The sequence below is a fragment of the Eleutherodactylus coqui genome, chromosome 4, assembly GCF_035609145.1.
Source record: "Eleutherodactylus coqui strain aEleCoq1 chromosome 4, aEleCoq1.hap1, whole genome shotgun sequence".
NCBI lineage: Eukaryota > Metazoa > Chordata > Amphibia > Anura > Eleutherodactylidae > Eleutherodactylus > Eleutherodactylus coqui.
In genome coordinates, this window is record NC_089840.1 from 274,635,275 (window position 1) to 274,751,256 (window position 115,982).

A 115,982-nucleotide genomic window follows, 5' to 3' on the forward strand; every position below is an offset into this window, starting at 1 on the left:
TGTCATGTTTAATGCAGGTGGGCTTCGGCCCACACTGCATGCCCCAGTCAGACTGGGGTTCTTTAGAAGTGGACACATGCAGTTACAACTCCCTGTGGACCGACAGCATGGGTGGCTCCCTGGAACCCACCGGCGGTACATAAATATATCCCATTGCATTGCCCATCACAGCTGAGGTAATGTCATGTTTAATACAGGTGGGCTTCGGCCCACACTGCATGCGCCACTCAGACTGGGGTTCTTTAGAAGTGGACACATGCAGTTACAACTCCCTGTGGACCCACAGCATGGGTGGGTGCCAGGAAGCCACCGGCGGTACATAAATATATCCCATTGCATTGCCCATCACAGCTGTGGTAATGTCATGTTTAATGCAGGTGGGCTTCGGCCCACACTGCATGCCCCAGTCAGACTGGGGTTCTTTAGAAGTGGACACATGCAGTTACAACGCCCTGTGGACCCACAGCATGGGTGGGTGCCAGGAAGCCACCGGCGGTACATAAATATATCCCATTGCAGTGCCCAACATAGCTGATGTAATGTCAGCTGTAATGCAGGTGGGCTAAAAATTAATTGGATTACACTGTAGGCGAGAGCCCCCAAAAATTGGTGTACCAACAGTACTAATGTACGTCAGAAAAATTGCCCATGCCCAACCAAGAGGGCAGGTGAAACCCATTAATCGCTTTGGTTAATGTGGCTTAATTGGTAACTAGGCCTGGAGGCAGCCCAGTAAAAATAAAAATTGGTTGAGGTGAAAGTTTCAACGCTTTAATGAGCATTGAAACGTATAAAAATTGTTTACAAAAATTATATGACTGAGCCTTGTGGGCCTAAGAAAAATTGCCCGTTCGGCGTGATTATGTGAGGTTTCAGGAGGAGGAGCAGGAGGAGGAGGAGGAATATTATACACAGATTGATGAAGCAAAAAGGTCCCCATTTTGGATGGTGATAGAGAACGATGCTTCCATCCGCGGGTGCAGCCTACGTATTGCTTAGGTATCGCTGCTGTCCGCTGGTGGAGAAGAAAAGTCTGGGGAAATCCAGGCTTTGTTCATCTTGATGAGTGTAAGCCTGTCGGCACTGTCGGTTGACAGGTGGGTACGCTTATCCGTGATGATTCCCCCAGCCGCACTAAACACACTCTCTGACAAGACACTAGCCGCAGAACAAGCAAGCACCTCCAGGGCATACAGCGCAAGTTCAGGCCACGTGTCCAGCTTCGACACCCAGTAGTTGTAGGGGGCAGAGGCGTCACCGAGGACGGTCGTGCGATCGGCTACGTACTCCCTCACCATCCTTTTACAGTGCTCCCGCCAACTCAGCCTTGACTGGGGACCGGTGACACAGTCTTGCTGGGGAGCCAGAAAGCTGGCAAAGGCCTTGGATAATGGTCCCCTGCCATGCGCTGTACATGCTGCCTGATCTCTGCGCCTCCCCTGCTACCTGGGCCGCGGAAATGCGCCTTCTGCCACTAGCGCTGTCGGATGGGAAGTTTACCATCAGTTTGTCCACCAGCGCCCTGTGGTATAGCATCATTCTTGAACCCCTTTCCTCTTCGGGAATGAGAGTGGAAAGGCTCTCCTTATACCGTGAGTCGAGCAGTGTGTACACCCAGTAAGCCGTAGTGGCCAGAATACGTGTAACGCGAGAGTCACGAGAAAGGCATCCTAACATGAAGCCAGCCATGTGTGCCAGGGTACCTGTATGCAACACATGGCTGTCCTCACTCGGAAGATCACTTTCAGGATCCTCCTCCTTCTCCTCCTCCTCTGGCCATACACGCTGAAAGGATGACAGGCAAGCAGCATCTGTACCCTCAGCAGTGGGCCAAGCTGTCTCTTCCCCCTCCTCCTCATGCTCCTCCCCCTCCTCCTCCTCCTCAACGCGCTGAGATATAGACATGAGGGTGCTCTGACTATCCAGCGACATACTGTCTTCCCCCACCTCCGTTTCCGAGTGCAAAGCGTCTGCCTTTATGCTTTGCAGGGAACTTCTCAAGAGGCATAGCAGAGGAATGGTGACGCTAATGATTGCAGCATCCCCCGCTCAGCATCTGGGTATACTCCTCAAAGTTTCCAAGGACCTGGCAGATGGCTGCCAACCAGGCCCACTCTTCTGTAAATAATTGAGGAGGCTGACTCCCACTACGCCGCCCATGTTGGAGTTGGTATTCCGCAATAGCTCTACGCTGCTCATAGAGCCTGGCCAACATGTGGAGCGTAGAGTTCCACTGTGTGGGCACGTCGCACAGCAATCGGTGCACTGGCAGATGAAACCGATGTTGCAGGGTCCGCAGGGTGGCAGCGTCCGTCTTGGAGTTGCGGAACTGTACGCTGACCCGGCGCACCTTTCCGAGCAGGTATGACAAGCGTGAGTAGCTTTTCAGAAAGCGCTGAACCACCAAATTAAAGACATGGGCCAGGCATGGCACGTGCGTGAGGCTGCCGAGCTGTAGAGCCGCCACCAGGTTACGGCCGTTGTCACACACGACCATGCCCGGTTGGAGGCTCAGCGGCGAAAGCCAACAGTCGGTCTGCTCTGTCAGACCCTGCAGCAGTTCGTGGGCCGTGTGCCTCTTCTCTCCTAAGCTGAGTAGTTTCAGCAAAGCCTGCTGGCGCTTGCCCACCGCAGTGCTGCCATGCCGCGCGACACCGACTGCTGGCGACGTGCTGCTGCTGACACATCTTGATTGCGAGACAGAGGTTGCGTAGGAGGAGGAGGAGGAGGGTGGTTTAGTGGAGGAAGCATACACCGCCACAGATACCAGCACCGAGCTGGGGCCCGCAATTCTGGAGGTAGGTAGGACGTGAGCGGTCCCAGGCTCTGACTCGGTCCCAGCCTCCACTAAATTCACCCAATGTGCCGTCAGGGAGATATAGTGGCCCTGCCCGCCTGTGCTTGTCCACGTGTCTGTTGTTAAGTGGACCTTGGCAGTAACCGCGTTGGTGAGGGCGCGTACAATGTTGCGGGAGACGTGGTCGTGCAGGCCTGGGACGGCACATCGGGAAAAATAGTGGCGACTGGAAACCGAATAGCGCGGGGCCGCCGCCGCCATCATGCTTTTGAAAGCCTCCGTTTCCACAAGCCTACGGCAGCACCTCCAGGCTGATCAATTTGGCTATGTGCACGTTTAACGCTTGAGCGTGCGGGTGCGTGGCGGCGTACTTGCGCTCGCGCTCAAACAGTGGCGCTAGCGACGTCTGGACGCTGCGCTGAGAGACATTGCTGGATGGGGCCGAGGACAGCGGAGGTGAGGGTGTGGGTGCAGGCCAGGAGACGGTAGTGCCTGTGTCCTGAGAGGGGTGTTGGATCTCAGTGGCAGGTTGGGGCACAGGGGGAGAGGCAGTGGTGCAAACCGGAGGCGTTGAACGGCCTTCGTCCCACCTTGTGGGGTGCTTGGCCATCATATGCCTGCACATGCTGGTGGTGGTGGCTCCCCAGCTGATCTTGGTGCGACAAAGGTTGCACACCACTGTTCGTTGGTCGTCAGGCGTCTTTGTGAAAAACTGCCACACCGTAGAGCACCTTGACCTCTGCAGGGTGGCATGGCGCGAGGGGGCGGTTTGGGAAACAGTTGGTGGATTATTCGGTCTGGCCCTGCCTCTACCCCTGGCCACCCAACTGGCTGGGCCTGTGCCCACACCCTGACTTGGGCCTCCGCGTCCTCGCCCGCGTCCACGTCCTCTAGGCCTACCCCTACCTCTCAGCATGCTGTATTACCAGTAGTGCAGAAACAGAACGCTGTAATTAAATGTGCCGCTTATTGGCCTGTGGTTGGAGGCTGACTTCGCTTACGGAACGCCAGGAAATAATTTTGCGCAAGCCTGCTGTAACACTTAGCTGGCTGCGTATGACTTTGGAGAACTATTACACCCAGCAGAGACCCAGAACACTGAGGACAGTCACAGGCAGCCCAAATAGATTTTTTTTCCCCAAATGTATTTGCAAAGGCCCACTGCCTATATTCAATCAATAATCAATATGTCTTCTGTCCCTGCCTAAGCGCTTCTGGCCCTGGAGTATGTCAAAGAACTGCAGAGTGTTGCACTGTGGACTGCAATACAGCGGTGATTTCACAGCCCAGACAGAGCCAGGAAATAATTTTGCGCAAGCCTGCTGTAACACTTAGCTGGCTGCGTATGAATTTGGAGAACTACTACACCCAGCAGAGACCCAGAACACTGAGGACACTCACAGGCAGCCCAAATAGATTTTTTTCCCCAAATTTTTTTTGCAAAGGCCCACTGCCTATATTCAATCAATATGTCTTCTGTCCCTGCCTAAGCACTTCTGGCCCTGGAGTATTACTGCAGGGCGCAATGCTCTGCACGGCCGATATACCAAAAAAAAAAATGTGCAACACTGCAAAAAGCAGCCTCCACAGTACTGCACACGGTTAGATGTGGCCCTAAGAAGGACCGTTGGGGTTCTTGAAACCTAAAATACTCCTAACACTCTCCCTATAGCAGCTCCGGCACCAGCAGCACTTTCCCTGAACTATGTCAGAATGCATCTGTGGCGAGCCGCGGGAGGGGCCGATTTTTATACTCGGGTGACACCTGATCTCGCCAGCCACTCACTGTAGGGGGGTGGTATAGGGCTTGAACGTCGCAGGGGGAAGTTGTAATGCCTTCTCTGTCTTTCTATTGGCCAGAAAAGCGCGCTAACGTCTCAGAGATGAAAGTGAAAGTAACCCGAACATCGCGTGGTACTAATTACGAGTAATGAGCATCTCGAACACGCTAATACTCGAACGAGTATCAAGCTCGGACGAGTACGTTCGCTCATCTCTACCTGTGATACATTTAAGGTAGCTATTCGGGCGGACAAAATACCTTCTGGTCAACATAAAGGATGTTTTAATGCGTCAACAAGTGATGAAGTAGCTATTGCTATCACTGGCAATTATTTTGGAAAAATACAATAGTCAGTTGCAGCGAGTGGCTGCAGGACCCTCTCATTTTTTGCCATGGAGAGGATGGCTTGTGTTGACGGACAGCAGCTTCTGCCGGCGTTCCGGAGGAGTCTTATCCCATGCCTCGCAGCCGCCAGCCTCAGGTTTGTGAGGTGCAGCCACCGTCTCGTCGCTTCAAGATCTTCTGGATGTCTTCTGAAATCAGTAAATCTTCCAAAACTTCTCTTCCCTGCTTCATGTAGTGTTTATAGCATTTAGCGGAAGCGCTGGACACGTTTTGGACACCCGATCCTTCTTCAGCAGCCGGACTCATACAAATCACTTACAAATTTATTACAACATAATAAATCCCCCTGGTTAACCCCTTCCTGCTCCGGGGCTTATATGTACACGCTAGGAGAGAAGGCATTCCTGTAAATTGACGAACAGTTACATCCTATAGATGGTGCGGGCAGAGAAGTTGAGCGCCCATCATCTAACTGCTGGCCTACCGCTGCAACAGCAGCATCTAAAAGGTTCACAGAGGGAGAACCATGTAAATGTGGAGGGACAATGGGTTGCCATGGCAAATAAATGCGTCAATAGCGTTGGGGTCTGTGATCACTAGGATAAGCTATGATGCATTGCAGTACAGCAGTGTATTATCAGAGCGATCATAGCCTCACCGGTTCAGTTTCCCTCCAGGGACATAAATATATATGTATATATATATTAATTTTGGTATCATCATAATTGTACAAGTCTGCAGAAAAAAGTTATCATGTCATTTATGCTGCATGATTAACTCCTACACATACGGTTCCGCCCCTCCATCTCGTATGGGAAAGATCATTGTACAAATTGTTAAACAGCATGTCTGCAAGTACTTGGATAAGAATGGAGTAATTACCAGAGCCAGCATGGGTTTGTAACAAGCAAGTCATGTCAGTCAAATCTAATATCTTTCTATGACAGAATCACCGACTGGGTTGATCAGGGAAATGCAGTGGATATAGTATATCTTGACTTTAGTAAAGCATTTGACAAAGTATCTCATACCATACTCATTGAAAAAATGACCAAACATGGGATTGACAAGGCAACAGTTAGGTGGATTCAGAACAGGCTACATGATTCCACTCAAAGAGAAGTCATAAATGCCTACGCATTCAAGTGGAAGAATATTTTGAGTCGGGTATCACAAGACTGTGTCCTAGGCCCAGTGTTCAAGATTTTTATTAATGATTTAGATAAGGGAATTGAGGGAAAAACCTATTGAGTTTTCAAACGACACAAAGGCAGGAACAATGGCTTAACATTGGAGGAGACAGGATTCAAAAAAATCTGGACAAACTTTAACAGTGGGTGGCGACTTACAGAATGGTATTTAACAGGGAGAAATGCAAAGTCCTACATCTGAGAAACATGAAAACAAAAAACATACAGCATAGGAGGAGTTGGGCTAAGCAGCAGCACATGTGAAAAGGACTAAGGTATACTAATAGATCATAGGCTGAACATGAGTCAATAATGTGATGCAGCAGCCAAAAAGGCAAACACATTTCTGGGATGAATTAAGAGAAGCATAGAGTCTAGATCACGTGAGGTCATTATCCCCTCTACTTATTTGGACCTCATCTGGAATACTCTGTCCAGTTTTTGGCACCACAATTTTAAAAAGACATCAGCAAACTGGAGCAAATTCAAAGAAGTCACCAAGATGGTGAGCGGTCTGCAAATCATGTCCTACGAGGAATGGTTAAAGGACCCGGGAGTATTTAGCTTGCAAAAAAGAAGGTTGAGTGGAGACTTAATAGCTGTCTACAAATATCTGAAGGGCTGTCACAGTGCAGAGGGATCAGCTATATTCGCATCTGCACAAGGAAAGAGTAGAAGCAATGGGACGAAACTGAAAAGGAGGAGACACAGATTAGATATAAAAAAAGAGTTTCTTAAGTGAGGGTAATTAATCCAAGAGAAAAACAAATACTCAGCAGCATATTCTCCCATAACGAAAAGACAAGCAGCTTCGTTTTGACCTCCACCGTCTTTTTCAAGCTTGATCACATGACCAGGTGTCTACGCAGAGACCTGCATACACTGAGCGTAGAGACCGGGTCATGTGATCCCTTTTCTCCTCCCACACGGGTGACTGATCAGATGATAGTGTCATCATCGCAGGTCATGTAGGCACAGATTACTCCCATGTCCCCTGTCTGGCTCTGCAGTTGGAGTTTTGGGGCTCCCAGCTTCTTATAGTGTAGACACCAGGGAGGCGGCAGGAGATTATTGACCATGTAACGCTACTTTGGGAAGTTTGGAAACAAACAAAATTGAAAAAGAAAAAGTTCAAGCACTCTAGAGGTTGCGTAGATGACTTATGTCCAAAAGAAGGTAGCATGCAGAGAAAAGCAATGGCACTTATGTAGAGATGAGTGAACCTGCTAGAAAAGCAATGGCACTTATGTAGAGATGAGCGAACCTACTCGGCCATGCCCCTTTTTCGCCCGAGCACCGCAATTTTCGAGTACTTCCGTACTCGGGCGAAAAGATTCGGGGGGCACCGTGGGTGAGTGGGGGGTTGCAGCGGGGAGTGGGGGGGAGAGGGAGAGAGAGAGGGCTCCCCCCTGTTCCCCGCTGCTACACCCCGCTCTGCCACGCCTCCCCCCGGCGCCCCCCGAATCTTTTCACCCGAGTACGGAAGTACTCGAAAATCGCGGTGCTCGATCGAGTAATTACTCGAAACGAGTAGATTCGCTCATCTCTACACTTATGTTATTTGTGGGGGAGGGGTCCAAGATTGAAAACACCCCCACTTGTGCTTTAAAATAATCACTGGAGAGGATAAGGCCCATGATCCCAAATTGGATACTATTTTATTGCTAGAATATACATACAGAAATAAAAGTCTTGCAACACATTTCGAAGGAGGTTCTCTTTTTATCAAGCGTAAAGGAGAAGGACACTCAATTTATAAAGTACATGGTCTCTCGTCTACTGATTAGTGTGTTTGCAATCTACCTCCAAAATGCTCAACTGGGTGTGTAATTCCTGACAATTTGGGTGTGGCTAAACTCAGAAGGTAGTGATGCTCAATCACATTGCCTGGAGCACAAAAATGGCACTCGATTGGCCAGAAGATCAGAAGAGCAGTCAAATTGTCCCGCCAAAATGACCATTTTGGCACATGGTTTTCCACCATTTCGGCGTGCAAATGCCAAAAGAGTGCCGCTATCTGCATCGCTGGAGCGCACGTTCTTGTTGTCCAGCATCTAGAAATGGTTGGTGGATCAACAGTGTTACATTGCCCATATGAAAATTATAAGACTAAATTAAAAAATCATAATATGACTAAAGAAATAGGACTTAATTCACCATAAATACATAGAGGGACATAAAAATATATAAACAGTTAAGTTTTTTGTTTTTTTTCAATAGCATGTTACTGGATTGTAGGTGGGATTATGGTGAGAATACACTGTAATGTATAAACTGAGTAACTAAATAGATAAATGAGTGTGGTGAAGAATATATGGCCGACATATGTGATGGAAACAGGAGGGGTTGAACCAGAGATTCACACAGACCGCCCAGGGGGGTAACGAGATTAGCGCCGTTTGGGTTGTTTAAAAATGGGTTGTTGAAATTTAAAATAATGAATAATAGTAAGAAATAAATTAAAATAGGTGGTCTGCTTAAAGTTTGAATATAAATCATTTTGACATTAGCTCAAAATGCAAGATGTTGGTTATTACACCACATGGTAGAAAAGCTCTTGAACAGGAAGACATTTCTATTAAAACATTGAAATAAAAATTATATAGATTAAACCAAAACATAAAGTAAATATGAAGTTATTTATCGTAAAAAGGTAACCCGAAATTTAAAACCTCAAAATTTTGTGCGCCTATGTGCGCAAAAAAATACACTCCACGGATGTACAAAATGCGCGTGACCGAAGCCCCGTGCATTTTTAGACATGTGAGCAAAAAAGTGTGTGGAGCAGCTGTGCTTGTAGAAGCGCAGCTGCTTCATGAAGGTCCCCCCATCACTGAACACTGTGACAGCACTGTCAAAGTGTTCAGTGATGATGGGACTCCTTGCAGGGATGAAAGAATCCCCTGCAACAGCTGTGACAGCTTTGGCAGAGGAGCGCGATACCATCCAATTGCTTTCAATGGGACCGGCGCTGCTGCTGCCCCATAGAAGGCAATGAGATGAAGGCAACCCCTGCTGCAATTCATTTTCAGGATGGGGGTTCTTGAAATATAAGCCCTACCCTAAAAATAATCCCTAGCTGTGAAAAAAATAAATAAATGAACCCACCTAGAAGCAATGTCTGGCTCTTCTCCCCATCCCTAGAAATCTTCATCTGCCTTCTGGTGGCCAGGTATTGAAAAATCTCCGCCTCCATAAAGTGCTGCCTCTAATCAGAGGCAGCACTCAGCCATTCATTGAATGACAGCTGAGCAGTGCCTCTGTTTGGTCTGAGCGCTCAGTCAATCAGAGGCAGTGCTCAATGATTCATTGAATTCACAGCTAGGGATGATTTTCGGGATAGGGCTTATATTTCAAGCCCCCCAAAAGAATAATCGCAGCAGGCGTTACTGTCATCCCACTGCTGTCAATGGGGTGGCTGTCAATGGGGTGTCCTCGCTGCAGACCCCTCATCACTGAACACTGTGACAGTGCTGTTACAGTGTTCAGTGATGAGAGGACTCCTCGCGGGGCTTAACAGATTTTGCATTAGGGCCCATATACAGAAAGTTCCCCTCTCCATCTATTATTTCACATGTTACCTGTGGTGGTTTATGTTCTTTGTTCCACTATGTAAACATAGCCCAGGAACTTAATGCTTTTTTTTTCTATCCGCCCTCCAAACAAAGTCCCCTAATCCCCTGTCACTGCTGTCTTTACGCGCAGCACGGACCTTACCGGCACGCATTTAAAGCACGCCTGTCCTATCTTTTGTAGGTACGAGTATTTTGAACCTCTAAAAAAAATGGAAATGTGAGCACTTCATAGGAAACCAATGGTTCTAACAGATGTGATTTTTTTGCGCACATAGGTGCGCAAAAAACAAAATGCTCATCTGACGCAGCCTGAGGTGTAAGTGTTCTCATCCGGAAAATAGAAAACATTTAATTTCTCCTTAATGTCAAAAATTCCCCTTGAGGAATCTTTTCCAGTGGTGTCAAACGCATGTAGGTGGGGTCACTATCATGGTGGCCGAGAAAATGTTTAGAGGCACCATGCTTCGTGAACCCCATCTGGATATTCCAGCAATAGTGGTTTGCTCTAGTTCTCAGCAAGTAGGCAATCCAGCAAGTAAATGTAGGTCAAACCACAATTCATAAAGTCCCTAAGGGGTATTGATTTAATTGTCCTGCATCAATTTCATTCCAGTTATGATAAATGTTTGAGCAACACTTACAACCCCCGTATCCCACACTTAAAGGAGTCTTTTAATGATGGGCCCATGGCTGATCGAATACTGTGGAGAGCGCTCTGTTTGCAATGGTGAAGAGAAGGTTCCAAAATAGCAGCCTATGGTTTCTACGGAAGACCACCGATGGATGTTCTGGAATTTTAGTAACTAAGAGAGGATACCCCCATGGAGTTTCCCACTTTTTGCTCAAAATATTCTTCAATAGGGAATGCTGGGAGTTACATTGGGTTCTAAACTATATTTTTTGTTTAATATAGCCATGTTGATGATAACATAATGTTATGGCTTTTGAAAAGTGGAAATAACCCCCCACCCCCCCCAAAAAAAAAAAATTGTTGATCCCTACTGTATCTTATTGGCTCTATACAGACTGTTGTTTTTCACATCTTGATTTCCCTTCATCATTGAAGCTCCAAGATGATCTGTATTTATTATTAATTCTCGTGATCCCATGTGAGAGAACTTGGGAAGTCAACTGTGTAAGGTTTAGATTTAATGCTTTATACGCAGTGTTCAGTAGTGAGGGGACTCCATTAGGGGATGAAGAAATTAAAAAAATTACAGAAATTACAAAAGTTACATGTGGGGGTGGGGTTGATACAAAAGGTACAGGGAGAGGAGGTGGAGCAAGGGGGAACACAGCAATGTGACGATAATATGTGATATACAGTATTTTTCGGACACAAACGGGGTAGGGGTAATATAGGAGGTCTGGGACAGGAAGTGTACATGATGGGCAAAAGTGGATAGCCATAGGAATAGACAGAGGGCATATTGTGGGGATGGGGGACTAGATCATTGGTATGCTTCGATGAAGAGGTGTGTCTTTAAGGTACATCAGAAGCTCTGTGTGTCAGGGATTGTCCGAATGTTGTGGGGTAGAGCATTCCAGAGGATCGGTGCTGCTGTAGAGGAATCTTGGAGGCGAGCATGTGAAGTTAGAAATAGAGAGGTGTTTAGTCTGAGTGTGTTGGCAGAACGGAGCGCGTGGGTGAGTTATGCATGGACAGGAGGGAAGCGATGTACAGTGCAGCAAATCATGGAGAGATATAACACAGTAGTATATTAGATATTTAATGGGATTTTGTCACAAAAACAAAAATTCTAGCTGCTGGACCCCTCCTTAAATTAATAAAGCATTCTTGCCTCTCCTCAGCCCTGAATGGAAGTTAGTTTACTGCTGCTTCCAATCAGAGGTTGTACTCCTTGCATCAGTGCTAATATTCTGGGTGGTATGATGCCAGGAGTTTGGGACAGTGTTGCTGCAGACTCTGATTGGCTGCAGCAGTCACCCGACTTTCTCCAAGCCGTACAACCCCAGGCCAGTGCTGGGGCAATGGTAGCCATTTACCTGCATTCCAGGGGGCTGACGATTGGTGAGTATAATGTATTTTGTATTTTACGTGGGGTGCAGAAGTTGGTAAAAACAAATTTTTGTGACAACCCCCCTTAAAGGCAAGTTTCAGCTGAGGATATTACGGACACATTTCCTCGTCTGTGATACGGACGTGTGTTCCAGTCCAACCACGAGTTTTACTGACCAGAATTCAAAGCATCATAGGTCCCAATAATCCTCTGAGTTCGGGTCAATAAATCTTGCGGTAAAAATCCCATTATTGTGTTTATCATCTTTAGGGTACACGCACAACGACGTTTTTTCATTCATTTTCAGATCCATTCATTTGATGGGGGTAAATTCACATATACTTTTTTGTTTATTCTGATGAATAGTCCAAGAAAAAAAATAGCAGCATGTCCCGTTCTTGTCCGAATCTCAGCTGATAATAGTACATCACTATGTAGTGTCCCGCACATCGGATGCACATGGGTGGGATGGCCAAGTGTTAACTGATCACTGTTACGTCTGAGAATCTCGCGCACAACTTTTTAAATGTCTGTGCTTATGTATCCTTAGACCGTACTTATATTGGCGCGTGCAAGACTGATCCAATACTGAACTTTTAATCTGCATTCTTACCTGTGAGTGCGATGTGTGTTTTGTGAAAAAAAGGCATCGCTGCACATGAGATTTTCACGTGTGTTAAAATAGCATGTTGTTCAAATAGTAAAATAGAAAAACAGAACATTTACGGTGCACTCGCATAAACACCGTACAGCATGCGATGGTGGTGCAAATTTTTTTTTTGTTATAAAGAAAATAATAAGCAGTATCACCCAAAAATAGGACATTCTGCGATCAGTTCAAGAGAAAAATGGCTCATGTAAATTAACCCATGTAAAATAATGGGCTCTTTTCATGTGCAATTTGTGTGCATCCCGCAACGCACAGAAATCATACTAAAAATCGCCCGTCTAAAAACACGCATATTCATTGCTGTCTTTGAATCAACTATAATACAGAGATTTGCGGGTGGGGGGGTTACATTGTCTTCTCTTCTTCCCTTTCAGGATACTCAGCTGATATCTTCTATAGCAGATCATTTTCCTGATTGACCCGACAAGAATGGAGAGGAACCGGGACAAGATGGCGGAGGGTATATTCACCCTCACCCTAGAGATACTCTTCCGGCTTACAGGAGAGGTGAGAGATTCTGGGGATGACGTCACGTTCCATCATTCTTATCTATGTCAGTCTCTGGTCACATCTACGGCAGAGGATTTACTGCTGATTCATCATAAATTCCAGGAAAATAATAGAGCCGGTTGTTCTGGCAGAATGACGGAAACCCAACAGATCTACTATAAGGCAATTGGAGGTTGTTGGGGGTCATTATTGTCTGTCATCTGACAGAACCAAAACTCTGATCATTTTGTTCTTCTGCTCCGGTGACTGAGTAGAACAACGGAGATGATGAACACAGATGTGAGGAGAATCTTACTAATTGTTGGACATAACTGGAGACATGAAGGACTCCGGGAATGTCTGCAGGGATATTTATGGATGTATCTCCCCATAAACAGGATTACACGGTAGTGAAGAAGACTTCTAGTGACGACTGTCAGGCCCCAGTATCTGATAGATTGGGAAGACCCCTTAGTCCAATCACAGGGCCTCCACCTCACTCCCTGTTACTTGAGGAGATCGATGAACAGAAGATCCTAGAACTCACCAACAAGATGATTGAGCTGCTGACTGGAGAGGTGACGCTGCTGGGAATGCTGGGACATTATTCAGTAACGCTATGGCGGCATAACATGTCTGGGTGATGACAGTATCATTGTGTTGTCAGGTTCCTATAAGGTGTCAGGACGTCACTGTCTATTTCTCCATGGAGGAGTGGGAGTATTTAGAAGGACACCAGGATCTGTACAAGGACGTCATGATGGAGGACCACCAGTCCCCCCCATTACCAGGTAATAGACAGGACTAAATCCACACGGCCTTTATTATTGGTATGTAGAGAATGAAGTCAGTGGTTGTCTGTGTTTTCTGCAGGTAGAATCAGTAAGAGAACAGCAGCGGAGAGGTGTCCCTATCCTTCTCTTTCACAGGATGATCAGGTAGATGGAGAGAAGGTCTCATGAAATCTCTCTGGTCAGTAGGATGGCTGACAAGGTCTTGTGTTCAGTCTAATTATATATTGCACGGAAAATTTTATGAAGTCAAGGTTACTTTAGAGTAACTGAGGAATAAAATGTGTATACACACAGAGGAGCATTAGATTTTTCTCAGGCTGCGTGTACCGATGTCCCTCTGCAGAATATGCCACCCCTCACACTCTCCTCATTTAGGACCTAAAGAATACTTGCGCCAAATTTTACGATTGTACGACAACAGGAAACTACATTACATAGGGATGCACTTACCTTTGCAATTAGCATTGAATAATTGACTTGTGACCCCTTTACTTTCCCTATTTAGGAACTAAAGAATGCTCCTGTCAAAGTTCATGTTTGTATGACACCAGGAAGTTAGAGAATTAGATTTGCTACATTACACAGGGGTGCCAATACTTTTGCACTTAGCATTGCATTTTCAAGTTGTGACCCCCTTTACTTTTTCTATTTAGGACCTAAAGAATGGTCATGCCTAATTTCTTGTTTGTTCGACATCATGAAGTTAGAGAATTAGATTTGGTACATTACACAGGGGTGCCAGTATTTTTGCAATAAGCATTGTAGTTTTAAATTTTGACCCCTATACTTTTACTATATAGGACCTAAAGAATGCTCCTGCCAAATTTCATGTTTGTACGACATCAGAAAGTTAGAGAATTAGATTTGGTACATTGCACAGGTGTGCAAATACATTTGCACTTAGCATTGAATTTTTGAGTTGTGATTCCTTTACGTTTCCTATTTAGGACCTAAAGAATGGTCATGCCGAATTTCATGTTTATGCGACATCGGGAAGTAAGAGAATTACTTAGTCAGTGAGGGCTTTCCCTTTATATGTATACTAACTGATAGGCTCGGCCATGCCCAATTTAATTTGATCCAGGTGTTTACATGTTGTTTGCACGGAAAATTTAATGATGTCAAGGTTAGCTTAGAGTAACCGAGGAATAAAATATGTATACATATAGAGGAGCGTTAGATTCTCCTCAGGCTGCAAGTACCGATGTCCCTCTGCAGAATGTGCCACCACTTCCACTCTCCCCATATAGGACCTAAAGAATGCTTGAGCCAAATTTCACGCTTGTACGACACCGAGAAGTTACATTACATAGGGGTGCACTTACCATGACCCCTTTGATTTTCCTATTTAGGACCTAAAGAATGATCATCCCAAATTTCATGGTTGTATGACATCGGGAAGTTAGAGAACTGGTCAGTGAGTGAGTGAGGGCTTTCACACACACACACATACACACACACATATATATATATACATATATATATATATATATATATATATATATATATATATATATATATATATATAATTGTGTAATGAGAAAGCTGGAGATGGCGGGATTACAGCCAACCACAGACATTAGATCTCTGCATCTTTTCTAGTTCTGGAGACTTCTGGTTGGAATAAAGAAGCAACAGATTGGAGTTATACAGGAGACCTGCAGCTATTTGGCCCAGATCACTACTGCTGTCATGTCATTCCGGCTCCTCATACTAATTAATGACCTTTTCTGGCCATATAAAACCTTCCACACGACTTCTCCAACTGTGTGATGACTTTTACCATATTTATTTCACAGCTTGTGAATCCGGATGAAGATCCGATCCCTATTGATGCTACAGAGACACATGTGAGGGGGGATCAGCCGTGTAAGGAGGGGATTCCTACAGATGACCCCCCAGGTGAGACTACATGTAGAGAAGAGTCTGTGTTGTCAGGGTTTTCTGCTGAATGTTGCCTTATTTAGCCAAAAACAATGTTAAGAATTTTTTTCATAATACGCTGCTCAAACAAAAATTAGGGGACCTTTTAAGTCACATTAGGATTAAAACTATCAGTCCCGCACACAATAGCAGTTTTTAAAAAATCCATATTAACCTCTTGTAGTTTTTGTTAGTACTATTTTAGAATACATACGACTTTTTGATTGCTTTTTATTACATTTTGTCTCTCATTTTTCCATTGATAGGACTGTGTGAGGGCTCGATTTTTGTGGGGTGACCTGTAGTTTGCATTGGTACCATTTTGGGGAACATATAAAACTTTTTGATAGCTTTTCATTATTTTATTTTTTTCTGATGGAGACCTAAGTAGACCTTTATGGATGTAGTAATACCAATTTGTAGATTTTTTTAATTTTACTTTAGATTTTTACAATCCTAATAAAAAAACACTGTTTATTTCTCGACTTTTGCATTGGGAGACACAGTTGAAAACCATGGGTATAGCTACTACCACTATAGGGTGTACACTAAGCAAAAAAAAAAGTGTTAGTTTCTCCTCCCAGCTATACACCTCCTGCAGAAGCCAGCTAATCAGTTTTAGCTCAGAGTCTCGGAGCTCTACTGTCTATGGTAGTTAGGTGAGTATTTTCTCCACTGAGGTAAGTATTCTCTCCTCCCTCTTTTCCTTCCTCTTTCTTTTTACCACCACCACTGCAGCCAACTTTCTTTACTCCACTTCCAACCCACCCACCCACCCAACAAAACCAGTCAACCTATACCAAGCTTCCTAGCAGATGCTCCTTGGGGTGGCATATTCCTGGGGAGTATGAAGATTTCCCTATGAGAGACAGTTGACTAGCCAATAATGTTTCTAAAGCTATTTGTGGTAAGAGTTCTCATCTACCAGAAAACAAAGCCAGTCACGTGTGGTTCTGCACAGAAGAAGAGGCTCCAGATTTGTTTCTTTTGCCGGTCCAAAACAAAACACTCTCCTACAAACTGCGCCCGTCCTGGTGTCCCTGGCCACTATACTCCAAGCCCGCCTATACTAAATCTTCTATGCATATGGCTGTTCAGAACCAAGGCAATCAGAGTGGGGTGACGACTTTTTTTATTCAAGGGGACCTAACTCACTCATGGCTCAGACATCTATGTTCAGAAGGTTATCTATTCGAGCTATGCCATATAGTTTTCTACAAACCCAAAGATTGCTTCTTCAGTTCCAAAATTCCGATCTCTCCTTCATAGTGCAATGCTTTGGCTTATGTGATACACACTTTCTCCTCTAAGGTTGTAATTGTCCCTGTTTCGCCATAAACAGTGCAGGGGGTTATATTCCAATCTCTTCACAAGGAGGACGGCACTGTCCGACCTGTTCTGCATCTGAAGAGATTAAATCAATATGTCAAGGTTCAACAGTTCAGCGTGGAGTTGTTGAGATCTGTCATTGCGCCCATGGGAGTTTCTGTCATCCATTGATATTAAAGGGGTTGTCCCGCGGCAGCAAGTGGGTCTATACACTTCTGTATGGCCATATTAATGCACTTTGTAATGAACATTGTGCATTAATTATGAGCCATACAGAAGTTATCAAAAGTTTTATACTTACCTGCTCCGTTGCTAGCGTCCTCGTCTCCATGGTGCCGACTTATTTTCGGCCTCCGATGGCCAAATTAGCCGCGCTTGCGCAGTCCGGGTCTTCTGCTCTCTTCAATGCAGCCGCTCGTGCAGAATGCCGTCTCCGTGTAGCTCCGCCCCGTCACGTGCCGATTCCAGCCAATCAGGAGGCTGGAATCGGCAATGGAGCGCACAGAAGAGCTGCGGTCCACGGAGGGAGCAGACCCCGGCGGCCATCTTCAGCAGGTGAGTATGAAGACGCCGGACCGCCGGGATTCAGGTAAGCACTCTCCGGTTTGTTTTTTTAACCCCTGCATCGGGGTTGTCTCGCGCCGAACGGGGGGGGGGGGGGGGGGTTAAAAAAAAACAAAAAACCGTTTCTGCGCGGGACAACCCCTGTAAGCAATTCACCTAGTGATTAGTGAAAAGTTTACAAAGTAATAGAGGATGCACTTACTTGGATGAGGAGTTTGCAGGCACCAGTGATCCTCTAGGTTCGCTTTTAATGTAAGAGGCTTTATATCTATTAGTTCCACGCTTGAAAAAGGAGGTGAATCTGTCTATAAACACTCCAAAACACGTTGCACTTCTCTGTGATTCCTGTACTGTTTGTCCAGTGCAGGACAACCTGAATAATGTGTGATACTTTCTTCTTAAAGCTTCTGTGCTCTGTAACCTTACTAGCTGTATGAGCCGTGGATAAGATCAGCAGCTGAGAGCTCCGGCTGTATGTACTAATTAAACGTCAACGCATGGGAAAACACAACAAATAAGCTTATTGGCTAAAATAATTTGTCCATTAGGATGGCTGTCAGTAGATTAGGCGCTCCACAAATTATTGTGGCTCATGTAAATGGGAAAAACCTTTAACAATTTATATGCAAATGTCATAAACTATTAGTATAATTGTAATGTTATATTCAAAAATATTAAAAATTCATTTTATTCTTGCCAGATTACAAAACTAGAAACTCCAAAGGACATCTGATATCAACAGATTATGAAGTGGAAGATCCTGGTATCATACAAGATACAAATGAAAAGCCGGCTATTATCCCAAATATGCCCTCAGCCCTTCACAGCAAAAATCTATCTTCTGATCCTTCTAAACATGTTTCATCTTCTGATTCATTGAAGAATGTTAAACAAAATAAAATTTACGGAACAGATGTTGAACAACAAAGAGTTCACACAGGGGAGAGGCCATATTCATGTTCTGAATGTGGGAAATGTTTTAACCAACAAGCACATCTAGTGATACATCAGAGAATTCATACAGGGGAAAAGCCATATTCATGTTCAGAATGTGGGAAATGTTTTAACCAAAAATCAAATCTTGTGTTACATCAGAGAAATCACACAGGGGAGAAGCCATATTCATGTTCTGAGTGTGGTAAATGTTTTAACCGAAAATCAAATCTTTTGTTACATCAGAGAATTCACACAGGGGAGAAGCCATTTTCATGTTCTGAATGTGGGAAATGTTTTAACAATAAATCAAATCTTGTGTTACATCAGAGAAATCACACAGGGGAGAAGCCATATTCATGTTCTGAGTGTGGGAAACGTTTTAACCAAAAATCAAGTCTTGTGTTACATCAGAGAATTCACACAGGGGAGAATCCACATTCTTGTTCTGAATGTGGGAAATGTTTTAACAAAAAATCAAGTCTTGTTTTACATCAGATAATTCACACAGGAGAGAAGCCATATTCATGTTCTGAATGTGGGAAATGTTTTAAGCTAAAATCAAATCTTGTGTTACATCAGAGAATTCACACGAGGGAAAAGCCCCATTCTTGTTCTGAATGTGGGAAATGTTTTAACAATAAATCAAGTCTTGTTTTACATCAGAGAATTCACACAGGAGAGAAGCCATATTCATGTTCTGAATGTGGGAAATGTTTTAACAAAAAGTCAAGTCTTGTTTTACATCAGAGAATTCACACAGGAGAGAAGCCATATTCATGTTCTGAATGTGGGAAATGTTTTAACAAAAAGTCAAATCTTGTGTTACATCAGAGAATTCACACGAGGGAAAAGCCCCATTCTTGTTCTGAATGTGGAAAATGTTTTAACCAAAAATCAAGTCTTGTTTTACATCAGATAATTCACACAGGGGAGAAGCCATTTTCATGTTCTGAATGTGGGAAATGTTTTAGACAAAAATCACATCTTGCTGTACATGAGAGAACTCACACAGGGGAGAAGACATTTTCATGTTCTGAATGTGGGATATGTTTTAACCGAAAATCAAGTCTTGTGTTACATCAGAGAATTCACACAAGGTAGAGAAGATATTTTTATGTTCTGAATATGGGAAATCTTTTCACACATAAATATGTTCTTATTAAACATTAGAAAAAACACACAGAGGAGAAGCCACATTCATGTTAGGAATATGGGAATTCCCACACAAGGGAAGAAGCCATTTTTATGTTCAGAATGTGGCAAAAAATCCATTTACATGTTTAGATTGTGGTGAATGTTTTATGCATCATTTACATGTTTAGATTGTGGTGAATGTTTTATGCATAAATCAACTGTCGTTACTCATCTGAGAATTCACACAGGGGAGAAGCCATTTTCATGTTGAGAATGTGAGAAATGTTTTGTATTCAAAAGATTTTTATTGAAACTTTAAGGGTAATAGACAAAACACGAATACAATGAGGTATCAAAGATTTAACATATAAGTTGTGATGAAATAAATTGTTTAACTTGTCCTATTGTCTTTTGCCTAATAACAATTGACTCATATTTTCATGTAAACTTAGGAGTAATTTTGTTGGTGACATTTGCCACCTCTCTGTATATACCTCTCAAGTATGAATATACCTGAAGCCCTGCTTAAGATAATCAGAAAGGGCTCGGCCTATGGTGTAACAGCTGGCGCCTGAACAGGGACTAAGTGACCAGAACCTCTGATCCGACTTACTCTCGAACGGACAGAATGCACAGACCCATAATCAGGACCATGCTGGCTGGTAAGAAACTGTTATTCTTATCCCTCATTGTGTCTCTGTGATTCTGTCTGGTCAAAGTTAGGTAAGTATGTTCATTTATATTGAGTGGTTCATTTAAGGTCTAAATTTGGTTCATTTTATATGACAAAGAACCCTGTCAAACAAGCTGTCTCGTTGTCTGGGTTTGAATGAATGTGTAACCCAATGTGTTTGAAGGCCATAATAGTGTCAATAGGTTGAATAATTGTCCTAGTGTGGATATTCTATGATCTAAGTTCCCTAATCTACTGGTAATATGTTCCCTATCCCTGACGAGGGACCGATTGTTTAGGTGGGTCCTGCCCTGTGAAGCCTGAGTTTTTAGGGGCACGCAGAAGAAACACCTGTGTATGTGGTTTAGGTGGGTCCTGCCCTGTGAAGACTGAGTTTTTAGGGTCACGCAGAGGGAACAATTATACTGTAGGACAAGTGTCTGACTTGTGACAAAAATCACTTGCCATAGTAAACATACCCTTCACAGTTAGGATAAATTAAAACATGTAAGCTTTATTGGGTATTTTAAAATAAGAAGACATTCGTGGGCGACAAATAGTTTCTAAAATCCCTCGAGGAGGGGTACAGTGAGTGTATACACACAAAACGACACGTGTACGATAGCAAGAATGTGGGTTGAGAATGTGTGTTTTCACTCAAAGCAAAGAACTATGTTTCGGGGTTGGACAGTACTCCGTAAAATTTTCTGATAGCTCTATAGAATGTTTCTCTGTCACGAATTCAATATGAGAGCTACGTAGGCTATCTGTTAGTATGGTGTACTTCACAACCGATAAAGATAAAAAGATTTCCTCATTGGAGTAAAACCTTTGATGATACTCAATTGTATTGCACTCTAATAAACTTAGTTAGGAAATGTTGTTTTAATGTATAGATTTGAAATTCTTGACTCAACGCGTTTCTCCGCGAGATATTAGCAGTTCATCAGGAGTGTGGACTTTACGGTGAACTCAAATGTTGGTTCGTTGAGAGTATAAAGTATTCACCACATTGATTCATGGAATAGGTTACATAAGACCAGGTCCCGCAAGGTATGCACGGTAGCCGGTCTGGTGTAGCCCAGTTGGTGATGTCTCATATCATAGATGTATGTCCTAGATTTAGATTTTATGCTGATGCATGCTCAAAACATGCATACAGCGTTTGCCACTGGCACAGTTCTTTAGGAGCTTAGTGAAGAGTGCTGCCAACAAAGCCGCCACAAACAATCCTACAAGAGGATACTTTGTCTAGGAGATGCTATAGACAAAGCCCCAATTTTTTTGATGCTTGATTGATTTGTGACGTAAAATGAGGCTACGCGAGCCTTGGATTCGTGGGCTAAGCTTGCCAGATGGAAAATCTAATGGCCCAGAAAACCAATGTGATGGTGTTGGATCTCTTAAATATATAAGCCCTTCCCTGCAATTCATCCAGAAATGTGTTAAAATAAAAAAAATATATATACTCACCTTGTCCCGGCAGACGGAGTTCAGCGCGGCCAGCCTGCAGTGGGTGTGAAGGGGGTGTGAGTCAGACCTGCCCCTGATTGGCTCAGCGCTGAGCCAATCAGAGGCAGGTCTCACTCACACCCATTCATGAATTCATGAACTCCGTCTGCCGGAACAAGGTGAGTATATATATATATATATATATATTTTTTTTTTTTTTTACACATTTCTGGATGAATTGCAGGAAAGGGCTTATATATTTAAGCCCTTCTCAACAATTCATCCCGCGCTCGCCCGTAGCGCATTGCTTTCAATGGAGCCGGCTGTATTGCCGGCTCCATCGAATGCAATGCGCTGGACAGCTCCGGCCCGTTTCTAATGAAACGCGGCTAGGAGCAGATTTTCGGGCGATTTTTGGGCCCCGGTCACGCGATTTGCGGATGCGCATCCGTCATGCGATCCGCAAATCGCGCGAAAAAACGCCCGTGTGACTAAGGCCTAAAGGCCCATTTACACCAGACAATGATTGCTTAAAAAAAAAGTCGCTAATCGGCAATCGTTTTAGCGATCATCGGTGCATGTAAATGTGCGCCCATCGTCTGCTTTTCGGGCAAAGCTGGCTGATCATTAATTCAGTCCAACCTAAAAATCGTTGTTCACTTTTATCAGTAGTTCTCCATGGGAGAGTGCTGATAGCATTGTTTCCCCTTGGAGAACAAAGGATCTGAACTCAGATAATAGCCCCAGGCTATTAACTGTGTTCAGGGAAGGCTTCATTTGCACACCTAATTAGTATTTAGGTAGCTGAGTAGCTACTTAAATACCAATGATCACATACCAATGATTTATGCAAAATGATCGCTCAAAGCTGTCACTCAAATTGTTGTTTGAGCGATCTTTGAGCGATCATCTGCCCATGTAAACCAGCCTTAAGTCTTCACATAGTACCATTGCAACATATGATTAACAGGCTGCAGGAGTGGATACAGACAACATGCACCCCCACATGCAATAGATCCAACGTGCCCCGACTACTTGCTCATTAAAGCAGATGAAGGTTTTTATTGAAAATTGACAGTGAAATTTGTTATACAGTTCTATTAATTGTCTAGATAAGTTTTCTTTGTTCTATGGGAGATGAAGTAAGTTCTAAAGTGTAGGGCTCTGTGCTATAATGTGCTTGCTTGTCTGTGAAAAGATTTGTGAAGTGAAAATGTGTTATATTTTGCTGCACAAGAGAATGGGGATGTAATATTTGTCTATTCTGATCATAAATAATGTGGATCTGTTATTTTTGTGAATTTGTGTGTGGGGGTGTGAAGGACCCTTGTGCAAATTATATTGTGTTATATGGTATGTATACTGTTCGATTGCTGAATATGAAGTGTGAAAGAAATGCTCTAACAGAGGACAAGCACACCAGGGGTGGAGCTAGGTAATGTAAGGAGAGGGCAGGGAAGAAAAGTATGAAACAACTTTGTCCCTCCCTGACACAGACCAGCCTAGAAGAGAGTGTATTTCTATTTCAGTAAATGTGTGTAATATATATATATATATATATATATATATATATCACACAAAGGGCATTCCTTAAAGTTTGAAAATTAATTTTATTCATTTAGACTTGTTTTACTTGCAGGCTACTGGGACTGAGACCGGTTGTGTAAGGCGCAGTGGTCCTGTTTTTAGGCGTACTATTCATTACTCTCTCCCATTTTGCCATCTTTGCCTTGGTGTCAGGGCCTCTTTAGATAAATCCTGTACACGTGCATGGTTTGGAGGAGTTTTCTTTATGGTAAAAGGTACTGTTAGGTTGTGCTGGCTCGGATCTGTTGTGCTACATTGGTTTCTAGCAGCACAGCCTCACAAGTGTGGAATGATTGAGCTGGCTGGGTGTGGTGTTCTCCTGCTAGCCAATCACCACCAGTCTGGTTGCAGATAAATATCCCCCCTCTGCAAGAGGAAGCTGGTATCCCTTCACTCTAGGGTTTGTTGGTTTTGCATGCCTGTACTTGTGTTATGCATTTGAACAGTGGACTAACAGGGCTAGTCCAGTGTTTGGCATGTGGCCGGACATTAGGTGTGCATAGCCTTGTTCTGTTTATATGGTGTGAACAGTGTCAAGTTCTGTATGTCTGAACAGGGGGCTAGACATGAGGAGTGAACAGTCCTGTTCTATATGGTAGTGTGTTTGGCATGTGAACCCTAATGTGTTGTTGTGTCAATGGTGTCCTGTGCTGCCTGTTTTGTGTCTTGCTAGAGTAGGGACATGCGCAGAAGACCTGTGCGGCGCGAGCACGCTGGAGCGGCCCCATTCAACAGAACAGAAGAGCAGACTGCGCAAGCATGTCTAATGGAAGGAGAAGAAGGTTTCGGTCAGCGCCATAGAGACGGGGACGCCAACACCGGAGGGGGTAAGTGTATAATTTCTGTATGGCCAATATTTAATGCACAATGTATATTACAAAGTGCATTAATATGGCCATACAGAAGTGCTTAACCCCACTTGCTTTCGTGGGACAACCCCTTTAAGGAGTCGTATAAGTTTGCTTTCAGATGACTGAATTGTCCTCAAAATATAGACCATACCAAGTGTTGCAATAGACTTCCATTTCTGTAAAGCTCAAACAGAAACAGAATTCGTTCCACGCCAGCCAGTTTGGTGTTGTCTTGATATTGTTTTTTGACCAAAATGTAAAAGTATTGAATGGGGTCCTCAAAAAGGACTGTGACAACAAGTTCGTAAAACATTAACCCTTTGCAATCCAATTTTGGATTCAGGGTTTCCTAAGGGGCTTTCCCTTTCTGCCATTATACAATGGCGCTGTCTGCTGGCCAGAGCCAGTACTGCGGTATGGGACATACTGGAGAGGCCCCTGACAACGGAGCCGCCAGTAATATACAGTAAGAATACCCTGACGGACGTCGTCCGACATCGGAGCTGTACAGCCTTCAATCAGAATGTCTTCCGACATCAGACAGTGGATTGGAAAGGGTTAAGGAGTACTAGTGAGTAGTTCTCTCTGATAGTCAAAAACTCAGAAATTGCTGGATTTGCACATACAGTCCCATTTCAGCAAAAACAATGCTATGCGTAGACATTTCAAACGTAAGGGTTTTTGTGGTATTTAATGGAAAATGTAGTAACAAAACACAAGGTATAGGAAGTACCACTTCCTGTTGCTGCTTGGTATCAGGATCCGTGTTTGGTATTAAATCTGTCTATTGCTAATGGAACACTAGGAAAAAGCCAAACCCTGTTCCACAAACGAAACCCCGGTGGCCTGTTATCCCTCGGCAACCAACTGTTCCTGTCTCCAAATCAGATTTCCCCTTAAAATGACTGTAATGGTAGAACAAACAAAAGATTTGGGTGTATAGGAGTTTCAGCCAGTGCAGGACTTGGTTGCAGGCCGTACTCCTGTGAATCGAAGAAAAGCACTGGAAGTTGTCTTGACAGTATGGTTGGCAGCAGTTTACAATAAATCTGTCCTTGAACTCCCACCAAGCATCCACATTAATTGTGGACATGAAGCTTATAAAAGGCTCCCACAAGGTAAAACAGGCCTGTGCACCCTTGCTCAGCTTACACCTGCCATATTTATAATTTTACTTGATGGCCTCTCATATATGGATATTCCTAAACATGCTCTTTTTAGAAGAGCAGCAGACAGCATGCCTAGACCAAATAGTAACCCTCATGTGGTATCTATGAGAACAGAAAATAACATTTTCAGTACAATATTTATCTACCCAATGATCATGCAGATGTGGAATAAATTGGTGGAGGCCACAGATTATCTCAGCAACCAGATATTTGCTGTTCTGGGGTTGGTTAATCAGACAAATCAAATACAATCCCAGATAATTGTGGTCACCCACCAACACACAATAGTACTAGATTATCTCACTGCTGCCCAGGGTGGACTGTGTCAAATAATAGGCTTTACATGTTGCCATTCTGGTGGAATTTTTAATACAGCTAACTGGTTAAAATCTATTTAAGGGTGGTTCATGGGTATAAAACAGGCTATTTTTCAAATACTGCTGCTATGTTTTGCCGTATATGGTATTATTAGATTGATTATATGATGTGTACCTTATCTGTGCAATGTAAGTAAAAAAAAGAATGTTTGGAAACTCACTAGATCAGTATATCTTTGCTATATTCAACCGTCCCCGGGGCCGGGGTACAGTAACCTCCAACAAGATTATGTATCTGAGTAAAATGTTGTGTTCCATCCCTGACTGTCTTATAAAATTCTTCAGGTAGGAAAGGAAATGGTAGCAGATAAGGGCAGGTAATCGAGGCATGGAAATATCTACCACTAGGGTTAGTTCTATGGCAGAGGGATAGTTAGGTCCCAGTGAATAGGGGCAGGCCCTTAGTATAATAAAGGACAGTACAGAATTGGTCACAAAAGGGGGGAAAATGTGAGGGAAATTATATCTTGTATGATTTAGTTTGTATTTCAGTCTAATTTTGGCTATGTCAGTAAGTAGAATGTTCTGCAGAGCAGGATATTCTCATTTCCTTGCACCATGTCAAAAAGTAGTAAAAAGTAAAAAAAGAGAAAAAATCTCTTTCTCCACGCTTGTAAAGATTTCTTTATCCAGAATTGGAATAAAAAGATGGTTTACCAAACGTGTTCCCAGTGAGGGATCTTCCGTTTTAATATTAATAAAGTTGATGTAAAAAGTAAATACATGAAAAGTAACTTGACAGGCGAGTCTGATGAATACATCTACACAATAAAGTTTAGAACAACTTTTGCAATGCATTTTGGCATATAAAGTGTGCCTTTCACAAGCAGAATGATGTTACAAAATATACACATATTAAAGGAATTAGCTGTTTTTCAAATGAGTTCCCCAGTAGTGTGGTGTAGAGCAGTGCCAGCGCGTCTTCTGATGATGATTGTGATGTGTGTGACATGTAGGCCGCCATTTGGAACGCAAAAAAAGCATTCCACCAACTAATAGTAATGTACTGCGCATGCTTAGGTGGTGCGGGATGTCAGAAATGACGTCATCGCGCCCCCACGCTCGGTCATGTAACCTAAAAATTCAATAAGCTTTAATACCATTTTACAAAACCCTTGTAAACATCAGGCCTGGTCATATTCAACAAACTTTGTCTACAATTGATAATACAATGTAATATAATAAATCACGGTTGCATCTCACAACCAGCAGCACACACTCTGCCGCTCAATCAATTCAAAAATAATAGGTCAGCACGCAAAGCTTCCACAAAAAAACTTGTCTATATTTTATTCATTACAATTTAAAAGATTTTACAATACGACAGAGATGAGTCTATAATGTGAAGCAGACAGGCGGAAGCAACTTCATAAAATTAAATATATGCTCAAAAAATGCATGTATGGAAAATTATATATCAACAAACATTTAATCATGTAAAATGCCTCTTTTCGTGACATCTCTACACCTTTCCTCTAAAACATCACTGACTGTCTGTCCGCTGTCTCTAACACTATGTCCTCCCTCTACCTAAAACGAAACCTCTCTAACACTGACTTACTGGAATTTCCACTCTCCACTGACCTCATCCTGACATCTCCATCTCAGTGTGTGGCGCCACCATAACTCGTAGACAACATGCTGCCTTGGGGTCATATTCGATTCTGATCTATCATTTACCCCCTACATCCAATCTCTCGCCCGAACATGTCAGCTGCACCTCAAGAACATCACAAGAATCCGCTCTTTTCTCACTGTAGACATGCTAAAAACGCTTATTGTTGCCCTCATCCACTTTCAGCTCGATTATTGCAACTCATTGCTGATCGGCCTCCCCTGCACCAGATTCTATCCTCTCCAATCCATCCTGAATGCGGCAGCCAGGCTCATCTTCCTGTCCAGACGCTATTTGGACGCCTCTGGCCTGTGCCAGTCACTGCACTGGCTACCCATTAAATACAGAATTCAATTTAAACTCACTACCTTCATCCACAAAGCCCTCCACAGTGCAGCACCCCCCCCCCCCCCCCCCCCCCCCATATTGCCTCCCTCATCTGAATCCATCACCCAGTCCGGGCTCTCCGCTCTGCTAACAAAACCAGATGGAGCGCCCCTTTAATTCGAACTTCTCATTCCCGCCTCTAAGACTTCTCCAGAGCAGCACCAGTCCCCTGGAACGCACTACCAAGGGCTACCCAAGCAATCCAGGACTCGCAGAACTTCAGGCGTGCTCTAAAAACGCACCTCTTCAGCGAGGCATACCGCATACCCTAAACAAACCCCTCTATACTCTGCCTGATAACATGCAGCCGTCATAAACCGCTCCTGTAGTCATACCGATTCTGCAATCACACGGCCAAATGTCTGACCATTCTCTATGTGTATAGCATCCCTCACTCTCCACCTCGCCATACAGTGCACATCTCCAGCCACTTACCTTCTGTATCACCCCATTACTTGTAGTATGTAAGCTCGTTGGAGCAGGACCCGCACCCCAACTGTTTCCATCAACTGATTATGTAACTGTGGTTCCGTAATTTTTGTATTTTTTTGTCTTTCAGTATTCCCCCTGTCTATGTAAGCGCTGAGGAATATGTATTATTATTATATGTGACTTTAGTTTCCTTCACTTCATGTTCAGCTGCTGCTTTTGCAGTTACCTTGTTTCCTTGCTACCTGCTCGTGTTTTCCGTTTGTGTATCCATCTGTCTGTCACTCTCGTGAGTCTGCCTCTATGTTCATCCCTGGCAGTTTGTACCTCCTTTGTTCCTGGATGTCCCGGTATTGTTCTGTTGTTTATTTTTATAAGGTTCTCTGTCCTGCAAGGGTCAGTCAGCAACTAAAAGAAGATCGTGGGGTCATTCTTATCGTGACGAGTGCTCCGCTTATAGGCAGGGGTCTCCCCTCCTGGTTATTAGTTCAGGGCAAGATACCTTCCCTAGTTTCCATCTGCAGGCGAGGTTCGTAAAACAGGTATCTTAGCTTCCACGCTGGTGTCGGCTGTCAACAGTGCTGGACTGGATCATCACTTACCCGGTAGGTTGACACAGTGGTTCCACGTCCATAGTCCTTACAGTAACTGTGTTTGGCTTTGTTAGCCCCCCTTTTCTGTTTTATCTGGAGACCTATTTGTTGTATAGAAAATTGTGTGAAATTACAATAAAGCAGAGTCAGCATTTGGAACACCTTGTCATGTGTGTAGCTTTTGTTGTTTTCTTAGAGGTCATACCAACTACACTTAATATGGCACCCACAGTATATTGAACAGCACTAATTGCACTAATAAAAATAACAATCTTCATGTGTATAGCACCAACTTATTCCGTAGCACTTTCAAGCAAGGAAGAACATAGACAATACAACAATTACATGTGATATACAATCAGTTTGAAGTCAACGAGGTGGGGGTGATACAGGAGGATGTAAGGCATGGGGAACACAGGAGGTATGGGAATTACATGTGTAAATCGCTTATTAGGAGGTAAACGGGGTAGGGCAATAAGGGGGTGTAGGGGTAGAGATCATATGCAATAAGCAGGGTGGAAGGTGTGCGGAGCCGTGGGGAGGGGCAGGGGGACTAGGTCAGGTTTGGTTTGCCTCCCTGTAGCAGTGTGTTTTTAAGGCGCGTCTGAAATTTGATGCATCGGGAATTATCCGGATGCCTTGAGATAGAGCAATTAGGGGGATGGGTGCTGTTCTGGTAAAGTCCTTTAGGTGAGCATGTGAGGTTTGTATTAGAGGGGTGTTTAGTTTGAGTGTGTTTGCGGTCAGGGTGTGCGGGCTGGGTGGTGCATGGACAAGAAGGAAGCAATGTACAGTGTGGCACCATGGAGAGCTTTGTGGGTGATGGAGAGGAATTTAAATTTAGTTCTGCAGTGGATGGTCAGCCAATCAGTGACTGGCATAGTGCAGAGGTGTCTGAAAAACGTCTAGACAGTAAAATCAGCCTAGCTGCCGTGTTTAGTATGAATTGGAGGGGGAAGAGTTTGGTACAGAGAAGGCCAATGAATAGCGAGTTGCAGTAGTCAAGTTGGGAGTGGATTTGGGCGACAACTTTAGAGTGTCTGTAGTCAGGAACGATCGAATTTTAGCAATATTTCTGAAGTGCATGTGGCATGTTTGGGCCAGAGATTGGATGTGGGGGGTAAAGGAGAGGTCATAGCCCAGTGTGACCGCAAAGCAGTGGGCATACTGTCTGGGGGTTATGATGGTGCCAGACACTGGAATGGAGATGTTGATGGGAGGTCAGTTGGAAGGCAGAAAGATGAGAAGGTTAGTTTTAGAGAGGTTAAGTTTGAGAAAAAGGGAGGACATAGTGTAAGAGAAAGCAGACACACAGTTGGTGATATTTTGGAATGGTTCAGAGATCTCACGGGAGAAGGTGTATAGTTGGGTGTCGTCAGAGTTTAGATGGTATTGGCGGCCAAATTTTCAGATGGTTTGTCCAATTGGGGCTGTGTAGATAGAGAAGAGAAGGGGACCAGGGACTGAGCCCTGAGTACCCCGACAGTGAGAGGAAGCGGATAGGAAATGGAGCCAGCAAAGGAGATACTGAAAGAGCTGTCAGAGAACTAGGAGGAGAACCAGGAGAGCGCAGTGTCCTTTAGACCAATAGAGCCGAGAATAGTGAGAAGGTGGTCATGGTCGACAGTGTCAAATGCAGCAGAGAGGTCAAGGAGGATTAGTAGGGAGTTGTCGCCTCTAAACTTTGCTGTCATCAGGTCATTTGATACTTTTGTGAGGGCGATTTCAGTTGAGTGTAGAGGGTGGAAATTGGACTGGAGGAGGTCTAGGAGAGAGCTATCGGGGAGAAATCATGTAAGGTGGGAGTAAGCAAGGTATTCTAGTAATCTGGAGATGAAGGGGAGGTTTAAGACAGGTCGGTAGTTGGCAGCGTCAGTCAGGTCAAGGGCTTGTTTTTTTAGCAGAGGGGATATGATAGAGTGTTTGAATGAGGAGGGAAAAGTGCCAGAGGTTAGGGAGAGGTTATAAATGGTGGTGAAGTGGGTAATGACAGCTGGGGAAAGGAACCGGAGGAGGTGAAAGGGTCACTAGCACAGGTGTTGGGGCAACTGGCAGAGAGCAGCCTGGAGACTTCTTCCTGTGTCGTTGGTTCGAACATTGAGAGTGGATGGCTGATGGATGCACTGCAGAGGGGACTGGGATTGGGGCTAGCAGTACCGTTTTCTGAGATTTCTGTTGATTTTTTCTTTGAAATAGGTGGCTAGTTCTCTAGCACTAAGATGCGTCATCGGGGCCTGTTCTTTGGGGCTGAAGAGGGAGAGGAAGGTGCCGAAGAGTCGTTTAGAGTTGTGGGATAGTGAGGGGACAAGGGAGGTAAAATAAACTTGTTTGGCGTGGTGAAGGGCTGTGTTATAAGTTTTAAACATGACTTTGAAATGGAGGAAGTCTGTGGGCAGCTTTCATTTTCTTCACAGCCATTCGGCGCACCTAGAGCACCGCCAGATGAAGCGCATTTGGCACGTGATCCAAGGTTGCCATGGTCTGTGGTTGACAGCACATCTGAGGGTGGTGTTGTAGCGTTCAGCTGCCAGGTTAGGGCAGGAGAAGAGAGAGAGCGGACAGGGAGGACTGGATGGTCTCGGAGAAATGATGGGCGTGGATGGTCTCAAGGTTCGTAGAGGTGCAATAGATGGGAGGGTCATTGGTAATGCAAGGGTGCCTGATGGAGAAAGATAGGAGGTTGGGAGTAAAGTGGGAGGCAAAGCAGAGGCGAAGGAAGATTAAATCGAGAGTGTTGTCATCTCTGTGAGTGGTGGAGTCTGAGAGTCATATTAGGCCAAGGGAGGAGGTGAGGGTTAAAAGTCAGGAGGCAGATGAAGAGCTGGGCATGAGGGTCTGGCCCTTAACAGGGCAGTGTTTCTCAACTCCAGTCCTTAGGATCCCAAAGAGGTCAAGTTTTCTAGATATCCTCAGTATTGCACAGGTGATGTAATTATTGTTAGTGCCTCTGACATTGCCACAGGTGTTTTTACTATAGGAATAGCAGAGGGTAGGAATAACAGAGAAAGAAAGGTGCAGTACAGAGGATATATAGCCGTCCGTACCTGCTGATGTACCAGAGGAGAAACCATCTAATAATCCTCTCAGAGGAGGAGGGGGACTGAGGGAAATACCAACATGCATCTATATGGGTGCCGACAGCATCAGGAAACCTCTCACAGAGTGTCAGCAGCAACCTGCATAGGAGCCGAGCGACCAGTCAGCCTTCACATCGTGGCTAACGTACCGAAACACCGTCGTGGCCAACAAGCCGCAGTATATACATTATACACACATATATAGTCCCCCACATGTACATTACACACACGCTCGGCTCCGCTCCTCCGTCGCCCACGTGCGCGGCTCCGCTCCTCCGTCGCCCACGCGCGTGGCTCCGCTCCTCCGTCTCGCACTCGCTCGGCTCCGCTCCCCTGTTACACACTCTCTCGGCTCCGATCCCCTGTCACACACTCGGCTCCGATCCCCTGTCACACACTCACTTGGCTTTGCTCCTGCATCTCACACACACTCGGCTCCGCTCTTCCGTCTCCCACACACTCGGCTCCGCTCTTCCATCTCTCACACACTCAGCTCCGCTCCTCCGTCTCACACACACTCGCCTCCGCTCCTCCGTCTCGCACACTCTCGGCTCTACACCCGTGACTTACACTCACTTGGCGCAACTCATTCGTCTCACACACGCTCGGCTCTGCTCCATCCACTCTCTGAATACATCCTAACACAGCAGAGTCCTGCATCCACTAAGCGGAGAGACCTGGTCATGTGACCCCTTGTCTTCTCCCACACACTGATCACATGATGGTGACATCATCACAGGTCCTGTAAGCACAGAACAACCCCAGGGCTCCTGTCCGGCTGCAGGTGGAGGTATGTGGGGGTCACAGCTTCCCCTTGTGGAGACCCCGGGTAGGTGCAGGAGATTAGCGGCTATGTAACGCTCCTCTGGGGAGTCTGGGATGTACATAGGAGATGATACAAGGCCTCTATAGCATCATAAATCCCCCTGGTTAGCCCCTTCTTGCTCCGGGGCTTACATGTACACACTGGGTGATGTTCTCATCCTGCTGGCCTCCCGCTGCAGCAGGCAGGATCGGTGAGAACATCAATGCCAGCAGTTAACTCCTTACATGACACAATCAATGTTGATCGCGGCATTTGAAAGTCCCCCATGGGAGAATCATGTAAACGTGGAGGGTGAGTGGGTTGCCATGGCATATGGTGACCCATGCTGTGGGTGCACACAGACTTCCCATAGCGGAGTTGTACCTGCCTGTGACTATTAAAAAAACCCAGTCTGACTCGGGCATGCAGTGTGGGCCGAAGCCAGCCTGTATTTGATCTCACATTAGGTCAGCTATCGGGGGCACTACAATGGGATTTATTTATGTACCGTCGGTGGGTTCCAGGTAGCCACCCATGCTGTGGGTGCACACAGACTTCCCATAGCGGAGTTGTACCTGCCTGTGACTATGAAAAAAGGCCAGCCTGACTAGGGCATGCAGTGTGGGCCTAAGCCAACCTGTACTTTATCTCACGTTAGCTCAGCTATCTGGGGCACTGCATTGGGACAAACAGTGGAGTCCGTTCTAGGCCCGCGATTGCTGAGGGTTTGTGCAGAGGCCCATGTCCTGGGTGCTGTGAAAGTCCACTTTCTCCCTACAATTGCTGAAGCGGTTGGCCGAAGCCTATGTCCGGGGGGGGGGGGAACTGCAACTGCGCCAGGTTGGGGCTGTGCCACTTTTTCCTGGCTAATCCAGTCATTGGAGCGGTGAAAGGAAAGGTAACTGATTTACTGAGCCCGTCGCAGATGAACTAGCATCGAAGTCCGCTTCATGCCCGCGTTTGCTGAGGATATGGGCTGAGGTATATGTCCCGGGGGAAGTGCAAGTACACCAGGTTGGGGCTGTGGAGCTTTTTCCTGCTAATCCAGTCATTGGAGCGGTGAAAGGAAAGCTAACTGATTTAATGAGCCCGCCGCAGATGAACTAGCATCGAAGTCCGCTTCATGCCTAAGATTGCTGAAGCTGTGGGCCAAGGCCTATGTTGTCGGCGCGGTGCAAGTCTGCCATGTTTGGCCGCTCTGATTTATTTATTGTTCATGTCTTGGGTTGCCTAGGACCCACCTATGCTGTTAGTGCACACTTAGTTCCTATCGCAGTGTTTGACCTGTCTTGCACAGAGACACTGACTGACTTGGGTAGGGGGCAGAGTGCAGATGGCTTTCCCCTTGCGGTGTCGATTGAGCTATGCGACACATAGACAGAATGAATACTGTGTGGGCATATGGATTCCCCATAGCTATTTAACTCATACCAACGTTTGCAGCTCCTGACGGAGGTGGCACAAGATTGGAATGAAGATCAAACGTCAATTTCTCATTGATTCTCAACAGCATTGTGGTCTATCCCCCGCCCCTTTTAAAGAGGGTCGCTGCCTGGCCCTGCCAACCCTCTGCAGTGTGTGCCTCCGGTTCCTCCTCATGGCAGACGCACTTATAAATAGACATGAGGGTGGTGTGGCTATGCAGCCAGCGTGTGGCATGAGGGCAGCTGAAGGCTGCGCAGGGACACTTTTGTGTGCGCTGCGGACGCAGGGTCGTGCGGGGGGCTTGGGCAGCATGTAACTCAAGAGAAGAGGCAGCGGTGTGTCCCGCAGGCTGTGCTTGCGCTTGGTTGGAGGTAGTGTGGTGCTTAGCTAAGGTGTGCCTTGCATAAATGAAAACCTTAGCGAGCATCGGCGATATACAAAAATGCTCGAGTCGCCCATTGACTTCATTGGGGTTTGTTACTCGAAACGAACCCTCGAGCATCGCAGAAAGCATTTTGGTGCTCGCTCATCTCTATTATTCAACCTATTTGGAACAATATAAGACATCATCGGTGTAATAGGCTAGTCCACAGCATCCTACCTCCATAAGCAGAAAATGAGATCATAATATCACTGCAAAAACACAACAAAAAGACAGCAAAAACAATATATATATATTCCTTTCCTTTCTTCCCCTCTCCCTTTTTCTTCCTTCTCCTTCATTTCTTTCTCCTTCCTTTTCTTTCCCCTTTCCTTCTACTTCCCTTTATTTCTTTAATATACATATACAATAGATCAGTTCTATAGTCCATTCCTGTAGGATACCTTTTGTCTAATTTGAGGATTCAGAATGCCTCTCTTTTTAGAACTTTCTTCTTCATATTGCCTCCTCTGTTTATACCTGTCACTGCTTCTATGCTTTAGAACATGATTGAATCAAGATTACCATTATGGCAAACCAAAAGGTGTTTGACTACACAGAGCTGTTATTTTTTTTATTGATATCTCTACAATGTTCCATGATCCTGTTTTTTTATTTCTTAAAACAGCCTGCATAAACTTTGGCGCAACATAAATAGTATCAGAGTTAATTAAAGAATTAATTTTATATTCCGTTTTTCTATCTGTTCCAAAATTGCATTTTGTTTTGATGGCAAACTTACATGCTCCGCACCTGACTCCCCAACATCAGAAGAAGCCGTTTTGCGACAGCAAGCATCGTGAGCGACTGGTCTTTTCTAAATGACTATGTGATAGTTTATTTGCTAGATTTTTGTTACGCCCTGGCACACGTTGTACACCCCCTTCCAAAACAGATTTTAATGTCATATCCTGTTTTAAGATGGGAAGGTATGCAAAAAATATATTTTTTAATTTAACTGAACTAGTCTATGAATCTGCAATTGTTTATTATTCTGCTTGTCCAGATCGGTTCTATCCACCGATTGGACCTTTTTCCTTGACCTTTCCAGCATCCATTTTTGTACCCTCTTTCCTCCAATCTTTCACATATTTCACTTTCTGAGACTGTGTGTAATCTTTTCTCTTAGTGCAGAAAAGTTTGGCTCTCGCTAGCTCCCCCACTGGTATTGCTTCCATCGTATGCATGGGATGGCAACTATTGGCACGTAATATGGTATTACCTGAATTGGGTTTTCTATAAAGAGATATTATTATATTCCCCGTCTCTCCCTCCACTCTCATTTACTTTCAGGACACCATGGACCCACTGAACAAAGTGTCAACCATAAGTCCGCTCCCAGATGGTGCCATCCTGGCCACTATAGATTTGGTGTCCTTATATTCCAATATCCCAGACAAAAATGGACTGCCTGCCTGCCAAGCACACCTTGAGGCCAATGGGGTTACCTCTGAGTCAGTGTTACAACTCACAAGATTCATATTCACACACAATTATTTCTCATTTGACAAAGAGATATTCCTGCAACCCACTGGGACCGCCATGGGCAGTAAAATGGCACTGCAATATGACAACCTTTTCATGGCAAAACTGAAGAGTGACATTTTGGCCTCCTGCCCCAACAAACCATTGGCCTACTTCCGGTACATTGATGACATCATAATCATCTGGACCAACACCGAACAAGAACTAATACCATTTCATGAGAGATTCAATGCATTTCATACCACCATAAACCTGAGATTAAGCTACTCATATACAGAAATCAACTTTTTGGACACCACCATAAAAATTTTGAACAACTTTATACAGACATCCCTATACCGGAAACCGATTAATGGGCCCAAATACCTCAGATGAGACAGTTTCCATCCTAAGCACAACAAAAAGTCCATCATCTACAAGCAGGCCATCAAATACAACCGGATCTGCTCCAACCCAACAGACAGAGAGGAACATTTACACAATCTTAAAAAGACAGATGCTGGTGTGGTGACTATGATGTCACTTTGTGGGAAGGTCTTTTGCTTTGGGTCAGCGTCGATCATGTGATCAATGCTGTAAAGCACAACGTGCACTCCACCCTCCTCTCTCATTCATAAAATTATTGAAACGTAACGAGCGTCCCAGTTGTTAAACATATGGGTGTCATTGTACTAACCACATCGGTTCTGCGAGGTAATTAAAATCTGTATAAAAACACCTTATACAATGTCCAATGATCTGGTATATATATATATATATATATATTCTAGGCAGTTAAAGGGTGATGTTGTGGATGGAGTATATCTCCCTCCCAGGCTCTTAGTCTGGACAGGGTGGCGGTCCAGTTCACAACTTCACCCTAGTCCTTAGGAAGCTCAGCTGTAGGCACTGACCCCATTACTGGGGCATAACAGGCTGCAGCTCCCAAGGAGTCAGTGCTTGACAGCCTGAGGAGGAAACCCTCTGAGCACCCTGCGTGGGGCAGCATTTTCATCTGTTATACTGCATGGACTTTTGTGTTGCTGTCTTGTTGCCTGGAGCATACTATAAAAATAAACACTGAAGAAAGTTTTTATGCACTTTTGAGTCCAGTGTGTCATTACTGCCCCCACCCCTTGGAGAACATTGTTACTATATATATATAAACAAAACATAGGAATACATAGGAATTCAAATAAAATAATTTCATCTGAGGAAACATCATACTAAAACATTATAATACATAAATTCTACAATTTTCTTCTATTAAAATCATTTCTTAAGAACATGAATTTAAAAAATGCAATAGATTACTTTTATTATACAGACAAGTAGCTAACAATGCTTCTTCTCTAATGTACAACTTTTAGTTTTACTTCATATACAGAGTTGTGTCTTTATTCTTCTTCTTCTAATACTTTTTCCAGAGTTTCATTTAGACTGTGTGCGGCCAATGTCTTTAACTGGTGACTCCAGAACATTTCCTTCCTTCATAACTGGTTAATGATTTGGATGGGATATGTTGTAGTGGGTGACAGCCATGGGTTTCTGCAAAGTGTCGGGATTCACTATGTTTCAGAAATGTATTTTTTATATCAAACCTGTGTTTCGCAATGCGTGTTCTCAGAGCATTTTTTTGTTCTCCCTACATATTTTATGCCACAAGTAAATTCTAACAGATAGATAACTAATTTAGCTTCACAATTTAGTTTACATTTTATTTTAATTGATTCTCCTTTCTCTCCCATATTAATCTCCTTTCTTCTGTGCATTATATGTCGACAGCATCCCCACTTCTTGCCACATCTGTATGCTCCTAGGCTGTAGGTCTTTAATAGATTGGTCTTTTCATTTTTAGTTCTTTTAGTCTCCGGATGAGAAGGGGCTATGATAGTTTCTATGGTTTTGTTCTTTCTAAAGATGACTCTGGGGTTCCGGTTTATGGAGTCAATGGCACTTTAAAAAATAACTATTAATATTCACAGCAATGAGGCATACACCTATATATAGTAGATCACACATATATAGCGCCATACATGGACATTACACACATATATCCGTTGCTTTCTCACCGTGCACACGCTAAAACCGCTCACTGTTGCCTTCATCCACTCTCGGCTCCATTATCGCTTCTGATTGGCCTCCCCTGCGCCAGACTCTCCCCTCTCCGATCCATCCTAAATACGGCAGCCAGGCTCATCTTCCTGTCCAGCCGCTAATCTGACACCCATACCCTCATCCACAAAGCTCTCCACAGCACCGCGCTGCCCTACCTTGCCTCCCTCATCTCAATCCACCACCCAGCCACAGCGCTGCACTCCGCTAACAAGATCAGATTAAGCTCCCCTTTAATTTAAACCTTTAATTCTTGCCTCCAAGACTTCTGCAGAGCAGCACCAGTCCTCTGGAAGGCGCTACCCAAAACTATCTGTGCCAACTCTGATACATAATTTCAGGCGTGCTCTAAAAACGCACCTCTACAGGGGGGCATACCAAATACCCTAAACCAAACCCCTCTGTACTCGCCTAATAACATGCTCCCTGACCTACTGACTGCAATCCCTAGCTGTAATTAACCGCCCCCTGCAGTCATATTGATTCGGCCACCATAGGCTTATGTCTGACCATTGTCCATGTGTATAGTATCCCTCACACACATGCTCAGCTCTGCTCCTCTGTCTCGCACACGCTCGGCTCCGCTCCTCTGTCTCACACACGCTCGGCTCTGCTCCTCCGTCTTGCACATGCTCGGCTCTGCTCCTCTGTCTCGCACACACTCGGCTTTGCTCCTCTGTCTCGCACACACTCGGCTCTGCTCCTCTGTCTCACACACGCTCGGCTCTGCTCCTCCATCTTGCACACGCTCGGCTCTGCTCCTCTGTCTCGCACACACTCGGCTCTGCTCCTCTGTCTCGCACACACTCGGCTCTGCTCCTCTGTCTCGCACACGCTCGGCTCCGCTCCTCCGTCTCGCACACATTCGGCTCCGCTTCTCCGTCTCACACACGCTCGGCTCCGCTCCTCCCTCTCACACACGCTCAGCTCCGCTCCTCCCTCTCACACACGCTCGGCTCCGCTCCTCCGTCTCACACACGCTCGGCTCCGCTCCTCCATCTTGCACATGCTCGGCTCTGCTCCTCCGTCTCACACACGCTCGGCTCTGCTCCTCCCTCTCACACACGCTCGGCTCCGCTCCTCCGTCTCACACACGCTCGGCTCTGCTCCTCCATCTTGCACATGCTCGGCTCTGCTCCTCCGTCTCACACACGCTCGGCTCTGCTCCTCCGTCTCACACACGCTCGGCTCCGCTCCTCCCTCTCACACACGCTCAGCTCCGCTCCTCCCTCTCACACACGCTCGGCTCCGCTCCTCCGTCTCACACACGCTCGGCTCTGCTCCTCCATCTTGCACATGCTCGGCTCTGCTCCTCCGTCTCACACACGCTCAGCTCTGCTCCTCCATCTCACACACGCTCGGCTCCGCTCCTCCGTCTCACACACACGCTCGGCTCCGCTCCTCCCTCTCACACACGCTCGGCTCTGCTCCTCCATCTAACACACGCTCGGCTGGTATCTTTGTCTGGCAGGCACATATGGCTCCACTCCTCCGCCTCACATGCAGTTGATTGTTCTTCTGCATCTCACACACACTCGGCTCTGTTCCTCTGTCTATCACACTCTCAGCTCTACTCCTCCGTCTCGCACATGCTTGCCTCTGCTCCTCCGTCTCGCACACGCTCGGCTCTGCTCCTCCGTCTCACATACACTCGGCTCTGCTCCTCCGTCTCACACACGCTCGGCTCCGCTCCTCCCTCTCACACACGCTCAGCTCCGCTCCTCCCTCTCACACACGCTCGGCTCCGCTCCTCCGTCTCACACACGCTCGGCTCTGCTCCTCCATCTTGCACATGCTCGGCTCTGCTCCTCCGTCTCGCACACGCTCAGCTCTGCTCCTCCATCTCACACACGCTCGGCTCTGCTCCTCCATCTTGCACATGCTCGGCTCCGCTCCTCCGTCTCGCACACGCTCGGCTCCGCTCCTCCGTCTCACACACGCTCGGCTCCGCTCCCCCGTCTCGCACGCGCTCGGCTCCGCTCCTCCGTCTCACACACGCTCGGCTCCGCTCCATCCACTCTCTGAATACATCCTCACACAGCAGAGTCCTGCATCCACTGAGCGGAGATACCTGGTCATGTGACCCCTTGTCTCCTCCCACACACTGATCACATGACGATGACATCATCACAGGTCCTGTAAGCACAGCACAACCCCACGGCTTCTGTCCGGCTGCAGGTAATAATAATAATCTTTATATAACTCCAACTTAGTCCGAAAACAGAGCAGTACAGATACCAAAGACAAGGATACTAAAACCACGGTTACATAGTAATCAGCTGATGGAGACAGTAGGGGTGAGGGGCTCCAAGGAGCTTACATACTACAGATAATGGGGGGATACAGAAGGTAGAGGGGCTTTAGATCTGCACGGTGTGGGGGGTGGAGAGTGTGGGATGCTATTGTTAGCGAAATTTCGCTACTTATATGTTTTTGGGTAACCAAATTGGAGATGTAAGATTGAGTATGAGCTCATACAAAAGAAACACCAGGACACGTGTGTGTGCTATGTATCCATCAGACGTGTGTGTGCTATGTATCCATCAGCGATCTCCCCCGGCCTCTTGCCAAAGCAGGGGTATTTATTGCTTTCTAACAAAGGAAATCAGTTATTCAAATTCAGTTCAAAATCTCTTGTGCTGATACGTCCATTTCTCCGGAAGTTATTCGTGAGGTAGATTATGATGTCATCCATCTGGGAGGAGCTTCGGTGAGCGCGCTCAGTTCATTCTTGAATTTAGCCTCATGAGAAGAACATCCTGTTTCTCCTCTCTGTTTGTCAAGGACAAAGACATTCCTGTGTCATGTGTTTTCAATTGGACCCCCGGTGATGCTGCTGCTACATAAGCTGATTAACCCTTATATCTACTTCCTGAGTTAAGGAACCTACTATTGAGTATATAGCTATATGTGTGTATATATACTAGTATATTGGAGTATATATTTTATATTCGTTTAATCCGTCAAAAATAGAAAAACATGCATATATATATAATAATAATAGCATGGAACTTTTTATTCCGCTCACAATATACACATAGACAATGGTCAGGCCGTATAGTGACTGCAGGGGGCGGTTGGTTACAGCTAGGGATTGCAGTCAGTAGGTCAGGGAGTCTGTTATCAGGGGGGTACAGAGGGGTTTGTTTAGGGTATGCGGTATGCCCCCCTGAAGAGGTGCGTTTTTAGAGCATGCATGACGTTTTGTGTGTCTGGGATTGCTTTGGTAGTGCGTTCCAGAGGACTGGTGCTGCTCTGGAGAAGTCTTGGAGGCAGGAGAGAGAGGGTTTGGGTTAAAGGTGCACTCAATCTGATTTCATTAGTGGAGCGGACGGCATGGACTGGATGGTGGATTGAGATGAGGGAGACAATATAGGGGGCGCTGCGCTGTGGAGGGCTTTGTGGATGAAGGTAGTGAGTTTGAATTGAATTCTATATTTGACAAGCAGCCAGTGCAGTGACCGGCATGGGGCAGAGGCGTCAGATTAGCGGCTGGACAGGAAGATGAGCCTGGCTGCCGCATTTAGGATGGATCGGATAGGGGAGAGTCTGGTGCAGGGGAGGCTGATCAGCAACGAGTTGCAATAATCGAGCTGGGAGTGGATGAGGGCAACAGTGAGCGTTTTTAGCATGTGCATGGTGAGAAGAGGGCCAATTCTTGTGATGTTCTTGAGGTGCAGGTGACACGCTCAGACCAAAGATTTGTTATAGCGGGTAAAGCCGAGATCAAGTCGGAATATAACCCCAAGACAGCAGGCATGTGGGGAGCTATGGTGCCACACACTGAGATTGAGACATTAGGACGAGGTTGGTTAGCAGAAGGCGGAAACACCAGTAGGTCAGTTTGTTGAGAGGTTCAGTTTTAGGCGTCTTTCACATAAGCGCATATTGGCCGTCCGTTTTCATGGCCAACCGATATGCGCTGTGATCTGATGCATTGGATTCCAGTGCATTAGATCACATGGGAGTATTTCTGAGAAGTAAAAACGCCCGGCCAAGCCAATATAGCACTGGTGTTTTTACGTCGAGCCCAAAAGATAGTCCTGGAACTATCTTTTGGGGTGGAATATGTTGGCCGCTGCATGGGCTCCTTTGTCAGCTGATGGCAGCGGCCGTAGGTGGGAGGGAGTTTAGCAGCGTGGCTGCTAAACTTCCTCCCTCCGTTCTCCTCCCCACCTGTGCAGGCTCAACTCTAGTTCCTCCCCGCTTGTTCTGTGCAATAGGAGGGGGTGGGGTGGAGCTAAGTGTCCGCCCTCTCCACGCCCCTTGTACATAGCCATCAATGGGAGGGGGCGGGGTGGGCCAGAGCTTAGATCCGCCACTGTCCCTCCCATTGCACAGAACGAGCGGGGAGAAACAAGAGGTGAGCCTGCAATGGGGAGGGAGGGGAAATGGGCGATGGCCTGGTGAGCTCGGCACATTTGCGACGGCCTCACCAGGCCATATGATTGGGTGCACAAACCTTTGATTTGTGTACCCATTCATTAGACTTTTCACTCCCAACGTAGCGTATATCGGCTTGCTATGGAAACGGCCGGCCCATATGTGCTCCTGTGAAAGAAGCCTTAGGTTGAGAGGACAAAGTATTAGAGACAACGGACAGACAGAGGAATGTTGCTGTGATGTCACAGGCGGAGGTACTGGTAGCCAAATCTTCTGATGGTTTGCCCATTAGGGGCTGTGTAGACGGACAATACTGAGCACTGGGGGACCCCAACAGCAAGGGGAAGACAAGAGAAGGTAGAGCCAGAAGGACAACAGCCACACCTAAAGTAGTAGTTGCTTGAGTAGCTGCAGTGCTGGCGCAAACTAATGCCCAACTCGAGAATCAACACACTCGACAAGCCGCTGCTCAACTAGCTCAGATGCTGGAGCAAAGGAACGGCCGACTCCAGAATCAGCGCAAGCGACAAGTAGCCACTCGTATTGTAGAAACTAATGAAGCAAAGCATGCCCGACATTCTTCAGACCGAGAGAGACATTCAATTTTGAGAAGAACAGCTTGGAAATTCTTGGAGGGGGGGAGCTTTTAGATACAATGCAAACAATAACTACGAGTGTCACCCTCAGCTTTCTATTGGCAGAATGAACAAACCATGTTTATATTGCAATGCTCTAAAGTGGCCCCAGGAGACCCCTGGACTATGTTGCCATGGTGGAAAAGTTTTACTATCAACGCTTAGAACACTTTGTAGACCACTACAGACTTTTATGTCAGGATCATCTTCCAGGATCTAAACATTTCCTGGAAAATATGAGAAAGTACAACTTATGTTTTCAAATGACATGATTTGGCCTGACAAAGGAATTGAGCAACGGCAGATTTCGGTCAACATTTTAAAGTCGAATTGCAAATTTATCTACATGTTGGTTCACTACTACTTGAATCAAATGAGAAACACAAGTTCCTGCAGACCTACTTTATGGGGGACGAACAGCAGCAAGCCGAACAATGCTGCAAGAACATCCCAGCCACTAGGGAAGATATTGCCTTATCACTGCAGCGAATGCTGCACGAGAATAACAGCTATGTTCATAGTTTTATATCAGCGCTACAGCGAATGCCCTGTGATGCATTTAAGGTAGTTATTCGGGCGGACAAAATACCTTCTGGTCAACATAAAGGATGTTTTAATGCGTCAACAAGTGATGAAGTAGCTATTGCTATCACTGGGAATGAGATTGGCAATTATTTTGGAAAAATACAATAGTCAGTTGCAACGAGTGGCTGCAGGACCCTCTCATTTTTTGCCATGGAGAGGATGGCTTGTGTTGACGGACAGCAGCTTCTAAAAGCTTCAGAAAGGGAGAACCATGTAAATGTGGAGGGACAATGGGTTGCCATGGCAAATAAATGCGTCAATAGCGTCCGGGTCTGTGATCACTAGGATAAGCTATGATGCATTGCAGTACAGCAGTGTATTATCAGAGCGATCATAGCCTCACTGGTCCAATTTCCCTCCAGGGACATAAATATATATGTTATCAAGTTAAAAAGTTATCATGTCATTTATGCTGCATGATTAACTCCTACACATACGGTTCCGCCCCTCCATCTCGTATGGGAAAGATTATTGTACAAATTGTTAAACAGCATGTATGCAAGTACTTGGATGAGAATGGATTAATTAACCAGAGCCAGCATGGGTTTGTAATAAACAAGTCATGTCAGTCAAATCTAATATCTTTCTATGACAGAATCACCGACTGAGTTGATCAGAGAAATGCGGTGGATATAGTATATCTTGACTTTAGTAAAGCATTTGACAAAGTATCTCATACTATACTTATTGAAAAAATGACCAAATATGGGATTGACAAGGCAACAGTTAGGTGGATTCAGAACGGGCTACATGATTCCACTCAAAGAGAAGTCATAAATGCCTACGCGTTCAAGTGGAAGAATGTTTTGAGTCGGGTATCACAAGACTGTGTCCTAGGCCCAGCGTTCAACATTTTATTAATGATTTAGATAAGGGAATTGAGGGAAAAACATATTGAGTTTTCAAACGACACAAAGGCAGGAACAATGGCTTAACATTGGAGAAGAGAGGATTCAAAAAGATCTGGACAAACTTTAACAGCAGGCAGCGACTTACAGAATGGTATTTAACAGGGAGAAATGCAAAGTCCTACATCTGAGCAAGAAACATGTAAAAAAAACATACAGAATGGGAGGAATTGGGCTAAGCAACAGCACATGTGAAAAAGACTTGGGTATACTAATAGATCATAGATTGAACATGAGTCAACAATGTGATGCAGCAGCCAAAAAGGCAAACACAATTCTGGGATGTATTAAGAGAAGCATAGAGTCTAGATCACATGAGGTAATTATCCCCTCTACTTATTTAGACCTCATCTGAAATACTGTGTCCAGTTTTTGGCACCACAAATTTAAAAAGACATAGACAAACTGGAGCAAATTCAGAGAAGTCACCAAGATGGTGAGCGGTCTGCAAATCATGTCCTATGAGGAATGGTTAAAGGACTCGGGAGTATTTAGCTTGCAAAAAAGAAGGCTGAGAGGAGACTTAATAGCTGTCTACAAATATCTGAAGGGCTGTCACCATGCAGAGGGATCAGCCCTATTCTTATCTGCACAAGGAAAGACTAGAAGCAATGGGATGAAACTGAAAGGGGGGAGACAGATTAGATATAAAAAAAAATGTTTCTTAAACGAGGGTAATTAATCCAAGAGGAAAACAAATACTCTGCAGCATATTCTCCCATAACGAAAAGACAAGCAGCTTCGTTTTGACCTCCACCGTCTTTTTCAAGCTTGATCACATGACCAGATGTCTACGCAGAGACCTGCATACACTGAGCGTAGAGACCGGGTCATGTGATCCCTTTTCTCCTCCCAAACAGGTGACTGATCAGATGATAGTGTCATCATCGCAGGTCATGTAGGCACAGATTACTTCCATGTCCCCTGTCCGGCTCTGCAGTTGGAGTTTTGGGGGTCCCAGCTTCTCATTGTGTAGACACCAGGGAGGCGGCAGGAGATTATCGACCATGTAGTGCTACTTTGGAAAGTTTGGAAACAAACAAAATTAAAAAAGAAAAAGTTCTAGCACTCTAGAGGTTGCGTAGATGACTTATGTCCAAAAGAAGGTAGCATGCAGAGAAAAACAATGGCACTTATGTTTTTTTTGGGGGGGGGGGGGGTCCAAGATTAAGAACACCCCCACTTGTGCTTTAAAATAGTCACTGGAGAGGATAAGGCCCATGATCCCAAATTGGATACTATTTTATTGCTAGAATATACATACAGAAATAAAAGTCTTGCAACACATTTCGAAGGAGGTTCTCTTTTTATCAAGCGTAAAGGAGAAGGACACTCAATTTATAAAGTACATGGTCTCTTGTCTACTGATTAGTGTGTTTGCAATCTACCTCCAAAATGCTCAACTGGGTGTGTAATTCCTGACAATTTGGTGTGGCTAAACTCAGAAGGTTTTTTGTTTTTTTTCAATAGCATGTTACTGGATTGTAGGTGGGATTATGATGAGAATACACTGTAATGTATAAACTGAGTAACTAAATAGATAAATGAGTACGGTGAAGATTATATGGCCGACATATGTGATGGAAACAGGAGGGGTTGAACCAGAGATTCACACAGACCGCCCAGGGGGGTAACGAGATTAGCGCCATTTGGATTGTTTAAAAATGGGTTGTTGAAATTTAAAATAATGAATAATAGTAAGAAATGTATACATTAAAATGTGTGGTCTGTTTAAAGTTTGAATATAAATCATTTTGACATTAGCTCAAAATGCAAAATGTTGGTTATTACACCCCATGGTAGAAAAGCTCTTGAACAGGAAGACATTTCTATTAAAACATTGAAATAAAAATTATATAGATTAAACCAAAACATAAAGTAAATATGAAGTTATTTATCGTAAAAAGGTAACCCGAAATTTAAAACCTCAAAATTTTGTGCGCCTATGTGCGCAAAAAAAATGCACTCCACGGATGTACAAAATGCGCGTGACCGAAGCCCCGTGCATTCTTATACATGTGAGCAAAAAAGTGTGTGGAGCAGCTGTGCTTGTAGAAGCGCAGCTGCTTCACGAAGGTCCCCCATCACTGAACACTGTGACAGCACTGTCAAAGTGTTCAGTGATGATGGAACTCCTTGCAGGGATGAAAGAATCCCCTGCTACAGCTGTGACAGCTTTGGCAGAGGAGCGCTATACCATCCAATTGCTTTCAATGGGACCGGCGCTGCTGCTGCCCCATAGAAGGCAATGAGATGAAGGCAACCCCTGCTGCAATTCATTTTCAGGATGGGGGGGAGCTTGAAATATAAGCCCTACCCTAAAAATAATCCCTAGCTGTGAAAAAAATAAATAAATTAACCCACCTAGAAGCAATGTCTGGCTCTTCTCCCCATCCCTAGAAATCTGTACCTGCCTTCTGGTGGCCAGGTATTGAAAAATCTCCGCCTCCATAAAGTGCTGCCTCCAATCAGAGGCAGCACTCAGCCATTCATTGAATGACAGCTGAGCAGTGCCTCTGTTTGGTCAGAGCGCTCAGTCAATCAGAGGCAGTGCTCAATGATTCATTGAATTCACAGCTAGGGATGATTTTCGGGATAGGGCTTATATTTCAAGCCCCCCAAAAGAATAATCGCAGCAGGCGTTACTGTCATCCCACTGCTGTCAATGGGGTGGCTGTCAATGGGGTGTCTTCGCTGCAGACCCCTCATCACTGAACACTGTGACAGTGCTGTTACAGTGTTCAGTGATGAGAGGACTCCTCGCGGGGCTTAACAGATTTTGCATTAGGGCCCATATACAGAAAGTTCCCCTCTCCATCTATTATTTCACATGTTACCTGTGGTGGTTTATGTTCTTTGTTCCACTATGTAAACATAGCCCAGGAACTTAATGTTTTTTTTTTCTATCCGCCCTCCAAACAAAGTCCCCTAATCCCCTGTCACTGCTGTCTTTACGCGCAGCACGGACCTTACCGGCATGCATTTAAAGCATGCATGTCCTATCTTTTGTAGGTACGAGTATTTTGAGCCTCTAAAAAATGGAAATGTGAGCACTTCATAGGAAACCAATGGTTCTAACAGATGTGATTTTTTTGCGCACATAGGTGCGCAAAGAAAGAAAAGCGCTCATCTGGCGCAGCCTGAGGTGTAAGTGTGCTCATCCGAAAAATAGAAAACATTTAATTTCTACTTAATGTCAAAAATTCCCCTTGAGGAATCTTTTCCAGTGGTGTCAAACGCATGTAGGTGGGGTCACTATCATGGTGGCCGAGAAAATGTTTAGAGGCACCATGCTTCGTGAACCCCATCTGGATATTCCAGCGATAGTGGTTTGCTCTAGTTTTCAGCAAGTAGGCAATCCAGCAAGTAGATGTAGGTCAAACCACAATTCATAAAGTCCCTAAGGGGTATTGATTTAATTGTCCTGTATCAATTTCCTTCCAGTTATAATAAATGTTAGAGCAACACTTACAACCCCCGTATCCCACACTTAAAGGAGTCCTTTAATGATGGGCCCATGGCTGATCGAATACTGTGGAGAGCGCTCTGTTTGCAAGGGTGAGAAGGTTCCAAAATAGCAGCCTATGGTTTCTATGGAAGACCACCGATGGATGTTCTGGAATTTTAGTAACTAAAAGAGGATACCCCCATAGAGTTTCCCACTTTTTGCTCAAAATATTCTTCAATAGGGAATGTTCGGAGTTACATTGGGTTCTAAACTATATTTTTTGTTTAATATAGCCGTGTTGATGATAAAATAATGTTATAGCTTTTGAAAAGTGGAAATAACCCCCCCCCCCCCCAAAAAAAAAATGTTGATCCCTACTGTATCTTATTGGCTCTATACAGACTGTTGTTTTTCACATCTTATTTCCCTTCATCATTGAAGCTCCAAGATGATCTGTATTTATTATTAATTCTCGTGATCCCATGTGAGAGAACTTGGGAAGTCAACTGTGTAAGGTTTAGATTTAATGCTTTATACGCCGTGTTCAGTAGTGAGGGGATTCCAGTAGGGGATGAAGAAATTACAAAAATTACAGAAATTGCAAAAGTTACATGTGGTATTCCTTTATTTGGAAAGAAAAGAGGTGGGGTTGATACAAAAGGTACAGGGACAGGAGGTGGAGCAAGGGGGAACACAGCAATGTGACGATAATATGTGATATACAGTATTTTTCGGACACAAACGGGGTAGGGGTAATATAGGAGGTCTGGGACAGGAAGTGTACATGATAGGCAAAAGTGGATAGCCATAGGAATAGACAGAGGGCATATTATGGGGATGGGGGACTAGATCATTGGTATGCTTCTATGAAGAGGTGTGTCTTTAAGGTGCATCAGAAGCTCTGTGTGTCAGGGATTGTCCGAATGTTGGGGGGTAGAGCATTCCAGAGGATCGGTGCTGCTGTAGAGGAATCTTGGAGGCGAGCATGTGAAGTTAGAAATAGAGGTGTTTAGTCTGAGTGTGTTGGCAGAACGGAGCGCGTGGGTGAGTTATGTATGGACAGGAGGGAAGCGATGTACAGTGGAGCGCATCATGGAGAGATATAACACAGTAGCATATTAGATATTTAATGGGGTTTTGTCACAAAATAAAATTTCTAGCTGCTGGGCCCGCCTTCCCCCCTTAAAATAATAAAACATTCTCACCTCTCCTCAGCCCTGAATGAAAGTTAGTTTACTGCTGCTTCCAATCAGAGGTTGAACTCCTTGCATCAGGGCTAATATTCTGGGTGGTATGATGCCAGGAGTTTGGGACAGTGTTGCTGCAGACTCTGATTGGCTGCAGCAATCACCTGACTTTCTCTAAGCCGTACAACCCCAGGCCAGTGCTGGGGCAATGGTAGCCATTTACCTGCATTCCAGGGGGCTGACGATTGGTGAGTATAATCTATTTTGTATTTTACGTGGGGTGCAGAAGTTAGTAATTTTATTTTTTTTTTGTGATAAACCTTCTTAAAGGCAAGTTTCAGCTGAGGATATTACGGACACATTTCCTCATCTGTGATACGGACGTGTGTTCCAGTCCAACCACGAGTTTTACTGACCAGAATTCAAAGCATCATAGGTCCCAGTAATGCTCTGAGTTCGGGTCAATAAACCTTGCGGTAAAAATCCCATTATTGTGTTTATCATCTTTAGGGTACACGCACAACGACGTTTTTTCATTCATTTTCAGATCCATTCATTTAATAGGGGAAGATTCACATATACTTTTTTGTTTATTCGGATGAATAGTCCAAGAAAAAAAATAGCAGCATGTCACGTTCTTGTCCGAATCTCAGCTGATAATAGTACATCACTATGTAGTGTCCCGCACATCGGATGCACATGGATGGGATGGCCAAGTGTTAACTGATCACTGTTGCGCCCGAGAATCTCGGGCACAACTTTTTAAATGTCTGTGCTTATGTATCTTTAGACCGTACTTATATTGGCGCATGCAAGACTGATCCAATACTGAACTTTTAATATGCATTCTTGCCTGTTGGTGCAATGTGTGTTTTGTGAAAAAAAGCATCGCTGCACATGAGATTTTCACGTGTGTTAAAATAGCATGTTGTTCAAATAGTAAAATAGAAAAACAGAACATTTACGGTGCACTCGCATAAACACCGTACAGCATGTGATTGTGGTGCAATTTTTTTTTTGTTATAAAGAAAATAATAAGCAGTATCACCCAAAAATAGGACATTCTGCGATCAGTTCAAGAGAAAAATCGCTCATGTAAATTAACCCATGTAAAATAATGGGCTCTTTTCATGTGCAATTTGTGTGCATCCCGCAACGCACAGAAATCATACTAAAAATCGCCCGTCTAAAAACACGCATATTCATTGCTGTCTTTGAATCAACTATAATACAGAGATTTGCGGGTGGGGGGGTTACATTGTCTTCTCTTCTTCCCTTTCAGGATACTCAGCTGATATCTTCTATAGCAGATCATTTTCCTGATTGACCCGACAAGAATGGAGAGGAAGAGGGACAAGATGGCGGAGGGTATATTCACCCTCACCCTAGAGATACTCTTCCGGCTTACAGGAGAGGTGAGAGATTCTGGGGATGGCGTCACGTTCCATCATTCTTATCTATGTCAGTCTCTGGTCACATCTACGTCAGAGGATTTACTGCTGATTCATCATAAATTCCGGGAAAATAATAGAGTCGGTTGTTCTGGCAGAATGACGGAAACCCAACAGATCTACTATAAGGCAATTGGAGGTTGTTGGGAGTCATTATTGTCTGTCATCTGACAGAACCAAAACTCTGATCATTTTGTTCTTCTGCTCCTGTGACTGAGTAGAACAACGGAGATGATGAACACAGATGTGAGGAGAATCTTACTAATTGTTGGACATAACTGGAGACATGAAGGACTCCGGGAATGTCTGCAGGGATATTTATGGATGTATCTCCCCATAAACAGGATTACACGGTAGTGAAGAAGACTTCTAGTGACGACTGTCAGGCCCCGGTATCTGATAGATTGGGAAGACCCCTTAGTCCAATCACAGGGCCTCCACCTCACTCCCTGATACTGGAGGAGATCGATGAACAGAAGATCCTAGAACTCACCAACAAGATGATTGAGCTGCTGACTGGAGAGGTGACGCTGCTGGGAATGCTGGGACATTATTCAGTAACGCTATGGCGGCATAACATGTCTGGGTGATGACAGTATCATTGTGTTGTCAGGTTCCTATAAGGTGTCAGGACGTCACTGTCTATTTCTCCATGGAGGAGTGGGAGTATTTAGAAGGACACCAGGATCTGTACAAGGACGTCATGATGGAGGACCACCAGTCCCCCCCATTACCAGGTAATAGACAGGACTAAATCCACACGGCCTTTATTATTGGTATGTAGAGAATAAAGTCAGTGGCTGTCTGTGTTTTCTGCAGGTAGAACCAGTAAGAGAACAGCAGCGGAGAGATGTCCCTATCCTTCTCTACCACAGGATGATCAGGTAGATGGAGAGAAGGTCTCATGAAATCTCTCTGGTCAGTAGGATGGCTGACAAGGTCTTGTGTTCAGTCTAATTATATATTGCACGAAAAATTTTATGAAGTCAAGGTTACTTTAGAGTAACTGAGGAATAAAATGTGTATACACACAGAGGAGCATTAGATTTTTCTCAGGCTGCGTGTACCGATGTCCCTCTGCAGAATATGGCACCCCTCACACTCTCCTCATTTAGGACCTAAAGAATACTTGCGCCAAATTTTACGATTGTACGACAACAGGAAACTACATTACATAGGGATGCACTTACCTTTGCAATTAGCATTGAATAATTGACTTGTGACCCCTTTACTTTCCCTATTTAGGAACTAAAGAATGCTCCTGTCAAAGTTCATGTTTGTATGACACTGGGAAGTTAGAGAATTAGATTTGCTACATTACACAGGGGTGCCAATACTTTTGCACTTAGCATTGCATTTTCAAGTTGTGACCCCTTTAGTTTTTCTATTTAGGACCTAAAGAATGGTCATGCCTAATTTCTTGTTTGTTCGACATCATGAAGTTAGAGAATTAGATTTGGTACATTACACAGGGGTGCCAGTATTTTTGCAATAAGCATTGTAGTTTCAAATTTTGACCCCTATACTTTTACTATATAGGACCTAAAGAATGCTCCTGCCAAATTTCATGTTTGTACGACATCGGAAAGTTAGAGAATTAGATTTGGTAAATTACACAGGGGTGCCAGTATTTTTGCAATAAGCATTGTAGTTTTTGAGTTTTGACACCTATACTTTTACGATATAGGACCTAAAGAATGCTGCTGCCAAATTTCATGATTGTACGACATCGGAAAGTTAGAGAATTAGATTTGGTACATTGCACAGGTGTGCAAATACATTTGCACTTAGCATTGAATTTTTGAGTTGTGATTCCTTTACGTTTCCTATTTAGGACCTAAAGAATGGTCATGCCGAATTTCATGTTTATGCGACATCGGGAAGTAAGAGAATTACTTAGTCAGTGAGGGCTTTCCCTTTATATGTATACTAACTGATAGGCTCGGCCATGCCCAATTTAATTTGATCCAGGTGTTTACATGTTGTTTGCACGTAAAATTTTATGAAGTCAAGGTTAGTTTAGAGTAACCGAGGAACAAAATATGTATACATATAGAAGTGCGTTAGATTCTCCTCAGGCTGCAAGTACCGATGTCCCTCTGCAGAATGTGCCACCACTTCCACTCTCCCCATATAGGACCTAAAGGATGCTTGAGCCAAATTTCACGCTTGTACGACACTGAGAAGTTACATTACATAGGGGTGCACTTACCATGACCCCTTTGATTTTCCTATTTAGGACCTAAAGAATGATCATCCCAAATTTCATGGTTGTATGACATCGGGAAGTTAGAGAACTGGTCAGTGAGTGAGTGAGGGCTTTCACACACACACACACACACACACACATATATATATATATTTATAATTGTGTAATGAGAAAGCTGGAGATGGCGGGATTACAGCCAACCACAGACATTAGATCTCTGCATCTTTTCTAGTTCTGGAGACTTCTGGTTGGAATAAAGAAGCAACAGGTTGGAGTTATACAGGAGACCTGCAGCTATTTGGCCCAGATCACTACTGCTGTCATGTCATTCCGGCTCCTCATACTAATTAATGACCTTTTCTGGCCATATAAAACCTTCCACACGACTTCTCCAACTGTGTGATGACTTTTACAATATTTATTTCACAGCTGGTGAAACTGGATAAAGATCTGATCCCTATTGATGGTACAGAGACACATGTGAGGGGGGATCAGCCGTGTAAGGAGGGGATTCCTACAGATGACCCCCCAGGTGAGACTACATGTAGTCTGTGTTGTCAGGGTTTTCTGCTGAATGTTGCCTTATTTAGCCAAAAACAATGTTAAGAATTTTTTTCATAATACGTTACTCAAGCAAAAATTAGGGGACCTTTTAAGTCACATTAAGAGTAAAACTATCAGTCCCGCACACAAGAGCAGTTTTTTAAAAATCCATATTAACCTCTTGTAGTTTTTGTTAGTACTATTTTAGAATTTGATTGATTGCTTTTTATTACATTTTGTCTTGGATTATACTTCTTAATTCTGTGGGTCAGTAGGAGCACAGTGATACCAAATTTATACAGTTCTTTAATATGTAGTAATGCTTAAAAGTTAAATACATTTTAAGAAAAAATGATTTTCTGACGCTAGATTTTACCTGCATTATTTCTTTCATTTTTCCATTGATAGGACTGTGTGAGGGCTCGATTTTTGTGGGGTGACCTGTAGTTTGCATTGGTACCATTTTGGGGAACATATAAAACTTTTTGATAGCTTTTCATTATTTTTTTTTTCTGATGGAGACCTAAGTAGACCCTTATGGATGTAGTAATACCAATTTGTAGATTTTTTTTATTTTACTTTAGATTTTTACAATCCTAATAAAAAAAAACACTGTTTATTTCTCGACTTTTGCATTGGGAGACACAGTTGAAAACCATGGGTATAGCTACTACCACTATGGGGTGTACACTAAGCAAAAAAAAAAGTGTTAGTTTCTCCTCCCAGCTATACACCTCCTGCAGAAGCCAGCTAATCAGTTTTAGCTCAGAGTCTCGGAGCTCTACTGTCTATGGTAGTTAGGTGAGTATTTTCTCCACTGAGGTAAGTATTCTCTCCTCCCTCTTTTCCTTCCTCTTTCTTTTTACCACTACCACTGCAGCCAACTTTCTTTACTCCACTTCCAACCCCCCCACCCACCCACCGAAACCAGTCAACCTATACCGAGCCCCCTAGCAGATGCTCCTTGGGGTGGCATATTGCTGGGGAGTATGAAGATTTCCCTATGAGAGACAGTTCCATTTCCTCTTTTTTTGCAGGCCTTCTTACAGCTTGGGAAACCGCTGTGGTGGTCCTGCTGGAGGAAGGCAGTATCTTATGTGGCTACAGCCCATGGGGATGCTGCAGGACTGCTTCTCCTTTGTCCTTATCCCAGGTGGCACTGATTTTCATTGCCCATTCTTGACTAGCCAATAATGTTTCTAAAGCTATTTGTGGTAAGAGTTCTCATCTACCAGAAAACAAAGCCAGCCATGCGTGGTTCTGCACAGAAGAGGAGTCTCCAGTTTTGTTTCTTTTGCCACTCCAAAACATAACGCTCTCCTACAAACTGCGCCCATCCTGGGGTCCCTGGCCACTATACTCCAAGTCCGCCTATACTAAATCTTCTATGTGTATGGCTGTTCAGAACCAAGGCAATCAGAGTGGGGTGATGACTTTTCCTATTCAAGGAGACCTAACTCACTCATGGCTCAGACATCTATGTTCAGAAGGTTATCTCTTCGAGCTATGCCATATAGTTTTCTACAAACCCAAAGATTGCTTCTTCAGTTCCAAAATTCCGATCTCTCCTTCATAGTGCAATGCTTTGGCTTATGTGATACACACTTTCTCCTCTAAGGTTGTAATTGTCCCTGTTTCGCCATAAACAGTGCAGGGGGTTATATTCCAATCTCTTCACAAGGAGGACGGCACTGTCCGACCTGTTCTGCATTTGAAGAGATTAAATCAATATGCCAGGGTTCAACAGTTCAGCATGGAGTTGTTGAGATCTGTCATTGCGCCCATGTTTCTGTCATCCATTGATATTAAGCAATTCACCTAGTGATTAGTGAAAAGTTTACAAAGTAATAGAGGATGCACTTACTTGGATGAGGAGTTTGCAGGCACCAGTGATCCTCTAGGTTCGCTTTTAATGTAAGAGGCTTTATATCTATTAGTTCCACGCTTGAAAAAGGAGGTGAATCTGTCTATAAACACTCCAAAACACGTTGCACTTCTCTGTAATTCCTGTACTGTTTGTCCAGTGCAGGACAACCTGAATAATGTGTGATACTTTCTTAAAGCTCCTGCTCTGTAACCTTACTAGCTGTATGAGCCATGGATAAGATCAGCAGCTGAGAGCTCCAGCTGTATGTACTAATTAAACTTCAACGCATGGGAAAACAAAACAAATAAGCTTATTGGCTGAAATAATTGGTCCTTTAGGATGGCTGTCAGTAGATTAGGCGCTCCACAAATTATTGTGGCTTCTGTGAATGGGAAAACCCTTTAACAATTTATATGCAAATGTCATAAACTATTAGTATAATTGTAATGTTATATTCAAAAATATTAAAATCCATTTTATTCTTGCCAGATGACAAAACTAGAAACTCCAAAGGACATCTGATATCAACAGATTATAAAGTGGAAGATCCTGGTATCATACAAGATACAAATGAAAAGCCGGCTATTATCCCAAATATGCCCTCAGCCCTTCACAGCAGAAATCTATCTTCTGATCCTTCTAAACATGTTTCATCTTCTGATTCATTGAAGAATGTTAAACAAAATAAAATTTACAGAACAGATGTTGAACAACAAAGAGTTTACACAGGGGAGAAGCCATATTCATGTTCTGAATGTGGTAAATGTTTTAACCGAATATCAAATCTTTTGTTACATCAGAGAATTCACACAGGGGAGAAGCTATTTTCATGTTCTGAATGTGGGAAATGTTTTAACCAAAAATCAAATCTTGTGTTACATCAGAGAATTCACACAGGGGAGAAGCCATTTTCATGTTCTGAATGTGGGAAATGTTTTAACCTCAAATCAAATCTTGTGTTACATCAGAGAATTCACACGAGGGAAAAGCCCCATTCTTGTTCTGAATGTGGAAAATGTTTTAACCGAAAATCAAGTCTTGTGTTACATCAGAGAATTCACACAGGGGAGAAACCATTTTCATGTTCTGAATGTGGGAAATCTTTTAACAATAAATCAGATCTTGTTAAACATCAAAGAATTCATACAGGGGAAAAGCCACATTCTTGTTCTGAATGTGGGAAATGTTTTAACCGAAAATCAAGTCTTGTTTTACATCAGATAATTCACACAGGAGAGAAGCCATATTCATGTTCTGAATGTGGGAAATGTTTTAACCTCAAATCAAATCTTGTGTTACATCAGAGAATTCACACGAGGGAAAAGCCCCATTCTTGTTCTGAATGTGGGAAATGTTTTTATCGAAAATCAAATCTTGTGAGACATCAGAGAAATCACACAGTGGAGAAGCCATATTCATGTTCTAAATGTGGGAAATCTTTTAACAATAAATCAGATCTTGTTAAACATCAGAGAATTCATACAGGGGAAAAGCCATATTCATGTTCAGAATGTGGGAAATGCTTTAACCAAAAATCAAGTCTTGTTAAACATCAGAGAAATCACACAGGGGAGAAGCCACATTCTTGTTCTGAATGTGGGAAATGTTTTAACCAAAAATCAAGTCTTGTGTTACATCAGAGAATTCACACAGGGGAGAAGGCACATACTTGTTCTGAATGTGGGAAATGTTTTAACCAAAAATCAAGTCTTATGAGACATCAGACAAATCACACAGTGGAGAAGCCATATTCATGTTCTGAATGTGGGAAATGTTTTAACCTAAAATCAAGTCTTGTGAGACATCAGAGAAATCACACAGTGGAGAAGCCATATTCATGTTCTGAATGTGGGAAATGTTTTAACCAAAAATCAAGTCTTGTGAGACATCAGAGAAATCACACAGTGGAGAAGCCATATTCATGTTCTGAATGTGGGAAATGTTTTAACCAAAAATCAAGTCTTGTGTTACATCAGATAATTCACACAGGGGAGAAGCCATATTCATGTTCTGAATGTGGGAAATGTTTTAACCAAAAATCAAGTCTTGTGTTACATCAGATAATTCACACAGGAGAGAAGCCATATTCATGTTCTGAATGTGGGAAATGTTTTAACCAAAAGTCAAATCTTGTGTTACATCAGAGAATTCACACGAGGGAAAAGCCCCATTCTTGTTCTGAATGTGGGAAATGTTTTAACCAAAAATCAAGTCTTGTGAGACATCAGATAATTCACACAGGGGAGAAGCCATTTTCATGTTCTGAATGTGGGAAATGTTTTAACCGAAAATCAAGTCTTATGTTACATCAGAGAACTCACACAGGGTAGAGAAGATATTTTTATGTTCTGAATATGGGAAATCTTTTCACACATAAATATGTTCTTATTAAACATTAGAAAAAACACACAGAGGAGAAGCCACATTCATGTTAAGAATATGGGAACTGTTTTAAACATAAATCACATCTCGCTGTACATCAGACATGTATCTTCCTGATTGTGGAAAATGTTTTAAGCCGAAACCAACTCTCATTAAAAATCAGAAAATTCACACAAGGGAAGAAGCCATTTTTATGTTCAGAATGTGGCAAAAAATCCATTTACATGTTTAGATTGTGGTGAATGTTTTATGCATCATTTACATGTTTAGATTGTGGTGAATGTTTTATGCATAAATCAACTGTCGTTACTCTTCTGAGATCTCACACAGGGGAGAAGCCATTTTCACGTTGATAATGTGAGAAATGTTTTGTATTCAAAAGATTTTTATTGAAACTTTAAGGGTAATAGACAAAACACGAATACCATGAGGTATCAAAGATTTAACATATAAGTTGTGATGAAATAAATTGTTTAACTTGTCCTATTGTCTTTTGCCTAATAACAATTGACTCATATTTTCATGTAAACTTAGGAGTAATTTTGTTGGTGACATATGCCACCTCTCCGTATATACCTCTCAAGTATGAATATACCTGAAGCCCTGCTTATGATAATCAGAAAGGGCTCGGCCTATGGTGTAACAGCTGGCGCCTGAACAGGGACTAAGTGACCAGAACCTCTGATCCGACTTACTCTTGAACGGACAGAATGCACAGACCCATAATCAGGACCATGCTGGCTGGTAAGAAACTGTTATTCTTATCCCTCATTGTGTCTCTGTGCTTTTGTCTGTTCAAAGTTAGGTAAGTATGTTCATTTATATTGAGTGGTTCATTTAAGGTCTAAATTTGGTTCATTTTATATGACAAAGAACCCTGTCAAACAAGCTGTCTCGTTGTCTGGGTTTGAATGAATGTGTAACCCAATGTGTTTGAAGGCCATAATAGTGTCAATAGGTTGAATAATTGTCCTAGTGTGGATATTCTATGATCTAAGTTCCCTAATCTACTGGTAATATGTTCCCGATCCCTGACGAGGGACCAATTGTTTAGGTGGGTCCTGCCCTGTGAAGCCTGAGTTTTTAGGGGCACGCAGAGGAAATACCTGTGTATGTGGTTTAGGTGGGTCCTGCCCTGTGAAGACTGAGTTTTTAGGGTCATGCAGAGGGAACAATTATACTGTAGGACAAGTGTCTGACTTGTGACAAAAATCACTTGCCATAGTAAACATATCCTCAGACGGGGTTACCGTCTCCTCAAATAAGGAGGAAAAAGGTTATTAAAAACCCATGTAGATTACCAGTGACACATGGGTAACAGATGGTCTAAGAAAGCCACCTCAGATGAGTCAGAATGAATATTGACCTAAAACATAGTAAAGAATATGGAAGGTAAAGAAATAGCCAAAGAATGCAAGGCTTTGATGTCTATCATGAAACAGGACACCAGACATGGGACCCTTAGTCCCGGGCTGTAAATAGCAGTATAGGAATGCGCCACAAGGTCTTCTAAGAATCTTGTTCACAAATATCCAATCTCCAAGATGTCAGAGAGCTGCAGAACATGAAGAGGGTTTCCCTTATGAAAAGGGAACCCCCGGGGGGCGTGGCCAAGCCTGCAGAGTGTGAGGACGCACTGAAACGTGGCTCCGGAGCCATAGAGGCTTTTAAGGCATCTTTTGGCATTTTACAGCCAGCAAGTGCTTCCCACACTAAGAGAAAGAACCTTCCTGCAGTGTGAGGATCATTTAAAGCGGTTTCCCCACGAAATCGGGACATCGGGAGTCTCGGTGCGCTGAGCCGGCGCGGAGTCCTGCACGGGAGCGGGGGAGAGGAGAGAGAGCGGTGCGCACAGAGGAGCCTCTAAAGAACTGTTTCCCTGTAGCGGAGGATCCCCGGTGAACTTCTACCGGCAGCGCTAGCGGAGGGGAGCTGAGGAGAGCCAGGAGAACAAGAGCGGCTCACAGGACGCTTCCCCTGACAGCCCCACGAGCGGGAGCCGCGGCGACAGGCAGGAGGGATCCCCGGTGAGCTCCTACTGGCAGCGCTGGCAGAGAGGAGCTGAAGAAAGCCCGGAGATCAAGAGCGGCTCACAGGAGGCTTCCCCTGACAGCCCCACGAGCGGGAGCCGCGGCAACAGGCAGGAGGGATCCTCGGTGAGCTCCTACTGGTAGCGCTAGCGGTGGGGAGCTGAGGAGAGCCAGGAGAACAAGAGCGGCTCACAGGACGCTTCCCCTGACAGCCCCACGAGCGGGAGCCGCGGCAACAAGCAGGAGGGATCCCCGGTGAGCTCCTACCGGCAGCGCCAGCGGAGAGGAGCTGAGGAGAGCCCGGGGAACAAGTACGGCTCACAGGACGCTTCCCCTGTCAGCCCCACGTGCGGGAGCCGCGGCAACAGGCAGGAAGGAGAGATAACAACGATCACAAAAGCAGTGAGTACCGGAGACCCTGATAGGCCTCCCCACACACTAGGCAATCTCTCCAGGGCTAAGGGAACGTTCATTGTAACCCGAACGTCAGCTCCCCGCCAGCAAACCCGCTTCCCGCCAGAATCTCCCGCCATCCAGCCCCCTCCCCCTCCATCTTCCCCCACCGTGCCTGCGGCCATTAGAGAGAGCAGAAGCTCTAACCTAAAGGAACTGTCAGCCTAAACGGCACAAGGGGACAAAAAAATCAAGTGGACATGCAGAAATTTCTAAAAAAGAAAAGCTTACAATCTCCAAGCACCACTGCAAAATCGCTTCCCTCACAAAACACCTCTGACCAAGCAACCCCAGACTCAGAGCTGGATAGCGATATGGAAGAAGAGGAGTGTGACCTCAGTGCCCAAATATCCAAATCTTTCCTTCAAAAAGCACTTCTGAAAGTCACCCAACCAATAATGTCTGAACTGGCGGACATCAAAACCGAGTTACAACAAATGGGCCACAGAGTGGAGGACCTGGAAGGTTCATGCTCAGCCATCATAGAACACGCAAAAGCCACCACGCAAGTAGTGGGGGTCCACCGCTCATACCTTGACCGAGCGCTTACTTTAATTGAAGATCAAGAAAACCGTAGCAGGCGCTGCAACATCCGGATAAAAGGTCTACCGGAATCCTGGGCTGCAGAATCCTTACGCAAAGTGGCTGAAGAGATTTTTACTGACTTACTGGGAGAAGAGAGGGCCACTCACATCCAAATCGAAAGAATACACAGAGCAATTAGACCCAAACCAAAAAACGGAGACCCGCCAAGGGATGTAATCTGCGGCCTGCTTTCCTTCACAGACACAAGTGCCATTTTAAATGCCGCAAGAACCCGCCAGACATTTAAATACAACGATGCGACACTGTTATTCTTCCAAGACATCGCGCCTTCTACTCTGGCAAAAAGACGGATACTGCGACCGCTTCTAGAAGCTCTGAAATCAAAAGGAATTCAATACTCCTGGCTGTTTCCATTTGGCCTAGCAATCAATGATGCAGGACACAGATTGACGGTCAGAACCCCGGAAGATCTCGAGGCGATTTGGCAACAACTGAAAATAGATCCAATAGATATACCCTCCTGGATGCCGACACAATACGATCTTACTATGCCCCCGCTTCCGGAGGTAGAGCCTTGGAAGTTAACAACAAAGCTCAAATCACCCAGAAGCAAAAAATATGGGGCAAAAACCTCATCCTAAGTCAATTTACGAGACTTTTCTTTGTTGTTGGAGTGGTGATGGCCTCCCAGATGAGTGGCGCTGTGGACCAATGAGAGTGAGACTCAGACACGATACTCTTGCTTTCTGAGTATTAAACGGCCTACTTCACACTGCCTTCTTCACCAGTAGCGTTATGGAAAAAGAGACGCTGGTGGGCTTCTTCTCGCACGATTCAAGTATGCACGAAGGAGTTTTTATGCTTCCCTCCCTGCGCGCTTCCAGACCGGCATAAGAAGAGGGCATTAGCACCGGACGTTAAAGCAAAGTGTTTTAAATCAAATCTGTGCTGGTGGAAGTATTTTAGCCCTAAATGATTGGGATTGTGCATGGGGGGGACCGAGCTGGAGGAGTGGGTCCTGGGGCTGGGTGGGGCCTGGGGGTCGTACGGGGGTCGGCCTGCCGGGTCCCCTCCCCGCCCGGGGATCACAACGCGAGAGCTATTTGATCAAGCTGGTCCACCTGCGTTCTCTAGTTATAAGAAGTTCCTAGGCAGAATGTGTCATGTGGGCAACGAAGGATACAATTGCACTAATTATTGTTTTGAGTTAATGTGCCTTTTTTTTCTCCTTCTACCTCTCATCTCGTTCACTTTCTGCTGCTCCGACTAGCCTCTCTCCATATCCAGGTTGAGCCAAAACACCAGGACTTTGCCAGTGGAGGGAGGTGCCCGCCCAGAGGGCGGAGAAAAATTCCCCAGACGGCACAGGCGGCACCGATAATAACATCCGACCACGCGCCATCAGGGGAGGCCACACATGTGAGTGAACCTACCACACACAGAACTCCAACATTCGCCCTTATTCAAGGGCAACACCGAGATGAGAAAGACACCGACAGCAGAGACCCGCAAGGGAAGGTTGTCGGGGTGCTTCTGATCCACACAAAACAACCACAGACCATATAAGAGTAGACTGGACACATATACCCCAGTCAAGAACCCAAAGTTAATTGCAGACCTTCTGCTAACAGTTTAACCCGCTTTTCCCTCCACCTTCACTTTCCGCGCAAATCTATACGTATACAGAACCCAGAAATATGTCTGCGAGACATCTTGATAACGCTGATACCTCACAACACAAACAGAAAAAACAACAGAAATACCCCACACACCCCCAAACAGGTAGCACAACATTCACCACCTTCAACGCTAAAGGTTTAAACTCCCCTAACAAAAGACACCATTTGATATGGCTATTAAGGAAAAATAAAACCAAAATCGCATTCCTCCAAGAGACCCATTTTAAAAGTAACAAGATTCCAACCCTCCCAAAAAACTATTTTAAACAATGGTTCCACAGCTGCAACCCCTCCTCAGCCTCTAAGGGAGTCACTATTGCAATTCACAAAGATCTCCCCTTTCAGTGTGAAAAACAACTAACAGATACAGAGGGACGCTTTATATTCATTAAAGGCAAAATAAGAGGAGTCCCATACACCCTAGCTAACATCTATGGGCCCAATACGAACCAATCTAAGTGGCTCGCGGATACTCTGCATACACTGAGAGCTTTTGCGGTGGGCCAAGTGATTCTGGGCGGGGATCTAAATGTGACATTAAACCCGTTGCTAGACACCTCGAGGGGCAAGTCCCAGGTCTCGCAGAGGGCGCTGAAAAAAATTCATTTAGCCTTGCAGGAACTAAATATAACTGACTCTTGGAGATATAGACACCCAGGGGAAAAAGATTTTACTTTTTACTCGCACATTCACACCTCACACCAGAGACTTGATTACATTTTTGTGTCAAACAATCTACTAAAAGCAATACACAGCTCCCAAATAGATTGCATAACAATTTCAGATCACGCCCCAATGCACACGAGTTTAAATATATTTTCGAACGAGTCGATACTAAGAGAAGAGGAATACAAACAAGAGCTGATAAAAAATCTCTCCGAATTTTTTGAAATTAATTCAAAAGACAACACAAATGCTCCCTTGATAGGGGAAACGCACAAGGCTTTCGTAAGAGGCCTATTCATTTCCCTAGGTTCGAAACTTAAGAAACAGAAACAAAAGAAAATAGATGATCTCTTAACAAAAATTGCAGTCTTAGAGCGGAAAAGAAAAATAGCACTTGTAGAAAAGGCACAAACGGAACTAAATTCCCTCAGAGATCAATTAAGGTCAATCCTTGACAAAAAGTTCACTAAATCCTCTATAAATTACAAACAAAAGATCTATGCACACGGAGACAAGGGTGGAAAGCTGATGTCAACCCTCATCAAAAAAGCTAGGGAAAAAACCCATATCAAAGAAATTAAAAAAGCCTCGGGAGGGAAAGCTACATCATCTAAAGATATAGCGACAGAATTCCATAACTACTACACAAATTTATACAACATTGAAGGCAAACTCACACAAATAGAGCTTGAAGGAAAACACAAGAATATGGAGATATTCCTTAAAAAGCTCACTCTCCCCAAAATTAACTCAGAAGAAGCCACAGATCTACTGACCCCAGTGAATCAAGAAGAATTGACAGAAGTAATAAATAGCTTTCCTAACGGCAAGAGCCCGGGCCCCGATGGCCTCACTACAGGCTACTATAAAACACTACTACAAAGTCTGGAACCCCATCTTAGAACTACATTAAACGCAATTATGAACGGAGCCACATTTCCCACACAAACACAGGAAGCCCACATCGCCTTAATACATAAAGAAGGCAAAGACCCAACCCTATGTAACAACTATCGCCCCATCTCTCTACTGAATGTAGATATAAAAATCTGGGCAAAAATAATTGCTAATCGCCTGAGCAGAATTATACCCAAACTGGTCTCTGATGAACAGTCAGGATTTGTTAAAGGTAGAGAGGGAAAGGACAACGCCGCCATACTCCTACACTCCATACAATATGCTAAGAAAAAGAACATCCCCCTAATTTTCCTGGGGATCGATGCTGAAAAAGCATTTGATAGAGTTAACTGGGCATTCATGAGAGCGACTCTAGACAAATTTAATTTCCCTCGCCAACTAACCGACGCTATCTTCTCCCTCTACGCAAAACCCTACGCCAGAATAAAAATTAATGATACCCTATCCCAACCATTTAATATAACAAACGGTACGCGCCAGGGATGCCCACTTTCCCCCACACTATTCATCCTTACACTGGAAATTCTCCTCCAGGCGGTTAGACAATCCCCAGAAATTCGAGGCTTGGAGGTTGGAGGGGATTGTATACAATCTGCTGCATTCGCAGATGATGTGCTATTCCTGATCACAAATCTGGCACAGGGTCTCAAAAGCTTAAATCTCCTGCTAGATGAATATGGCAGCTTCTCTAACCTAAAAGTGAATATAAATAAATCGGTAATACTTAATATTTCGCTGCCCCCCCACAGGGCAGAAGAAGTGAAGAGATCATCCCCATTTATATGGGCAGATCATTCATTAGACTATTTAGGTATCAAAATTACAAATAACCTATCCAAACTTTATGAGATGAACTTGGGACCGTTAATAACAGAAATCTCATCACTGCTTACCGCATATAACTTTCCCATAATTTCTTGGTTTGGGAGGAAAAACCTCATTAAAACATACATTCTACCTAAAATCCTATACAAATTACAAATGTTACCAATACACATACCCAAATCCTTTTTTAAGAAAATCAACTCACAATTTTCACGTTTCTTCTGGAAATACAAACGCCCGCGTCTGGCATACTCTTTAATGTCTAGAAGAAGACAACACGGAGGAGTGGGCCTCCCTAACATATTGGAATACTACAAGGCAATAAACCTTAACAGATGGCTAGGAATTGTAGCCCCGACCAAAAGCCATAAATTAAGAAAAATCGCACAACAAACCTATGGCAACAACCTTATAAGAGATTTGTGGCTTCCCTGCCCAAAAACATACAGAGCCAAAGATTTTAGTATCCTACTGAGGGGTATCTGCGAGACCTGGGACGCCTTATCCCACAAGTTGGCCCCCCTGCCATCACCATACACACCCTTAAGCCTGCTCCCCAACATCATCAAAAACCCTAAGACCTGGATCCCAGAGAACCTCTGGAACATTTTTGAAGAAAACACAATTCAGGATTTTCAAAACATTATGCACGAGGAACCCACCACTATTATTAACGCCCTAGGCTCACAAAAGAAACTACAAAATCTCCATATTACGCACATTGCGAACACAATCGCTACATTTAAAAAAGATTACCCCTCCACAAGGCCAACTACGAATTTGAAAGGTTAATAAAATCACAAAATACAGAATCCAGGAAAATTTCCTCTCTAGCCAAAAATTTTGCAACACCTCACACATTAGGCAGACCATCGTATATCTCCTCGTGGGAGAAGGAGCTGGACATTAAGTTATCGGAAGCAGAAATTAAAACGATATTTAAAGCTTCTTATGGCGTCTCTCCATGCGTTCGCCTCCAAGAAAACAACTACAAACTATTGTCCAGATGGTATAAAACCCCCGAGTGGTTGTATAATTACAAACTTGCGGATTCAAACAGGTGCTGGAGATGCCAGGAGGAGTTGGGATCTTATTTACACATCTGGTGGAATTGCAAAATAATCAAACCCTTTTGGTCAGAGATTGAAAGCGAAATGCATAGAATCCTGGGAAAAGCTATTGTCTTAACTCCAGACACGATAATTTTAAATAGACCTAACAAGTCATTCAATCCCCTAAAGGACAAACTAGCCGCATTTATGGTGGCGGCAGCTAAAGCATTAATCCCCCTCCACTGGAAAAGCCCAGCACCCCCCTCCATTACGATGTGGAAAACAAAGCTTAACCAGATAAACCAGTTTGAGGAGATCCTTAGCTGGACAAACTCGACATACCCAATATTCTTGACAGTATGGTCGCCTTGGGTGGACTCTTGCTCTAGTACCACATCCCAAAGCTGATTCCCCGGAGCGGACCCCTCTAAACTCGAGGCGAGCAGCTCCACCGGAGTCTCTACAATATTCTCTCCAGTTAATACAACCTGAAAGGAGACCAGACTGCGCTGGAGCGGAGTCATACCCAAGTAGCGAACAAGTAAAGACACTAGCTGGAAATAATCCACCTCACACAACAAACTCAACCCCCAAATGCCATACACTAGAACAATTATCTCACACCAGCTCTGAGCCATGGCATCCCATCAGACTTGAGACATGACTGATCGACCCCTTCCATCTGCAAGACCACAGAGCTTTAGGGTGCTTGGAGAGCTGCCAATTGGGAGTTATCGGAAGGACGTCGCTAGGGCGCTCGCGTCCCTGCACCCCCCGGTGGGGTCGTGACCGCCCGCACACAGGCGACTAAACCTGAAATTCGCCTCAGGGACTTAAGAGATATGGGAAATAACATTGTGATCCACAATTTGATTAAGTAGGTATCGCGTGGGAAACAACAGTTTATGTACAACGAAAAACTAAAGATTGAAATCTGAATACGGAGATTTGAGACCACCCCCCCTTCGCCCCCTCCCCACCCCCTCCCCCTCTCCTTCCCCTCCCCCTGCTCCCCCATCCTCCCTCTCCGTTTTTCCCACCCTAGCCTTTAAGTCGTACCCTACAGATAAGTTGCAAAGTTTTGATAAGCATAGGTACTTGAATGCGATTACCTATGCCCACTCTGGCCAGATAAATAAAGGCTCTGAGACGGATGTCTGACCAGGCTGGGCAGTTCAGATACACGTCAGTTTGATATAATGTTATGATGGTAACACTCGCATACAATTTTGTAAGAAACTCTTTGTACTCCAATGTTATTGAAGTTTAGACAAACAGTTAGTACTTATGTAAGATTGAATACCATGTATGAAAAACTCTTTCAATAAAAAGTGAATTAACAAAAAAAAAAAAAAAAGAAAAGGGAACCCCCGCAAGAGAATGTAGATAGAAAACTATTAGAAAAAGGCGTCACTGCGCTTCGTGATATTGTGCTATGAGTGATAGTCTCCCCGGCTGTGGTCAAATGCAATGATAGAATATAAAGGCAGTTTTAAAGATGCTAAAATGGAGGCAGCTGAAGGTTGGGACAGATGTGCCTGCCTGGTTGCTAAAGGGAAGATAGAATTGAAAATGATGGTGTCATTAATTACAGAATGAGAAAGACAGCATCACTAATAAAATGCCAGATCCTGAGAAACAACCCATGGGGTTCTACAGAGCTTGTCTACAGTTAGCAGGAGTTTATGACTGTTATAAAAACCTGAAAGAAGTGGCCAGGCATAAGGCTGACCCCTTCTTCTTCCCCTTGATGATTGAGGAGTTTGACCTACCACTTGACCCTAAGGTGTCTGGTTCAGGGGCTAGTTTCCTACATCATCTGAAACTCTGGCCTTTGAAGTGTATGACAGAATTAGGAATTACCATTTATGATGTTAGGCAGGAGAAGACAATCAGCAGAAACTTTTTTTTGTCTAGGATTCTGGTAGCGTGGAAGGACTTGGGATACAGTCTCAATGTTCCTGTACATGCCCAACTTCTTACACAAGCCTTTGGGGGATGTCTCAAAAAAAACATGAACGACAAACTAGAAGCCGCTCCATCCTGAATGGCATACTCTAGAGGCCCAGGCTCTTCTCCAAGTTGTCTGTGGTTTAGAACTAGGCTCCTGTACCACGGTACTTGTAAACCTATCACTTGCTACAACTGTGGCAAACAGGGCCACAGGTGTAGACAATGTAGGGCACCTCCAAAGGCTCAGAATGGACAGTCCAAACCAAGACCTTACTTTTCTGACCATTAGGAAACAGGCAATCCACTGTCTGTGCTCATTGATGACGTCTGCCCTTTGCAAATTAGCAAATCCAGAAGAGGCCCAGTACCTATTGTCTCTTTGACTGTAGGTTCAGAAGGTCCTCTCCCCTTTCTGGTAGACACCAGAGCAGCCACTAGTGTAATACACAGCAGACATGTCAAAGAGAGGGATGTCAGTAAACAAAGCCTTTCATGTGTTTTGAGTATTGAAAGATGTAAAAGGTTTAGCAGTGAACAGAGTGGATGGCCTATGGATAATAGTTGCTAACTGAAGTGGTAAAGTATATAAGTGGAAATTGGGCATATGTGGTGTTGTAGTCTGAGGATTGTCATTAGATAACCAATACTGGACAAAACATGTAAAACCAAAGTATGTAAGAGTTTTTCTTATCTATATGTGTTTTGTTCACGGTTGGCAGTCCTATGTAAAGTAGATACAATCCCAGTCTCTACGTCACATGCTAAACTTATCAGTCCATGTATGAATTAATAAATGTCCCTGTTTGTGTAGTGTGGATAGTTTGTAAGGGGGAGGGAGGTGGGAAGTAAATTACACTCAGAGGCCTCAGTCAGACGGGCGTTTTTTCGCGCGATTTGCGCATGCGTCCGGCGATTTTTTAAAACCATTGCTTTGCAATGGTATCGGACACATGAGCGCTTTTTATGTGCTCGTCCGATAAATTATAGAACAGAAATCGCAGATCGCACCTATCTGCGATTCCTGTTCTCTTCTCTATATGCGCTCAATGGGGCCAGCAGCAGCGCCAACCCCATTGAGAACATATAGAAGACAAATCATTCTTCTCTGCCACAGCTGTAACAGCTGTGGCAGAGAAGAACGATGTTTGCCCATTGAATTCAATGGAGCCGGCAATACAGCCGGCTCCATTGAAAGCAATGGGCTGCCGGCGTGCGCGGGATGAATTGTCGGGAAGGGCTTAAATATATAAGCCCTTCCCTGCAATTCATCCAGAAATGTGTAAAAATAAAAAATATATATATACTGACCTTGTCCCGGCAGACGGAGTTCAGCGCGGCCGGCCAGCAGTGGGTGTGAGTGGGTGCGAGTGAGAGCTGCCCCTGATTGGCTCAGCGCTGAGTCAATCAGAGGCAGGTCTCACTCACACCCATTCATGAATTCATGAATGGGTGTGAGTGAGACCTGCCTCTGATTGGCTCAGCGCTGAGCCAATCAGGGGCAGGTCTGATTCACACCCCCTTCACACCCACTGCAGGCTGGCCGCGCTGAACTCCGTCTGTCGGGACAAGGTCAGTATATATATATATATATATATATATATATATTTATTTATTTATTTTATTTATTTTATTTTTTTTCTGGATGAATTGCAGGACAGGGCTTATATATTTAAGCCCTTCCCAACAATTCATCCCGTGCTCGCCCGTAGCGCATTGCTTTCAATGGAGCCGGCTGTATTGCCGGCTCCATTGAATGCAATGCGCTGGACAGCTCCGGACTGTTTCTAATGAAACGCGGCTAGGAGCAGATTTTCAGGTGATTTTCTGGGCCCCGGTCACGCGATTTGCGGATGCGCATCCGTCATGCGATCCGCAAATAGCGCGAAAAAACGCCCGTGTGACTAAGGCCTAAAGGCCCATTTACACCAGACGATGATTGCTTAAAAAAAAAAAAAAGTCGCTAATCGGCAATCGTTTTAGCGATCATCGGTGCATGTAAATTTGCGCCCATCGTCTGCTTTTCGGGCAAAGCTGGCTGATCATTAATTCAGTCCAACCTAAAAATCGTTGTTCACTTTTATCAGTAGTTCTCCATGGGGGAGTGCTGATAGCATTGTTTCCCCTTGGAGAACAAAGGATCTGAACTCAGATAATAGCCCCAGGCTATTAACTGTGTTCAGGGAAGGCTTCATTTGCACACCTAATTAGTATTTAGGTAGCTGAGTAGCTACTTAAATACCAATGATCACATACCAATGATTTATGCAAAATGATCGCTCAAAGCTGTCACTCAAACTGTTGTTTGAGCGATCTTTGAGCGATCATCTGCCCATGTAAACCAGCCTTAAGTCTTCACATAGTGCCATTGCAACATATGATTAACAGGCTGCAGGAGTGGATACAGACAACATGCACCCCCACATGCAATAGATCCAACGTGCCCCGACTACTTGCTCATTAAAGCAGATGAAGGTTTTTATTGAAAATTGACAGTGAAATTTGTTATACAGTTCTATTAATTGTCTAGATAAGTTTTCTTTGTTCTATGGGAGATGAAGTAAGTTCTAAAGTGTGGGGCTCTGTGCTATAATGTGCTTGCTTGTCTGTGAAAAGATTTGTGAAGTGAAAATGTGTTATATTTTGCTGCACAAGAGAATGGGGATGTAATATTTGTCTATTCTGATCATAAATAATGTGGATCTGTTATTTTTGTGAATTTGTGTGTGGGGGGCTGAAGGGCCCTTGTGCAAATTATATTGTGTTATATGGTATGTATACTGTTCGATTGCTGAATATGAAGTGTGAAAGAAATGCTCTAACAGAGGACAAGCACACCAGGGGTGGAGCTAGGTAATGTAAGGAGAGGGCAGGGAAGAAAAGTATGAAACAACTTTGTCCCTCCCTGACACAGACCAGCTTAGAAGAGAGTGTATTTCTATTTCAGTAAATGTGTGTAATATATATATATATATATATATATATATCACACAAAGGGCATTCCTTAAAGTTTGAAAATTAATTTTATTCCTTTAGACTTGTTTTACTTGCAGGCTACTGGGACTGAGACCGGTTGTGTAAGGCGCAGTGGTCCTGTTTTTAGGCGCACTATTCATTACTCTCTCCCATTTTGCCATCTTTGCCTTGGTGTCAGGGCCTCTTTAGATAAATCCTGTACACGTGCATGGTTTGGAGGAGTTACATAATTTTCTTTATGGTAAAAGGTACTGTTAGGTTGTGCTGGCTCGGATCTGTTGTGCTACATTGGTTTCTAGCAGCACAGCCTCACAATCACCACCAGTCTGGTTGCAGATAAATATCCTCCCTCTGCAAGAGGAAGCTGGTATCCCTTCACTCTAGGGTTTGTTGGTTTTGCATGCCTGTACTTGTGTTATGCGTTTGAACATGGGCTAGTCCAGTGTTTGGCATGTGGCCGGACATTAGGTGTGCATAGCCTTGTTCTGTTTATATGGTGTGAACAGTGTCAAGTTCTGTATGTCTGAACAGGGGGCTAGACATGAGGAGTGAACAGTCCTGTTCTATATGGTAGTGTGTTTGGCATGTGAACCCTAATGTGTTGTTGTGTGAATGGTGTCCTGTGCTGCCTGTTTTGTGTCTTGCTAGAGTAGGGACATGCGCAGAAGACCTGTGCGGCGCGAGCACGCTGGAGCGGCCCCATTCAACAGAACAGAAGAGCAGACTGCGCAAGCATGTCTAATGGAAGGAGAAGAAGGTTTCGGTCAGCGCCATAGAGACGGGGACGCCAACACCGGAGGGGGTAAGTGTATAATTTCTGTATGGCCAATATTTAATGCACGATGTATATTACAAAGTGCATTAATATGGCCATACAGAAGTGCTTAACCCCACTTGCTTTCGTGGGACAACCCCTTTAAGGAGTCGTATAAGTTTGCTTTCAGATGACTAAATTGTCCTCAAAATATTGACCATACCAAGTGTTGCAATAGACTTCCATTTCTGTAAAGCTCAAACAGAAACAGAATTCGTTCCACGCCAGCCAGTTTGGTGTTGTCTTGATATTGTTTTTTGACCAAAATGTAAAAGTATTGAATGGGGTCCTCAAAAAGGACTGTGACAACAAGTTCGTAAAACATTAACCCTTTGCAATCCAATTTTGGATTCAGGGTTTCCTAAGGGGCTTTCCCTTTCTGCCATTATACAATGGCGCTGTCTGCTGGCCAGAGCCAGTACTGCGGTATGGGACATACTGGAGAGGCCCCTGACAACGGAGCCGCCAGTAATATACAGTAAGAATACCCTGACGGACGTCGTCCGACATCGGAGCTGTACAGCCTTCAATCAGAATGTCTTCCGACATCAGACAGTGGATTGGAAAGGGTTAAGGAGTACTAGTGAGTAGTTCTCTCTGATAGTCAAAAACTCAGAAATTGCTGGATTTGCACATACAGTCCCATTTCAGCAAAAACAATGCTATGCGTAGACATTTCAAACGTAAGGGTTTTTGTGGTATTTAATGGAAAATGTAGTAACAAAACACAAGGTATAGGAAGTACCACTTCCAGTTGCTGCTTCGTATCAGGATCCGTGTTTGGTATTAAATCTGTCTATTGCTAATGGAACACTAGGAAAAAGCCAAACCCTGTTCCACAAACGAAACCCCGGCGGCCTGTTATCCCTCGGCAACCAACTGTTCCTGTCTCCAAATCAGATTTCCCCTTAAAATGACTGCAATGGTAAAACAAACAAAAGATTTGGGTGTATAGGAGTTTCAGCCAGTGCAGGACTTGGTTGCAGGCCGTACTCCTGTGAATCGAAGAAAAGCACTGGAAGTTGTCTTGACAGTATGGTTGGCAGCAGTTTACAATAAATCTGTCCTTGAACTCCCACCAAGCGTCCAGATTAATTGTGGACATGAAGCTTATAAAAGGCTCCCACAAGGTAAAACAGGCCTGTGCACCCTTGCTCAGCTTACACCTGCCATATTTATAATTTTACTTGATGGCCTCTCATATATGGATATTCCTAAACATGTTCTTTTTAGAAGAGCAGCAGACAGCATGCCTAGACCAAATAGTAACCCTCATGTGGTATCTATGAGAACAGAAAATAACATTTTCAGTACAATATTTATCTACCCAATGATCATGCAGATGTGGAATAAATTGGTGGAGGCCACAGATTATCTCAGCAACCAGATATTTGCTGTTCTAGGGTTGGTTAATCAGACAAATCAAATACAATCCCAGATAATTGTGGTCACCCACCAACACACAATAGTACTAGATTATCTCACTGCTGCCCAGGGTGGACTGTGTCAAATAATAGGCGTTACATGTTGCCATTCTCGTGGAATTTTTAATACAGCTAACTGGTTAAAATCTATTTAAGGGTGGTTCATGGGTATAAAACAGGCTATTTTTCAAATACTGCTGCTATGTTTTGCTGTATATGGTATTATTAGATTGATTATATGATGTGTACCTTATCTGTGCAATGTAAGTAAAAAAAAGAATGTTTGGAAACTCACTAGATCAGTATATCTTCGCTATATTCAACCGTCCCTGGGCCCCAGGTACAGTAACCTCCAACAAGATTATGTATCTGAGTAAAATGTTGTGTTCCATCCCTAACTGTCTTATAAAATTCTTCAGGTAGGAAAGGAAATGGTAGCAGATAAGGGCAGGTAATCGAGGCATGGAAATATCTACCACTAGGGTTAGTTCTATGGCAGAGGGATAGTTAGGTCCCAGTGAATAGGGGCAGGCCCTTAGTATAATAAAGGACAGTACAGAATTGGTCACAAAAGGGGGGAAAATGTGAGGGAAATTATATCTTGTATGATTTAGTTTGTATTTCAGTCTAATTTTGGCTATGTCAGTAAGTAGAATGTTCTGCAGAGCAGGATATTCTCATTTCCTTGCACCATGTCAAAAAGTAGTAAAAAGTAAAAAAAGAGAAAAAATCTCTTTCTCCACGCTTGTAAAGATTTCTTTATCCAGAATTGGAATAAAAAGATGGTTTACCAAACGTGTTCCCAGTGAGGGATCTTCCGTTTTAATATTAATAAAGTTGATGTAAAAAGTAAATGCATGAAAAGTAACTTGACAGGCGAGTCTGATGAATACATCTGCACAATAAAGTTTAGAACAACTTTTGCAATGCATTTTGGCATATAAAGTGTGCCTTTCACAAGCAGAATGATGTTACAAAATATACACATATTAAAGGAATTAGCTGTTTTTCAAATGAGTTCCCCAGTAGTGTGGTGTAGAGCAGTGCCAGCGCGTCTTCTGATGATGATTGTGATGTGTGTGACATGTAGGCCGCCATTTGGAACGCAAAAAAAGCATTCCACCAACTAATAGTAATGTACTGCGCATGCTTAGGTGGTGCGGGATGTCAGAAATGATGTCATCGCGCTCCCATGCTCGGTCATGTAACCTGGAAATTCAATAAGCTTTAATACCATTTTACAAAACCCTTGTAAACATCAGGCCTGGTCATATTCAACAAACTTTGTCTACAATTGATAATACAATGTAATATAATAAATCACGGTTGCATCTCACAACCAGCAGCACACACTCTGCCGCTCAATCAATTCAAAAATAATAGGTCAGCACGCAAAGCTTCCACAAAAAAACTTTTCTATATTTTATTCATTACAATTTAAAAGATTTTACAATACGACAGAGATGAGTCTATAATGTGCAGCAGACAGGCAGAAGCAACTTCATAAAATTAAATATATGCTCAAAAAATGCATGTATGCAAAATTATATAACAAACATTTAATCATGTAAAATGCCTCTTTTCGTGACATCTCTACACCTTTCCTCCAAAACATCACTGACTGTCTGTCCGCTGTCTCTAACACTATGTCCTCCCTCTACCTAAAACGAAACCTCTCTAACACTGACTTACTGGAATTTCCACCCTCCACTGACCTCATCCTGACATCTCCATCTCAGTGTGTGGCGCCACCATAACTCCTAGACAACATGCTGCCTTGGGGTCATATTCGATTCTGATCTATCATTTACCCCCTACATCCAATCTCTCGCCCGAACATGTCAGCTGCACCTCAAGAACATCACAAGAATCCGCTCTTTTCTCACTGTAGACATGCTAAAAACGCTTATTGTTGCCCTCATCCACTTTCAGCTCGATTATTGCAACTCATTGCTGATCGGCCTCCCCTGCACCAGATTCTATCCTCTCCAATCCATCCTGAATGCGGCAGCCAGGCTCATCTTCCTGTCCAGACGCTATTTGGACGCCTCTGGCCTGTGCCAGTCACTGCACTGGCTACCCATTAAATACAGAATTCAATTTAAACTCACTACCTTCATCCACAAAGCCCTCCACAGTGCAGCACCCCCCCCCCCCCATATTGCCTCCCTCATCTGAATCCATCACCCAGTCCGGGCTCTCCGCTCTGCTAACAAAACCAGATGGAGCGCCCCTTTAATTCGAACTTCTCATTCCCGCCTCTAAGACTTCTCCAGAGCAGCACCAGTCCCCTGGAACGCACTACCAAGGGCTACCCAAGCAATCCAGGACTCGCAGAACTTCAGGCGTGCTCTAAAAACGCACCTCTTCAGGGAGGCATACCGCATACCCTAAACAAACCCCTCTATACTCTGCCTGATAACATGCAGCCGTCATAAACCGCTCCTGTAGTCATACCGATTCTGCAATCACACGGCCAAATGTCTGACCATTCTCTATGTGTATAGCATCCCTCACTCTCCACCTCGCCATACCGTGCACATCTCCAGCCCTTCACCCTCTGTATCACCCCATTACTTGTAGTATGTAAGCTCGTTGGAGCAGGACCCTCACCCCTACTGTTTCCATCAACTGATTATGTAACTGTGGTTCTGTTATTTTTGTATTTTTTTGTATTTCTGTATTCCCCCTGTCTATGTAAGCGCTGCAGAATATGTATTATTATTATATGTGACTTTAGTTTCCTTCACTTCATGTTCAGCTGCTGCTTTTGCAGTTACCTTGTTTCCTTGCTACCTGCTCGTGTTTTCCGTTTGTGTATCCATCTGTCTGTCACTCTCGTGAGTCTGCCTCTCTGTTCATCCCTGGCAGTTTGTACCTCCTTTGTTCCTGTATCCTGGTATTGTTCTGTCGTTTATTTTTATAAGGTTCTCTGTCCTGCAAGGGTCAGTCAGCAACTAAAAGAAGATCGTGGGGTCGTTCTTATCGGGACGAGTGCTCCGCTTATAGGCAGGGGTCTCCCCTCCTGGTTATTAGTTCAGGGCAAGATACCTTCCCTAGTTTCCATCTGCATGAGGGGTTCGTAAAACAGGTATCTTACCTTCCACGCTGGTGTCGGCTGTCAACAGTGCTGGACTGGATCATCACTTACCCGGTAGGTTAACACAGTGGTTCCACGTCCATAGTCCTTACAGTAACTGTGTTTGGCTTTGTTAGCCCCCCTTTTCTGTTTTATCTGGAGACTTATTTGTTGTATAGAAAATTGTGTGAAATTACAATAAAGCAGAGTCAGCATTTGGAACACCTTGTCATGTGTGTAGCTTTTGTTGTTTTCTTAGAGGTCATACCAACTACACTTAATATGGCACCCACAGTATATTGAACAGCACTAATTGCACTAATAAAAATAACAATCTTCATGTGTATAGCACCAACTTGTTCCGTAGCACTTTCAAGCAAGGAAGTACATAGACAATACAACAATTACATGTGATATACAATCAGTTGGAAGTCAACGAGGTGGGGATGATACAGGAGGATGTAAGGCATGGGGAACACAGGAGGTATGGGAATTACATGTGTAAATCGCTTATTAGGAGGTAAACGGGGTAGGGCAATAAGGGCGTGTAGGGGTAGAGATCATATGCAATAAGCAGGGTGGAAGGTGTGCGGAGCCATGGGGAGGGGCAGGGGGACTAGGTCAGGTTTGGTTTGCCTCCCTGTAGCGGTGTGTTTTTAAGGCATGTCTGAAATTTGATGCATCGGGAATTGTCCGGATGCCTTGAGATAGAGCAATTAAGGGGATGGGTGCTGTTCTGGTAAAGTCCTTTAGGTGAGCATGTGAGGTTTGTATTAGAGGGGTGTTTAGTTTGAGTGTGTTTGCAGTCAGGGTGTGCGGGCTGGGTGGTGCATGGACAAGAGGGAAGTAATGTACAGTGTGGCACCATGGAGAGCTTTGTGGGTGATGGAGAGGAGTTTAAATTTAGTTCTGCAGTGGATAGTCAGCCAATCAGTGACTGGCATAGTGCAGAGATGTCTGAAAAACGTCTGGACAGTAAAATCAGCCTAGCTGCCATGTTTAGTATGAATTGGAGGGGGAAAAGTTTGGTACAGAGAAGGCCAATGAATAGCGAGTTGCAGTAGTCAAGTTGGGAGTGGATTTGGGCGCCAACTTTAGAGTGTCTGTAGTCAGGAACGATTGAATTTTAGCAATATTTCTGAAGTGCATGTGGCATGTTTGGGCCAGAGATTGGATGTGGGGGGTAAAGGAGAGGTCATAGCCCAGTATGACCGCAAAGCAGTGGGCATACTGTCTGGGGGTTATGATGGTGCCAGACACTGGAATGGAGATGTTGAGGGGAGGTCAGTTGGAAGGCAGAAAGATGAGAAGGTTAGTTTTAGAGAGGTCAAGTTTGAGAAAAAGGGAGGACATAGTGTAAGAGAAAGCAGACACACAGTTGGTGATATTTTGGAATGGTTCAGAGATCTCACGGGAGAAGGTGTATAGTTGGGTGTCGTCAGAGTTTAGATGGTATTGGCGGCCACATTTTCAGATGGTTTGTCCAATTGGGGCTGTGTAGATAGAGAAGAGAAGGGGACCGAGGACTGAGCCCTGAGTACCCCGACAGTTAGAGGAAGCGGAGAGGAAATGGAGCCAGCAAAGGAGATACTGAAAGAGCTGTCAGAGAAGTAGGAGGAGAACCAGGAGAGCGCAGTGTCCTTTAGACCAATAGAGCCGAGAATAGTGAGAAGGTGGTCATGGTCGACAGTGTCAAATGCAGCAGAGAGGTCAAGGAGGATTAGTAGGGAGTAGTCGCCTCTAAACTTTGCTGTCATCAGGTCATTTGATACTTTTGTGAGGGCGATTTCAGTTGAGTGTAGAGGGTGGAAATTGGACTGGAGGAGGTCTAGGAGAGAGCTATCGGGGAGAAAGCATGTGAGGCGGGAGTAAGCAAGGTATTCTAGTAATCTGGAGATGAAGGGGAGGTTTAAGACAGGTCGGTAGTTGGCAGCGTCAGTCAGGTCAAGGGCATGTTTTTTTAGCAGAGGGGATATGATAGAGTGTTTGAATGAGGAGGGAAAAGTGCCAGAGGTTAGGGAGAGGTTATAAATGGTGGTGAAGTGGGTAATGACAGCTGGGTAAAGGAACCGGAGGAGGTGAAAGGGTCACTAGCACAGGTGTTGGGGCAACTGGCAGAGAGCAGCCTGGAGACATCTTCCTGTGTCGTTGGTTCTAACATTGAGAGTGGATGGCTGATGGATGCAATGCAGAGGGGACTGGGATTGGGGCTAGCAGTACCGTTTTCTGAGATTTCTTTTCGGATCCTGTTGATTTTTTCTTTGAAATAGGTGGCTAGTTCTCTAGCACTAAGATCCGTCATGGGGGCCTGTTTTTGGGGGCTGAAGAGGGAGAGGAAGGTGCCGAAGAGTCGTTTAGAGTTGTGGGGTAGTGAGGTGACAAGGGAGGTAAAATAAACTTGTTTGGCGTGGTGAAGGGCTGTGTTATAAGTTTTAAACATGACTTTGAAATGGAGGAAGTCTGTGGGCAGCTTTGATTTTCTTCACAGCCGTTCGGCGCACCTAGAGCACCGCCAGATGAAGCGCATCTGGCACGTGATCCAAGGTTGCCATGGTCTGTGGTTGACAGCACATCTGAGGGTGGTGTTGTAGCGTTCAGCTGCCAGGTTAGGGCAGGAGAAGAGAGAGCGGACAGGGAGGACTGGATGATCTCGGAGAAATGATGGGTGTGGATGGTCTGAAGGTTCGTAGAGGTGCAATAGATGGGAGGGTCATTGGTAATGCAAGGGTGCCTGATGGAGAAAGATAGGAGGTTGGGAGTAAAGTGGGAGGCAAAGCAGAGGCGAAGGAAGATTAAATCGAGAGTGTTGTCATCTCTGTGAGTGGTGGAGTCTGAGAGTCATGTTAGGCCAAGGGAGGAGGTGAGTGTTAAAAGTCAGGAGGCAGATGAGGAGCTGGGCATGAGGGGCTGGCCCTTAACAGGGCAGTGTTTCTCAACTCCAGTCCTTAGGATCCCAAACAGGTCAAGTTTTCTAGATATCCTCAGTATTGCACAGGTGATGTAATTATTGTTAGTGCCTCTGACATTGCCACAGGTGTTTTTACTATAGGAATAGCAGAGGGTAGGAATAACAGAGAAAGAAAGGTGCAGTACAGAGAATATACAGCCGTCCGTACCTGCTGATGGACCAGAGGAGAAACCATCTAATAAACCTCTCAGAGGAGGGGGGGGATGAGGGAAATACCAACATGCATCTATATGGGTGCCGACAGCAGCAGGAAACCCCTTACAGAGTGTCAGCAGCAACCTGCATAGGAGCCGAGCGACCAGTCAGCCTCCACATCGTGGCTAACGTACCGAAAGACCATCGTGGCCAACAAGCTGCAGTATATACATTATACACACATATATAGCCCCCCACATGTACATTACACACACGCTCGGCTCCGCTCCTCCGTCGCCCACGCGCGCGGCTCCGCTCCTCCGTCGCCCACGCGCGCGGCTACGCTCCTCCGTCTCGCACTCGCACGGCTCCGCTCCTGTCTCGCACTCGCACGGCTCCGCTCCTGTCTCGCACTCGCTCGGCTCCGCTCCTCTGTCTCGCACTCGCTCGGCTCCGCTCCTCTGTCTCGCACTCGCTCGGCTCCGCTCCTCCGTCTCGCACTCGCTTGGCTCCGCTCCCGTTACACACTCTTTTGGCTCCGATCCCCTGTCACACACTCACTTGGCTTTGCTCCTTCATCTCACACACACTCGGCTCCGCTCTTCCGTCTCCCACACACTCGGCTCTGCTCCTCCGTCTCACACACACACGGCTCCGCTCCTCTGTCTCGCACACTCTCGGCTCCGCTCCTCCGTCTCCCACACGCTCGGCTCCACTCCTCCGTCTCCCACACGCTCGGCTCCGCTCCTCTGTCTCGCACACTCTCGGCTCTACACCCATGACTTACACTCACTTGGCGCAACTCATTCGTCTCACACACGCTCGGCTCTGCTCCATCCACTCTCTGAATACATCCTCACACAGCAGAGTCCTGCATCCACTGAGCGGAGAGACCTGGTCATGTGACCCCTTGTCTTCTCCCACACACTGATCACATGACGGTGACATCATCACAGGTCCTGTAAGCACAGAACAACCCCTGGGCTCCTGTCCGGCTGCAGGTGGAGGTATGTGGGGGTCACAGCAGTTAACCCCTTACATGACACAATCAATGTTGACTGCGGCATTTGAAAGCCCCCCATGGGAGAACCATGTAAACGTGGAGGGTGAGTGGGTTGCCATGGCATATGGTGACCCATGCTGTGGGTGCACACAGACTTTCCATAGCGGAGTTGTACCTGCCTGTGACTATGAAAAAAGGCCAGCCTGACTAGGGCATGCAGTGTGGGCCAAAGCCAACCTGTATTTGATCTCACGTTAGCTCAGCTATCGGGGGGGCACTGCAATGGGATTTATTTATGTACCGTCGGTGGATTCCTGGGACCCACCCATGCTGTGGGTCCACACAGACTTCCCATAGTGGAGTTGTACCTGCCTGTGACTATTAAAAAAACCCAGCCTGACTAGGGCATGCAGTGTGGGCCAAAGCCAACCTGTATTTGATCTCACATTAGGTCAGCTATCGGGGGCACTGCAATGGGATTTATTTATGTACCGTAGGTGGGTTCCAGGGAGCCACCCATGTTGTGGGTGCACACAGACTTCCCATAGCGGAGTTGTACCTGCCTGTGACTATGAAAAAAGGCCAGCCTGACTAGGGCATGCAGTGTGGGCCGAAGCCAACCTGTACTTTATCTCACGTTAGCTCAGCTATCTGGGGCACTGCATTGGGACAAACAAGAGGAGCGATACAGCGCTAATGAGACGTTCACAGCTATGCTAGCATTGGAGTCCGTTCTAGGCCCGCGATTGCTGAGGGTTTGTGCAGAGGCCTATGTCCTGGGTGCTGTGAAAGTCCACTTGCTCCCTACAATTGCTGAAGCGGTTGGCCAAGGCCTATGTCCTGGGGGACTGCAACTGCGCCAGGTTGGGGCTGTGCAACTTTTTCCTGGCTAAGCCAGTCATTGGAGCGGTGAAAGGAAAGGTAACTGATTTACTGAGCCTGTCGCAGATGAACTAGCATCGAAGTCCGCTTCATGCCCGCGTTTGCTGAGGGTATGGGCTGAGGTATATGTCCCGGGGGAAGTGCAAGTACGCCAGGTGGGGCTGTGGAGCTTTTTCCTGCTAATCCAGTCATTGGAGCGGTGAAAGGAAAGCTAACTGAATTAATGAGTCCGTCGCAGATGAACTAGCATCGAAATCCGCTTCATGCCTAAGATCGCTGAAGCTGTGGGCCGAGGCCTATGTTGTCGGCGCGGTGCAAGTCTGCCATGTTTGGCCGCTCTGATTTATTTATTGTTCATGTCTTGGGTTGCCTAGGACCCACCTATGCTGTTAGTGCACACTTAGTTCCTATCGCAGTGTTTGACCTGTCTTGCACAAAGACACTGACTGACTTTGGTAGGGGGCAGAGTGCGGATGGCTTTCCCCTTGCGGTGTCGATTGAGCTATGCGACACCTAGACAGAATGAATACTGTGTGGGCATATGGATTCCCCATAGCTATGCAACTCATACCCACATTTGCAGCTCCTGACGGAGGTGGCACAAGATTGGAATGAAGATCAAACGTCAATTTCTCATTGATTCTCTACAGCATTGTGGGCTATCGCCCCGCCCCTTTTAAAGAGGGTCGCTGCCTGGCCCTGCCAACCCTCTGCAGTGTGTGCCTCCGGTTCCTCCTCATGGCAGACGCACTTATAAATAGACATGAGGGTGGTGTGGCTATGCAGCCAGCGTGTGGCATGAGGGCAGCTGAAGGCTGCGCAGGGACACTTTTGTGTGCGCTGCGGACGCAGGGTCGTGCAGGGGGGGGGGGGGGGTTGGGCAGCATGTAACCCAAGAGAAGAGGCAGCGGTGTGTCCCGCAGGCTGTGCTTGCGCTTGGTTGGAGGTAGTGTGGTGCTTAGCTAAGGTGTGCCTTGCATAAATGAAAACCTTAGCGAGCATCGGGGATATACAAAAATGCTCGAGTGACATTGACTTCATTGGGGTTTGTTACTCGAAACGAACCCTCGAGCATTGCAGAAAGCATTTTGGTGCTCGCTCATCTCTATTATTCAACCTATTTGGAACAATAAAAGACATCATCGGTGTAATAGGCTAGTCCACAGCATCCTACCTCCATAAGCAGAAAATGAGATCATAATATCACTGCAAAAACACAACAAAAAGACAGCAAAAACAATATATATATTTTTTTTTTCTTCCTTTCTTTTTCCTTCCCTTTCCTTTCTTCCCCTCTCCCTTTTTCTTCCTTCTCCTTCATTTCTTTCTCCTTCCTTTTCTTTCCCCTTTCCTTCTACTTCCCTTTACTTCTTTAATATACATATACAATAGATCAGTTCTATAGTCCATTCCTGTAGGATACCTTTTGTCTAATTTGAGGATTCAGAAGGCCTCTCTCTTTCTATAACTTTCTTCTTCATATTGCCTCCTCTGTTTATCCCTGTCACTGCTTCTATGCTTTAGAACATGATTGAATCAAGATTACCATTATGGCAAACCAAAAGGTGTTTGACTACACAGAACTTTATTATTGATATCTCTACAATGTTCCATGATCCTGGTTTTTTATTTCTTCGTGGTACAGCCTGCATAAACTTTGGCGCAACATAAATAGTATCACAGTTAATTAAAGAATTAATTTTATATTCCGTTTTTCTATCTGTTTCAAAATTGCATTTTGTTTTGATGGCAAACTTACATGCTCCGCACCTGACTCCCCAACATCAGAAGAAGCCGTTTTGCGACAGCAAGCATCGTGAGCGACTGGTCTTTTCTAAATGACTATGTGATAGTTTATTTACTAGATTTGTGTTACGCCCTGGCACACGTTGTACACCCCCTTCCAAAATAGATTTTAATGTCAAATCCTGTTTTAAGATGGGAAGGCATGCAAAAAATATATTTTTTAATTTAACTGAACTAGTCTATGAATCTGCAATTGTTTATTATCCTGCTTATCCCTTAACAGATCGGTTCTATCCACCGATTGGACCCTTTTCCTTGACCTTTCCAGCATCCATTTTTGTACCCTTTTTCCTCCAATCTTTCACATATTTCACTTTCTGAGACTGTGTGTAATCTTTTCTCTTAGTGCAGAAAAGTTTGGCTCTCGCTAGCTTCCCCACTAGTATTGCTTTGATTGTTTGCATGGGATGGCAACTATTGGCACGTAATATGGTATTACCTGAATTGGGTTTTCTATAAAGAGATATTATTATATTCCCTGTCTCTCCCTTCACTCTCATTTACTTTCAGGACACCATGGACCTACTGAACAAACTGTCAACCATAAGTCCGCTCCCAGATGGTGCCATCCTGGCCACTATAGATTTGGTGTCCTTATACTCCAATATCCCAGACAAAAATGGACTGCCTGCCTGCCTGCCAAGCACACGTTGAGGCCAATGGGGTGACCTCTGAGTCATTGTTACAACTCACAAGATTCATATTCACACACAATTATTTCTCCTTTGACAAAGAGATATTCCTGCAACTAACTGGGACCGCCATGGGCAGTAAAATGGCACCACAATATGCCAACCTTTTCATGGCAAAACTGAAGAATGACATTTTGGCCTCCTGCCCCAACAAACCATCGGCCTACTTCCGGTACATTGATGACTTCATAATCATCTGGACCAACACCGAACAAGAACTAATAAAATTTCATGAGAGATTCAATGCATTTCACCCCACCATAAACCTGACATTAAGCTACTCGTATACAGAAATCAACTTTTTGGACACCACCATAAAAATTTAGAACAACTCTATACATACATCCCTATACCGGAAACCGATTGATGGGCCCAAATACCTCAGATGGGACAGTTCCCATCCTAAGCACATCAAAAAGTCCATCATCTACAACCAGGCCATCAGATGCAACCGGATCTCTTCCAACCCAACAGACAGAGAGGAACATTTACACAATCTCAAAAAGACATTTTTTAATTAGGCCTACCATCCCACCTCAGTTGATGACCAAATCACCAGAGCCACCTGGATACCCAGAAATCAACTACTCCAATATAAGTAGTAGTACTGTCTATATATATATATATATATGCGCACATACACAGAAACAAAGATAACTCATGATGTCCATCTCAGATGCTAGTGTGGTGACCATGATGTCACTTTGTGGGAAGGTCTTTTGCTTTGGGCCAGCGTCGATCATGTGATCAATGCTGTAAAGCACAACGTGCATTCCACCCTCCTCTCTCATTCATAAAATTATTGAAACGTAACGTACGTCTCTGTTATTAAACACATTGGCGTCATCGTACTAACCACATCGGTTCTGCAAGGAAATTACTATGAATAAAGGTACCTGTGGACTTCTCATTCCCAAGCAAGTAATTACAATTCACAGAAGATCCCTTAAAAACTAATATTTTATTTGTACATTCTAAAAAACATACACACGTTGGGCTTAATCATCAACCGATGAAAAGACAAAAGACAAGACAACGGATAGAAACACACATGTACGTGCTCGTGTGGGACAGAATGCAGCCGTCCACGGGAGATTTCAAATCGCAGCTAGATTAATATAGAATATTGCTGCATGAATCTCCAGGTGTAAAGAGTGGATATTTTTGCTTATTCCACATATATAGCTGGGGTGACTTAGATGTAGTGATTTATGGTTATGTCCTATCACCCTATCTCATACCAATCTATTTACTTTTCAGAGCACTGTAGATTTTCTTTTCATTGCTTTATTGGTTCAACTTATGGAATTATTTAATCGATCAACGACTAGATCAGTTCAAAATATAAGGTATAGGGTTCGATGCATTTCTGTCGGACCTGCGACTTTTCAAGAACCTTATGGTCAATAGTCTGATAAACATAAATATGTCTGTCTGTATATATACCCAACAGACATATAACTGATACCATCAAAAAAGATTGAAATAACCAGTTGATCTTTGAGTGAACCGCAAACACTAGCTAGTATCGCCTGGTTTTATATTAATGAGAGATTAAAGAATGCGATACTAGATAGTGATAGTAACTCCCTCACTTAGTGAAAGTGATATCGATTGTATGGCTTGTCTTCTGGTATATGGTAACCAGCCAGACAAGTTATTAAAGTAGCCCTTTGCAAGCAAGGGTTAACTTAGCTGCCCAAGTTGCCTTGATAATAAAGTATATCACTTGCAAAGTTCAGCATAAGAAGAGGATAATACCCCTTAATCTAAATCTCAGTTGATACAGGCACTCTTATCTAGGTGCCCATATTCAGAGTATAGAAGCTGAATGAACAGCGTTTCTGTTTAGGCTAAAGGTTGAACAGAGAGAGAGCGTTATATAGCCTCCTGCCCTGATGGTGGGTAGGTGGCCATCTGAATGCATCCACTGATGTCTCATCTTATATAGCTTGTAACCCCACCCACCTCGTTTGGCAGCCACCAATCACGGGTTTATGCATAATTAGCCATGCGCTTTAGTGGTATACTCCCCTTGTTTACTATTTTCCCAAGACAAATGAATGCTACCTCACAGCTCCTTATCAGATTTCCAATTGGATTTATGCTTTATATGGTCACGTGAGGTAATGCACACCTTTACTCTGTTTACTGTCAGATTGCGTGCACTAAATCTCCGATGCACAACAAGCAGCCGCCTGCATCATCAGAGCGCGTCTGGTGCCTTGATAATGTTTATTGGCGCCTGATGACGTCAGCGCAGCGTCGAGGGATCCAGTGCATCACGCGACCAAGCCACATGACTGCACTGCGTGCGCGGCAGAGCGAGACGCCGGAACGCAATAACATCAAACATGCGATGTCAGACGGACCTCCATGCGCTTTAGTGGTATACTCCCCCTGTTTGCTGTTTCCCCAAGACAAATGAATGCTACCTCACAGCTCCTTATCAGATTTCCAATTGGATTTATGCTTTATATGGTCACGTGAGGTAATGCACACCTTTACTCTGTTTACTGTCAGATTGCGTGCACTAAATCTCCGATGCATAACAAGCAGCCGCCTGCATCATCAGAGCGCGTCTGGTGCCTTGATAATGTTTATCGGCGCCTGATGACGTCAGCGCAGCGTCAAGGGGTCTAATATATCATGTGACAAAGTCACATGACCGCACTGCGTGTGCGGCAGAGCGAGATACCAGAACGTACTGACATCAAACATGCGATGTCAGACGGACCTCCATGCGCATTAGTGGTATACTCCCCTTGTTTGCTGCTTCCCCAAGACAAATGAATGCTACCTCATAGCTCCCCATCGGATCTCCAATTGGGTTTATGCTTTATATGGTCACGCTAGGTAATACACGCCTCCACTTTGTTTACTGTCAGATTGCGTGTACTAAATCTCCGATGCATAACAAGCAGCCGCCTGCATCATCAGAGCCCGTCTGGTGCCTTGATAGTGTTTATCGGCGCCTGATGACGTCAGTGCAGCGTCAAGGGATCTAGTGTATCATGTGACTAAGTCACATGACCGCACTGCGTGTGCGGCAGAGCGAGATGCCGAGACGTAATTACATCAAACATGCGATGTCAAACGGACCTTCCTGACTACATCGAAAACCCGTCACAGAAGGAGGGGAATCGATGGTATAGGTTCCTGAAGCCAGTGTCGTCAAAGAAGGAAAGTGACAGTTTGCTGAATTTAGTACTGCATATCTCAGAAAGAGACTATTACTCAGTTCAGAGTTATGGATTTATGCCAAAATAATTTTTTTTTTTTTTTTTTTCGGAATGTGAGTACCTATTTGAATATCAATCAATAGGAATATTCAATAGACTCCATTGTAGTTAGTCTAGGGGAAAATGAATATGATGCCAATAAAGATACTGGAGTGTATCATTTCCTGTGATATTTATTATGTGTGTAGAGCTGTCTTTTAATGTGCATGAATCCCCAATGGTGATGGAATCACCTAAATGATCGATATTCCTAGAGGGGACTGCATTTATCATTAGTAATACAGCCAAAATCACTTTATGATGAGAAATCAAATCCCTTTACGTTAACGGGATCTCGTAGGGATAATTCCAACTACGGTCTAGACGAAGGCATGGTTACGTATCTTAGAATTGAACAACAAGATAAGTATTACGCATGATTACATGACTACCAATTGTAGTTTGAACAAAGAGGTAAGTATTATCTATCAGCATCCCATAAATAATGAAAAGACAAAGTAACTTTTTTAGAGCGAAGAGTTGAGGAGGCAAGGGGGAGCCACCGACGGGGGAGGGGGGGGGGATTTTTACAGAAGTAGACTTGATGGAATACAGATGATTAAGCCCTGATGGTTATTACTATAGGCCATCAATAACAGTGTCCGATATTCATATACATTAATTACACTCCATTAATTTGGGGATGCACCTGAGGGGATTTGTCACTTAATAAAACAATTAAACGAGAGGATTTCATTGAGGCCTTGTGGGTGGACGGATTTGAGCCTGAAAATCCACTCTGTTTCCTTTTGCAAAAGCCTCTTGTCCGTGTCTCCTCGTCTGCCGTAGGATCTAATTTTTTCGAGGCCTTGAAACTTGAGTTGTGAAATGTCGCCCTGATGGACTGATCGCATATGGTTGGACAACGGGGTTGCTTCCTTTCTATTGATATTCCCAAGATGTCCCTGGATCCTTCTCCGTAGCTGCTGTGTTGTCTTTCCGATGTAATTTTTTGGACAAGTACATGTAGCCATATATATCACATTATTGCTTTTGCAATTGATGTAATCTCGGATCTCAAATGTCTTGTTTGTAACCGCACTTCTAAATGAGGAACTTCTTAGGATGGATTCGCACACTGAGCAATCTCCACAAGGAAATGTTCCTTTGATCTCCTTCCTACCAAGCCACATCGTTTCTGGTTGGCGAGGGGATAGGTGGCTATGAACTAACCTGTCCCTCAAGTTTCTTCCTCGACGGAATGTTATAGACGGCGTATTTGTAATGAAGTCTCGGATGTCCTCGTCATCCCTCAGGATGCCCCAATATCGTTGTAATACATCCCTAATTGACTTTGCACCTGTGTCATAGGTCCCTATGATCCGGATGGTTTGGGAGGTGTCCTTTTCCTTTGGGACAAGTAGTTCTGTTCTATTCATGTCTCGGGCATGGTAGAAGGCCTCATCTATCAGATCCTTGGGGTAGTCTCTCTGGAGGAACCTGTTTCCCAGACTTCGACTTTCAGATATAAAGTCTTCTGTATTGGAACAGTTCCTCCTAATCCTAAGGAATTGGCCTTTTGGAATGCCGCGTCGGAGAGGTACTGGATGAAAACTTTTCCAGGATAACAGATTGTTGGTAGCTGTCTTTTTCCTGAATAAGGTAGTATTTAAACTCCCGTCAGTAGTTTTTCTAATTTTGATATCCAAAAATGATATTTCCTCTGTTTGTATATCAGACGTCAGCCTAAGGCCCAAGTTGTTGATGTTTAACTGGTCTACAAATCTATTAAAGGAGATTTCATCATCTGTCCATAAAATCAGGATGTCATCTATATACCTGAGCCACAACAAAATCTTCTCTGTCCATTGATGATTGGCCTCAGAGAATACCAGTTTTTCCTCCCACCAGCCCAGGTACAGGTTTGCGAACAGTTTAGACACCGCAAGTTGGCTTACAGAAGCCAGTACAGTGTTTTCCGATAAAGAATTCAACCCTCAGTCACATTACACATCTATTAGAAATTCATTTAAACATCTTACCTCAGTCTACCGAGAATACACTAGGTCCTGGTGGGAGATACAAGGGTTAACAAAATACCTCGAACATCAGATCGTCCCAAGAGGTCTACGATCACCTATATTACCTCCTTTGAGATGCCGCAACCCGGAGTTTTTAAAAAAATGGGAGAAAGAGATGACTGACGGATCTTTAAAGTTGATCAGACTCCTTTTGGAAGAGGAGAAATCCACGTTTGAAAAAAATACACGCCTCCTAACGGAAGCCATTGTAAAAACTAAAACCTTCTCCTCTGACACCGAATATCAGCAGAAAGAAAAACTCCTATAACAAATATTGAAAACTATACTGCATTCATTAAGGAAAGGAAACACTATCAATTTGCGAGGGATTTGAGCGACTTTAAAGAAGGGAGAGCCTATGGGGAGAAACATAAGTCAGACACTGACATTAGTTCATCTGATTGTGAACAGAGTGACTTTGACACTGTCAGGAGAAATCGTGTAGGTCCTGGAAATAGGAGAGGACCAGGGAGACCAAGACAAGGAGGAAGGAGTAGAAAATCCCCTGAAAAAGGTTTTTTAGGCCAACCTTTTGGTCAATACCTCCTCCGAGGTCGGAAAGAACAGAACCAATAGAGCCTAGTCCACCTGAGATCATACGGACTAACTCTGTACCCCGCCGGTCCCCTGTGCTCCCCCAAATGGCAGGGGAAATTGAATATATAGTTACCCAGACCACTAATCCAGAATCAATATACAGCCATCCTGAGAGTGACAAGATGCAAATTGTAAATTTGTCACAACGCCACCTCACATCTGAGGAAACACGCGTTTTGGAGAGGGGGCTGTTCTTCGTCCCCACGACCCACTACAATGAGTTCGTGTGGACGAAGGACATCTCCCTCTTCCTGCGCAAATTGCGCTAGAAAAAATTCTTCGCAACACAGAATAAGAAAAAGGCCAAGGAATTGGGCTTAGAAGTCAGTGACCTCCCTAGCTTGGAACTTTTAGAGAGTCTTGAATCTGAGAGTCTAGCAAAACCTGATATAGGCCCACTCACAGATCTTAGACCAATAAGCAACTCAAATCCCCCCCCAGTATATGCACCTCTGATTGATGTTTTTGAGAAAATGGTATTGGCTGACTTGACAAAACACCCCCTCAAAGTCTCAAAACATTCCAATATGTCTGCCTCGCAATTACGCGCTTTAAACTCACTTGAATCTGATCCTGAAATCATTATAAAACCCTCCGATAAGGGGGGTAATATTGTCATTATGAATCGGACAGATTATATAAAAATGTGCAAGAACTTGCTGGGAGATAAAAACACCTATCAGATCCTTGGGTATGATCCATCAATATCCTATCAAAAGTCTCTGGAAAAAATACTAACTGACGGTCTACAAACAAAGGTCATAAATGACAAGGAGCACAAATTTATGCTGCCTCGCCACCCTCGAATTGCCACGTTTTATTCCCTACCTAAGATCCACAAGGGGTTAAACCCAGTCAAGGGTCGCCCAATTGTATCTGGTATTGAGTCAGTGACACAGAACGCAAGTGTCTACCTAGACAAAGTCCTTAGAGAATTTGTAACATCTCTCCCGTCATATGTGAGAGTCACCATGGATGTTCTCAGACATCTTGACGGAATACAGGTAGAGTCTCACGTACGGGCTGGCAAGCCTCGACGTTGAGGCTCTATATAGCTCAATCCCCCACAAAGAGGGCGTTAAAGCAGTGGAATTTTATTTACATCAACGTGGAACACAATTCGAGGAACATAATATCTTCACGGCGAATCTACTAAAATTTATACTGACACACAATTTCTTCCTGTTCAACGGCCAGTACTTCCACCAGCTCAGGGGTACAGCTATGGGGACCCCGTGTGCCCCCACCTATGCAAACCTGTACCTGGGCTGGTGGGAGGAAAAACTGGTATTCTCTGAGGCCAATCATCAATAGACAGAGAAGATTTTGTTGTGGCTCAGGTATATAGATGACATCCTGATTTTATGGACAGATGATGAAATCTCCTTTAATAGATTTGTAGACCAGTTAAACATCAACAACTTGGGCCTTAGGCTGACGTCTGATATACAAACAGAGGAAATATCATTTTTGGATATCAAAATTAGAAAAACTACTGACGGGAGTTTAAATACTACCTTATTCAGGAAAAAGACAGCTACCAACAATCTGTTATCCTGGAAAAGTTTTCATCCAGTACCTCTCCGACGCGGCATTCCAAAAGGCCAATTCCTTAGGATTAGGAAGAACTGTTCCAATACAGAAGACTTTATATCTGAAAGTCGAAGTCTGGGAAACAGGTTCCTCCAGAGAGACTACCCCAAGGATCTGATAGATGAGGCCTTCTACCATGCCCATGACATGAATAGAACAGAACTACTTGTCCCAAAGGAAAAGGACACCTCCCAAACCATCCGGATCATAGGGACCTATGACACAGGTGCAAAGTCAATTAGGGATGTATTACAACGATATTGGGGCATCCTGAGGGATGACGAGGACATCCGAGACTTCATTACAAATACGCCGTCTATAACATTCCGTCGAGGAAGAAACTTGAGGGACAGGTTAGTTCATAGCCACCTATCCCCTCGCCAACCAGAAACGATGTGGCTTGGTAGGAAGGAGATCAAAGGAACATTTCCTTGTGGAGATTGCGCAGTGTGCGAATCCATCCTAAGAAGTTCCTCATTTAGAAGTGCGGTTACAAACAAGACATTTGAGATCCGAGATTACATCAATTGCAAAAGCAATAATGTGATATATATGGCTACATGTACTTGTCCAAAAAATTACATCGGAAAGACAACACAGCAGCTACGGAGAAGGATCCAGGGACATCTGGGGAATATCAATAGAAAGGAAGCAACCCCGTTGTCCAACCATATGCGATCAGTCCATCAGGGCGACATTTCACAACTCAAGTTTCAAGGCCTCGAAAAAATTAGATCCTACGGCAGACGAGGAGACACGGACAAGAGGCTTTTGCAAAAGGAAACAGAGTGGATTTTCAGGCTCAAATCCGTCCACCCACAAGGCCTCAATGAAATCCTCTCGTTTAATTGTTTTATTAAGTGACAAATCCCCTCAGGTGCATCCCCAAATTAATGGAGTGTAATTAATGTATATGAATATCGGACACTGTTATTGATGGCCTATAGTAATAACCATCAGGGCTTAATCATCTGTATTCCATCAAGTCTACTTCTGTAAAAATCCCCCCCCCCCCCTCCCCTGTCGGTGGCTCCCCCTTGCCTCCTCAACTCTTCGCTCTAAAAAAGTTACTTTGTCTATTCATTATTTATGGGATGCTGATAGATAATACTTACCTCTTTGTTCAAACTACAATTGGTAGTCATGTAATCATGCGTAATACTTATCTTGTTGTTCAATTCTAAGATACGTAACCATGCCTTCGTCTAGACCGTAGTTGGAATTATCCCTACGAGATCCCGTTAACGTAAAGGGATTTGATTTCTCATCATAAAGTGATTTTGGCTGTATTACTAATGATAAATGCAGTCCCCTCTAGGAATATCGATCATTTAGGTGATTCCATCACCATTGGGGATTCATGCACATTAAAAGACAGCTCTACACACATAATAAATATCACAGGAAATGATACACTCCAGTATCTTTATTGGCATCATATTCATTTTCCCCTAGACTAACTACAATGGAGTCTATTGAATATTCCTATTGATTGATATTCAAATAGGTACTCACATTCCGAAAAAAAAAAAAAAAAAAATTATTTTGGCATAAATCCATAACTCTGAACTGAGTAATAGTCTCTTTCTGAGATATGCAGTACTAAATTCAGCAAACTGTCACTTTCCTTCTTTGACGACACTGGCTTCAGGAACCTATACCATCGATTCCCCTCCTTCTGTGACGGGTTTTCGATGTAGTCAGGAAGGTCCGTTTGACATCGCATGTTTGATGTAATTACGTCCCGGCATCTCGCTCTGCCGCACACGCAGTGCGGTCATGTGACTTAGTCACATGATACACTAGATCCCTTGACGCTGCACTGACGTCATCAGGCGCCGATAAACACTATCAAGGCACCAGACGCGCTCTGATGATGCAGGCGGCTGCTTGTTGTGCATCGGAGATTTAGTACACGCAATCTGACAGTAAACAAAGTGGAGGCGTGTATTACCTAGCGTGACCATATAAAGCATGGACCCAATAGGAGATCCGATGGGGAGCTATGAGGTAGCATTCATTTGTCTTGGGAAAAAAAAGTAAACAAGGGGAGTATACCACTAAAGCACATGGCTAATTATGCATAAACCCGTGATTGGTGGCTGCCAAACGAGGTGGGTGGGGTTACAAGCTATATAAGATGAGACATCAGTGGATGCATTCAGATGGCCACCTACCCACCATCAGGGCAGGAGGCTATATAACGCTCTCTCTCTGTTCAACCTTTAGCCTAAACAGAAACGCTGTTCATTCAGCTTCTATACTCTGAATATGGGCACCTAGATAAGAGTGCCTGTATCAACTGAGATTTAGATTAAGGGGTATTATCCTCTTCTTATGCTGAACTTTGCAAGTGATATACTTTATTATCAAGGCAACTTGGGCAGCTAAGTTAACCCTTGCTTGCAAAGGGCTACTTTAATAACTTGTCTGGCTGGTTACCATATACCAGAAGACAAGCCATACAATCGATATCACTTTCACTAAGTGAGGGAGTTACTATCACTATCTAGTATCGCATTCTTTAATCTCTCATTAATATAAAACCAGGCGATACTAGCTAGTGTTTGCGGTTCACTCAAAGATCAACTGGTTATTTCAATCTTTTTTGATGGTATCAGTTATATGTCTGTTGGGTATATATACAGACAGACATATTTATGTTTATCAGACTATTGACCATAAGGTTCTTGAAAAGTCGCAGGTCCGACAGAAATGCATCGAACCCTATACCTTATATTTTGAACTGATCTAGTCGTTGATCGATTAAATAATTCCATAAGTTGAACCAATAAAGCAATGAAAAGAAAATCTACAGTGCTCTGAAAAGTAAATAGATTGGTATGAGATAGGGTGATAGGACATAACCATAAATCACTACATCTAAGTCACCCCAGCTATATATGTGGAATAAGCAAAAATATCCACTCTTTACACCTGGAGATTCATGCAGCAATATTCTATATTAATCTAGCTGCGATTTGAAATCTCCCGTGGACGGCTGCATTCTGTCCCACACGAGCACGTACATGTGTGTTTCTATCCGTTGTCTTGTCTTTTGTCTTTTCATCGGTTGATGATTAAGCCCAACGTGTGTATGTTTTTTAGAATGTACAAATAAAATATTAGTTTTTAAGGGATCTTCTGTGAATTGGGCTTTTACGTAAATTAGTTCCCTCTGCCTCTGTGAATTCTCCAAACAAGTAATTACAATCTGTATAAAAACACCTTATACAATGTCTAATGATCTGGCTTCATATATATATATATATATATTAGGCAGTTAAAGGGTGATATTGTGGATGGAGTATATCTCCCTCCCAGGCTCTTAGTCCTTAGGAAGCTCAGCTGTAGGCATTGACCCTATTACTGGGGCATAATAGGCTGCAGCTCCCAAGGAGTCAGTGCTGACAGCCTGAGGAGGAAACCCTCTGAGCACCCTGCGTGGGGCAGCATTTTCATCTGTTATACTGCATGGACTTTTGTGTTGCTGTCTTGTTGCCTGGAGCATACTATAAAAATAAAGACTGAAGTAAGTTTTTATGCACTTTTGAGTCCAGTGTTTCGTTGCCGCCCCCACCACCTGGAGAACATTGTTACTATATATATATAAATCTGAAAGGATAATTTTACATAGGAATTCAAATAAAATAATTTCATCTGAAGAAACATCATACTAAACCATTATAATACATACATTCTACAATTTTCTTCTATTAAAATCATTTCTTAAGAACATGAATTAAAAAAATGCAATAGATTACTTTTATTATACAGACAAGTAGCTAACAATGCTTCTTCTCTAATGTACAACTTTTAGTTTTACTTCATATACGGAGTTGTGTCTTTATTAGAGATGAGCGAGCACCAAAATGCTTGGGTGCTCGTTACTCGGGACGAAATTATCGCGATGCTCGAGGGTTCGTTTCGAGTAACGAACCCCATTGAAGTCAATGGGCGACCCGAGCATTTTTGTATATCGCCGATGCTCGCTAAGGTTTTCATTTGTGAAAATCTGGGCAATTCGAGAAAGTGATGGGAACGACACAGCAACGGATAGGGCAGGCGAGGGGCTACATGTTGGGCTGCATCTCAAGTTCCCAGGTCCCACTATTAAGCCACAATAGCGGCAAGAGTGCGCCCCCCCCCCTCCCAACAACTTTTACTTCTGAAAAGCCCTCATTAGCAATGCATACCTTAGCTAAGCACCACACTACCTCCAACAAAGCACAATCACTGCCTGCATGACACTCCGCTGCCACTTCTCCTGGGTTACATGCTGCCCAACCCCCCCCCGCACGACCCAGTGTCCACAGCGCACACCAAAGTGTCCCTGCGCAGCCTTCAGTTACACTCATGCCACACCACCCTCATGTCTATTTATAAGTGCGTCTGCCATGAGGAGGAACCGCAGGCAACCACAGCAGAGGGTTGGCACGGCTAGGCAGCGACCCTCTTTAAAAGGGGCAGGGCGATAGCCCACAATGCTGTACAGAAGCAATGAGAAATATAATCCTGTGCCACCGCCATCAGGAGCTGCACACGTGGGCATAGCAATGGGGAACCTATGTGCCACACACTATTCATTCTGTCAAGGTGTCTGCATGCCCCAGTCAGACCGCGGTTTTTTATAAATAGTCACAGGCAGGTACAACTCCGCAATGGGAATTCCGTGTGCACCCACAGCATGGGTGGCTCCCTGGAACCCACTGGCTGTACATAAATGTATCCCATTGCAGTGTCCATCACAGCTGAGGTAACGTCCGATTAAATGCAGGTGGGCTTCGGCCCACACTGCATGCCCCAGTCAGACTGGGGTTCTTTAGAAGTAGACACATACAGTTACAACTCCCTGTAGACCCACAGCATGGGTGGGTGCCAGGAAGCCAGTGGCGGTACATAAATATATCCCATTGCATTGCCCATCACAGCTGAGGTAATGTCATGTTAAATGCCGGTGGGCTTCGGCCCACACTGCATGCCCCAGTCAGACTGGGGTTCTTTAGAAGTAGACACATGCAGTTACAACTCCCTGTGGACCCACAGCATAGGTGGCTCTCTGGAACCCACCAGCGGTACATAAATATATCCCATTGCAGTGCCCAGCACAGCTGATGTAACGTCAGCTTTAATGCAGGTGGGCAAAAAATTTATTGGATTACACTGTAGGCGAGGGCCCCAAAAAATTGTGTACCAACAGTACTAATGTACGTCAGAAAAATTGCCTATGCCCAACCAAGAGGGCAGGTGAAACCCATTAATTGCTTTGGTTAATGTGGCTTAATTGGTAACTAGGCCTGGAGGCAGCCCAGTTGAAATAAAATTTGATTCAGGTGAAAGTTTCAACGCTTTAATGAGCATTGAAACGTATAAAAATTGTTTACAAAAATTATATGACTGAGCCTTGTGGGCCTAAGAAAAATTGCCCATTCGGCGTGATTACGCGAGGTTTCAGGAGGAGGAGCAGGAGGAGGAGGATGAATAGAATACACAGATTAATGAAGCAAAAAGGTCCCCGTTTTTGATGGTGATAGAGAACGTAGCTTCCATCCGCGGGTGCAGCCTACGTATTGCTTAGGTATTGCTGCTGTCCGCTGGTGGAGAAGAGAAGTCTGGGGAAATCCAGGCTTTGTTCATCTTGATGAGTGTAAGACTATCGGCACTGTCGGTTGATAGGCGGGTACGCTTATCCGTGATGATTCCCCCAGCCGCACTAAACACCCTCTCTGACAAGACGCTAGCCGCAGGACAAGCAAGCACCTCCAGGGCATACAGCGTGAGTTCAGGCCACGTGTTCAGCTTCGACACCCAGTAGTTGTAGGGGGCAGAGGCGTCACCGAGAACGGTCATGCGATCGGCTACGTACTCCCTCACCATCCTTTTACAGTGCTCCCGCCAACTCAGCCTTGACTGGGGACCGGTGACACAGTCTTGCTGGGGAGCCATAAAGCTGGCAAAGGCCTTGGAGAATGTTCCCCTGCCTGTGCTGTACATGCTGTCTGATCTCTGCGCCTCCCCTGCTACCTGGCCCTCGGAACTGCACCTCCTGCCACTAGCGTTGTCGGATGGGAATGTTACCATCAGTTTGTCCGCCAGGGTCCTGTTGTATAGCATCACTCTCGAACCCCTTTCCTCTTCGGGTATGAGAGTGGAAAGGTTCTCCTTATACCGTGGATCGAGCAGTGTGTACACCCAGTAATCCGTAGTGGCCAGAATGCGTGTAACGCGAGGGTCTCGAGAAAGGCATCCTAACATGAAGTCAGCCATGTGTGCCAGGGTACCTGTACGCAACACATGGCTTTCCTTACTAGGAAGATCACTTTCAGGATCCTCCTCCTCCTCCTCCAGCCATACACGCTGAAAGGATGACAGGCAAGCAGCATGGGTACCCTCAGCAGTGGGCAAAGCTGACTCTTCCCCCTCCTCCTCATGCTCCTCCCCCTCCTCCTCAACGCGCTGAGATATAGACATGAGGGTGCTCTGACTATCCAGCGACATACTGTCTTCCCCCGCCTCCGTTTCCAAGCGCAAAGCGTCTGCCTTTATGCTTTGCAGGGAACTTCTCAAGAGGCATAGCAGAGGAATGGTGACGCTAATGATTGCAGTATCCCCGCTCACCATCTGGGTAGACTCCTCAAAGTTTCCAAGGACCTGGCAGATGGCTGCCAACCAGGCCCACTCTTCTGTAAAGAATTGAGGAGGCTGACTCCCACTACGCCGCCTATGTTGGAGTTGGTATTCCACTATAGCTCTACGCTGCTCATAGAGTCTGGCCAACATGTTGAGGGTAGAGTTCCACCGTGTGGGCACGTCGCACAGCAGTCGGTGCACTGGCAGATTAGACCGATGTTGCAGGGTCCGCAGGGTGGCAGCGTCCGTCTTGGACTTGCGGAAATGTGCGCTGACCCGGCGCACCTTTCCGAGCAGGTATGACAAGTGTGGGTAGCTTTTCAGAAAGCGCTGCACCACCAAATTAAAGAAATGGGCCAGGCATGGCACGTGCGTGAGGCTGCCGAGCTGCAGAGCCGCCACCAGGTTACGGCCGTTGTCACACACGACCATGCCCGGTTGGAGGCTCAGCCACGCAAGCCAGCGGTCGGTCTGCTCTGTCAGACCCTGCAGCAGTTCGTGGGCCGTGTGCCTCTTCTCTCCTAAGCTGAGTAGTTTCAGCACGGCCTGCTGACGCTTGCCCACCGCTGTGCTGCCACGCCGCGCGACACCGACTGCTGGCGACGTGCTGCTGCTGACACATCTTGATTGCGAGACAGAGGTTGCGTTGGAGGAGGAGGAGGGTGGTTTAGTGGAGGAAGCATACACCGCCGCAGATACCAGCACCGAGCTGGGGCCTGCAATTCTGGGGGTGAGTAGGACGTGAGTGGTCCCAGGCTCTGACTCTGTCCCAGCCTCCACTAAATTCACCCAATGTGCCGTCAGGGAGATATAGTGGCCCTGCCCGCCTGTGCTTGTCCACGTGTCCGTTGTTAAGTGGACCTTGGCAGTAACCGCGTTGGTGAGGGCGCGTACAATGTTGCAGGAGACATCGTGCAGGGCTGGGACGGCACATCGGGAAAAGTAGTGGCGACTGGGAACCGAGTAGCACGGGGCCGCCACCGCCATCATGCTTTTGAAAGCCTCCGTTTCCACAAGCCTATACGGCAGCATCTCCAGGCTGATCAATTTGGCTATGTGTACGTTTAACGCTTGAGCATGCGGGTGCGTGGCGGCGTACTTGCGCTCAAACAGTTGCGCTAGCGACGTCTAGACGCTGCGCTGAGAGACATTGCTGGATGGGGCCGAGGACAGCGGAGGTGAGGGTGTGGGTGCAGGCCGGTAGGTACTCGTGCCTCTGTCCTGAGAGGGGGGTTGGATCTCAGTGGCAGGTTGGGGCACAGGGGGAGAGGCAGTGGTGCAAACCGGAGGCGGTGAACGGCCTTCGTCCCACCTTGTGGGGTGCTTGGTTATCATATGCCTGCTGGTGGTGGTGAGGCTGCTGGTGGTGGCTCCCCAGCTGATCTTGGCGTGACAAAGGTTGCACACCACTGTTCGTCGGTCGTCAGGCGTCTCTGTGAAAAACTGCCACACCGTAGAGCACCTTAGCCTCTGCAGGGTGGCATGGCGCGAGGGGGCGCTTTGGGAAACAGTTGGTGGATTATTTGGTCTGGCCCTGCCTCTACCCCTGGCCACCGCACTGGCTCGGGCTGTGCCCACACCCTGACTTGGGCCTCCGTGTCCTCGCCCGCGTCCACGTCCTCTAGGCCTACCCCTACCCCTCAGCATGCTATATTACCAGTAGTGCAGAAACAGAACGCTGTAATTAAATGTGCCACTTATTGGCCTGTGGTTGGAGGCTGACTTCGCTTACGGAATGCACAGCAGAGCCAGGAAAGAATTTTGCGCAAGCCTGCTGTAACACTTAGCTGGCTGCGTATGAATTAGGACAACTACCCCCAGCAGAGACCCTGTACACTGAGGACGCTCACAGGTAGCCCAAATAGATTTTTTTTCCCAAATGTTTTTGGAAAGGCCCACTGCCTATATACACTGTATACGTCTTCTGTCCCTGCCTCACCACTACTGGCCCTGGACAATGTAAAATTACTGCAGACTGTTTCACTGTGGACAGGAATACAGCGGTGATGTAACAGGCAACACAGAGGCAGGAAAGAATTTTGAGCAAGCCTGCTGTAACACTTAGCTGGCTGCGTATGAATTAGGACAACTACCCTCAGCAGAGACCCTGTACACTGAGGACGGTCACAGGCAGCCCAAATAGATATTTTTTCCCAATTTTTTTTTGGAAAGGCCCACTGCCTATATACACTAAATATGTCTTCTGTCCCTGCCTCACCACTACTGGCCCTGGACAATGTAAAATTACTGCAGGACGCAATGCTCTGCACGGCCGATATACAAAAAAAAAAAAAAGTGCAACACTGCAATAAGCAGCCTCCACACTACTGCACACGGTTAGATGTGGCCCTAAGAAGGACCGTTGGGGTTCTTGAAGCCTAAAATAACTCCTAACGCTCTCCCTATAGCAGCTCCGGCACAAGCAGCACTTTCCCTGAACTATGTCAGAATGCATCGGTGACGAGCCGTGGGAGGGGCCGATTTATATACTCGGGTGACACCTGATCTCGCCAGCCACTCACTGCAGGGGGGTGGTATAGGGCTTGAACGTCACAGGGGGAAGTTGTAATGCCTTCCCTGTCTTTCTATTGGCCAAAAAAGCGCACTAACGTCTCAGAGATGAAAGTGAAAGTAACTCGAACATCGCGTGGTGCTCGTCTCGAGTAACGAGCATCTCGAACACGCTAATACTCGAACGAGTATCAAGCTCGGACGAGTACGTTCGCTCATCTCTAGTCTTTAGTCTTCTTCTTCTAATACTTTTTCCAGAGTTTCATTTAGCCTGTGTGCGGCCAATGTCTTTAACTGGTGACTCCAGAACATTTCCTTCCTTCGTAGCTGGTTCAATGATTTAGATGGGATATGTTGTAGTGGGTGACAGCCGTGGGTTTCTGCAAAGTGTCGGGATTCACTATGTTTCAGAAATGTATTTTTATATCAAACCTGTGTTTCGCAATGCGTTTTCTCAAAGCATTTTTTGTTCTCCCCACATATTTTATGCCACAAGTAAATTCTAACAGATAGATAACTAATTTAGTTTCACAATTTAATTTACATTTTACTTTAATTGATTCTCCTTTCTCTCCCATATTAATCTCCTTTCTTCCGTGCATTATATGTTGACAGCATCCTCACTTCTTGCCACATCTGTATGCTCCTAGGCTGTAGGTCTTTAATAGATTGGTCTTTTCATTTAGTTCTTTTAGTCTCCGGACGGGAAGGGGCCACGATAGTTTCTATGGTTTTGTTCTTTCTAAAGATGACTCTGGGATTCCTGTTTATGGAGTCAATGGCACTTTAAAAAAGAACTATTAAAGGGGTTGTCCCGCGGCAGCAAGTGGGTCTATACACTTCTGTATGGCCATATTAATGCACTTTGTAATGTACATTGTGCATTAATTATGAGCCATACAGAAGTTATCAAAAGTTTTTCACTTACCTGCTCCGTTGCTAGCGTCCTCGTCTCCATGGTTGCCGTCTAATTTTCGCCGTCTAATGGCCAAATTAGACGTGCTTGCGCAGTCCGGGTCTTCTTATCTTCTCAATGGGGCTCCGTGTAGCTCCGCCCCGTCACGTGCCGATTCCAGCCAATCAGGAGGCTGGAATCGGCAATGGACCGCACAGAAGACCTGCGGTCCACGGAGGTAGAAGATGCCGGCGGCCATCTTCAGCCGGTAAGTAAGAAGTCACCGGAGCGCGGGGATTCAGGTAAGCGCTGTGCGGATTTTTGTTTAGGTCCCTGCATCGGGGTTGTCTCGCGCCGAACGGGGGGGGTTGAAAAAACAAAAAAAACGTTTCGTTCGGCGCGGGACAACCCCTTTAATATTCACAGCAATGAGGCATACACCTATATATAGTACATCACACATATATAGCGCCACACATGGACATTACACACATATATCCATCCTTTTCTCACCGTGCACGCGCTAAAACCGCTCACTGTTGCCCTCATCCACTCTCGGCTCCATTATCGCTTGTGATTGGCCTCCCCTGCGCCAGACTCTCCCCTCTCCAATCCATCCTAAATACAGCAGCCAGACTCATCTTCCTGTCCAGCCGCTAATCTGACACCCATACCCTCATCCACAAAGCTCTCCACAGCACCGCGCTGCCCTACCTTGCCTCCGTCATCTCAATCCCCCACCCAGCCACAGCGCTGCACTCCGCTAACAAGATCAGATTAAGCTCCCCTTTAATTTGAACCTTTAATTCTTGCCTCCAAGGCTTCTGCAGAGCAGCACCAGTCCTCTGGAAGGCGCTACCCAAAACTATCTGTGCCAACTCTGATACATAATTTCAGGCATGCTCTAAAAACGCACCTCTACAGGGGGGCATACCATATTCCCTAAACCAAACCCCTCTGTACTCGCCTGATAACATGCTTCCTGTCCTACTGACTGCAATCCCTAGCTGTAATTAACCGCCCCCTGCAGTCATATTGATTCGGCCACTATACGGCTTATGTCTGACCATTGTCCATGTGTATAGTATCCCTCACACACAGGCTCAGCTCTGCTTCTCCATCTCGCACACGCTCGGCTCTACTCCTCCGTCTCGCACATCCTTGCCTCTGCTCCTCCGTCTCACACACGCTCGGCTCGGCTCTGCTCCTCCGTCTCGCACATGCTCAGCTCTGCTCCTCCGTCTCACACACACACACACGGCTCTGCTCCTCCGTCTCGCACATGCTCAGCTCTGCTCCTCCGTCTCACACGCACACACACGGCTCTGCTCTTCCGTCTCACACACGCTTGCCTCTGCTCCTCCGTCTCACACACCCTTGCCTCTGCTCCACCGTCTCACACATGTTCAGCTCTGCTCCTTTGTTTCACACATCCTTGCCTCTGCTCCTCCGTCTCGCACACGCTCGCCTCTGCTCCTCCTTCTCGCAACGCTCGCCTCTGCTCCTCCTTCTCGCAACTCTCGCCTCTTCTCCTCCGTCTCGCACATGCTCAGATCTGCTTCTCCGTCTCGCACATGCTCAGCTCTGCTCCTCCGTCTCGCACACGCTCAGCTCTGCTCCTCTGTCTCACACATCCTTGCCTCTGCTCCTCCGTCTCGCACACGCTTTCCTCTGCTCCTCCGTCTCGCACACGCTTGCCTCTGCTCCTCCGTCTCGCACACGCTTGCCTCTGCTCCTCCGTCTCGCACACGCTTGCCCCTGCTCCTCCGCCTCACACACGCTCGCCTCTGCTCCTCTGTCTCGCACACGTTCAGCTCTACTCCTCAGTCTCGCACATGCTTGCCTCTGCTCCTCTATCGCGCACACACTCAGCTCTGCTCCTCCGCCTCGCACACACTTGCCTCTGCTCCTCCACCTCCCACACGCTTGCCTCTGCTCCTCCGCCTCGCACACACTTGCCTCTGCTCCTCCACCTCGCACACGCTCGCCTCTGCTCCTCCACCTCGCACACGTTCAGCTCTACTCCTCAGTCTCGCACACGCTCGCCTCTGCTCCTCCACCTCGCACACGCTCGGCTCTGCTCCTCCACCTCGCACACGTTCAGCTCTACTCCTCAGTCTCGCACATGCTTGCCTCTGCTCCTCTATCTCACACACACTCAGCTCCGCTCCTCCGTCTCACACACGCATTCGGCTCCGCTTCTCCGTCTCACACACGCTGGGCACCGTTCCTCCGTCTCCCACACGCTCAGCTCTGCTTCTCCGTCTCGCACATGCTCAGCTCTGCTCCTCCGTCCCACACATCCTTGCCTCTGCTCCTCTATCTCGCACATGCTTGCCTCTGCTCCTCTATCTCGCACACACTCAGCTCTGCTCCTCCATCTCACACACACTCGGCTCTGCTCCATCCACTCTCTGAATACATCCTGATGGGACACATAAACTGCAGGTCACACAGCAGAGTCCTGCATCCACTGAGCGGAGAGACCTGGTCATGTGACCCCTTGTCTCCTCCCACACACTGATTACATGACGATGACATCATCACAGGTCCTGTAAGCACAGAACAACCCCACGGCTCCTGTCCGGCTGCAGGTAATAATTATAATCTTTATATAACTCCAACTTAGTCCGAAAACAGAGCAGTACAGATACCAAAGACAAGGATACTAAAACCACGGTTACATGTAATCAGCTGATGGAGACAGTAGGGGTGAGGGGCTCCAAGGAGCTTACATACTACAGATAATGGGGGGATACAGAAGGTAAAGGGCCTGGAGATGTGCACGGTATGGGGGGGGGGGGGGGGTGGAGAGTGAGGGATACTATACACATAGACAATGGTCAGACATAAGCCGTATAGTGGCCGAATCGGTGTGACTGCAGGGGGCGGTTGGTTACAGCTAGCAGGGATTGCAGTCAGTAGGTCAGGAAGCATGTTATCAGGGGGGTACAGAGGGGTTTGTTTAGGGTATGCGGTATGCCTCCCTGAAGAGGTGCGTTTTTAGAGCACGCCTGACGTTTTGTGTGTCTGGGATTGCCCAGATAGCTTTTGGTAGTGCGTTCCAGAGGACTGGTGCTGCTCTGGAGAAGTCTTGGAGGCGGGAGAGAGAGGTTTGGGTTAAAGGTGCACTCAGTCTGATTTCATTAGCGGAGCGGACGCCATGGACTGGATGGTGGATTGAGATGAGGAATGCCATATAGGGTGGCGTGGTGCTGTGGAGGGCTTTGTGGATGTGGGTGGTGAGTTTGAATTGAATTCTATATTTGACGGGCAGCCAGTGCAGTGACTGTCACAGGGCAGAGGCGTCAGATTAGCGGCTGGACAGGAAGATGAGCCTGGCTGCCATATTCAGGATGGATTGGAGAGGGTAGAGTCTGGTGCAGGGGAGGCCGATCAGTAACGAGTTGCAATAATCGAGCCGGGAGTGGATGAGGGCAACAGTGAGCGTTTTTAGCGTGTGTATGGTGAGAAGAGAGCGGATTCTTGTGATGTTCTTGAGGTGCAGCTGACATGTTCGGACCCCAGATTAGATAGGGGGTGTAAAGCAGAGATAAAGTCGAATATAACCCCAAGACAGCAGGCGTGTGGGGAGTTATGGTGCCACACACTGAGATGGAGACGTCAGGATGAGGTCGGTTAGCAGAAGGCGGAAACACCAGTAGGTCAGTTTTTTGAGAGGTTCAGTTTTAGGCTTCTTTCACATGAGCGCATATTAGCCGGCTGTTTTCATGGCCAGCCGATATGCGCTGTGATCTGATGCATTGGATTCCAGTGCATTAGATCACATGGGAGTATTTCTGAGAAGTAAAAATGCCCGGCCAAGCCAATATAGCACTGGCGTTTTTACCTCGAGCCCAAAAGATAGTCCTGGAACTATCTTTTGGGGTGGAATATGTTGGCCGCTGCATGGGCTCCTTTGGCAGCCGATGGCAGCGGCCGTAGGTGGGAGGGAGTTTAGCAGCGTGGCTGCTAAACTTCCTCCCTCCGTTCTCCCCACCTGTGTAGGCTCAACTCTAGTTCCTCCCCACTTGTTCTGTGCAATAGGAGGGGGTGGGGCGGAGCTAAGTGTCCGCCCTCTCCACACCCCTTGTACATAGCCATCAATGGGAGGGGGTGGGGCGTGCCAGAGCTTAGATCCGCCACTGTCTCTCCCCCTCCCATTGTACAGAACGAGCGGGGATAAACAAGAGGTGAGCCTGCAATGGGGAGGGAGGGGAAATGGGCGATGGCCTGGTGAGCTCGGCACATTTGCGCCGGCCTCACCAGGCCATATGATTGGGTGCACAAACTTTTAATTTGTGTGCCCGTTCATTAGACTTTTCACTCCCAGCGTAGCGTATATCGGCTTGCTGTGGAACCGGCCGGCCCATATGTGCTCCTGTGAAAGAAGCCTTAGGTTGAGAGGACAAAGTGTTAGAGACAACGGACAGACAGAGGAATGTTGCTGAGATGTCACAGGCGGAGGTGTATAACTGGGTGTCATCAGCATAGAGATGGTACTGATAGCCAAATCTCCTAATGGTTTGCCCATTAGTGGTTGTGTAGATGGATAATACTGAGCCCTGGGGGACCCCGACAGCAAGGGGAAGAGTAGGGAAGATAGAGCCAGAAGGACAACAGCCGCACCTAAAGTAGTAGCTGCAGTGCTGGCGCAAACTAATGCCCAACTCGAGAATCAACACACTCGACAAGCCGCTGCTCGACTAGCTCAGATGCTGGAGCAAACTAACGGCCGACTCCAGAATCAGCGCAAGCGACAAGTAGCCGCTCGAATTGTAGAAACTAATGAAGCAAAGCATGCCCGACATTCTTCAGACCGAGAGAGACATTCAATTTTGAGAAGAACCGCTTGGAAATTCTTGGAGGGGGGGAGCTTTTAGATACAATGTAAACAATAACTACGAGTGTCACCCTCAGCCTATTGGCGGAATGAACAAACCATGTTCATATTGCAATGCTCTAAAGTGGCCCCAGGAGACCCCTGGACTATGTTGCCATGGTGGAAAAGTTTTACTATCAACGCTTAGAACACTTTGTAAACCACTACAGACTTTTATGTCAGGATCATCTTCCAGGATCTAAACATTTCCTGGAGAATATGAGAAAGTACAACTTATGTTTTCAAATGACATGATTTGGCATGACAAAGGAATTGAGCAACGGCAGATTTTGGTCAACATTTTAAAGTCGAATTGCAAATTTATCAATATGTTGGTTCACTACTAGAGATGAGTGAGTATACTCGCTAAGACGCATTACTCGAGCGAGTATCTCCCCGCTCGTCTCTAAAGATTCGGGGGGCGGGGAGCGGCGGGGGAGAGCGGGGAGGAACGGAAGGGAGATCTCACTTTCTCTCTCTTTCTCTCTCTCTCTCTCCCCCCCCCTCCCCCCGACTCAACTCACCTGTCACCCGCGCCGGCCCCTGAATCTTTAGAGATGAGCAGGGAGATACTCGGCTAAGGCACTACTCGCTCATCTCTATTCACTACTACTTGAATCAAATGAGAAACACAAGTTCCTGCTGATCTACTTTATGGGGGACGAACAGCAGCAAGCCGAACAATGCTGCAAGAACATCCCAGCCACTAGGGAAGATATTGCCTTATCACTGCAGCGAATGCTGCACGAGAATAACAGCTATGTTCATAGTTTTATATCAGCGCTACAGCGAATGCCCTGTGATTAGAGATGAGCGAGCACCAAAATGCTCGGGTGCTCGTTACTCGAGACGAACTTTTCGCGATGCTCGAGGGTTCGTTTCGAGTAACGAACCCCATTGAAGTCAATGGGCGACCCGAGCATTTTTGTATATCGCCGATGCTCGCTAAGGTTTTCGTTTGTGAAAATCTGGGCAATTCAAGAAAGTGATGGGAACGACACAGCAACAGATAGGGCAGGCGAGGGGCTACATGTTGGGCTGCATCTCAAGTTCCCAGGTCCCACTATTAAGCCACAATAGCGGCAACAACTTTTACTTCTGAAAAGCCCTCATTAGCAATGCATACCTTAGCTAAGCACCACACTACCTCCAACAAAGCACAATCACTGCCTGCATGACACTCCGCTGCCACTTCTCCTGGGTTACATGCTGCCCAACCTCCCCCCACACGACCCAGTGTCCACAGCGCACACCAAACTGTCCCTGCCCAGCCTTCAGCTGCCCTCATGCCACACCACCCTCATGTCTATTTATAAGTGCGTCTGCCAGAGAAAAAGCAGGCACACACTGCAGAGGGTTGGCACGGCTAGGCAGCAACCCTCTTTAAAAGGGGCGGGGCGATAGTCCACAATGCTGTACAGAAGCAATGAGGAATCCAATCCTGTGCCACTTTCATCTGGAGCTGCACACGTGGGCATAGCAATGGGGAACATATGTGCCACACACTATTCATTCTGTCAAGGTGTCTGCATGCCCCAGTCAGACCGCGTTTTTTTATAAATAGTCACAGGCAGGTACAACTCCGCAATGGGAATTCCGTGTGCACCCACAGCATGGGTGGCTCCCTGGAACCCACCGGCTGTACATAAATGTATCCCATTGCAGTGCCCTGGACAGCAGAGCTAACGTCAGATTAAATGCAGGTGGGCTTCGGCCCACACTGCATGCCCCAACCTGACCGGGCTCTTTAATTCATAGACACAGGCAGGTACAACTCCCTATTGTGAAGTCCCTGTGGACCGACAGCATGGGTGGGTGCCAGGAAGCCACCGGCGGTACATAAATATATCCCATTGTATTGCCCATCACAGCTGAGGTAATGTCATGTTTAATGCAGGTGGGCTTCGGCCCACACTGCATGCCCCAGTCAGACTGGGGTTCTTTAGAAGTGGACACATGCAGTTACAACTCCCTGTGGACCGACAGCATGGGTGGCTCCCTGGAACCCACCGGCGGTACATAAATATATCCCATTGCATTGCCCATCACAGCTGAGGTAATGTCATGTTTAATGCAGGTGGGCTTCGGCCCACACTGCATGCCCCAGTCAGACTGGGGTTCTTTAGAAGTGGACACATGCAGTTACAACTCCCTGTGGACCCACAGCATGGGTGGATTCCAGGAAGCCACCGGCGGTACATAAATATATCCCATTGCATTGCCCATCACAGCTGTGGTAATGTCATGTTTAATGCAGGTGGGCTTCGGCCCACACTGCATGCCCCAGTCAGACTGGGGTTCTTTAGAAGTGGACACATGCAGTTACAACTCCCTGTGGACCGACAGCATGGGTGGCTCCCTGGAACCCACCGGCGGTACATAAATATATCCCATTGCATTGCCCATCACAGCTGAGGTAATGTCATGTTTAATGCAGGTGGGCTTCGGCCCACACTGCATGCCCCAGTCAGACTGGGGTTCTTTAGAAGTGTACACATGCAGTTACAACTCCCTGTGGACCCACAGCATGGGTGGGTGCCAGGAAGCCACCGGCGGTACATAAATATATCCCATTGCATTGCCCATCACAGCTGTGGTAATGTCATGTTTAATGCAGGTGGGCTTCGGCCCACACTGCATGCCCCAGTCAGACTGGGGTTCTTTAGAAGTGGACACATGCAGTTACAACTCCCTGTGCACCCACAGCATGGGTGGGTGCCAGGAAGCCACCGGCGGTACATAAATATATCCCATTGCAGTGCCCAACACAGCTGATGTAATGTCAGCTGTAATGCAGGTGGGCTAAAAATTAATTGGATTACACTGTAGGCGAGGGCCCCCAAAAATTGGTGTACCAACAGTACTAATGTACCTGAGAAAAATTGCCCATGCCCAACCAAGAGGGCAGGTGAAACCCATTAATCGCTTTGGTTAATGTGGCTTAATTGGTAACTAGGCCTGGAGGCAGCCCAGTAAAAATAAAAATTGGTTGAGGTGAAAGTTTCAACGCTTTAATGAGCATTGAAACGTATAAAAATTGTTTACAAAAATTATATGACTGAGCCTTGTGGGCCTAAGAAAAATTGCCCGTTCGGCGTGATTATGTGAGGTTTCAGGAGGAGGAGCAGGAGGAGGAGGAGGAATATTATACACAGATTGATGAAGCAAAAAGGTCCCCGTTTTGGATGGTGATAGAGAACGATGCTTCCATCCGCGGGTGCAGCCTACGTATTGCTTAGGTATCGCTGCTGTCCGCTGGTGGAGAAGAGAAGTCTGGGGAAATCCAGGCTTTGTTTATCTTGATGAGTGTAAGCCTGTCGGCACTGTTGGTTGACAGGTGGGTACGCTTATCCGTGATGATTCCCCCAGCCGCACTAAACACACTCTCTGACAAGACGCTAGCCGCAGAACAAGCAAGCACCTCCAGGGCATACAGCGCAAGTTCAGGCCACGTGTCCAGCTTCGACACCCAGTAGTTGTAGGGGGCAGAGGCGTCACCGAGGACGGTCGTGCGATCGGCTACGTACTCCCTCACCATCCTTTTACAGTGCTCCCGCCAACTCAGCCTTGACTGGGGACCGGTGACACAGTCTTGCTGGGGAGCCAGAAAGCTGGCAAAGGCCTTGGATAATGGTCCCCTGCCCTGCGCTGTACATGCTGCCTGATCTCTGCGCCTCCCCTGCTACCTGGACCGCGGAAATGCGCCTTCTGCCACTAGCCCTGTCGGATGGGAAGTTTACCATCAGTTTGTCCACCAGCGCCCTGTGGTATAGCATCATTCTCGAACCCCTTTCCTCTTCGGGAATGAGAGTGGAAAGGCTCTCCTTATACCGTGGGTCGAGCAGTGTGTACACCCAGTAATCCGTAGTGGCCAGAATACGTGTAACGCGAGAGTCACGAGAAAGGCATCCTAACATGAAGTCAGCCATGTGTGCCAGGGTACCTGTACGCAACACATGGCTGTCCTCACTCGGAAGATCACTTTCAGGATCCTCCTCCTTCTCCTCCTCCTCTGGCCATACACGCTGAAAGGATGACAGGCAAGCAGCATCTGTACCCTCAGCAGTGGGCCAAGCTGTCTCTTCCCCCTCCTCCTCATGCTCCTCCCCCTCCTCCTCCTCCTCAACGAGCTGAGATATAGACATGAGGGTGCTCTGACTATCCAGCGACATACTGTCTTCCCCCACCTCCGTTTCCGAGTGCAAAGCGTCTGCCTTTATGCTTTGCAGGGAACTTCTCAAGAGGCATAGCAGAGGAATGGTGACGCTAATGATTGCAGCATCCCCCGCTCAGCATCTGGGTATACTCCTCAAAGTTTCCAAGGACCTGGCAGATGGCTGCCAACCAGGCCCACTCTTCTGTAAATAATTGAGGAGGCTGACTCCCACTACGCCGCCCATGTTGGAGTTGGTATTCCGCAATAGCTCTACGCTGCTCATAGAGCCTGGCCAACATGTGGAGCGTAGAGTTCCACTGTGTGGGCACGTCGCACAGCAATCGGTGCACTGGCAGATGAAACCGATGTTGCAGGGTCCGCAGGGTGGCAGCGTCCGTCTTGGAGTTGCGGAACTGTACGCTGACCCGGCGCACCTTTCCGAGCAGGTATGACAAGCGTGGGTAGCTTTTCAGAAAGCGCTGAACCACCAAATTAAAGACATGGGCCAGGCATGGCACGTGCGTGAGGCTGCTGAGCTGCAGAGCCGCCACCAGGTTACTGCCGTTGTCACACACGACCATGCCCGGTTGGAGGCTCAGCGGCGAAAGCCAACAGTCGGTCTGCTCTGTCAGACCCTGCAGCAGTTCGTGGGCCGTCTGGCTCTTATCTCCTAAGCTGAGTAGTTTCAGCACGGCCTGCTGACGCTTGCCCACCGCTGTGCTGCCATGCCGCGCGACACCGACTGCTGGCGACGTGCTGCTGCTGACACATCTTGATTGCGAGACAGAGGTTGCGTAGGAGGAGGAGGAGGGTGGTTTAGTGGAGGAAGCATACACCGCCGCCGATACCACCACCGAGCTGGGGCACGCAATTCGGAGGGTGGGTAGGACGTGAGCGGTCCCGGGCTCTGACTCTGTCCCAGCCTGCACTAAATTCACCCAATGTGCCGTCAGGGAGATATAGTGGCCCTGCCCGCCTGTGCTTGTCCACGTGTCTGTTGTTAAGTGGACCTTGGCAGTAACCGCGTTGGTGAGGGCGCGTACAATGTTGCGGGAGACGTGGTCGTGCAGGCCTGGGACGGCACATCGGGAAAAATAGTGGCGACTGGAAACCGAGTAGCGCGGGGCCGCCGCCGCCATCATGCTTTTGAAAGCCTCCGTTTCCACAAGCCTATACGGCAGCACCTCCAGGCTGATCAATTTGGCTATGTGCACGTTTAACGCTTGAGCGTGCGGGTGCGTGGCGGCGTACTTGCGCTCGCGCTCAAACAGTGGCGCTAGCGACGTCTGGACGCTGCGCTGAGAGACATTGCTGGATGGGGCCGAGGACAGCGGAGGTGAGGGTGTGGGTGCAGGCCAGGAGACGGTAGTGCCTGTGTCCTGAGAGGGGGGTTGGATCTCAGTGGCAGGTTGGGGCACAGGGGGAGAGGCAGTGGTGCAAACCGGAGGCGGTGAACGGCCTTCGTCCCACCTTGTGGGGTGCTTGGCCATCATATGCCTGCGCATGCTGGTGGTGGTGGCTCCCCAGCTGATCTTGGTGCGACAAAGGTTGCACACCTCTGTTCGTTGGTCGTCAGGCGTCTTTGTGAAAAACTGCCACACCGTAGAGCACCTTGACCTCTGCAGGGTGGCATGGCGCGAGGGGGCGGTTTGGGAAACAGTTGGTGGATTATTCGGTCTGGCCCTGCCTCTACCCCTGGCCACCCAACTGGCTGGGCCTGTGCCCACACCCTGACTTGGGCCTCCGCGTCCTCGCCCGCGTCCACGTCCTCTAGGCCTACCCCTACCCCTCAGCATGCTGTATTACCAGTAGTGCAGAAACAGAACGCTGTAATTAAATGTGCCGCTTATTGGCCTGTGGTTGGAGGCTGACTTCGCTTACGGAACGCCAGGAAATAATTTTGCGCAAGCCTGCTGTAACACTTAGCTGGCTGCGTATGACTTTGGAGAACTATTACACCCAGCAGAGACCCAGAACACTGAGGACAGTTACAGGCAGCCCAAATAGATTTTTTTCCCCAAATGTATTTGCAAAGGCCCACTGCCTATATTCAATCAATAATCAATATGTCTTCTGTCCCTGCCTAAGCGCTTCTGGCCCTGGAGTATGTCAAAGAACTGCAGAGTGTTGCACTGTGGACTGCAATACAGCGGTGATTTCACAGCCCAGACAGAGCCAGGAAATAATTTTGCGCAAGCCTGCTGTAACACTTAGCTGGCTGCGTATGAATTTGGAGAACTACTACACTCAGCAGAGACCCAGAACACTGAGGACAGTCACAGGCAGCCCAAATAGATCTTTTTCCCCAAATGTATTTGCAAAGGCCCACTGCCTATATTCAATCAATAATCAATATGTCTTCTGTCCCTGCCTAAGCGCTTCTGGCCCTGGAGTATGTCAAAGAACTGCAGAGTGTTGCACTGTGGACTGCAATACAGCGGTGATTTCACAGCCCAGACAGAGCCAGGAAATAATTTTGCGCAAGCCTGCTGTAACACTTAGCTGGCTGCGTATGAATTTGGAGAACTACTACACCCAGCAGAGACCCAGAACACTGAGGACACTCACAGGCAGCCCAAATAGATCTTTTTCCCCAAATTTTTTTTGCAAAGGCCCACTGCCTATATTCAATCAATATGTCTTCTGTCCCTGCCTAAGCACTTCTGGCCCTGGAGTATTACTGCAGGGCGCAATGCTCTGCACGGCCGATATACCAAAAAAAAAAATGTGCAACACTGCAAAAAGCAGCCTCCACAGTACTGCACACGGTTAGATGTGGCCCTAAGAAGGACCGTTGGGGTTCTTGAAGTCTAAAATACTCCTAACACTCTCCCTATAGCAGCATCAGCATCAGCAGCACTTTCCCTGAGCTATGTCAGAAAGCATCTGTGGCGAGCCGCGGGAGGGGCCGATTTTTATACTCGGGTGACACCTGATCTCGCCAGACACTCACTGCAGGGGGGTGGTATAGGGCTTGAACGTCGCAGGGGGAAGTTGTAATGCCTTCTCTGTCTTTCTATTGGCCAGAAAAGCGCGCTAACGTCTCAGAGATGAAAGTGAAAGTAACCCGAACATCGCGTGGTACTAATTACGAGTAACGAGCATCCCGAACACGCTAATACTCGAACGAGTATCAAGCTCGGACGAGTACGTTCGCTCATCTCTACCTGTGATACATTTAAGGTAGCTATTCGGGCGGACAAAATACCTTCTGGTCAACATAAAGGATGTTTTAATGCGTCAACAAGTGATGAAGTAGCTATTGCTATCACTGGCAATTATTTTGGAAAAATACAATAGTCAGTTGCAGCGAGTGGCTGCAGGACCCTCTCATTTTTTGCCATGGAGAGGATGGCTTGTGTTGACGGACAGCAGCTTCTGCCGGCGTTCCGGAGGAGTCCTATCCCATGCCTCGCAGCCGCCAGCCTCAGGTTTGTGAGGTGCAGCCACCGTCTCGTCGCTTCAAGATCTTCTGGATGTCTTCTGAAATCAGTAAATCTTCCAAAACTTCTCTTTCCTGCTTCATGTAGTATTTATAGCATTTAGCAGGAAGAGCTGGACACGTTTTGGACACCTGATCCTTCTACAGCAGCCGGACTCATACAAATCACTTACAAATTTATTACAACATAATAAATCCCCCTGGTTAACCCCTTCCTGCTCCGGGGCTTATATGTACATGCTAGGAGAGAAGGCATTCCTGTAAATGGACGAACAGTTACATCCTATAGATGGTGCGGGCAGAGAAGTTGAGCGTCCATCATCTGACTGCTGGCCTACCACTGCAACAGCAGCATCTAAAAGGTTCACAGAGGGAGAACCATGTAAATGTGGAGGGACAATGGGTTGCCATGGCAAATAAATGCGTCAATAGCGTCCGGGTCTGTGATCACTAGGATAAGCTATGATGCATTGCAGTACAGCAGTGTATTATCAGAGCGATCATAGCCTCACCGATTCAGTTTCCCTCCAGGGACATAAATATATATGTATATATATATTAATTTTGGTATCATCATAATTGTACAAGTCTGCAGAAAAAAGTTATCATGTCATTTATGCTGCATGATTAACTCCTACACATACGGTTCCGCCCCTCCATCTCGTATGGGAAAGATCATTGTACAAATTGTTAAACAGCATGTCTGCAAGTACTTGGATAAGAATGGAGTAATTACCAGAGCCAGCATGGGTTTGTAACAAGCAAGTCATGTCAGTCAAATCTAATATCTTTCTATGACAGAATCACCGACTGGGTTGATCAGGGAAATGCGGTGGATATAGTATATCTTGACTTTAGTAAAGCATTTGACAAAGTATCTCATACCATACTCATTGAAAAAATGACCAAACATGGGATTGACAAGGCAACAGTTAGGTGGATTCAGAACAGGCTACATGATTCCACTCAAAGAGAGGTCATAAATGCCTACGCATTCAAGTGGAAGAATATTTTGAGTCGGGTATCACAAGACTGTGTCCTAGGCCTAGCGTTCAAGATTTTTATTAATGATTTAGATAAGGGAATTGAGGGAGAAACCTATTGAGTTTTCAAACGACACAAAGGCAGGAACAATGGCTTAACATTGGAGGAGAGAGGATTCAAAAAAATCTGGACAAACGTTAACAGTGGGTGGCGACTTACAGAATGGTATTTAACAGGGAGAAATGCAAAGTCCTACATCTGAGCAAGAAACATGAAAAAAAAAAAAATACAGCATGGTAGGAGTTGGGCTAAGCAGCAGCACATGTGAAAAGGACTAAGGTATACTAATAGATCATAGGCTGAACATGAGTCAATAATGTGATGCAGCAGCCAAAAAGGCAAACACATTTCTGGGATGAATTAAGAGAAGCATAAAGTCTAGATCACGTGAGGTCATTATCCCCTCTACTTATTTAGACCTCATCTGGAATACTCTGTCCAGTTTTTTGCACCACAATTTTAAAAAGACATCAGCAAACTGGAGCAAATTCAAAGAAGTCACCAAGATGGTGAGCGGTCTGCAAATCATGTCCTACGAGGAATAGTTAAAGGACTCGGGAGTATTTAGCTTGCAAAAAAGAAGGTTGAGTGGAGACTTAATAGCTGTCTACAAATATCTGAAGGGCTGTCACACTGCAGAGGGATCAGCCCTATTCTCATCTGCACAAGGAAAGAGTAGAAGCAATGGGACGAAACTGAAAAGGAGGAGACACAGATTAGATACAAAAAAAAAATTTCTTAAGTGAGGGTAATTAATCCAAGAGAAAAACAAATACTCAGCAGCATATTCTCCCATAACGAAAAGACAAGCAGCTTCGTTTTGACCTCCACCGTCTTTTTCAAGCTTGATCACATGACCAGGTGTCTACGCAGAGACCTGCATACACTGAGCGTAGAGACCGGGTCATGTGATCCCTTTTCTCCTCCCACACGGGTGACTGATCAGATGATAGTGTCATCATCGCAGGTCATGTAGGCACAGATTACTTCCATGTCCCCTGTCTGGCTCTGCAGTTGGAGTTTTGCGGCTCCCAGCTTCTTATAGTGTAGACACCAGGGAGGCAGCAGGAGATTATTGACCATGTAACGCTACTTTGGGAAGTTTGGAAACAAACAAAATTAAAAAAGAAAAAGTTCAAGCACTCTAGAGGTTGCGTAGATGACTTATGTCCAAAAGAAGGTAGCATGCAGAGAAAAGCAATGGCACTTATGTAGAGATGAGCGAACCTGCTAGAAAAGCAATGGCACTTATGTAGAGATGAGCGAACCTACTCGGCCATGCCCCTTTTTCGCCCGAGCACCGCATTTTTCGAGTACTTCCGTACTCGGGCGAAAAGATTCGGGGGGCACCGTGGGTGAGTGGGGGGTTGCAGCGGGGAGTGGGGGGGGGGAGAGGGAGAGAGAGAGGGCTCCCCCCTGTTCCCCGCTGCTACACCCCGCTCTG

General features: G+C 45.6%; 2 protein-coding genes across 2 annotated transcripts; one reads left to right on the forward strand and one right to left on the reverse strand.

The window, feature by feature from the left end:
- Positions 1–13,169: 13,169 nt before the first annotated feature.
- Positions 13,170–57,624, forward strand: LOC136624508 (zinc finger protein 585A-like). Its single transcript, XM_066598494.1, has 6 exons — positions 13,170–13,661; positions 13,744–13,808; positions 15,464–15,566; positions 18,181–19,380; positions 46,565–46,603; positions 55,927–57,624. The coding sequence occupies exons 1-6, from the start codon at positions 13,514–13,516 to the stop codon at positions 57,534–57,536; spliced, it is 3,165 nt and encodes a 1,054-aa protein (XP_066454591.1). The 5' UTR covers positions 13,170–13,513; the 3' UTR covers positions 57,537–57,624.
- A 29,769-nt stretch (positions 57,625–87,393) lies between these two features.
- On the reverse strand, positions 87,394–91,747 carry LOC136624436 (uncharacterized). Its single transcript, XM_066598414.1, has 2 exons — positions 91,675–91,747; positions 87,394–88,546 (listed from the first exon to the last, which is right to left on the reverse strand). Coding segments are annotated over exons 1-2 (1,119 nt in total). The 5' UTR covers positions 91,677–91,747; the 3' UTR covers positions 87,394–87,429.
- Between the last annotated feature and the right edge of the window lie 24,235 nt (positions 91,748–115,982).

Excerpts from the sequence above, each read along its gene's own strand:
- LOC136624508 (XM_066598494.1), top strand. The coding sequence starts at position 13,514 with ATGACAGTATCATTGTGTTGTCAGGTTCCTATAAGGTGTCAGGACGTC. Across the intron at positions 15,567-18,180 it reads TCCTACAGATGACCCCCCAG|ATTACAAAACTAGAAACTCC; the intron begins GTGAGACTACAT and ends TATTCTTGCCAG. Across the intron at positions 19,381-46,564 it reads ATGTTCTGAATGTGGGAAAT|CTGCTTCACGAAGGTCCCCC; the intron begins GTTTTAGACAAA and ends GTAGAAGCGCAG.